General features: G+C 48.2%; 3 protein-coding genes across 13 annotated transcripts in view; 1 reads left to right on the top strand and 2 right to left on the bottom strand.

Annotated features, from left to right (window-relative positions):
• Positions 1-9,733, bottom strand: part of LOC142952650 (muscleblind-like protein 2a) — a 40,256-nt gene extending 30,523 nt beyond the window's left edge. For 2 of the 10 annotated variants that reach the window (XM_076094496.1, XM_076094498.1), the window contains exons 1-2: positions 5,963-6,747; positions 1-711 (exon numbers count right to left, since the gene is read on the bottom strand). The exon at positions 1-711 is cut by the window's left edge and continues 157 nt beyond it. In XM_076094496.1, coding sequence (XP_075950611.1) covers positions 1-17 — 17 coding nt within the window. In that variant the 5' untranslated portion in view covers positions 18-711; positions 5,963-6,747. Of the gene's footprint in view, positions 712-2,891; positions 2,913-3,509; positions 3,608-5,962; positions 6,749-9,515 lie in introns of those variants that run through there. The other 8 variants (XM_076094491.1, XR_012954698.1, XM_076094492.1 and 5 more) reach the window with 8 other exon arrangements.
• Positions 9,734-21,306: 11,573 nt separating this feature from the next.
• Positions 21,307-25,733, bottom strand: LOC142953052 (zona pellucida sperm-binding protein 3-like). The gene is made up of 11 exons (XM_076095119.1): positions 25,308-25,733; positions 25,112-25,217; positions 24,676-24,791; positions 24,489-24,607; positions 23,818-23,921; positions 23,092-23,269; positions 22,838-22,955; positions 22,090-22,181; positions 21,907-22,001; positions 21,532-21,597; positions 21,307-21,488 (listed from the first exon to the last, which is right to left on the bottom strand). The coding sequence occupies exons 1-11, from the start codon at positions 25,731-25,733 to the stop codon at positions 21,307-21,309; spliced, it is 1,602 nt and encodes a 533-aa protein (XP_075951234.1).
• Positions 25,734-45,947: 20,214 nt separating this feature from the next.
• pard3ba (par-3 family cell polarity regulator beta a) lies at positions 45,948-142,891 on the top strand. 2 transcript variants are annotated; one of them, XM_076094944.1, is made up of 24 exons: positions 45,948-46,388; positions 50,725-50,823; positions 63,180-63,354; positions 67,535-67,641; positions 71,631-71,713; positions 74,519-74,605; positions 74,754-74,879; positions 75,006-75,469; positions 76,864-77,003; positions 77,165-77,293; positions 83,142-83,327; positions 85,582-85,743; positions 86,260-86,346; positions 90,661-90,793; positions 91,472-91,619; positions 92,265-92,362; positions 95,107-95,151; positions 102,460-102,669; positions 103,316-103,520; positions 114,230-114,340; positions 114,417-114,704; positions 120,672-120,783; positions 131,889-131,965; positions 141,529-142,891. In XM_076094944.1, the coding sequence occupies exons 1-24, from the start codon at positions 46,272-46,274 to the stop codon at positions 141,914-141,916; spliced, it is 3,777 nt and encodes a 1,258-aa protein (XP_075951059.1). In that variant the 5' UTR covers positions 45,948-46,271; the 3' UTR covers positions 141,917-142,891. The 2 variants fall into 2 exon arrangements, with proteins under 2 accessions (XP_075951059.1, XP_075951058.1); XM_076094943.1 differs by having other exon boundaries at positions 50,722-50,823.
• Positions 142,892-144,179: the final 1,288 nt, after the last annotated feature.

Here is a 144,179-nt window from a genome sequence, read left to right as displayed (position 1 = left end):
GCAATGTTTAGAGCCATGTCAGCAACGCCGGCTGCGGAAGCTGGGGTGGAGTGGAGCCACTTGGTTTTTTAGGCGGAGGCTATCCTCTGAGGAGGTTTTCAGAGCGTTCCAGTGGGGAAAAAAATACAACGACTAAAAGTGAAGGAACATGCGGCTATAAGTGATCTGCTTCAGGTCAGTGGATGGGGTTTGTCCTCGCGGACAGGAAAGTGGAGGCAATGGACTGGCAAAAGTCTCGGTGTCCGGCGCATGGGACTGCACTGCTGTTGTGGGGTTTGTCAGTCGCACAGATAATTGATCATCAATCAGTAAGTCCCGGGTGCAGACCTCTGACACGGCAGAGGGGGCATGCTCAGAGACAAGCTCTACTTGTTGTACCAATGTCTCCAAAATGACCTTCGTATGAGTGATGATATCTGTGCAAGGGTGGGTGTTTGGAGGGGGGCAAAAGTGGTGCTATTTCGAGGTGCAATGGCACAGTTTTCGAACACAAAGTATGTGGCTTCCTATTGTTCAAAAGTCTTCGCAACCTACTCTCTCGGAGCTTTGGCACCTCGGCCAGCAGTGCGGTAGCTCCGCCCGCTTCGCTTGGAGGGTCACACAAACAGTTCAGGGGTCAGGTTTGCAGCCGAGAAAGGGAAAAATCGGGTAAAAACGCCCGGGGGATCTTCAAGTAAGATGTCGTCTCACAAGGCACTTTCTGTCGGCGATCTGAAATGGAGAAAGAGAAGGAGAGAAACAGAGTGAGAAAACGCTTTGCTAAATATGATGGCCAACTGTTTCTCTAATGGGCTTCAACAGGCGTTAACAGTGTTTGTGTATGCATGTCAATCTGAATTTGTGTGCACACTGCCCCAGAGGGGTGTACAGGGCTGATGAACCAGAGAAAAGGCAGCTGTGAGGTTATGCAGAAACCACTTGAGTTGAAGTCCCCCAACCGCGGCTGTGTAGCCATTGTGCGAGGCTCTCCGGCGTATTGCACACAAAGCCAAAAAAGCTTCCACGGCGTGAGACGGTGGACAAGAGCACCGGGTCTGAGCGGAGAAAGGAAAGAAGAAAAGGGCCCAACCCGGCCCTGTAGAGCCGTGCACGGCGGGACGGTGCAGCCGATAGGAAACCGCACGGCGCAGCACTATTCCGGGCGGCCGTCCAGCAGCCACAGAGGGACCGAGACAGATGCATATGCCAGACACGATTATGACGCGGCCCAGTGTCCCGCAATATTCACTGGTCTCCTACCGTCCAAATCATTGACATCAGCCTGTCAATTTACATTCACGGGGGGGTATGTGCTCATCTTGTGAACGCTCTCTGTGTCCGTCTGTCGTCTCGGGAGAGGAGGGGGACAATAGGTGGAGCAACAATCTGAGGAAGTGACCTTTAGCTCGGGCATTACGAAACCCATCAATAAGCTACTGCGCAAGGAGCTCTTTTCTTGGCACATCTGGAAATGTTTTTCAGCTAACCGGGGGCGGGAAACAGGGAGTTGAGAGGACACCAGACTGAGGGAGGAGAAGGGTTGTAAAAACATGCAGCTCTGGTTAAAAGATTCCCCCGTTTTACTGTTCTAAACATGTGTAAAGCGCCCACGGAAAACAGACCGGGAGAACACCAAGAAGTACTGTGAGAACGATATCTGAACTTGATCTTAACGAAGGCACGTTGAGACTTGTACTCCATCCACACTACTGTAAAGGGACACAGGTGTACATAATCTTTGGCCTGTAGATGTACAAAAATCATCCCGCATCTTGAAGACGTCTGAATTATTTTTTGTAGTTTTGTTTTGATGTCTTAAAGATCAAAGGGAGGAACTCAAAAAGACCATATGTCCTGTGTTACGAATAAAAAGATCTTCCAGGCTGCGATTGATTTCTTTTTTTTTTTCGGTCAAAAGGACAGATTGATTTTCCCGAGACGACGAAAGATGCTCGCCCTTGAAATCACCCAGGAAAACGCTAAACTGTTCCAAGCCTATGAATCCTGACCATTGTCTCGCTAATCATATTGTCCCACTTTAGCGCTGATCATGTGAAATGAGATGAGAAGCCTCCTCGCCCGATCGCACCGACGCCCGGGCTCCGCTCTCCAAGGCGGGATTTAATTTCACACCATCTCCCCGGGGAGACAGCCAATCGCTGCGGAAAGAGAAAGTCAGGTAAGAGAATCATGTCAGATCTGACCTTTCACAATTAATCTCTTCTAATTTTAGAAGCCAGAAGAAGTCTGCGATCAAGCTAACCTACTTAGTCAGTATGGGAAATGACTTGGCCTCAAACGATGGAAGAAGTTGTGCTGAAATGGTTGGGGGAACACAGCCAATTTGTATTTTTTTGTGGAGAAAGCGTTGGTTTGCAGCACTGAGAGCTTTTCATAAAATTCGAGTGGGCCAGTTGGATAAGGGTCGGTTGGGGTCATCGAAAAAAGCTCACAGGGGACCCCACAGGCAAAGGTATTCATAACAAATGGTGAGGACTGAAGATCACAAAGACCGCCATGTGGGTGAGGGGTACGATGATAATCATGCAGCAACATGACCGCATGTCTCTTCCCATACTGTATATATAGACGAGTGTCTGTTGTGCAATATGCCCAGCAAACTCAACTGCTGTCCAAGCAACTGTTCGTTTGCTATTATTAAGGCGGGTGATGCGCAAAATCTGCTTTAAGACGATCGATTGTTGAGGTAACTTGATAGAAAATGATAGAAAATCAATAAAGTCTGACAATCAATGGAAAGTTTTAAGTCGATTATCAAAACACAAACATTTGCTTAATTTGCTTAGCTTTCAAAGAACAAAGATGTACTTAGAGCTGGAGCACCTAACCATGTATTTATTGCAGTGTGCTTCACCAAATTAGCTTTAAAGAGATGGATGTGTCATGCTAACCTGCTTTTAGACGACTCAGCCCTCCTTCTCCCCTGCTGTCATCCTGGGGAGAAAACTACTACCTCTGTCGCACCACAACATCCACATTTTAAGAGCATGAGAAACTGCTTCGACCATAATGACCGCTTTGGAAAACTCCAGCTGAGGTAAGAGGCGATGCATGCAGTTTTGGTTTTAGTCTGGTTCCGACCGTGGCTCGGGCTAGCTTAGCTTCTGCTGGTGCATTACGCCGACAGTGCATTGCAGGCCTGGCTTAGTTTACGCCGGGCTTAGCGGTCGAGCTTCCAGCACAATGCATGAAGGGAAAGACAGATGGTCAGCGGGTAGGAAGGGACCATACAGTGCCCAATGTTTTCACCTCAGAGATAAGCCCTGCTGTGCACCTTGACTGACCCAGGTTCTGTTTCTGCAGTTCTTCCAGGGCCAAAAGAAAATGATAGAAGTAGAGCTTGATCAAAGGTTAGTCTTAATCTGGCTGAAAAAGATGCCATAGTTTAACACCAGACGGTCTGGGTGTGTGGATGTCAATGGCTGCTCACTTTGTCGACAGAATTGTCAGAACTAAGAGTATATTTGATAGACATATTTGATGTTTTTTAGCTACACAGGACCACATACCTAATAAAGCCCAAAGAGCCAAACCCTGCTGTACATCCTCTTTATTCCTGCAAGACGTCTTCGTCTTCTCAGTACAAACAGCGGACCGACAGGCTGACCTGATAAAGCAGAGCAGAGATGTGAAGAACAGCAATACAGTACTAGACTTTATGGATTACTGACGCTTACTAAGGCCAGCTGGCAGCGGCATTATCTTGGTCAGTCCGCTTAATTGAATGAGAGTCAGCGGGACTGGGGCGTCTCGAGTGAAAGTCATTGGCTTGCCCTCTGAATACCAGGCGTGTAACCCATTAGTCTGGTATCTGTGCGCTCGGTCCGTGCGCTGCAGTTTATCTCGGCTGCTTGTATTTGCTCAGCAGAGACGATAAGCTACGAGGGGTTTCCATTGGTCGCGAGCCTCCTGACAACGTTTGCTGTGGCATCAGCCAGGTGTTGTCGGCAAAATAAAGCAGAAACACAAATGGCCGTGACGGACAACAAACATGAGCTGGGTGTACCTGACTGGCTGCATTTCCATTTATTACCATTTAATGCCGGCAAGCCACACTTCTATGGTCATTTGCATGGCCAAGAGGAACACGTGGTCGCTGTTTTTCAAGGCCGTGGAGAGAGGGCCTCATTGTTAAAGTGAAATAGGAAAATGTTTCCAGCGAGTAATGGAAAGTGAGGGAGCATAACAGTAAAGGTTTAATCAAAATGTCCCTAACAGAGCGAACTTAGCGTTCAGCGTGACATCACCGGCATGCAAAATGTTCCTCTGCGTCCTCCAGAGAGGATCAGAGCACGCGGCTATACCCCGCAGCCTAATTCCTGTTTAATACTATGGACGTTATGATGCTTATGAAATTGTCCTTGGCATAAGCTACGGCTCCTCGAGTTCAATATCATCAAGTGCCATTAGCGATAAGGACGGGTGAGTGGGCTCAGCAGAGGCTGTACCAGGACTAAGCTACCGTTCAGAGGCGACAGAAGCGTTTTCACCGAGTCAGCAGGTAGGTGTGCCCCATATCATAATAGCCTTAGCTAAACCACGGTGACCCGAATGGCCCTGCGCTTGATGTGGGACTGTCCCGATCAGTGTCCCGATGTCCCGTTCGTATCTGGGATGGAGATCAGCCCCTGCATTCTGTAAATGGACTTGTTTACTGTGTAAGTGCTACTCCTTGCGTCGCCACAGGACTCAGCTAATTACAGTGTAGTTGGCAGCCAGAGGTGACCAGCGCCGTTCGGATAAACATGATGATTAACAGGATACCCGAGCCCACTTGATCTGAAGGTCTCAGGTGAAAATTGTAGGAGCACTGCGCCTACAGCGGCTGTTTTTTTTTTTGTTGACACTGGAAAATACTACGCTAGATGAAAGCTCTCGTACAGTGAGATATCAAATGAGTTGAAATCTTAAACCCACAGATTACAGCAGTTGAAAACACAAGAGCTGAATGATTCAGCAAACTCACCCTCGTGTCACAGAGCAATCAGACTCCCTCTTTCATGCAGAAGATGTCTACCGACCACTAAATCCTTTTAATACCGTCTCGAGGTGCAATTTGCAGGAGAGTCACTTCTGAGGAAGGGGGATTTCTGGCTGACAGGGTCTTGCAGCCAGGACTCGGTGCTTGTCTGAGGCTTATTATCCCCATTCTTTTTCGCAACAGGAAGGGCTGAACTGATGTTCCATTTTAGAAAACACCCACTTCCCCTTGATCCACAGCCAGATGTATGACACCACCCCGGCCTTCTCCACGCAGGCGATGATGTCCACCGCTTGAACCGCTCCAGGCCCAGCGTCTAGCGCGAAAACTAAATCTAGACAGGCGGCGGAAAGCCGGGGGGACACGTCAACCGTGCCTCTTCTGACACATCAGGTTAATTATGATGTGGGCCTTATTAGAACTGTGAAGTTCCAGCTATTTGTGTCCACGTACGTAAACACCAAACATTCTTTGCCCTTAAAAAGTTACTGTATGGGGAAAAACTTTGCGAGAACAGCACAGCGCGGATACCACACTCCTCTAGAGAGTGAAAAAATGTGTAGCCCATGTGGCAAAAAAAAAGGAAGAGAAAGCTTCTGACATTTGCACTGAGGAATGGGGGGGCAAGTACACTGCTGCGATAATGCCTCTCCCTCTGGAGTCGAAAGAGAAAGTCCATTACAGCGCTGGAAACTGCAGTGAGCGTAGTTACTGCGTGGCTGCAGGCTCCCAGCACTCCTGTGCCTTTATCCCACACACACACACACACACACACACACACACACACACACACACACACACACACACACACTCACACTATATTTTCTTCAGCCTCACACTCTTTCTCTCGCACAGATAAAACATGCTCTCTCCTCCCTCCCCACCCAGACTGGTATGCAGCACACTGCAGCAAAACTCCTGCAAAAAAACACACACAAAAAAGAAGAGATAAAGCCAGCCAATATGCTGGTTCTTTCCCACCTCGTTTCCACTGGGTCCCGTAGTCTGTCTGTCTGTCTGTCTGCTGTCCCGAACACAGGAGGCACCCGGCGCTTCTGTGACACTGAGCTACAGTGCAGCTTCCCCTTCAGCCTCAGCGACTGGAGTTAATGACCATGTGAACTGTTGTCATTCCTCGCGAGCTGCCGAGTGCTGCAGCCGGGGGTCCATGCCTAGACAGGGAGTTTCTCTCTCTCTCTCTCTCTCTCTCCCTCTCTCTCTCTCGGTCTCTCGGAGAGCGAGGCAGGCAGGCGGGCAGGCAGGAAGCAGAAGAGTGTCTCCTCCAACTATCTGGCTGAAACACTTCCAGCCAACTCCCCCACACCCCTTAAAGCCAGCCCCTTCCTGCACACCAGCCTGTGGCAAGGCCCCGCCCCTTAACAGCTCCAGCCAATGGAGAGGCGGCTCCACTGAATCGCGGCTTTTTGTGCCTCTCCATTGGAGCAGAGTGGGCTGTGTGATAGGGCGAAAAACTGTGCTTACAGTGACAACCCCTGAATGCTGATCGTAAAAAGGTATTTCCCCAATTTCGTGCCCTGCTCAACTAGCTGGCGCATTATTTATTCCGTCTCCATCGCTCTCCCTGTGAACTTGATTATATTCAAATTCAAATCAGCACCGCCTGAATTGTTTCCTAACAGGAAAAAGATGTAAAGTCTAGACTTGTTCGTACCACATGGCAAAACAAGTAAGCAGTGATCAAGGAGTCGCTGCAGTCGCATAATGAAAATCAGCCGTGTCCTTGTCTGTGTTCTATCATCACATTTAACACCACCCCCCCCCCCCCCCCCCCCCCCCCCCTCCCAGGAAACCAGAGCATCGACTCTCCTCTACCTCCCCTCAGCATCCGACCTCTAAACTCATCCCCTCCCACACACATCTCTTTTCCATCCCTCACCTGTACGTTTGAACCCATTTCTCAAACATATCTTTCGAGCCCGGTTTCGCTCAAATTCCTGATTACTGGACTGCAAAATCGCACAGTGGCGAACATTTCTGTTGTTGTTATTGCATCGGAATTTGCTCGGGGGAAAAAAAGGGAAGATTGGTGGCGGCTGGGACGTGGACGTCTTGGTCTGTCTCCTCCCCCACCCGTCCTCTCCTCCTCCACCCAGCCGATGACATGCCGGTCGGCATCACACGAGCCGAGAAACCGGAGCGTCACAGAACTGATGAGTCAGAGAAGCAGCTTCATGACTTTTCGATCCAGATTCAATAGAACAGCTGTACCGTCTGTCTCTCTCTCTCTCTCATACAAAGGCTGTGAATGACGCAGCAGCCTGGGTGTTTCGTTGACATCAACGAGGCTCAACGCGCTTTACAGTTCAACGATAAACAAACGTATTTACTGTCTGATTATGCTTTCATAGTGTGACGCTCCACAGGAAATAGATTTTGTCAAATGGATCAGGGGCGATTGGGGGGGGGGGGGCTGAGGTGATTAATCTCTCTGGCATGAAATATCCTCTACCTCAGCGAATGACGCCGGACACTGACGTCATCTTCGGCATCAGAGCACCTGTAATGAAATAACACAGGCGAGCGCTCTGCCGTTATATGAAGAGGGAGGTGGGGGGGTGTCAGCCTTTGAGAAAAGCAAAAGTGTCACCTTACACCTTCGGCGGATGTAGTCTCACTATGCTACACGCAGCAGATTAAAGGAGCAGCAACAACAGTAGATTACTGCGGGATGCAACTTGACTTAAACAACTCAACATCATTCATCCAGAGCAAACAGCATGTTGGACAGGCCAGCCTGCTCCACCATCGCTCACAGATGAATCTTATCAATTTCTCATTTGGCTGCAAACCGACTTCTCAATAACCACATTACTGAATAATAAATGCGTAACAAGCCTGCTGCTTGTAGCTAATTTCCATCGGCAGACCTCAGATAGCCTACCTTCTAAATAGGTTTGTCCGACAGGAAAACAAACAAAGGCCTGGCAGACAAACACGCTGAGCCACTTCCTTCCCACATCGTACCCCCCCCCCCCTCCCCCCCTTATTATCCCTGTCCTGTTTGACCCCAAACGGCTTCGCTCGCTCACACACAACCAGATTTAAGAGCCCGTGTCCCCGAGCGCCTTCACTTTCAAATACAAAAGGAGCCTTTCCCAAAAAACAATGGCTAATTGCAGCAAAATGAGAATTGACGGGTTAAAACAGTTTGAAAAGGCTGTTTTTTCGGCGGTGCTATTGGATAGGCGAACACCACGGAGAGAGAGAGGGAGACAGAACAGGGCTCAGAAATAGGGCACCGAAGACAGATCAATGAAAAGGCAGCTGTCTTTTTTCTATTATTAGCCGTAATCAAATATCAAGCGGCAGAGAGTTGCGCTTCCTTCCGCTTGAAGTCCACATGATGACAGAGAATACACAAGTGGCTGTGTGGGCGAGTGGTCAACTAGTGTGGCTTAGGGCAAGTTCAAGGCTGTGCAATGAAACACAAAAAAGATCAACCAGGAAGTACTGGAGTATTTACGTTAAAACACCTCCTGGCTTGGAATCAAACATCTGTTTTCTGTGGGTTAATCTAGAACATTAAAGGCCGATTTTTCATACTGCTGATTATACAAAGTCCCTTTTCCGAACAGTCCTAGTGCGCTGTGGACGGCTAGGTCTTACTCAAGTGTGCAAATTGCTTTAATAGCCTTAATGAGCACAATATATTCCATTAATGATATTGTACTGATAGTTCATTTGCTTCCACCAGTGCAATTCTTGTTCCGAGATGTCAATTTGCATTTTCAGAAGGACCAATTACTGTACATGACAGAGCAGCTAGTCGGATGACAACTTATTAACCTCACCCAGGTGGGAGAAGGCTCCAGCTCTGCCAACCTGCAGTAGATTTAAATGTGCCTCCACTTACGGCTCGTTAGAACGGCTCTGTTCTTTCTTGTACACAGCGATTAAAATCCAACAACCCATTAAATCAAGTTGCAATTACGGTTATTGTGTTTTCACATCTGCATTTGAAGGTAACACACAGTAGCAGTTCATTCTTTGCACACTGGAATAGGAGTGCACCTTGTAAAATAAGATAAGATAATCCTTTATTAGTACTGCAGTGGGGAAATGTACAGCAGCATAGACAAGAGACAGTAAAAAACAATATCAAAACAAGTATTATAAATAAGTAATAAAATAGTAAAGAATATTAAATAAGTAAAAAATCCACAATAACTAAAATATTAAATATACAGACATAATTTTCAATATTATATGTGTTATAATAAATGTGTTGCTATCAAACCTGTCCCCCGAGTGATTGAATTATAGACATTGGTTGCTTCGCGTTTAGCAAACAACATGCAGGACTGTGCAGGAAAGAGCTCACAGGCACCACTACGCATGTCACTGTGGAGCTGCTTTTACTTGTGTTCATTAGCGTAGCAGTCCAGACATCGGGTCCCAGTGGTAACGACACCGCAGTAGCATCATCACAACCATTTTAGCCACCTTCTACTTGCACGCGTGAGGCGCCAGAGGCACGTTGCGCTAGCTGCTAAGCTAGCTACCTGCAGTTTACCTGATGACGAACCTGTCACATCCAGCTGCACGCTTCAGCCGACACCACCGCCTCTCGAGAGCGCTATTTGGGTTGTGCAGGACGGGTCGGGGGGGGGGGGGAATGGTCTTCGAATGAGACTCCTCACTTTTTCTTTTCCCGTGGCGAGACTTTTTGCAGTTTTATTTTAAAACGTGCAGAAGTAAGCTGTGACTCGCTACGCGCTAGCTCGCTAACTACTTTTTAGGGCTAGGGTAGGAAGCAACAAGCGATTTTGACAGTTCGAGGAATGTTGAATGTGCTTCGCTAGGGGGTTAGTACTAAGGTATACACATTAAATACGCGTTTATTCTCAACTATATCGGATATTATGAGCTGAAACTAAAAGACAAACAGTATAAAATTGGTATGTGTTAGTACATGTCGTTCAATTTTAACACGGGGATTTACTTCTATTCGATAAACAACACATTTCCAACCCTACAGCAAAAGTGGTACAGTCCAGATGAACCAAGGGTAAAGGGAGGGGGTGCTTGTTACCTAGGAAACAACAGTGAATCTCCCTGTGGCGAAAGATGTGGCCACTGATTTATGGACCAGTGCCTGTCTGTCTGTCTGTCTGTCTGCCTGTCTGTCCGTCAAAATAGCCTGCCATCACAACATGATTAAGGACATTTCATAAAACCTGTTGCAATTTATTCTGTGAGAAACTGTATTCATTCTCATAATTATATAATTCAATATGTCTTCATATTCATTCTATCATGATATAGATATACAGTATGCAGATGTATTGACTTATCATGTGTTATTATTGCAATTTCAAGAGAAACTTAACAGCAAAAACAACAGAAAATACATTTAATTTTGATTTATCAGCTGATGAAAGATTCTAACTCAGCACACCGTCACCACTTGATGCTTTGCAGAGGGGCATGCACATCCCCGGCACTTTGCAGCCTAATTGCATGCAGCTGGCTGGATTTAGCGGCCTGTGACACACAGAGACCCGTTGTCAGCAAGAAGCGCAAACGAGTCAACAAGGAGCAAGTCACAAATATCCCCGGAATGAGCAGAGGGGCACAAATTTAGCCCCACTGACTGCTGCCCACGCCATGTGCTGCCTATTGAGCGCACGGACAATGAACACAGCCATCACAGACTGCTCTGTCAGGTCCAAGGCCTGCTCCAGCGGAATGCTACACCGCGAATGAAGGCATCGCAGTTTGACAGGACACAGGCCACCGGCGCTGTCAGGGATGAAGACGGTGTTGGTTATAAACAGTTGTTTGGGCTCAATTTATGATCAATCATGTAGAAATTCAAAGATGGAGAATTAATCTGGGGTCAGACGGACGATGGCTGGCATGTGTTACTGCCTTGTGTCACAATATAAAGTGGCATTTGATGCATCACACTGGTGGCGCCATTATCAACATTATCTCAGGCAGACCAAGAGTAGAGGTCTCAAAGAGAACCAAGAATACTGATGTCATCCCAGCCGGCTCATGCTCTTTTCAGCATTTAATATCAGAAACATAGCCATAAGTCTTTCTTTTTTTAATCTAATCACATATCATGTAAGTTTTTCATCCTAATATAGCAAATCGAAAAGCAAAATACAACACATCCAAGGCATCGCCACTGTGGAGGTAAAAAAACCACAGTATTTTCAAGACCTAAGTGATTATGGAAAACTGCTCGCATAGGTCAAGCTCATCCCCGAAGGCCTAACGTATTGATCTCAATGCAGAGGAGGCATTTGTAAAAAAAAAACGAGAGAAAAAACCCCGCTGCTGGCGGCAAACTTCTCTAAAAGTCCCTGAACGCCCACACACTTGCAAACACACACTGGGCTCACACTCATAAAAAAACACAAAAACACCAATTTAACAAGACTTTTTCTTTCCTTTGACTTCAAGTTTGAGGTTGCTGCATTGATGTAGGCGGAGGGCTGAAACGCTTGTGTCACTTTCCCTTCCCCTGCTTTGTGCGAGACGGAGCAATTTAGCCGCGATTCAACAGCGTGCTCATTTCGGACGCCATTTGTAAAAAGTTTGGGAAAACAGCTGGCACTATTTCTTCCTAAGTCAACGTCACGTACACATTTAAAGCGCGCCGTTCATCTCAAACGCTCGCGCGAAGAAGCTCGCTGCCTGTTCGCGTGCGCGTTGTGCTCATTAGTGTGTTTTTTGACTCTCCGTTTGTTGCAGGGGCAGTCTGTGGAGTGGACCTCAGGATCGACTGAGGGGGCGTCGGGCGGAAAAACAACCGTAGCATCGACGCAGCTTCACTGTTTGCTCCTCTGAAACGCAGAATGAAGGGATCGCAGCGGGAAAGAGCTCGGCCCCGCAGACAGAAGACAGTAAACAACGCACTCAAGATACATCGACACACACACACACACACACACATAGGGGCCAAAGCTCTGACTCTAGAGCCTCCATCTGCACACACACCTACACGCGGTGGGCAAAGCTCTCCCGTCAAGGACAGTATTGATCTTGGAAATCTCTGAATGAGAGCACACCTGATTATGAAAGCTTTTAACCCAAATGCTTAATGCAGCGCAGGTTTAACAGAAAAGAGCTTATGGCTGACACAAAGCTCAGACAGTGTGTGTGTGTGTGTGTGTGTGTGTGTGTGTGCACTTTCATTGTAGGTTAGTCAATTTGATTGATTGTAGGGAGATCACATGGGCATTTTACTCCCACTATGACTTTTACTGATCACAAGGCCGAAACAATGACGGACTGAAGACGGGCCCCCCTGTCGTTAAACAAACCGATCCCCCAAAAGAGTGCACTTCACGGGTGGGGGGGTGTGGGGGGGGGTTATTCAAAACGCTGAGAGGATCTATTTTGAGGCAGACTCATTTGTCCACTGGGGGAAAAAAGACTAGCTATGCATCGCCATAAATCATTAAAGACTGCAAACAGAGGGCTACAGCTAGCCTGGCTCCTTCCTTAATCGCTGATTATGGTATGCCTTGTGTAAGAACTACAAGTTGTAGTTTTATTGAGGGTTACGTGAGGTACTATTTCTTGGTCCAGTGCAAGGACTTTATTGAACTGGTCTCGTGGCAACCTCACGGCGAAGACAAGACAAAGAATTAGCGTGTCTCATCATTTCACATTACACACGGTCATTTGATGCGTTGTCAATATAGAAATATTGATCGGTGCAGCTTCTAAGTGTGTCGAAAATAGCCTACTTATATATTTACTCTCCACCACTGGTTTCCTGAATTGATTGCACAAACGTGGATCCATAAAATATACCGATGATAGATGCTCCGTTTGTGTGAGCTCATTACCAGAAATACACTTTGTGGATTTTAGGAAAAACATACATTACTCAGTGTCTCATGAACACGTGTTTCCAGTCTGAGACTTCTGGACCCAATAAAAGTGTACTATTAATCCTATATTGAAGAACTGCTTTTTCAAAATAAATACCTCCCGAGTGAACACACAGGAATAATGAGGAAAAATGTAAGATACCTTCAGGTTACTTCATTATTCTTGTATTCTTTTACGTATTTCAGAATGCTCAGATCCCGCCCCACGGCGGAGTAAATCCAATAATGAATGGTGGCATTTCAGACAAGAAAACAGACGGGCAGTAATTGTGAGAGATGAACATCTGGGAAATGTCAGGAGAAAAAATGACATATTTCCATGACAACTCAGCTATTGTCTTGTCGAGGGTTGCAGGGTTTGGAGTTGAGCCTTAACGAAACGAGACACTGACTGCCGTTCCCCGAGAGGAACGATTGCAATAAATCGTCTATTTGCTACGACCCATTATTTGGCACTAAAATTGAATCGTTCCCTGAAATTGCACGACCAAAAATCAATGTCTTCACCCCCCCCCACCCCCACTCCACCCTCGTCTACATTCCAAAGTGCTTCCAAATACAGTAGAGGTATTTATATTATTCATGAGCCTCAGGTTCACACAAGGCCAGCAGTGCGGCCCAGACTCCTTAATGGCTGAACCGCCCTTCATCAGGGCCGAACCGGCCCTGTGATCCAGGCTTGGCAGTCATTTAGCCCAGAGGATTGAGACTCCTTTGAAATATTCAATAATGCATTAAGGATCAGAGAGAAGTCAGCTAATTATGTTCACACACACACACACACTTCCAGTTTCTCTCTTCCACACACAGACTCATAAACACAGAGGGAAATTGGAGGCAGTAATTAAGCATTTTGCTCTCTGACAAGCTGTAATGATGTTTTTTTGTTTTTTTTAAATGACTGAGTGTTTGGGTTTCGCCCCTTGATGACGTGTTCTCTCTGACGTCAAGCGCCAGAGAGAACACGTCTGCGTGTGTGTCTTTCCTTAGTTGTGTGTATGCGTTTCCAGCAGATAATAACCTATCTCAAGGCGACCCATCAGCTTGAAATATTCATGCTTGTGCTGCGAGGCTGCAGGCTGCCGCAGCAGCTTACAAGGACACTTCCAACGCCTCATAGAGGAGCAGGCAACCCCCTCCAACAGCAAAGGCATGCTGACCTCCCAGACTGTCTTGTCTTTCTGTCTGGCTCTGCCATAGGAATTTCCTACTTTGATGAAATCATTATTTCCTTTGACAAAAGATTTTTTTTTTGCTTATCTTTTAAAATATTTGCGCAGCTGTTTAAGTCATCTTTTTACGTCCCTTTTCGCTATTTAACTTTGCAAAATTAAATCAAAAAACGTGTTTTTTTCACTGAGAGTTGCACTGAAATCAGGGCCGGGTTAACCCACTAGGGGTCCTCTTGGGTTAAGACTGGGCTGTGGGGCCCCTTTTGGTTTCTCCCACTGTCTGTCTATACATTAGTTTTTGGTAATTTGATTAATCACAAACTTTTTGTTGTTGTTGCAAAATGCACCATGTAAGCACAGGCTATACTAAAGTAATAAAGAGTCTAAAAAAAGGACGGGGCCCTCCTAGGATGGGGCCCCAAGATGAGGGAATAATGTCTTTGTTGCCAATCATAAGGTCCCTATCATTTCACTTTAGACACAATCATCAACTCTGTCTTACTGCCTTTCAAAACAACGTCATGAGGGAAGGGCATGAAACTTTATCGGTGGTCTTAAATTCTGCCATTCTTCAGTGAAGTCTGGCGTGGAAAGCAACTTCTAAAATTATGACGACGCAATGCACAAAACACGGCACATGGAACCCTGAAAAGAAAAATGATAATCCAGTGATTGTGTGAGCGGAGAAGAGCAATAGACACACACACACACACACTTATTTCCTGCCATTCACATCTCATCGCTCTGTTTTCCGTACGCCATCCAAACACTCATCCAAACGTTCCCTCCGCTGCTGATTGAAACGCCGCGCTTTCTCTGTAATTATTGATTTCTAAGTGGCCTTGCGAGCGTCATCAGTCAGGAGCCGCCTCCGAGTACGGCAATTATTATATTACCGTAACCATGGTGATTTATTGTGCTGTGTGATTTGCAGTGGAAATGTATTTACGGATGAGAGTGGGCGGATAAGGATCACCGAGTGTGTTTGTGCACGAGTGGTGTGCCAGGGGCTAGATCAATTAAATACCATGCGCGCGCGCGCACACACACACACACACACACACACACACACACACACACACACACACACACATGTGCCTTGACCTCTGAGCTATAAGCAAAGCTTTGACTATAATACAGATAAAATAGTAAAAGTACAATCAAATATGGCCTGCAGAATATACTGTAAAATAATATTAAAATTGCTATTTAGAGATATTCAATTGGGACGTAAAGGTTGAACTGGTTCTTTCAGGCAATACAAAATATCTTTAATAATCGATTTAGATAAAGACAAACAGGCAGTTATTAAAAGTGACTTAATTATCCTGCTAAATTGTGTGTTTTTATTGTGTTCAATGGCCTGTATCAGTACTACAAAAGCTGTCATCCATTGACACTCTTGAACTCCAACAATGGAGAGACTGCTCCATCTAGTGGCCATGGCAGGAACAGAAACAGATGGACATGCCTGACTAATGTAGATGTCACTACAAGCGGATCATCAGACGCCAGACTTGATTGTATTTCATAAACTTTCCCTACTTCGAGCAGTTTTATGTCAGAAATGATCACCTTTACATTCCAACAAATTACACACATCCAGTCCTTATGGTAGAGGGAATTAAAGGGGTCCTCCAGGGATTCATGATTGCACTTCCATAAAGTTGGGAGGCTCACTAGAGATGGATCAAACAAAGAAAAGTCAAAACTGAAGCAGCAGAGGCTGAGATATCCTAACTTTTAATCTCTAACAAGGGTCTCTCTCCAAAAACACTGGATCCTACAATTCCCATAATGCACCTAAGTAACTGCTTTCATTAAACTGATATATCAGCATTTATTTATTATTACTAGAGCGACAGAAGATTGCAGATGAGCGGTACTTCTCATGACGAGTAAACTAAACGTCATGTGTACAAATAGTGCGGTGCCCCTTTAAGAGGCTGTCCTATAAGCTCAGCTTTCAAGGCTTCTGTCCAACATTTTTATGAACTCGGGGCCTGCGGGGGACCCTCTGGTGTCTGGGGCCCTAGAGGCCCTGTCATAAAACATGGATAACGAAAAGCACAAATATGAAACAACACGAGCCCTCCCTAACCCACGCCCCCCATCCATTTCATAATGCGTCACAGGAGGACAGCTCCGGCAAAGACAACGGCTTCCATCCTGCACAGTCATCGTGAAACACAGGCCCGAGAAATGTGTGTTGGGTGGCTTTTCCAAAAAAATAAGGATGTAGACGACCTTCCCAAAGAGGCAAAATGAAAGCATGGATAGTTTTACCTCCAGGTGTGGCTGTGTGATCACTTTAAAGACCGGCTGAAGTAAGCTGTGATTGAGCACGCCTGGTGTGGATGCCCCTTTGTGGACTTCTATTGGCTGCAGGTGGCAGTGTTGCTCCGTGAGAAAGCTGAACAGCAAACTGCCTCCCTTTCTGAAAGCTCTTTTTGATTGTCTTTTGTTCTTTAGGCGAATGGAAAATACTGTTCTGAGGCGCACGCCATCAAAGGCCAACAGCGATTATTCTTGACAAACTCCTCTTGAACAGTGTCGACTACAAATCATGTCAGCGGAAGAGCAGTCATTATCCAACAGAGCTGCAGGCCGTGATATGATGTACTGCATGCATTTCTTTTATTTTGCATCCGGGATCTTGGTATTTATATGTGAAGCTTGACATTGGGCCTGGGATGAAACTAGCGTCCTCTGGTGTCAAAACAGACACGTGGGCGTGATCCCGGAAGGCAGTGGCGTGGAGACGAGCAATGGCAGATATACGTCGCAAACAGGTTTAAAGGCTGACAACTTGGAAAATCCTGTTTTCTTTCCGCCCAACCTGGAAATTTCTGCAGCCGTGGCGGCTTTACCCCCCCCCACCTGCTGAAAGATATAGGCCCAGCGCTGAAAGATAAGCAGGAAAGAGGGATCATGTATGGCCGGCGTGGCGGGACGCGTATGCGTCTCACGCACATGGAGGGAAACGACTCTCCCGAGGATTGAAAAACCACGGAGGATGGATTGGAGAGAAAAACAGGATTCTGTCTCTGTATGAGGCAAAAAAGCAAACCGAAAATAAAGGCGCTGAGAGCTTCCTCCATCCAGACCGGGTGGGAGCGCTTATCCAGTTTTGCGTTGTGAGATAAGAGGGGGGATTTATTTATTCAGGTTGATAGCTCTGCCGCACTTTGAATGATAAAGGAGTGTGTGTGTTTGTGTGCTGTGTGTTCATCCGGCCTTTTCGGCGTGCCAATCAGGATTAAAGGTCGTGGTCTACAGGACAAATATGTGTACATTAGAAAACCGTAAATAAGAGGGCTGAGTTTCTTCGTTTCTTCTCATCCCTTCTTCCTTGTCGTGCACCTGACAGCTTTGTTCAGCACATTTCCTTTAAAGCAAATGAAAAGCAGCCAAAGGGGGGGAAAGAACAAAAGTCCACATCAAACACGAAGGCCAGAACATTTTCATCCATTGTGTACCAGAAAAAAAAAAATCTAAAGCGGGAATAAACGGAAGACGGGGGCCTTTTGTTGTGGTTATCCTCCTGGCGGTTAAAAGGAAGGTGTTGGGTTCACGATGGGATAGAGCTTGTGTTATTTCAGTCAGAAAAGACATCTGTTCTGCAGCAAGTCACATCCGCGTTAACTTCCCTGGTGCAGATGCTTCCCAGCATGGGGATTTATTTATCCCGCACTGGGCCGGAGAGGTTCTGCGCGGTGCTGTTGGCACAGCTGACGAGGAGCCGCGGAAAAAACACAGCGAGGCCTCCGAGAAATACTTTATTTTCATCTCGGTGAGCTGTTGCATTTGGCTCGCGTGGCGCGTCGACATGCGGTTGAGGAGAACACAATTCGGGGGGGAAAGGAACCTGCAACTTTAAGAAAAGGTTTCAGTGAATTAATCCTTCCTGAGCTCTTTCTGTTTTGTAATCTTGAGCTCCGAAAGGTCGTCCCGAGGTGGAACATTGACATTCAAAGATGTGAATGTAGGCTGCAGTGTAGTTATGAATCATATGCGGAAAGGCCAAAGTCTACAACCCTACTTATTGACACAAATCAATGGCTTACAGGTGTTTTCATGGATCAGATTAGTTGTCCTTTCTAATACATTAGCTCCATGTAGAAACAGGCTATCCCCATGCTCAGTACTTTGTTTATTTTACGCCTGCACAAAGGGCAGAACTTGGATGCAAAACAAAACCTCACAATAGCATCAACTGGCAAACAGCGGAGATCAGAGGGAGCGTGGCAGCCCCCCCATCAGGGATGTTTGGGGATGCAGCGTAGAGAGGGTAGGGGTGGGAGGGTGAAGGTGTGGCAGCGCAGGTCAAGCCACCCGCTTTCCTCTCCCCTCCTCTGGGAGGGGCCCCGAGTGTCTGTTACAACAGGAAGAGACTGAAGGTCAACGCACAGGCCTATTGTTTTCCTGCCCGTGTGACAGACGCCTGTCCGTCTCTCTTTACTCTCCGGGTCTCGAACTCGTGCCTCAGCGGTTCGGGTGAGAAAGAGAGAGAGGAGAAGTTAATTAAAGGACCTATATTAAGAATTTAGACTTATGCTCAAATAGAATCAAACAACAGACAGATCTACGGCCCTGCAGTCTATTGGCCCTCTCAGTCGATCATCTCGCCCCCATAAAGCCCTCAGCAGTACAACTTCAGAGGCATTTCCTCCCCGTGAGAGACACGCGGGCCTCACTCGATGAGATAAACCGCAGAAAATGAAGCCAAGCCTCCTCTGCCAAAACAATCCAAACGTCTACTTCAGAAAGATACCGTCGCCCCTGGGGGCCCCGGGGGGGGGGGGGGGGGGGGGGGTCCCTTTGTGCCCCCGATAAAAGCAGAGCGGTGGATGCATGTAATCAGCATATTATTGATAGTCTTAATGAGAAAGGCTCTGAGTCACTGAAGCCATTAGCCAGGATAAAAGAGGCTTAATTGTTTTGTGAGAGTGCGCGGCGTGCACATGTGCCTGGGCTAAGACCAAGCTAATTAAATCCATTTCCTTCGTTAGCAACTTTTTTTTCTCCCCTCCTTTAATTAAGAGGGTTAATTATGGGCCTGGACAGAGGTCTCGCGCACGCCCGCGCATTCTCCAGACCCAGATGTAACACTGCAGTCTGTATCAGAGCCGTATTATAACACAATGAGCGCCCGTGGCCTAAATTAAACAGCCTTTGATATTTATTCAAATTCAAGGAATAATTGAAGTCAGATTGTATCTCTATAGAGATGTCTGCCTTGAATTTCCAAGGCTGCGAGTAATAACACAGCACAATCTCTTTGACAATGGCCACCTGTGTCTTTCTTTGTTGGAGAAAAAGGAAAGGAAGTTTTCTTGTCTTGAGGAGGAATCCACATGTTGTTGCTTCTTCGCAAAATCATCAACCAACAGGCCTGGTGTTAATGCCGACTTCTGTCATCACAGCGTGGACCATCGCAGCGTACAAATGGTGCGGAACAATATTCCCCAGCACGCTCCATCTACAGCAATAATATCGTTATGGCTGCCAGACATGAGAGGACTCTCCCCGCCTGCCACTGGACACACGCCATTACTTTTGATGGCACGTGTGTGTGTGTTTGTGTGTGTGTGTGTGTGTGTGTGCCCTCGGGGTCACACATCCTGTCGAGGGGTAAAATGGCTGATTCAGGACTCTTTGCCATCCTGCCTGTCTGCTCTGGGTCCATGCCGCCGTAACCGTTAGACATCTGTGGGCGGGCGACCATCCTTGGTGTGATGATGATGGTGATGGTGATGATCCTCTGCGGTCATAACAGGACATTAACACCTTTTACACTCTGTTGACTCCTCTTAAAGCTGCAGGCAAAGCTTTGAATGTAAAAAAAAGCAAGCTGAATGTTGAATGGTGCGACAGTTTGTGATTTGATTTTGTATTTGTATTTATCTGACTAAAGGAGAACTTGTGTAATCAGCAGCATGTCGTCTTTATAGTGTTCCACAAACTACATTTGTACATCACCTAAAGGCCAATAACTTCTTCTAATCTTCTTTGTTGTCCTCTATTCCGTCTCCTCCGTCTGAGAACCACAATAAACTCCTGTCCCCACATCCTCCGTGACTCGTTTTGGGGAAGAGGCATCGTGGGTGTGTGCGTCTATCACCGTCCCTCGAGTGTGCATGCTGCTTGTTTTTTTTCCTGCTGTCGCGCATCCTGCTGGTGCATCGTTAGGTATGGCTTTTTATTTGCCTCTGGTGTGTTGGAGATGGGAGGGGAGGTGGGGGGGGGGGGGGGGGGGGTCAGCAGTAAAGTAGCGCAGCCGTCATTCCCGCACACGGGAACAAACACCCCATTAAAGCAAGGCCTTCACATATTACTGTAATAAAAGCCCCTGCTCTCGCCTTTATGGGCTTTTTAATTATGTCTATTTGTCTTCCCGGGCTTGTGAGCAACAGTTCATGATGAGCCCCATTTCACGAAATACTCAACCACTGGCATGAATACTAGAGGGGGGGGAGGGGGGAATAAAAAGGGAAAAACCCAAAGTGGCCCGAAGCTAAAATATGACTATTGCCACCGGGACGGTGTTTTTAAGTTTTCCCCGCTCAGTGCGAAACCAACGGCGCTCAGCTTTTCGTCTCATTTTGCCAGGGTTCTCTTGATGTGGATTAGTATAAAGATGGGACAATCTCATGCAGCTCAAGTGAATTACATGGCAGCTCGCTAGTAATGGAGTGTATTAGATCAGCTCCCTGAGATCGGGGCAGTGCCTCGACTAGCCGCACGCTCCCTTAGAATTAACCATGCAAATCATCCCTGCATGAATTAAGCATGAGGGCCGGGCACTTTGGGCCATTTTGCCGCTTGTGCACTCGCCTTTGTCATCTGGTTTGCAAAGCACTTGTATACTCGTACCCCTCCCATTCAAAACTCCCCCCTGCACATTATGAAAACCATATTCAGTAAAGTATACATTTATTGCATCGAGTCTCAAACACTGGTATTGAAGCCCTCTGATTGATGGAGCAATATGCGGTGCCTCATTGTGTGCACATTTTACAGCCAGGCCATTTTCTGCAAAGCTGGACACCACAGCTTAACCCCGGCAAGCCTTCGTACTAAAACTGGAATATAGTAACATACTGTGCAGATGCAACCAAATAAAACCTCCTGCAGAGAAATACTGCAAGCTTAAATCTTAAAAACATTCATTCAAGGTGGGTCATTTCAGTCTTTCAAGCTTATTTTTCTTCATTTTTTGCTTCAGCAGAAAGTAAAAAGGAAAGTTGAGGCTTTTAAATGTTTTATTGTCTTGAAATCAGGTGCAAACAAAGTGTCCAGTGGGTTTGTAGCGTCTGCCGCAAATGGAGGCCCCCATGAAAGCCAGCAGCAGCGTGGCCAGCGACGCACTCACTCCACACAGCAGGGCCGTCGACTGACGGGAGGCTGGGGACGGAGAGAAGAAGACAAAATAAAGTGGATTTGAATGCATCTTCCAGTCTTGCGTGTTAGGCGTGTGTGAAAACCACCGGCGCCGTCCTACCTGCTTGAGTCTGGAGCTCGGTCAGCAGGATGGGGCCCTGAGCCACCGTCCCCTCCCTCTGCGGCTCTGGAGGAACCGCAACAAAAAATAAAATCAATCCTCCGAAGATGCATAAAACAGCGTCAAACGAAGGCACTTTCAGTCTTTCACTCCTCGTTGCTGGCAATCATTTGGCTCCATTTCTAAACAGAATTGGGCGAGGCCTGCTACTTCAAAACCATCCAGGCGGACATGCAAATACCTTTTATCGGGATCTCTTTTTGTCAATTGTACCAGAAAACATTCGATATGACAGCCGTGTCTAAATGCCTCCCCTGCGTCGGTATGAAATGTTCATCCCAGAGTGCAATGTAGTGTTGCTTGTGCAAACTGTACCGACATCTGCTGCGAGGCTTCTTTTCCGTCTCTGCTCGCTGCAGCTGGTCTCACAGCAACCACACACCGCGTTGTCTCCACCTGACGCCACCCATCTGTCCAGAGACAACGACACGGCAAGTTAGAGGGCTGAAGGAGTCTCGTTACAGCATTAGGAGTCAAATTAAAAGAAATTTAGCAAACCTGTTGGCTTCAGTCAAGAAGGAACACGCTTTGTTTTGCAAGTCGATGGGCTTGGAGACTTTCGTTGCTTTCAGGAGACATGTGATGTAGAACTATGAGAATGTTAGAAATAAATCAGCATGTACAGTTAGTGATGTTCAGAATAATGCACAGACTGCATCTCCACTTATTCAATTCCCCCCCCCCCCCCCCCCCCCCAACGTAGAAGCAGGTATCATTTCTGTAACTGCTGCTGTAAAAGTAGTGTTTGGCATTGATTCCTTCTTTTTGGGCGTTTATATACAAACACACACACTTCTAGTTTTGTACCAAAACCTCAATAAACACGAAGTCTTTAAGAACGGATTTTAAAGCAGTCTGGTGCATATGGGAGTAGAACTTCCTAATTAGCAAAAAACGCACAAAGTTAATTAAAATCCAAAGCTCTGATTGTACAGATGCACGAGAGAGATTTCCTGCCATTTATTCATGGCCCAGCTCCACCAACTTATATTACAGTAAAGTGAGAAGGCTTTTCGTGTCCTCAGTTGAAAAGTATTTGAACTAAAGCACAGATAACAGACGGTATTACAGCCTTCAAACAACACTTACTAATGTGTACTTTATGTGCCAACTTAGCGCGTAAGAGACGAACACCAAAAGGAATGTTAAAGTAACACTTCGAGACACTGATCAAATTGCAGGAACAGAACTGCCTGAGAAGTCAAATGTCTGACTATACGATTCCAGATCAGTAGTTCAAACTCACTGAATTCCTGTGATCGTGGGGGAAGCTGAAGGCTTTCAGCTGGAAGTGAAGTTTATCTTCCTGGCGCCTCTGCATGAAGTAAGACTTGGCTCCCGTCATCTTAGCGTCACTCAAACACCTTATATGGGAAAATACAGGCGCAGGATTCATATTCACGAGCACAGACCCGGCATGAGATATGCAAACTGAACCTAAAGCTTGGCTATTATGACCAGCTGTCTTTTTTGTTTTTCAGCCGATCTGCCGCGCCTCACCCGTGGTTGCTGATGAAGGGGTATGCGGGCTGAGAGTTGGGGTCCGGGCTCACGGTTGCCACGCAGCTGTCCACGTGGACCCTCAGCGGAACGTGGTGGCCCTGGCGGACCGCCGCCTCAATCTGCATCACTTCACTCACGAGGTAAACTCTGGAAGGCCTCTGCGACTGCCAGTCCTCTAATCAAATCCAGAAGAAGAACAGAAGAGGAAAAGTAAGGCTGGGGTCAGCGATCTGATTAGATGGAAGTTACAACGATGCGACATAGACATCGGTACTGTAATAACAGAAAAGTACTTTAAAGAAGCACTAAATTAATTACACAACCTGAAGAAACACAGATGAGCGTCTGGCCCTGCAAGAGCTAGTTTAAAACCTTCATAACGTCATACAGTGCATGCTCATTGTACAATAAGTAACATTTAAAACCAGTCGGTGTCGTCTGCAGTGTTGGAATTAGAAAGCAGTTTATTGAACGCTTCATTGTGTGCGTGACCCCTTCAGGTCAGCAGCCGCCTGCGAGGCATGTAATTTCAGTTCGCCGTTCATCAAGTCGCCGTTTAGCATCTGCAACGTCTGCGAGGCCTCGTGATTGCAATTACGCCCCGTCGCCGGGGGGGGGGGGGGAATTAGCCAAAACCGCTTGGCGAGAATCAAAGCTTTTAAACTCGCGAGAACGTCGGCTCGGAGTTTGTGGCGTTTTTTTTTTTTTTTTTTGTTGGCCCACCTGTCATGAAACGCAGGGAGAAGTGCAGCTGCTGCTGCGCCGACATGCTGGAGGCGAACGGCGTCCAGGTAGGCCTCAAGGGGCCGCTGCTCACGTAAAGCTTCCTGCGAGCACAGTCAAAAGAAAGAGTGCGTGCACACCTCACTCACAAGAGGCACAGGGAGGTAAACAACAACAACATGCTCACCCAGAAGATTTAATACCGGATAGGAGGCAGTCTAAAAAAAAAAAAGAAATACATTTTCTGGCCAGAGTATGGAAGAAAACCAGCAGAGATGATAAGGCCGAGAATTATTCATTATGACTTTTTTGCAGGAAAAAATATCTAATTAAATACCTCATCCTCCTTGTGAGACCTGCAGATAATCTGTGCCAACAGCACATTCAAATTGAATAGTCACTGCGGTCGAAATAGCATATTTGCTTACTTTTTAGTACGTACTGCGACTGCCTTTACAAAGTACATGCAGTATGCATTCAATTAGGACACACTTTGTCATATTGCACCTTGACCCTCTTGCTCGTAAATCCACTGTGCAGAGGATTGTGGGTCAGAATATAGAAGATCCTGGTACTTTTGGCGTACTGCATTTACATACTATGTATTGGGACAGACTGAATCTTTTCCCTGGCATACTTAATAGAAGGGCAATGCCAAATAATGACTTTACCTTTGATAGTGGCATTCAATTACCACCTCAGCGGGGTTGGTCTTAAAAATTAAGGTGTTGCCAACAGGAGTGGGAGAGTAGATCAGAGAAAAGGAGTAGATGAGAGTTTCTTCAGTCATCTGAGGAGAAAAAAAAAAAGTTACAACCACTTGATATAGAGTCGATGGACACTGAAGGAGGCACACACCCTCATTGTGCTGCCGCAGTCCTGTAACTCCGACTGGAAGTGGATGTGGTCATCGGCGTCTAGAGCGGCGCAGCCTCCGAGGGTCAGATCGCTTGGACGGATCAACTGGCCGTTTCCTGGGAACAAAGAGGGAAAAGGTGCAGCTTAAACCAGGACCATTACCTGAGGCCATTTCTTCTGCTGGTCCAGTCAATAACACTCAGAAAGAGACGGTTCAGCCACAGGACAAATAGAAAAAGGGCTCTTAATGCATCGCTGAGAGTCGGCGTTTGAGCACAGATCGGGCTCCTTTCTCGGAGTGAGGAAATAAAAGGAAACATAATATTGATCGCCGTGTCCGTAGTTTGTGCCATCTGCAGTAATCAGTGTCCCATCTTCACCGTTCGACTACTGCGGACAAAGATAACCCCACCGTGGATCAGTTCAAACAAGTTACCTAAGAAGTTCTGTTTGACCTCTACGGCGACCTCTCCTTCGCCACAGCGTGCCACCACGCTGGCGGCTGCCACGGGCCCCTGCTGCTGAAACATCCGAGGCTGCACCTGGAATATCATTTAGGCTGAATTACACTGAATGGTGCAGAAGATTAAAAAAAAAAATACATTTAAAAAGAGGCTGCGTTGAAGTCCTACCTTTGATTCCGGCTCGACAGGTGGGTTCAGATCTGGGCCTTGAACAAGCTTTACCAACTCTTGAGGCGGCACAGTCGACTCTGGCTCCACCTGCTCCTCGTGAGCCAGGACATCGGCCTCCGATACATGCGGGGTCGAAGAAGCATCCTCGAGAGGCCGGGCCAACGCTTGCTTCCTGAGCTGGTGGACCGTGAGCCGGTAGGTGACGAAGGAGCGGACCGGACCGCCGGGCTCCGTCCAGTTTGACCCACCATCATCTGCCTGCAGCGAGCTCAGCAGCTGTAAGCTTGCTGCCTCTTGCTCCTGTGGGATTTGGTTCAGAGTGTCATTGGTGGTCGAGTTTGACCAGTTTTGTGTGGCAGCACAGGAATTTCCCCCGAAGAGGAGAAGCACAAACCCTAACAAAACGGCTTCTCTGAACCCCATTACAACTTCTCCCACAAAGAACCTGAGCTTTTCGGTTGTCTTTGGGTTTTTTTTCTCCCAGAGAGCACTGCTGCGTCTGTCTTATGACCTAAACTAAATAGTGGAAACTTGGCCCGGGCTCCACCTACTCCTAATGAGCTGATTGCATTCCAGCCTGGAGGATTCAATCTGTGAAGCTTTCCTTTCCACTCCTCCTCGTCACCGAACAGATTTGCAGATTAGATACTAGCTGCGTGGCTGTGAGCTCTGAAGGTTGAATTTACAGCCTGTTTTGTCAGCTTCGGCCCTGCCTTTATGTCAAAGACTCATCCATAAAGAAACAATTATAATTAAATAATCTTTTGTACATTTCTAGTGTTCAAAACTACAGAAAAATAAACAAATATTGAGCATTCTTTAAATGTTTTAAAGGCAAACACCGCCTGCCAAATCTCCACTTGTCCTGATGATAATGAACAAAGACTTTTATAAACAGAACCAAGCCCGACCCTAACAGTGAGTGGCTTTCACTGCCCCCATGAGGCCAATCAATCACAGCTTCCAGGGAGTCGGAGCCCCCGTGGGTTGAATGTCAAGGCTGCAGCGGTCAACAGTCTGCGGAGTTCAGCATGTGGCTCATAAAACTGAGATTTACAATCATCCTCTCTGAGACTTCGCAAATGTCACACCAGCACCTGAAGCGTGGATGTGTATGGACAGGAAGCAAGGTACCTGTTGTGAATCGTGAACTGGTGAGACACGTTTGAGGGTCTGCTTAACTTCTTAAACTCTCCATTTAACAACAACAGAATTCCACTTAAGTGCTTTATGACGCTATGTTTATTCTAAACGTGCTTGTTCTGGCACTGGAGTTACAGTGTACGATGATATTGGGTATCATTTTACACACTTTCCAAAATATGAAATATATTGAATCTTTTTCAATTTTAAGAATAAAGTTGATGTATTCTTCTGATTGTCAACAAACGCTCTCAAAGTACAACACTAGAACCAGTCGTGTGCTGGATGCTGATAGATATTAGCAGCATTAATATTTAAAATTTCAACTTTTCTCCCAAAATCTGCAGAAAACATGGTGACTTTTGGATTAAAATGATTTCTCTTAATGTTTTTTAATATTTATGATCCTTTCTATAGGCGTATAAGCAGACTTTACATTTCTCATCATTCCGTATTATTTCCAGTAAGAACATATGGATAAAAAACCTAATTCCATTTCATTCGAAGAAATTCCTGTTCCAAAGGCTAATTTGGTTGAAATCACTACTTCCTCTCGATACAGACACACTAAACCAGGCCGGCCTACAGGAATACATTATATCTCTTCCTCTCTTCTGTCAGGATCTCCCCACAGACTCCCCAAACAGAGAGGCTGCCATTGTCAGGAACTGGCTTTTATCTTTCGCTGATCAGCGGCAAAACAAAGAGGGGAGTTGTGTGTGTGTGTGTGTGTGTGTGTGTGTGTGTGTGTGTGTGTGTGTGTGTGTGTGTGCTGTAGTTCAGGAGGCTGGAGTGAAATCTGCCCATCCCTCTGCTGCCGAACTCTAACTTGGTTAGCTGCCTCTAATTTGGCCCCCGGAGGGCCCTAATGTGGCCCCCGTGGGGGGTTTTCTGAAAGGGGCCTGGCAGCCTCCGCACCTCCGCACACACACACACACAGACTGCCGCCGCACCCATCAGCTTCTGTTTCCAATAATCCTGGTGCCTTTCGAGACAAGGACAGGATGATGCAGGTAAATAGGCCTCTGTTTGGACAATAAACACATGCACACACACACACACACACACGCATCCACCAGATGGAAAATCGTCAACCAGGATCGCACACCGGCGACGCAGATGCTCGATGACAGCAACTCACAAAAATGTACACACACACACACACGTCTTCACGTTTTGCTGACAGCACAAAGTCATGGAAACGGCTCGGTTTTTCTTTGGCCCGCGCCGCACTGCGCCATACGGATGGCGGTTATGGAGGCTCATTAAAGACATGTAGTGGGAGATGGATTAGTTATAGCCTGCTGTTGTTGTTGTTGTTCCGTTGGTGGGCGAGTAAACGCTCAAGATCGGCAGATTTTTGTGTGCGTTTTGTCAGAGTCCTCGTGGCGGTGAATGGATCTTGCGTGGGACGGGGAGACACACCGTCCTTCCAGCATGTCCTGGCATGTGCTTTTAGAAGCTGGCATCGGTGACGGGTGCTGTGATGGCAAATCTTTTTAGAAAAGGGAGCAAATATGTGGGTCTATCAAGGGGGGGGGGGGGGGGTTAAAGTCAAAGATGGAATATGTGAGAGGGGCAAGAGTGTGAGAAGTGAGAAGGAAGGAGCCGCAGCGTGAGGGGGAGGAAGGGAAGAGAAAGTGAAAACAATGGTGAAAAATATGCTCGGGGGGGGGTCAGTGAGGGGTGAGGGATAACAGACAGCAGCCCTGCTGGTGCTCGGGCCCGTCCCGTTGGGAGCAACATGAAACAACAGCGCGCCGGGGCTCTGATTCACGGCCCGTCGGCGGCCGTTTCCCAACACGTACGACACAAAGGAGACGCAGAGAGCTAATGGACTGTTATTAAAGACATGCATCACACCACAGCACCACACCAACCACACACACAGCCCCACACACACACTCACACACACACACACGTCTGCACGTTGCTTCCACACGCTCCAAATGGGATAATGATCTCCCAGCACTGCACGAGCGGCTGTTGTATCATTTCGCCCCAAAGAAAGCCACGCTGACACGGCGAGGCCGCAGTGACACAAACGCACTCCAGTGGAGAGCTTTGAGCCGCTCTCTCTCTCCTCGTCCTCCACACACGGCTGACCCCATTTTTATATATTTTTTTATCACAACACCCGTGGCATTTTCTCAACGAAGGGATCGTTCAATAGCCTGCGTAGCGGCCTTTGTCGCGGTGTAAAGGTCTTCAGCGCGGGGGTTGATTGACAGGTGTCGCCCCCCTCATGTAGAGGCGCAATGCGGCAGCGGGAGAATCGAGAGGTGACCTTTAGCCTCCCGCCCCGCCCGACATCATGGGCTCCAAAGTTTCTCTCCGGGGAGCAACTTTCGATTTATTTATTTTTCTCGCGTTATCTGATTTGTGCGCTATGTGGAAGAGCTAATCTGATGATATTTAGCTGTGTTAGCCGTGCTGACTTTTAAAAATGCGTTGCATTGTGCGATCTGCAAACCCTAAAGGTGGATCCAAAGGGCTTCGATCTCTTAGCTATATCAATATGTCGAACGTCGTTTTGGTTGGATAAAAATCATAAAAGGGGCAATAAGATGTGAGAATTCTGCCTCTATACACGACCCGCAGGTTCCTCCCTGTTAGATACACGAGACGACAGGAAAGAAATGATCCGAGCACATTAGCATACCGTACGGCGGTCGCTCTTAACCAGAGTGCTCCGCCGTGCCGTGTGAACGTGGGTGGCCCCCACTGGGAATCAAACACTAACAGTGACCTCGTTGACATTGTTTCATTCCAGTGTTTACGTCCTCACAATGCATTTGTTAAATGGTAGCTCTGAGTCCGCAGTTGTGGAGGACATAAATGGCGTTGTTTGTGCGAACGAGGGCAACATGGAAACCTTACATGGGCACACACACACACACACACACACACACACACACACACACACACACACACACACACACACACACATAAAAGCTTCTCTCTCGTCGCTCGAATCTTTCTCAGTTATGCTGCAATTCAAGCCCTTTGTTTAATAAACAATTTGTCAGTGATGTATTGAACGCCAGCTCTAATTTGATTGTCTGTGAAATGTGTATGGAGGTGGCTGCCTGCCCTCTCTCTCTCCCTCTCTCTCTCTCTCTCTCTCTCCGTCTGCAGAACCAACAGTGATATTCCACCATTTTTCCCCGGCAGGTGTGTGTTAGTGTGTGTGTGTGCATTTGTGTGTCTACGCGTGCAGGGACGAGGATGCTGCAGCGATCCTTAAGGGTTTGCAATTACATCTAAACGGCATAATCGGACGTGATGGATGGCCATTGCCTCTCCTCAGTGTCTGGACCCCGGCACCACCGGCGCAACGAGGTTACAGGAGAGTGGGGGAAACGATGAAAGATTTAATAGTTTTGTTCTGCTTTGCTCCGACCCGACTCCCTTTTTCTCCTCTCAAGTGCCCCTCTGGTGACCTCACCAACAGTCGAGGACAAATCAGCTAGTTTTATTGGGGTGAATAACTTAATTCGGCAAATCGGAGACAGTGCAAGAATTAACTTTGTGTCGCAAGCACGTAGAATACGAACCAGACTTATTTGGCTATCAAAAAAAGCTTGAGGAAGACAATGCTGGGCTAAAATGGGCCATTGCATATCTGACTGCAAAGTCCTGGATTTGTTTTTCGTCAACAGGTGGCACTGTGGGACCAAAGGTTCGATGCACAGCTCACGCTTGCAGCAGCTTCGGGAAGAACAAACCTCAAGTACAAGCCAGTGAGTAAGTGCAGGGCGGTAGGTAAAACAAGGTGTGTTCCTCTGCTCCCTGAAGCTTCCTCATCCCTGCTCGGTGCCTCTTCAGCAGGAGGAAGACCGAATGACACGGTTCTTTTTTTTCCTTTTTCAAACCACAGCAGCGTTGCAAATGAAGGCCTTGAAGTTGCCAAAAAGGATCAATTTAGAGAGGTAAGACGTTAAATGGACAGAATAATTGGGGAGATTTCAACCCTGGCAATTTCCTCGCAAGGTTCTGCCAGTTATCGTGGACAAATGCATCCTTTTGACTCGCCAGGTGCGCTTACAGTAGAAGACAGTGATTATGCATGGGGAGCTGTGAGAGTGAAGGTGTCACAGAGAGGACTGTCAACAAGGTTGGTAAATGAAAAGAGAGGCGATAGCTTTGTCAGCCGTACTTCCTAAACACCCAGATGGCTCCGTGTGCGCGGGTGGCAAAAGAAATAAAGTAAAATGCAGCGATGGGAAAAGCAGCTGGTAAATGTGACGTGGAGACGAGGGGTTGTCAGACGCAGAAGTGAAGCTTCAATGGCGCTAGTTCCTCGTGGCGCTGTGACCGCCCGCGAGAGCCACATTACCCACAATCCCCAGAGAGCCTGAAACGCCACCATTTCCCTCTCCCTCCATGTCTTTCTCCTTCCGCTTCGCCCCCGCTCGAGAGAGCCGCGCAGATGTTCAGCGAGGAAAGACAAAAAACAACAAGCGACTCTAAAATAGACACGATTCCCGGTAGAAATACACATTTCATGTCCATGCTGTTGTTGTCACAGCTGACGGGTAAGACCTAGAGGAGAAAAAAGATGGAGGCATGACTCGCGCAAGTCCCCCTCTCATTCCCCTCTGATCAGCAGGCCCCCTCGTGCAGCTGCGCCCACCTCACACGACTAGGAAGGAGCTCGAACTCAGCCTCCGACCTGCAGGTCACGTTTATCGGGGTCCTCCTGATCGCATCGATGTTTTCCCAGACACGACTTGATTTACCGGCCGCGGAGATGCGCACGTGTGTGTGTGGACGGGAAAGATTGTCGGTTCATTTCTGCTGCAGCAAATTTGTGAAATAGCCGGCCGGCAGGGAAGTCATTTTTCCCCCTAACGTCGGCATCTCGCAGTTCTGGCAGAGAACTCGACTCTCCCCCGTGACATTCGGAGATATATTTACCTTGTAAGGATCTTGACATTTCGCTGCACACTCTAATAACATCCTGAAATATGAATACGAGTGCGGAGAGTGGAGGGGAGCCCCGCAGAGCTTTTGTTAACAGGTATTGATTGATACTGAGGTGGGGAAGGAAGAAGGGAGCGGGGGTCCGTGGGCGTGGAGCCACCGTTTACTGATCATCCGTTAACCTTGTCAAAAGATCTCGCCCGCTGCACTCTAACTGGCCGGGGGCGTCCTCATGGTCATCAGAGAGGCTGTGATTTCCTTATCAAAGCGAGAATCCGGCCTAAAGCGTAATTCGCATGTTAGTCAGACGACGGCAGACAGCCGGATCGATATTTGGATGCGGCGAACTACAGCAGCAGCGGTGAGTTGAAGTGAAATCTTTGCCACGCATCCTCCATGTTTGGTCCCATCAGCAGCCGCTGTATGTTGTGGTGATTTGACACACACTTTAGTTGAGTTTAAATGTGTATTTCTGTCTGTAAACTCAGTTTCATGTCAACTTCATTTTACAAACTATACCACCGAAAATATGGATACCCTTGGGCATCCATATATTATGTTAAGCAACACTGAATTGATTTTGAATGAATAGTTTACATGCAGAGATTGACCAAAGTTAGCTAGAAATAGCACCTGTATGTCAGGTGTTGAAGTGTCCCCGGAGGCTGTAGCTAAATGCTAACACCAGAACGCTAACATGCTGACAGTGACACTGGTAACATGCGGATTTTTAGATAAAGTTTCACCATTTAGCTTTAGCATGTTAACATTTGCTAATTACAAAACCCGCTGAGGATGTTCTATGTCGTTGGATTTCTGCACAAACTTGCAGATTATAATTTACAGGCAGAAACCCGAAGAAACCTGCAAACACAGACTTGAATATACAAACTTTTAAAACTGAGCTTCTTAAATGCGCAAGCTCACAATACTGATAAGGACAGGTATGATTTATATTTGGAGAGATTTGGTGTCTCGTTCAAGGACACGTCAGCACTTCAGCGGGCAGGTTGTTTAAGTGCAGGACTGAGAGAGAGAGAGAGAGCGAAGACACACTGCAGCCCATGTAACACCTGATCTTTATGATCGCTGCGATCAACAGGAACCTCAGGGAATTCGAAATGAGCGCATACATTACTGCATTTTAATCAAAACCCCCAGGAGCGCAAGATGAGCGCAGACATTAATATGTTTTATTCTAATGACGTGTGATTTGTGGCACTCGGCATCTCTCCGGCTAATTCCTCCTGCCACGAGTCCAAAAAGCTGTTTCAAGGTAATTACAAGAGATTGTTTTTAATGGGCGTTAAAATGGCTTTCCTACAGGCTGAATCAATGCTTTGCTGCAGTTTGAAACCGTGCTGCATCATTTGCTGAAATTGCCGCCATTGATTTGTTGCCACCAGTCATTTCAATTTAATTTCAAATGACTGTAAGGAAGGATGGAAATCTTAGTTTGACGGTATATAATGCGTTTCTTCCGAGGGATTCGGAGAAGCAAAAGTAAAATTTCCTCCCCCGAAGCGATACCGAATCAACCTGAGCAATGGAGCGAGCTTCCATTTTGCTCGATTGGCTGTAACGCAAAGATAATAGTGTTTGTTTTTCCCTTTTTTTTTTTGAAGTCCTGTCAAGTTAGATTTTCTATGCAGTCGATTAAAAAAACAAAAAAAGAAAAAACTTCTGCGTAGCTCATTATCTGTTCCAGCATATTGGCTGAAAACTGAGAGAGTGGGACGGTTCGGTACGAGGTCAAACATTCGAGTCAAGCGCTGTGCTAATGAGCGTGAATCACGCCACTGACCACCCACGTGCTGTTGACTCTCAAGCACCTATTGATTTTCTTTTCGGCAAGCTGTTCCCCCTTCTGACTACTCGACTCGTCGTTTTTCTTGATCCTTCTCTCGTCTTCTTACGGTTTCCGCCAACCTTTATTCTTTTCTTTCTCTGTTGCTTTCGTCTCTGAACTTTCTCAAACATGACAGCTCTGTGATTTCTGGAGTTGTGCTCTCTCTGAGGAGGGGGGGGGGGGGGGGGGGGGGGTCAGAGCGGATGTCAGATAACAGGAAGAGCTGCTGATTCAGCGCTCGGCGCCGACGGTGTGTTCAATCAGGGATCACCTGGAGGGCAGCTTGGTATCACGGCGGTACTGCCGGAGTAATCACGGGGGACACTGACTGTTCCGCGGGGGCACGCTGAACTCTGACCTCTGGTGAAATGCATCCGTGGAGGGACCGCGTGTTCCTCACAATGGGGGGAAAAAAGACTGCTTATGCAGGTAAAACTGTACATCCTGGTTTGGTGGAATGTTCTGGATGCACCTGTGATGATCTGGGTTCACTGACTTGTTTCGTAACTTTACAAAACTGAGACCAAAACAGAGCAGAAAGAAGAGTGCATAGTAGACTGACATTAGGTAGCCAGAAACATGACTCCAAATAAATGCTCTGTGTCTGCTGGGTGTGTTAAAAGGCAAATATTTGCTAATGCGTTGGCGACTTGCCCCTCAAGTGGCCCAAAAAATCCATAAATGCTTTAACTTTCCAAAAGGTTATAATATAATGTTTAGTTTAGTCTTTTATTTTTTGTTCATGTTACCTGTATAATTGAAAACGGACTAACTTGCTCGCATATAACTCAACTCACTTATGCTATGACGTTATCTTCCACTGTGTGTGTGTGTGTGTGTGTGTGTCTGTAGGATGAGTGTTTCTGTGACAGCCTGATTCACAGGCCATTGGTGTGTTTAATGGAGCCGATGAAGCAATGATCGCTCATCCAATCCTTTCTCGCCTTCTACCCTTTCTGCCTGCGCCTGATACTACCAGCCATCTTTTAACACACACACGCACGTCCACACTCAACATCTATGTGACACAAGAAAACGGTCCCACATATACCCCAAAGTCTACCCACGAACACACGCGCACAAATCCTGCTTTATAGGGGATAATCCAATGACAGCCAATTTGCTGGAGGGATATACTTTTTTTCTTTATTCCATTCTTTATTTATCCATCGCTTCTGCTTTTACAAGGCAATTTGTTAGCTGGCCAGCTGGAGGAGGGGAGTATTAACCTGGACTTCCATTACCATGCCCCCCCCCCCCCCCCCCCCCCCCCTCCTCCTCCTCCTCCTTTTCCTCCTCCTCCTGCTCTCCTCCTCCTCCTCTCCTCCATCCCTTCCTTCCACTCGCCTGCTCATCCTTTTAAGATTAAGCTATGCCCCCCCCTCACCCCTCCCTTAAAAAAAAGGGGGTCCAGTGTAATCATGAAAGTGTCACATTTCAGCTGAGAGAAGAGGAAGCGGTGGCTTCAGGGTCACTCTGAAATTCTTCACTCTCACTCACTTTATTCTTTTCTTTTTTTTCTCTATACCTCCACCCACTCACGCTCTCTCTCCGTGTCCGTATTCCCTCTCCCCCCCTCACTTATTTATTTCAATCTGTCTCACTCCTCTTTGCCCTCGTCTGTCCCTTGATTTTGTGCCCTCTTTCTGTCTATACCTTCTCTGTGGTCTCGTTATGCCTCCTCCTCCTCTCCCTCTCCCTGACAGTGGTTCAATAAGCAGCGCCTCCGGAGTGGTCTTGCTCAGTCAGTGGCCAATTACCCAGTCACACTGCCCCTCCTCTGGGACGGACAGGATTAGCAGGATCTGTCGTCTGACCACACACACACACACACACACTTGGACACCTGTCACTTATAGACAGACAACCTGTGGGTTCTTTTCTGAAGAAAAGAAGCTCCAGCTCCACCACCTTTTCCTCCAACAGGCAATTTGACAGGCCAGTGAAGAGAGGCGCAGAGCGGAGAGGGAAATGTATGCCGTTTATCAAATGCATAAAAGCTCCACTGGTGCAGGTGGCCGGTGCGCGGTGGGAACCAGTAGAGCAACACCGAGAGATCAGACCTCACCTGGAGCAGGGTTTTTTTTTTCCCGCTTAAGGCCAGCTGGCTCAGGGCAATGTTGAATTTGCAACCTGATGGCCGCAGCGGTGAAAGTCCAAGGGAGAGCAGCAACAGCAAGTCGCTCCCTTCTACTTTGCCCCACAGTCCTTTCAGTGTCTGCTTGCTTTATGCGCTCGTGAACGTCGAACATTGTTGCAGAGCTTGGGAGCTGTTGGGGGTTGTGGTTTGGTACATTTTTGGTGCAGCAGGGAAAACAAAAGACAAACAGAAGAGAACACTCTTTTATTTTGAAAGATCTAACCATCGCCCTGTGGCTCATTGATGTTGGCGTGCAGCCAGTATGCGTTGGTGATGCTCCATCATCATTTGAAAAGACTTGTACTGAAATATAAAGTAGGAAACATCTCCATTAAGACGTGTGCAACATATTTATAATAAACTTGATGGACCATGGCTTTTCATTTTCCGTTAAATAATTCATCTCAAGTCCAAAGTTGAGTTGTTTCTTTTTTTTGGGTGAACTGGCCCTTTAAAAGTGCTTCATTATCAGGGTGTTCATTTTCTTTCTAATGCATGACAACTACAGGAGGTTCGTCCATAGAAACGGCGTATCTCCGTTTTTTATCTCAAAGGAGACTGCGTCTTTAAATATTAGTGTGGTCGATACCGAGGCTGCTTAGCATAAGCCCATTTTTCATCGCAGATACAATCACTGTCCCGTCTCCAGTATGAATCCGCAGCTTTAGCCAGGACTGACACATTATTCATACGCCCTCCCAAAAATAACACTCGTGCGATTGTTGCAAAGTTTTGTTTCCAGCAGAGACGAACTGCCGAGCTCGGCCGCGCCGTAAACCTCTTCGACGTGGCCAAGCTCGGCTCGGGCCTACGCCTCATTTTGAATTCTTGTCAAGATCCTGACGTTTTCCAAAGATACCAAACATGTCAGGCAGAATTACAGTGACGTGTGTGCACAGCAAGACACGAGGCATGTGCTGCAGATTTTCTTTTCCGTCCGCACGTCTCGTGGGTTTAAATATTTCACTAACCTCTTCGTGACATGCAGCACACACACAAATGATGTTTTTTCTGACTTTGAAGGGAAACTGAAGACCATTTCCAGTCTAGAGTCAAAATCCTGTTAAGCTTGTCCAGACCTTGGAGCTGAGGGGTCACGAGGGGTCAGATTGGTCCTCTTTGGGCCTGGTCACCGTCCGTCCGGTGATTACACCGCCTTGGTTCTTTGGCTGTCAGCAGATTGAGGTTAGCTAGATGATGACAGCAGCATGATGTGGCTTAGAGAAGGCAGAGGGGCATTATGGGATGGGGAAAGAAGAAAAGTCTGAAGGAAAAGCAGTTTTTTTAAATCGGTCCAACACTTTGGTACTGATTGAAATATATAGCTTTGGCATTATGAGCATGTTAGCATGCTGGTGCTAGCACTTAGCTTCATGGAGCAGCTGACATGGCTGTAGACCTGCTTTATATTCATAGTTTTGTTCCATCCTTTCAGCAGCGAATATAACATTGTTTAGCTGCAGGGATACAGGATGGGAATGCATGTAAACAGAACAATGAGGTCAAACGCCACGTTTTTGACTTTGAACCACGACTCTAGCTGCTCACTAATTGTAAGCCTCTGAATCAAAGACTGTTAAGACCGTCGACCGTGACCTCCCAGAAGAAAGCAAAACCAAAATGTCTGAGTCACTCGGTCGCCTGCAGAACCTTCCAGGATTTTTGCTATTTCCCTTCTCTCCGGCTGTTCGCTGGCACGGTGGGAAATGAGGCTGGAAATGATCTGAGGAAGCGTTGCATTCCTCCCTCTGTTTTTTCTGAAATCCCTCCGCAGGCCCTTTTGAACTCGCCACTGCGTCCAAGGCCGGCTCATCCAGCCACTTCAAAGACGCCGGAGGACCGCGCGTTACATCACGGCTGCGGTGACCACTGACGGGCGCCCTGCATGAGTCGGAACAGGGAGGAAGCGTCCTCTAATCTCAGCCCTGCAGAGAGTGAGGCTTTTTCAAGTGAGGCCTGGCGCTTTCCCTCTCTGGTTTAGGGGGGGGGGAAATACTCGCAGGGTTTCCAGCAGGTAAGTGGCACCCCGCCTCTTGTCGCCTCAAGGATGCTACAGAGAGGTCTTACAAATCCCCAAGGTTCACTTAACTCCGGTGGAGATGTTTGGGGATTTTTCTCTGTGTGTGTGTGTGTTGAGCAAGTTTGGGTGGAATTCACTTTCAGCTCAACCCTGTTTTCTTTATATTTCAAGAACTTGCCGTATTTCTTTCTGTAAAAGCATTATCATACTCTCCACTGTCTGACTTCTATTTCCAATTTACCTTTTGAATCAAATAGATTTAGAGTTAATCGCACCCATCTCAGGCCTGCACAATGGCTGGAGGATATTAAGCAGACAGAAAGATGGGATCAATATTAGCTCTTTCTGCTATTATGGGATTTAAAGTGTACTTTCACTGAAGTCCTCACTTTTTAAATGGCTCTGCCACCGAGTGAAAAAGGCACAACAGACATATCTGACAACCCCTCATCTATAATCAGTTTATTGCTCGCAAGAAAGAAAGAAAGGCAGCGAATGGGGCTCGAACAGCCTCAAAATTACTATCATTCCCTACCTCTCCTCCAGAAAAGCTCTTTTTGATATTGACTGAATCAAAGAGGCGTCTCCGGGTAATTAAGGAAATTATGGCTCGGCAGAATTGCAGACTTGGTTGAGAAACTACGCCGTATGGATTCCTCTCTAATTACAAAGGAGCACTGGACACAAGTAGCTCTTCCTTTTCATCCTCAACCTTGGTGTAGTCTACATGAGGCAGCTGTAAGCCTGGACTGAGCCCCCGCCATCGACCTGAGAACCGAGAGAGAGAGATCCAAGAGTTTATTTCCATGCTTCACTCCATCCATATTTATACGGCTCCTTCTTGGGAAAGTGTGCTTTGATTAAAGGAAATTGACACTCTCAAGGCAACATGTGGCCTTGACTTTAGGAAAAGAGGAAGGGAAAACAGGAAGGCCCCCATTTTTCATATATATCCTGCAATTACATACATTTAAATCAACTTCTTCTGCATGTTTTGGGAGAATAATATTACGTATACATAACAAGACATCGGCTATATTAGTCACATTTAAATTAATCTAGCTAATTAGCAAATTATGATGGAACTGGCTACTGTGCGCTCCCTAAAAAATAGTATTAAAACATGTAAATCTCTGCTGTACTTTTAATGCACTAACCCTAAAATCTCTCTGTAGCCTGTCGCCATCTTGTTTTTTTGCAACTATAAGTGACGCGAGGGGTCTGTTCCACATGGACCATAAGTTACTAAATGAACATCATGCTGTATTGAAGAAGACTTGAAACTAGAGATTCAGACCATAAACTCATGTTTACGTATGAAGACGTGTGGTGAGTCCTCCCCACCCCCAGTGTAAATTAGGCCCTTGTGTAAAGTTTACTTTTAGGTGGCGAGCCCCATAATAAATACAGAGGACCTAACCTCAGTGTTCTCAGCAGCAATCGCACCTGAAAAAAAACTAATCAAAGCGTCTCAAGATATTAAACAAACCCAGTCTTTGATTTATGATATTAATTGAAATCAATGTTCATTCTGCTCCGTTAAATAAGGCTCACATGTCGTCCATGAGCCTCTTTGATATTCAATATACTTTCCCCAGAATGCTGTATGTAAATCCCCCCCCAAAAAAGAAGCGGGGCGCCAATCAACCTGTGCGGTCGCCACAGCAACGGTTCTCCCAAAATCAAAAGGCGGAGCAGCTAGCTATGTAGCTGCTGCCGGGGTGGTGTCTGTCAAAAGCACACAGTCATTACCTGTACCCTCGTGCCTTTGTCCCACCGAGCAATCACAGCCTATTCACAGGCCGCAGAAAGCGGGGCGCCATCTCTCCCAGAAAGTGATCGAGTCTGGATTTGTGAAAGAAACGCAGCGTGAAGCCCCCCCCCCCCCCCACCGAGACAAGTTCAGACCACTCTCTCCTCATTCCACCTCCTCCTCGTCATTGATCGCGGCTCCTTCCACCACACCGAGCGTCTCCCCCTCCGCCGTGGAATCAGGCTCCAGGCTGGTCAAGTGAGTAACAACCTCCGTCTCGCAATCACGCCATGCCTGCTCCGTAATGCCGGCGGAGACGCCGAATCATCACCGAAATCTTCACGCTCGTGGAGGAAGATTCAAATTGGGGGCATTTAGGTTGAGGAAGAGCTTCATCGCGCCGTGCTGTGCTAGCTGAAGGGGCACAGAAGTAATTTCTCCACTCCCTGATCCTCCAACCCACCCCCGCCCCAAAAAAAGTACGAGGCAGTGCAAAAGTTCCCAGTGTCGTTTTGGCCTTGTTGAGTCCGAGCGAGGAATGGCCTCAGTAGGTGCGATGGGAAAGTCTCACGCACTCTCAAAGCCGGGCTTTCCTCCGACCCAATTCTGCATGCAAATCAAAGGCGGATCAATCCGGGATTGTCTGATGAACTAATTACGCGGTAATTGTTCTGGTCTAGACCGCTGATCCATTGTGCGAGAGCGTCTCTTTGTGTCTACCCAGTGCTGATTGAGAACGATAATTGGGTTTTTTGATTGGCAGAGGGGCAATTTTGATCTCTCTTTTCTTCTTTGTACCCCCCCCCTGCACATGTACACGCACACCCTCCTCCCTTTCCCACACCCCTCTCACCATGAATGCCAGAAACGGATCCATCTCGCCGGCCAAACTGGAACCTGGAAACCCTTTAAACAGGTTGCGGAGGGTTAAGTGATGAGGCAGGACTGCTATGCATTTGCAATTAGCGCATTTGCATAACTTAATTGTGCTCGCTTGGTCGATGGATTGTCATTAGTTCTGCCATCTCCGCTGACACATGCAGGGTTGTGATGGACATGTGGACATGTATGCACAACAGTTTTATTTGTCTTTCCCTCTCTTCTGCTCACTATGTTCAGTCTCAGTATGAGCCCTGTCATGAATACCCAGAATCCCCTTGATTTGACCGGGGTCACGTAACAGCAACAGCACCCGCCCGAGTCCCTTTTGAAGCCGGGTCAGCCGAAACAAATGTCTGACCCTGCTGGAAGGGTAATGATACCCCATAATGAGGTGGTGTTATTACAGTAAAGCCTCTCTCCACTTTTTCTCTCTTTCACCTTTGACCTCTGAGGCCACGAGCGACCTGGCTTGTAATGAAACCCAGGTTGTTTGCTTGTGTCACTGAGCAGAGCGTGAAGCATTTGCTGTGTGCAAATGGGCGAACAGGCCCAGCTTAAAGGGCCAGTTCACAAACATGGTGCATTCACTGCACCTCTGACGCCACCCTAGACATATGGTGCCAGTGCTCTAAACCACAAACCATAAATATATCCAAAAAACATCAGAAAACGATCCACACAGATAGAAACCTGGCATGGTAAGTGATTCGATTGAACCGATTCTTTGAAAGCAGAAACGCATACACCGCCGCTGTAACTAGAAATGTTCTCTCGGTCAAATTACCGGGTTGAAATAAGCAGAGAAGAAAAGTTCACGAGGCGGAGCCCCAGGATGTCAGTCGGATTGAAAAGAAAGACATCACTGGCACATTTACGAGCTGCAGACAGCGGAAAAGGTGCCATTAGAGCCATTAAGCCATCCAGATATGTACCACGCTGACCCCTCTCCTCTGCGCTCTCTTTCATTTTCCCTGCAAGCACTTACATTTAAGTCCCCCCCCACACCACCACACCCCCTTCCCACTTCACCTTCCCCAACCACCGCCTCTGCCTTGTTTGCCTTTGTTGCAAATGTAGCCCCATAATTGTTCAAATCAATGTTTAGCAGTCGCTCTCGCTGCGATTAGGCGGAAAATGAGGTTATGCGGCAGTTGCCATGGTTTCAAAGGCGGCGGATTTCCAAAAAAAAAGAATCTCCCGCGGAAGCCAGAGACTGGCACGGTGTAATGAACTTAAATTAAAGCAACTTTTGTCTCAATGTAGATTTTAATTACCCGGCGACTGTCTCTGACAAAAAGGAGCGAGAGAGAACAAATGAGGAGGGGGGGGGCGGGAACAGGGTTTATGTGCCAGAGCGCTAATTTGATCCATTAAGGGATGTGTGTGAGAGAGTGAGTGTGATGTGCTACCTGCCTGGTGAATATAAAGTCTCATTCTCACCCACCAAGCGGCGCGGTGCAAAAGGGCGAGAGCGTCGTCTTGTTAGACTCCAGGCTTCAGCTGAGAAATATCTAATTAGTCTAATTAGGCGTGTGCAACAGTCAAAAATGGATGGCTTGTCGTTTGTGCAAGGAAACTGAGAAAATGTGTGAAAACGCGCGCAATCGACGAATCCACATCCTGCTACCTCCGGCGGCCATCGCCCCGTAGCCTGATTTCTTCCTTCTTTAACCTGCTCTGTGATCTTTCGTGCCGCTGATGACATAACAGCTCACTCCTCCTCGGTTTGTTGCCAGTTGGAGCTGCTGCTCCAAAAGTAGGATGATTAACACAGAACCGCACTCATCCGCTTGCGTTACAAGATACATTCAGTCAGCGCTCTGGCACGTCGACAACAGCTTTCCCGGAGTGTTCGATCAAAGAAGAGGATGTCTTCAAACAAATGCATGTCTTTCAACAGACGCGGGGTTTGTATCCAAAAATGGCACACACACACACACACACACACACACACACACACACACACACATGATTCCGATGCATTGAGGGGTTGGTAACCTGCAACTGAACTTGTACATCATGTTATGGTCGTGTTTATTGTGCTGTTTGCTTCCTCTCACATTTACAATCCTGCACACTTGTCCTTACCTGTACCTTTAAAAAAAAAAAAAAAGGTAGGAAAGGAAGTGGACCGCCAGCAGTGCTTGACAAAGATCTCCCCCCCCCCCTCAATTGTAGAAGTGTAATCCCTGTGTGTCCGTAGATCACGGCGCCTGTTGACAGCTGCCTTTGCTTTTGAATAACTGTGATTATTCCAGACACAACAATTCGGGCAACACTTGTAATTCGCAGGCGAGCGCCTCTCTCCATTCAATTGGAGCTTTTCAGCAGTCGCGCACAAAAGGAATGCAATTTTTGCAGCTGAATATTATACCTGAGGTCTGAAATGAAATCCTCGCGCTGACTGAGAGTCACATTTTGTGATTGCGAACACCATCGCTGCTGCCCTGTGCAACCACACACACACACACACACACACACACACACACACAGAGAGAAAGAGAAGGTTTTTATGAGTAATCCTTTCTACTGATTCGGGGCCTGTAATTGTAAGCAGCGCAGCAGGAAGTGAAGCAAGTCTCAGCTATTGACCGGCCTGGGCCTCACACTGAGCTAAAACACAGAGTTTGGTGGCACTGCCGCTGAGAACATGTCAATTTTGCTCTTTAGAAAAGGGGCACTGCTCGAAGACTGAAAGCAAATCAACACGAGATATCGACCCAGACAAGCCAACCCTGTAAATTGCACTCAGAGAGCCGAACAAAACAACAAAAACCATCACTGGGATTTTTATTGACGGCCGACTCTTTCGGCTAACACGCCTCACTTCCAGACGCGAGGGCGAGATCGAAAAGACTCAAACGACAAAAGGCATGATTGACCACAGTATGCGACTTCATAACGGCGATTTAGCTCGAAGGCGACCGCCAACCTGAGCTTTTTACATTCTGACTGACAAAGTCCTGCTTTTGCATCACTTATTGCGCAACGACCACGACGGGGTCAAGGCGCGGTAAAGGGCCCGCCGCTCTAGTGACAGAGGAAGTGACATCGCAGTGCTCTCAAACAGCTCCTCCCCCCCCCCACCCCACCACGTGGGAACAGATGAAATCACGCTCTCACTGTGTCTTTGTGACAACGCTCGACACCTCATCGCCACGTTCCTTTTTTTAACGTGGCGCGGAGACACATGGAGGCCTCCGCCGCGTCGTGTTGTTTTCCTCTGACAGGAATGGGAGCTGTGCCGATAGGCAGGAGCCGCCTTGAGCAAACAGAGAAGCTTCTCCGTGCAGCAGTCCCACGCAGTACAGTGAGTGTGTGGTACTAGGTGTCTGTATTTTATTACATGTCTGTGGTAAAACACCCTAAACTCAAGGTTCACTTGCAAGCTTTTTTTTTTTTTTTTTTTTTTGGTGAAAACATCAAAACTTTCATCAAGAATATGATCAAAAGTTCTGGAAAAAGCTTTTAAGTGAACCTTGAGTTTTGAATATTGTTCCCAGGATCTAGAATAAACCAAGCTTACATTTTTTATATTTTTATGTTCTTTTTTTCCTGTAACCAATAATTCTTGTTTCTTTATTTTACCTTGCTTACTAACTCTAAGCTGCATTAGGAAAAATTTAGAGATGGAAAAAATGCATTATGGTTAATGGACATATGCTCTATGCACATGATGTGATACAACGAAAAAGTTGTCACGCTAATTGTCAATTTGAAGCATGAAAGAATACAGCTGAGATGAGACTTTGCATCGTCTGGACCAAGGAACAAACAACACAATGAAGAATTTAACACTAATGTAACTCTCTGCTGTCGCTATTAAATAAAGGCAAAATGCCCCAAAACATAATCTTGTGAAACGTGCATGGGTGCATAAAAAAAAAAAGGATTCCATTGAGAGTGCAGCATGTTCTTCAAACCCTGCAGAAGCACTCCATTAACAATCAGCGCTGAAATATCTTTGTTATTTTTTCGGTCTCTACACCTGCTGTTCCAAACATTTAGGTGCCGTTGACTGGAGCCACTTCAACTGATTTCTGGGTAATGAAGTCCTCAAAATGTCAATCAGCAATCTCCCATTGCCCATTTTAACCGAGAGGTGAGTAAATGAGAGACAATCTTTGGCACACACACAGCTGTGGCAGAGCCTTTCATTAACCAACAGTGTGAGTGTTGGACTTTGGATGGAGAACAGGACAAGAGCTTAAAGCACTAACATCACACGGCTTTATCTCTCGTTTAGCTCACAGGGATTAAATAATGTACGGAAACACACATGTTCCACCGCTGACTGAGTGCAGCCAAGTGACAACACCCACTGATGAGTCAGCATGCTGCCATAATCACACTGGGAGCATCATATACTCTCAGTGGCTCATGCCAACGCAGTGTTAAACCAGGTAGAGGATGAAAAATCATCTTAAAAAGCAGAGATTATCTCTCTCTCTCTCCTCTCCTCTCCTCTCCTCACCTTGTTTATTGGGGATGAGAGGAGTGAGATGAAACGAGAGGCAAAAGAGGCTGTCAGCCCTTCATTGTTCCGTTCCGTACATTTCGGGTGAATTACAGCGGCAGTGGAAATAATTGCTTGTCCCAATTATGAATCCATCTGCCGCCGGTGGCTTTTCTGATTTGACGGGGGAGGAAATTCCCGTGAGCAAAAACCAAACAATGCGCAGGAATAAGGCACGGGAGCGTGTCAGCGGCCATTAATATCCATAAAGGCAATTTCACAACACACCTAATGACATAAAATGACAGACAATAACAGGCAGGTAATTAGTATGCGTGTGAGTAGAGGTGTGTGTGTGTGAGTACAGGGGGATTAGAAGGAGTTCGGCATAACATAATTCTCTGCAAATGTGTACCTCATGGTCTCCCTGTATTATATGACTTCAGAGTAGTATGTAGTTATTTATATTATATTATGTGTATGTATTATATATTACAAATTATGACATTTAGGAAACCTGAATATGCATTCATAATGTTACTTGAGTTTTCTTTTTAAGTTGATTATATGCAGAATAAATGATTAAAAGTAAAGGTTCTCATTGTGGAGGAGAATGACCACTGTCATTGTTGGACTATCACATATTATTAATATTAGATCATTTTTACAGGTGGAGGAAATCAATGAGTCATAGGTTGATTACAGGCTGTGTGTGTAAAATGTTTATGTTTAAAGTAGCTCATAACAATACCTGGGAAATAAATGTAGTGGGGTGAAATGTACAATATCGGCCTCTGATTAAGTAAGATTATTATTTTAATTATTAGGTATTTAAGACCGGACTGGAATGATGACATGGTTTATTTATTGGTTTATTTGATAAGGGACAATGCACATTAATAAAAACATTTCTGTAAATGCGCCAAGTTAGCCAAGAGGCAGATGTTACAAAATAAAGCTAAAAACAGAATATAAGATTCAATTTAAAAGGTTATACAATATTGACGCTTTACAATGCGTGCACAAACAATGAAGAAAGTGAGAATATTAATATATATAGTATCATCATTCAGGAGACTCTTATACATTGGCAAGTACTAACAAGACATGCAACACAGAGGCTCTCAAAGTCAACACACACGAAGCAAATAAAATAAGGGATAACTCTGTTAAAATAGAAACATGGACTAAAGACAATATTATGCTGCAATTGGTGGCTTAGTATGTAGGGGGACAGGGAAAAAAACCCCATTCTGCTGCAGTTTGGCTGACTGCACTCTAATACATTACTTAATAAAAACTGCGTTATTGGATGATCATTGTCCAACACGCGTTTCTATTAAAAGCTTAAAACTACATCAAATATATAACACATATTTTGTATTATAAGTGTGGCGGGGCGTCAGTGGGAATGCAGTTTCCTGAAGTGCCAGTGTCGCTGTGATTTCTTCCGGGTTCCTCGCGCAGTTTTGTTTTGTTTGGGTGGATCCGAGCGGCGCTCAACGATGACAGAAAGTCACACTTCCGCGGCCGTAGCTCCTGTTTTTCTGCGATTTATATGACAACTTGGTTTAAATGAACGTGTTTCATACGCGCGTGTCGGCTCGGTAAAGGCGCACGAGGGACTTCACCGGGATTTCGACCTGAACTGAGACACCTGTTGCTCCGGTTTCGACGGCGGACAGGTGCCACTTTCCAGGGAGGAGCTCCGGGCTCGAGATACAACCGAAACTTGGATACATTTCTTTATTATTTTGCCCAAAACAACCAAACATTTGACTTGACAGCTGCTATGAAAGTCACGGTGACGTTCGGGGACACCGCGGTGGTGGTTCCCTGCAAAGCTGCGTGGACCGTCCGGGACTTGACCGACCAAGCCACGCGGAGATACCGCAGGATTTTGGACCAGGTAAACACCCCTTCAAACCGTCACCTACTCAACTTCCCTCGGGGCTTTTAACGTGGACAACACGTCCACGTTAATGTGCCCACAGGAGAGAAAAAAAGAGAGTTTTAATTCCACTCATCCTTCATGTTTCATAAGAGCAATAGCTCCCATAACCTGGCTGTGGTGTCACGTGACCAATGTGTGGTTGTGTTCATACCTTTAAAGCTAACGTTAGATACTAAGTCTTTTGGTTTACTGAACTTTTACAAGTACAAGTTTGACTGTTATTTAAGTTGTGTTGTCGTCTTATTGTGCTGGTGCAGATACCTGCTGTTTACATTTCATATAAATACAATGTTTGAGCTTTTTGATGGTCAACAATCCCACACTAAGGAAACCATCACAGGAGACCGCCAACATGCCTCAATAGACCAGAATGCAATGCAGCTGCGGAACACTTTGGATTATGAGTAAGGGGTGTGACGGGCACATGCTTTGTGCCTCCATGCAACATCTGGATGCACAAAGAAAAGGCATTCTGGGTAAATACACTGACCAATAACTAGTGTACGGTGCTGTTCTCCTGTGACGTGTGTTTTTTTGAATGTCCCACATGTACACAAAGATATAACCCCCCCTCCTTTCAAGCTTTCTGCAATCACTTGAGCATTAATCACTCTGTCGAACTGACCTTTTGTTAATCAGCCGCCGTGTATGTGCACGCTGTCCCGGCTTGATAGGGTGCCGATGTGAGTTTGGTCCCCCGTGTGGCCCTTCAGCTGTCTACCTGTACAATAGCTCTCTGTTTTTAAGCCCCGGTATCTCAGCGGGCAGGTGGGAGTTTACTGTCTGATGTCCTCAACGTGGACAGAGTCGGGGGCTGCGCGGTCGCGGACAGGAGGCTTTTGTCCCGTGAGTGATTGGGGATTAGGACTGGTGACAGGTCCGGGTCTTATCGGTTGGCTGGTCTCCACCACCACCACCGCCGCCGCCGATTCAGCCCGACCATGTGCTGGCTCGTGGAGATGCGAGAGGCCCGCGGAAGCGGGGATGGAAGGATGGAGCGGCTCGATGGATTACACACACACACACACACACACACACTCGCACTCACACATGGAGGAGCTCATCTTGCTCAGTGTCCACTGAGCTGTCACGTCTCTGCTTCACCGGCAGCCACAGGCATGGCCGCTCCGCCCGGCCATCCCTGTTGATGCTTGGCGAGAGCACACCAGCCCCCCCTGATTGCTTTTCACAGAGCATGTTAATTAGGAGCCGTTGCAGGACGCTGACTCAGCAGTCCTGAGTCGCCTCCTCCTAATAGAAGCGGCGAGAATGTGTGCCGGTGAACGGGGTTCTGCACTGTGCATTGCAGCAACGGCACGCAGACGTCGCTAATTAGCGGGTTATTCTGATCTAGTCCCGGGCGTGACTCCGCAGGCGTGCACAGCTGCTTTTCGTGCATCCGTTGTTGAGAAGATGTTGTCATGTTAACTGACAAACCCTCTAACGAGCTGCCTTCCGACTTGATACACAGTTGTAAAATCACGCTGCGCAAATGTGTATCGCGAATGTGACAAAAGATCTCATGTCGTTTTCGCACACTATTCCATCACTGCTGTTGTGTAAAGATTTGCACCCCGAGGTGTCACTGTAAGATTTATATGTAATAGTAGATATGTTTGATTAGTTCTGAGCTTCCATTTGCCATCCATACTAGTACACAATAAAGAAACACAAGGCCAGGTACTGTAGCCGTCTCTCCCCGTCTCATGGTCCTGCAGGTTTCTGTTTGGATTACTGCCCCCATACCAACTCTGTGCCGACACCTGACGGTGCACTAAAAGAGCTGGAAGCACTTTGCCCTCCTCCTCCTCCTCGTGTGTGTGAGCGAGAGGAGTAGTCCAGTGTGGGCCGGCATGTGTGCGTCACAACTCAGCTATGCAGAAGGCCTTTATTGTAACTGTTCAAACATCAGTGTGTCATCGCGCTTTCAGGCCCGGCTGGTTCTCGAATGTGTTCAGGGAGATTCGCTGCATTCCTCAAACTGTTGCAGCTCCGTATTCTAACTGTACATCGCGTTAAACTCTTCTTCCCCGAAGGAAAAATACTTCAAATAGCCGTATCGCTACAGAGCAGCATCCCGAGGCTAGCCGAGGGGCAGTGTGGGCGACTTTAAACTCGGGCATTCCAGACAGTGACACAATAAAGAGGCCTCAGTTCCAGAGACGTGAAAGCAGTAAAATACCTGGAAAAAAAACTGTTTTCACAACTCAAGAAGTGCTCTTAATTGTGTAATTTGCACTCTCACTCTTCTAACTGTCTCGGTAATTCTCCTCCGCTGGTGACTGACTGACTCCCGACTCCTTTTTGTTTTTCCATGTCACGGGAAGAGTTCAGGACACAAAGGGGAATTAGCAGGGACTTCAGAGGAGGCATTCATACATTTCGTACATTCATCACTAGGCAGTACGTTTTTCTGTCTGAGGAAAACGGACGCACAAGTACGCCACAGGTGATGCTAATTAACACTTAGGCACTGAGGCGCTCTGATCCACTGGTGCTAATTCAAAAATACAAAAATCCCACTAATACCTCTTATTTCATAAAGGTGTGTGTCTTAATGCTGGTGATGCGCAAACGAGCCAATGACCACGTTTCCCTCCTCTGCTGTGTGCTGTCACACACACACACAGACACACACACACACACTCACACATAATGGGAACAGTGTCGGTTAGAGGCAGAAGAATGCCGGCGGTCGTTCAGGTTGGACCGGTTTTTCTGGCGAGGTGTAAACGCTTCGCCCTGATGTCTTTGCTACGTCTGCGCTCCACCGGTTTCAATGTCCCCGTAGTAAACATGAACATAAAATCAATAAACACACCGTTTCTGATTTTAAATACGTTTGTTTTTTTAATATTCTGGTACAATGGTATAACTGATCGAATGAGCTATGAGCTAAAAGTTACTGTGGCTTCCCAGCATGCATTGCATTTGGTTGCCTTTATAAAAATGTGTCACACAAAAATTAACGATGACGATGCAGGTATCTACTCTCTTTGTAAGCCCCCCCCTCCTCAAACCTTTTTTTTTTTTTTTTACAGTGACAGGGACACTATCGCCGTTTGTGTTTGCCAACACGCCGTTGCATTGTGGGAAAACCGCACCGCGTTTGCATGCGAGTTGTAGACGTCTCAGCTGCGGCATGACGGGCACCTCTGAAAGAAAGGGAGGCTTCATTCCTGTGATTGAAATCCCAGCCTCTCCCGACCATTTGTTTTTAAGAGAATGGACTCGGCCCATTGTGCAAGGCAGACGCCCTCTCTTTTATTTTTTTTGCGCCCCAGTAATTCACATTCTGATGCAGCGGAGCAAGAAGGAGCCCATTCACGACGGGTCTCGGTGATGCAGCAGAAGCCACTCGCTGGGTCTCAGCCAAAGTCATTCCAGCCTTCCGCGGCTTATTGCCCATAGCTGGTAATTTAGCCCCTAATGTAGTCGTGTGTCGCTCTGGACAGATTGCTTATTGGTATGGGCAGCTCCTAATGGGCTATTTTCTACCGCACACATTGTTGGAAACGATAAAGGCTCCTCAAAGATTTCTTTTAGTAGAAATGTTGGAAAGAAAATAGCAACATTTGACCGATCCAGGAGGTCTGCGTTTCACTTATTTGTGTTCATATTTGATCATCTTTCCTCTCACAGAAAGGGGAAGATGCTATTGTTCGTGTACTTCTCTGTTGATTTTCGTCAACAGCCCACACAGATAACAGACAAAGGTCCATGTTCCCCATGACCGGTCGGAGCACACACCGGCTCGTGGTACTTCCTGCTCCGCGGTGGCGCGCTCACTCTGACCTCCGACCTCATGGCGACGGCGAAAGCGGCCCGGAATGTGGAAACATTTCCCATCCGCCACCACCCCTCCTCACTTTAACATTCCTCTGCACGAACTGTTCTCGCGTAATGTAGGTCATGTGCTGCTACTGTACCTGCCGAACAAACGGGGGAAGCCTGCTGCTGGGTCTGGACGTATGTGCGGCGGTTGCGTTGACTGGCTGTCAGCGTTGTGGCACATTTGTTGCTGTAAACAAAAGCATTCGTAGTGGAGCACAAATGGCAGAGAGGTATTTTTAGCATAAAACAGTGACTGAAATCTTCAAACATAGCTCTGTGAAACGTGTGTGTGTGTGTGTGTGTAGTGACACATGAAGGATTTATGTTTCTGGAACCTTTTGTGAGAATGTGTTTTTGTTATTTCTGTTAAAGTCTTAAAGTTAAAGTGATGGTAATTAAGCCTGTTCTTTTAATTCGTGCTCTGATGCTAATTTTTTGCTAACTTTGTGTCCAGCAGGAGGAGAGCGAAGTGAGGACCCACCACATGACGTACATCGATGGAGGGATCATGGACATGGACGACCTGCTGAGTGACCTCGTGGAAGACCGAGAGAAGGTGAGGGCCGAGGCGACGGACAGTTCTGGTGTTCACGCATCGGGGGTTCGTCGCCATTCCTCGTCGCAAGCGGTGTCTTGATTGCTCTTACCTGGCTCGAGGCGCGGCGAATTGCAGCAGAGAGTCCGTCGCTCTCAGCCGCGCTTAAGAGTCTACTAGCGGATTTATTTTGACTCCAGCCTGGCAGGATGACAGCAAGCCCAACAAACAAGGTATTTGTAAATCCAAACCTTGGTTCGCTTGTCACCGCTCGCTGGGAGTCTCAAACGACTCGGTACCAAATGTGACAAAAAACAGAAAAGAAACATCAACTCTGATTTGATTGCGTCGTACTTTGCTCCACACACAAGCTTATTCCCCCCCCCCCCCCCCCCCTCTTCCCTCTGGTTCTTCAGAAAAGCCAGTGATGGAGTGGTGACGTCGCCGTGTGATTTAGCTGTCATGTTTTGTTTTCACTGAGACGGATGAAGGGACATCATTTCAGATTTCAAAGTCCTCCGACTTACGTAACTTCACAGAATCGGGCTGAGCGGCCCGGTTTCTATAAAGAGCACACTTTCTTTTTTTAATTTTTATTCCTCTCGCTAATTTCCCATAATGCATTCCTAAAATGTGCTAATAAACTCCCATGAAATCCATATTCATAAGCCCCGGGGCCCAGACGGGAGATGAATTATCAACACTTAGTCAGCAAGAAGGCCAAAATGAAATGGAATATTCCCGCCGACCCTGCACCGCGCGCTAACAATGGCGTTTTAAGCTGCGTGAACAATAGAGCGCGCTCGTGCTTGGGAGTGTTTATGCACGTAGGACTGCAAGTTTGGCAAAATATTCTTTGCGGGGAGAAAAAGAAAAAGGGGGACGGAGCTAAATAATAGATGTGGGAATCTTCAACTGTGGGGAAGTTTGTCTTTTTGCAATCACAGAGAACAGAAGCTTCATTTTCCGGGATGATGGGATTATAATCATGAGATCTGTTTTATTTGTGCGTAAGAGGATGAGTCTGGCATGGAATTTAATGACTCCTCCTCCTCCTCCACCTAAAACCTGCTTTCTCTTCAGAGTGATGATGACGATGAAGTGTCACAGATCAAATCCTAATTTACCTAATTTACCTTTTTTGTTTCTTTGCTCTCTCACTCTCAGCTTTCACCCAATTCTCCAGATGCCTCCCTCCTCCCTCCTCTCCTCCCTCCTCCCTCCTCTCCTCCTCCTCCCCTCCCTCCTCCTCCCCCCCGCGGCTTTCATCCCGCTCCTCATTTCATCCTTTTGTTTTTCCCGCTGATGAAGAAGATAGCGGGCTGAGTAGGACGAGCGGGCGCACGTGGTCCTGGTAGCGTGCCAGTCATCCCGACTTATCTCCGGGCTTCCAAGCGGCGTCGGCTCTCTCAGATTAATGAGCCGTGCCTGGCGTTCTTGATTAGTCCGACTCCCGTTTTGTTTGTCTACGTTTTTATAACCTCGCCGCCAGATTCTATCTTTAGTGCTTCTCTTTTTCAGTTTTTTTTTGTTCTGTTATTGTGGCCGACGCTGTTTCCCCATCAATCATACAGGAGTGGTCCCATTGTGAGGGCCCTCCACCGCTCAGCGTGGGCCCTGTGTTAGCCGCGGATGCTAATGAGAGATAATGGCAAGCTATTTGTACGCCTAGTGGTTAGCTTAGCCCGCGAGTCCAGACCTCTTTATCTGGGCCAGCCCCCGACCATTACTCAACACACACACACACATCTGCTGTCTCCGCCGCCCGCGCCAAACCGCAGGCAGCCGCGTGGCGTAGCATGTTAGCATTATCGTCCACGGAAGGAGCGCCACTGGTGGTTGATGAGGGCGGAGATGAGGGGGCGGCTGTGATTTGATTACAGCTTCCCCCCCCTCCCCCCTCGCTCACACACACGCAACACGCTTCGTTCATTAGCACCCCCCCATCTCGAGACACACCGGCCACCAGCCTCCTCATGAATATTAATATCAATCTGATGAATGCGAAGAAGGCCACGGGGTGTTGGCTGAGGTGTGACTGCGTATACACAGACACAAAAGGCCTCAGTATGAAGAGAGCGGGTCACGGTTCAGTCAATTATACTATGAAGCGCTGCTCTACTTTGACCCTTTACTGTGTGTGTGTGTGTGTGTGTGTGTATGTGTGTGTGCGTGCGCCCCGCAGCTCTCAGAAGACAGTTGGAGGCATTGACCCGTCGATACCCCACTACTTTGTTAATGGTTTCGGAGAAGCCGGCGGACGTAACCCCTTTTTCGATCTCTTCCTCTTCTGTCACGCTGCGAGGTCAAACCGCTGTAGTTTAGAGGCTAGTTAACCTGCTTCATCCTCCGTCAGTGTGTGTTTTTTCACACACACATTTTGTCGTGGACTTGTATCAAGGTACTAGGAACCCTCAATGCGTTCCTAGTACCTTGATACATGCCATTGGCGGCCTTTTTGGGGATCCTGCATTAGCCGCGGCCTTTACTCCCATAAGTCTTGGTGGCACGCGGGAGCAGTCAGGCAGGCTGTCCAATGCCAGCGTGCCGTTAACATACAAGCTATACACCGGTTCTTAATCCTCCCTCCCATGTGTGTTCACCATTGACGTGGCTGCTGCTTCCTGTGTCCATTGGAGAGGTTTCGTGCAGCGCGGCCGCGACGCAAGTGAAACGCCGTCTAGATGGCGTTTGATGCGGAGGCCGTCTCTTCACGCCGTTTCCTCTACGTGCAGCGGAAATGTGAATGTCAAACATGTGCGAGTGTCCTCCCCCTTTGTCACGGCCGATCTCCTCTCGGAGCGGGGATTAAACTCAGGGAGCATAACGTCTCCTCATAAGTGGACTGTCAATCCTCATTCCACGTTGCTCCACACGGACCTTGTTGTCGATGGAGGGGAATAACACTTAAAAAAAAAAAGTCAACCTTCCATCCCAATTCAGCCAAACGAGAAATCTAATTTCATGGGAAATTTAATAGGGAAAAAAAAACCCCGGGAATGATTTCCTCCATCTCACTTTAATTAGCCCTTTTTTAATCACTGCATCCACGAAACCTCCCGTGCGGCCTCGGCTCGCCGTGAAATGGCGAGGGAGACCAGCGTCCCAGCTGGTCTCCCTCCGAAATGTCAACCGCTTGATCGCGGTGGGGCCATCTCCCATCATCCATCTCTTCTGCCGGCACGTCGCCGCGGAGGACGCGATGCCGGGAAGAAAAATGAGTCGGCCTCACGGAGACGCGTTGTGATATTTAAAGTAGGTCTGCGAGCATCTTTCACATCCTATACAGAGAAGAAAAGACGCCTCTTTGAATAAAATCTTCCATATTTACTTCAAATTTCTTTCTTTTCTTTAAATTACAGTCAAGCAAATACTTCCCCTTCTACATAACAGTCGTTCACATCCATATATGGGCACCCATCCTTGTGTAGCCCAGTCTTTAGCTTCAGATCACGTCGGGCGACTTGCCTGAAGTCGTTCATCACACGTCAGATGTCAGCCCCTCTGACAGGCGACAATAAAGCATTACTTAAAACCGCGCTACAAAAGTTTCGTGAATGGGAGCGTGATTGCGAGGCGCAGACGTGCTGATTAGCCTTTTGACGCCTCCGTGACATCGCGCTCCCTCACCTCCGCCGTTTGATTGGCACCCGAATAGTCTTCCGCAACTCCGCGCCCTGTCTGAATGGCCAAGTGATGAGCGGGGGGGGGAAGGGGGGAGCGTGAGGTTCAAGAGCGCTGATTGGAAAATGTCATCGCGGGGCAAGTTTATTTCTATAGCAGGTTTCGTACACAAAGGCGATTCACGTAAAAGGACATGAGAAAAGGAAGGGGGGGGAAACAGGCTCAGTGCAGAACATAAAGGTTAAATGGTTAAATGCTGCTTCTCCTTGTTAGGAGCTGAGAGGGATCATGTGCTAAAACGCAGCCAGAGACGTATCTCCCGAATGTCCTTCTAATCGTGATCCATACGTCCTCACCCGTGTCTGTCTGGCACATTTTAATATTAATCAGAAGTCTTGCGTGGACTCGGGAACATGCCCGGTGTGTAAAATGAACCGGTCATTAAGTTCCTTCTGTCGTCTGCTTGATTGATTGTTATTCTAGCAAAATGTATTTCTTAAGGTTGCTGTCGCCGTTGAAGCCCGGAGGCTCCAGACATGCAGGGGTTTGATTGTCTGAAGCTGTCGCTCGGTTATTCTCATTATATGAAGTCATATTTCTAAATAGTGTTTGTCCATTTAGCAGGCTGTCTGATGACAATTCATTCTTTCTAAAATTGCAGAACAACCTCAGTGGTTCCCGTGAGTCTGGTGGATTTCGAGTCTCTGCCACGAAGACTTGAAGCAGGAAGTTTGTTGTCTGTGTAGCGCGACCTTCATAAAGACTTGTTGAGCTGTCGAGTTAGACGGAGGGGAGAGGAGTTCCCGTTGCTTTGTCCTTTATCGTGTGTTTATTATGCGCTCTCTCGAACGTCAATTATACATTCATATATTCAAATCTCCAGTAAACATCCGGTATATTGAATGAAGTCAGATTATCTCTGTTGCCTGCAGATCAGATCGGATCAGACCGGAGCGGTTGACTGTTTTTTTGCCCGGCGGGACTCGGCCACTCGAGCTGATTTCATATCATATCTCATCAGCCTTGACCTTGATTCAACACCCCATTCCCCCCACCCACCACCACCACCACCACCACCACCACCACCACCATCTGAGCACCACAGCAGCTCTTCATCTGATTATATTCAATTAACAAAACCCTGTTTGATTGTAATCACGACGCGGGGACTCTGGGAAGGCTTTAAGGAGAGCGAGCTCTCTCCGTGCCCGTCTGCTTTCCATTTAACTTTTCTCTTCAAAGTTTCACTTTATTGGAACTTTTAATTCCCGCAGACGAGCCGTCGCCCCACCTTTTTTTTTGACTTTGAATGATGGCACCTCTCCAAAGTCATTTGTCAGCTCGCTGAAGCAAAAGGCCCGGGATTCAGTTTCGGATAAGGCCCCATTTCTGCCCCCCCCCCCCCCCCTCACGCCCCCTCAGATCTTGTCCTATTTGGTGTTCCTCCTTCTTGTTAATCACACGGACTCCATGTCGCCCTCCGCGTCGCCATCACTCCACCCATTAGCTCCTAATGGAGTGAGACGGTGTCAGGCTGCAACCTGACCCGCCTGGCCTGCTTGGGTCCGGCGGGATGGGGGGGGGGGTCCCGGAAAACATGAAGGACATCAGAAAAACAGCCACGTCGAGCTCTGTTCGTCCTCAGTATTAGCTTCATCAGTTAGCTTGGCAGCCTGCAGAGGAGCTAATGGTCTATTATAGATCAACTTGTTTACAGCAAATCTACTCTCTGACCTCACCAGCCTCACGCCATCTGTTTTCCTGGATGAGATTGCCCCAGACTCGTGTGAGTGTGTGTGTGTGTGTGTGTTTCCCCTCCGCTCACCGAGTCACTCCAACTGCTAATAACTCAAATCAGCAGAAAGTCACACTCCTGTGTGTGTGTGTAGTAGTGTGCACTTCCACCGCAGCTAGAGGATAAATGCTGGTGATACTGAATCCAACTCATTTAGGTCGAGTATTTAATGATTTCTGGCGCAATTACACAGCTGAAGCTGCATCTGCGTCTGCTGTGTCGCACTCACTGTTGTTGATGTTCTTCTTCTTTTTTTTGTTCTGCCTCTCGGCCCCATCACCGAGCTGATTGGGTTAATGAATGGAGCTCCGTGCACCGTAATGTGTCTGAATAGGCCACTTGAATTATTAGCCGGGGCAACGCTGGACGTGGGAGGGGCTTGTGGAAAGGAGGTTAGTTTTCAACATCACAGATTATGATGATCGCATATCTCAAACTGTTTGTTTTCGTCCGCCCTACTCCAAAATATCCTCTCCACAATATTAAACCAATGTTGTCAAATACATTAAATGAGGATAGAATGAAATAGGCAATGAGATGTTTAACGTTTGCACGTTTGGAGAAATAAAAAAGGAAAGCTTTACTACACTAGAAATACGTACGGTACAAAACCCGACTGATATAGAAAAAAAAGACAGAAACGTGACGATGATTGAACTCCTAATGAAGCTCCTACACACTGTTGTTATTAATACGCCGATTCCTTTCCATTGAAGATCAGCGGTACGCGCTCATTTGATGTTGCCGGGAAGGTGAGCGAGCAGCCTCGTCACCCTCACACCAGCTGATGGATGGTGCTGTCGGGTGCTGTTTTGTACTTTTTTCGCGGCTCGCAGACACGAACCAGCAGCGCGAATCCCACTTTTCCACTCCGGGCTTTGATGTTGAGTCAATAACTATCTAATAAGGCGTGTTGGAAGGAACACGCGGGATGATGGGTGCAGGAGAAATCTCCGGGTGAGGCTTTCTTTTCTCTCTCTCTTCTCCCAAACACCTCCAGGCTGGGAGGGATGCTGGCTCTCCATGGCAACGGCAGGTACCGAGTGTCAGTAACGTATAGTTCACACACATATATATATATATATATATATGTAGAGTATATATATATTTCAGCCGTGGAGGAGAGCAGAATGGTTACCCCTAAAGAAGAACTATGAAAGCTTTTAGGTCATCGTGGATACAGCGGAAAAACTGGTAAATTATTGATGATTGGATGAATTATAATAATGAAAAACATCCTTAAGGTCACTTCAAAGCTCCGTAAAGGAAAAGGAGGACGAGAGAAAGAGGTGACGTATGGTACGAAAGTCTAATGTCAAGGGAGGAGGGAGGAGGAGGGAGGAGGGAGGAGGGAGGGGCAGCCTGTGGAGGAGAGAGCCACAGGTGAGAGGGCAAAAGCCTCGCAGCTCAGAGTTAATCACTCCTTCTATTTCTCTGTCAGATCCCGGGAGGGAGGGAGGAGGAGGAGGGAGCAGCTGGCCCTGCGAAGGCCACAGGGAGAAGAAAGCTGATTATTAGACTCTGACTTTCGGGGGGTGAGAGAGCTGGAACACGTTATTCGCCCCCGTGTTCGTATATGTACACGGGAATGTGCACCGTTTTAGTGCACGTTTATGACAAAACGGGGTCACGAGTGTTTCCCGCGTGCCGAGGGAGCGCAGCGTATTCAGATCAGGACCGGCGTAACCACCGCTGATGTGTTTGGCGCCGCGGGGGGAGTGATGAACGAGCCGCTTGGATATTTGTGTTGCCGGCCTGAGAAATACGAGGCCTGGAGCTCCTCTGGCACCCACATCCCTCACTCCATCCCTCCTCTCCCCCTCAGCCTCTCGGGTATGAGTGATTTATGAAGAGTTTACCCTCTCCCTTTATGAGTGTGCATAAATAATAATGTGGCCTTTCACCGCAGTGCCTCAGCTGGTGTGTGTGTTTACGCCCGTGCGTGCTCTCGGCTGGTGCACACATGCTCCATCACTGTGGCTGATGCGACAGATGTGAGTGTGTGTGTGGACGGAGAGAGAGAGAGAGAGAGAGAGAGAGGGAGGGAATGATAACTCAAACCTTTTCTGTGCCATAAAGAAGCTTTTTGGCGGTGTGCCTGAACAATCAGCTGTTAGCTCTGCAAACTTTTTTTCCTCCCAAACCTTCGCTTTAGTTTAATCTTTGTGTGTGTGTGTGTGTGTGTGTGTGTGAGTGAGAATGTGTGGCCAACTGCAAAACAACTTTTCCCTTCTTTTTTTTTTTTTTTTTTGCCAAAACTTGTTTAATTTCAAACCTGAGCTGTCAATAATTAATCATAGATCACAATCTTCAAGGTGGAAAAATCTATTTGGATTTGCACTCAAATATTTTGTCGAATCAGCGCGGATCACTTATTCGACAAAGTACATCGCCACACAGCTGGATTGTAAGCTGCGGCTTTGCCGTGAGAAGAGATTCCTGCATTTGATATAATCTTCAGTATGAGAAAACAAATAAAAACTGTGTGTTTGCTAAAAATCCATTTTTTTCTTGGTCAGACCGGATAGATTTTGGTAATTCCCAGGAAGCAGCAGGATCCAGATTTCCAGCATGCGTCCCTAATGTGGACACGTGTTACATATAGTTTAAATTATATCGCCAAGTCCTGATATAATAACCACGTGCCTATAATAATAAAACTAACATTTGCACTTGGCCTGTAGCCTACATATGTCCCTTCAAATGGAAAGAAGGAAACATTTAGAGGCTCGAGCGGTGATTTCTCTGTATGTGATTCATTATAGACGAGTTGGATTGTGCGTCTGTTTGTGCGCTTCAGCTCGTGAGTGGCTGTGTGTGTGTGTGTGTTCCTGAGAGGTAATACTCCACATCTGCTAGTGCGCCGTATAGATTCAGGCTGAAAGAGAAGCAGGATTAGCTCTCACCAATTTTCTACTTGTTTAACTCACACAGGCCACACATTCCTCTGTTGGCCCCGCACAGCGCCCTGGAAACACGTGTGTTTAGCCCTTGGACATGGATTCCTTACTAAAGGAGGACTCTCCTCTAAATCCCTTCCTACAGATGTTCGTTGGGGTCTCCAGCCAGCAGCAACAACACCGCACAAGAGTATCACGAATTACAATTAACCGCTTTGCCTTGTTGCAAATCGATTGGCGTTTTCTCACGTGCCGCCATGCATATCAAGAGCTGAAATTTCCCGCTCGGTGAGGGTGAGGCGCTTCCTTCCCTTTTTACCTGCGCACCCGTCAATATTCATCCCGCTTTACGAACCACGGAGAAGCCCGTTCTCTCCGCTTCTTATCCGCTCTCTGTTCATCTGACTGGCGCACAAGGAGGGGACGTTTTCCCCCAACTTTCCGGTCTCTTTCGCACCTGGAAAGAAAAATACAAACACCAGGTGCACGGATGCTTGGGAGCCGTACAGTACGGAGAAAGTGTTTGCTTCTGTGCACGGTGTAAAGTGCAGTTTAAATCCTTTTGTGCGAACGCGATGCGTTCAGGAAAGCGTTGGGTAGTGAAGTCGAGGCACTGAGAGTGGGAGGTTTATTCTCTGTGATTTCGATTTTTAGCACTTGAAAAAGCAGGTGTCTAAAACAGGTCTTTGTAAACTTGTACTTTAGGAAAGAAAGTGTGTGTGGAAGAGGCTCTGTGTGTGTGTGTGTGTGTGTGTGTGTGTGTGTGTGTGTGTGTGTGTGTGTGTGAGAGATGATTGGGTTACCGCACTCGCTGTCAGGACGCCACACGCTCCTTCTGAATTATGCATCCCTCGTTCAAAGAAAGAATGAAGAATAGCGCGAGAGGGAGAAAACAGGGGAGAGAGGAGGAGGAGGGGGGGGGCAAGTCATAAGATAAATGACAACAGCACAAAAGCAGAGCATCTCAATAGACTGGTACCACACACACACACACACACACACACACACACACACAGCAGTGCTAGACAGCGATGAGAGTGGAGAAGAAAAATGGGTTGATTAGTACCAGCAGATGAAATAGGGAAGTGTGTATGTTTGTTTGTTATGTGTGTGTGTGTGTGATGCTGATGCTTATGTAAAGACCAGAGGCTGGAGTGGTACCAGCATGCAGTGGTGTTCCACTAAAGCAAGGTGGCACTGTTCATCCTCTCACCGGGAAAAGTCTGTGTCTGACAAACATTTGTGTGTATTTTTTTAAAATAATGGCATTATACAGTGCGTGATTACATATATGCGTGATTACGTGTGTGTGTGTGTCCACGCTGAACACGCACCCCCCACAGTGTATCTTATACGGGACGTGCCGCATTTGGCTAATTAATTCTCCGCAAAGTGCTTCAATTATTAAAGACGCTCAAGTGTTCCGTCTGTGAGTCAACATGTAAACACCGTCGTCGTTTCACAAGAAAAAAAATAAAATAATGAAACAGTCGATGTCCACTTACCGGCTTTTTCACACTTCCAACCACACGGCGGAGTTTGCTCAGCGGCCATGGAGTTGTTAGCGGGAGTGTCCCCTTAAGAATTAGCTGAACATCTGGAACAATATCCCAGCATCAACCAGGGACTACTTTATCTCGATCATAGTAGTTTTGAATCCGTCCCTTCAGTCCTCTGAAGGTGAAACAAAGAAGAAATTCACACGACATCAATGCAAAACGACTTCTATCTTGAAAAAGAGCACCGGTTAATCACAGTGAAGCCACATAATAATTTGCCACAGTATCATAGGACGTGTGTGTGTGTGTGTGTGCGTGCATTTGTGTGCCGCAGGCCTCATACATTCTAACATTTTATAACACTGCTCGAGGCAGTGTGAATGCACAAAGACACAGGGTTTATCTCTCTTCACGCATGTTATGTATATGGCTTTCATGTATGTCATGATAATCGCTGTGGCTCTGCACACACACACACACACACACACACACAGACACAGAGTCTGGTCACGTTGCATACACTCGCCGCATCGTGATTTACACAAGATCATAACACGACGATATTAAGGGTTCAGCCGTGTGTGTGTGTGTGTGTGTGTGTGTGTGTGATATGGAAATGAGACAAAAGGGGTCACATTATTCAGCAGTAGTTGACATGCAGGCTCCCCAGGTCCATATCAATACCCCCCCCCCCTCCCTCCCACGGACACAGAAGGAAAAATAAGGCGATTTGTTTCTTAGAATACTAATGGCAGTCAGGAGGGACGCAGAGTAAACACTCTGTGAGCCATTCAAGGTGTTTTTTTACATTTTTATTTGTTATCTTCGTCCCGCGGCTCCACAAGAGCGTGTTGGTGTTTTTGAAGGACTGGATTTCTTTTAAATAATAATAATAATAATAATAATAAAGAAGCTTTTCCCACCTAAGATTCCTCTGGTGCTTAGTAGTATTTCACAACAATCATGATTATTCAGGCTGATAGCACAAAAGCACAAAAACACTTGCGCGTATAGATTTAGTTTTAAATGTCCTTAAGTGACGCCGGCACGTTGTTGCTCACCCCGAGTTCCAACCAATACGTGACTCATTTTGTTTGATTGAGTGATGAGTGGAAGCAGCAGGGCGGCCTTCGTCGGCTCCGCTCCCCGCCGGCGTCGGCCGTGAAAAAAGAAGAAGAAAAAAACAACTCCCGGAAAGCAAATCATCATCAGCGCTCCGCACATTAAAAGAAGTCATTGTGCCAAAACGAATAAATAGTTTTGGAGTGCAGCTCGTCGCTTTGTTTGTGTGTTTGTGTGTGTGTGTGTTTGTGTGTGTGTGTGCGAGACTTCGTCTTTGATTGATGCTGTCAGCGAGTTGGGAGAGAAAGAGACGGGAGGCCCTGGGGAGGGCGGGAGATAAGGGGAGAGAAAGAGGGAGTCGGATAAAGAGGAGAGAAAGAGCTCAAGAAGCATCCATCAAGCGGCCAATCAGATTGTTTTTCCTGGCGTTCGGTCTTTTCTTTTTCTCTCTCTCGTCTCTGCATCTGCCAGCCCCTCAGTTCCTCATCTTTTCCTTCCACACACACACACACACACACACACACACACACACACACACACACACACACACAAACGTAGAAGTCGAATCTCCTTTGCGTGGCGTCGACCAGGTGTCGCGAGGATATTGAATCACGGGAGGTTGAGGTGAGAGGCGATGGATGATACATATTTCGCCGCCTCCTTCGTGCTTATTGTTTACACACTCTTAAATACACACACACACACACACACACACACACACACACACACAGCCTCTCCGCGCTCCCATCGTCGTTAATTGACGTGCTCCACTCGTCTGTTGTTTTATTTCCGTCCCTCGTTCCATCGCGGTTATTGCTTTTCATTAAGTGGTCATTTCCTTCACCAGGCGCTGTCTAATGAGAGCGTCACGCCGCCACGCGCCCATTTATCAAGCCGCGATGGCACGGCCTCGCCGCCGACCCACACACACACACACACACACACACGTTCCCCCTTTCGATCTATCTGCCATCATGTCCCTGTCTCAATTAGGATTGTTTGTCGTTCCTCTGCCCTCCATCCCCTGTTCACCCCCTTCCCGCCGCCTCGCCGTGGCAGCCGCGTCATTGTGTTTGACAGCTTCTCATTCTCGCGTCGGATCTCATTTGCCTGCTAATTCCGCACGCGCACACACCTCGCCGCGTGCGCGAACCTCCTCCGGAACCGGCCTCTGCTGCTGGTCAGATTTTCAGAAAGTTATTGCGTCGCCGAAGTGGCAGATCTGAATCCAGCTCTGTTTCCTTGCCTCCCACACACAAACACACACACACACACACACATAATTGGCAGGACGAAGCAGGCTGCATCCCCGCTGTTGGCAAGATAAATCACAATGAAAGCCTCTCTGTGATCATGGCACAGCGGAGACGCTATATAACCTGGCGGTGTGTTTCCAGCTCGTTCACACGCCAGGCTGTCACGCTCCTCCTGAGGAGAGTTTGAACATCTCATAATATTTCCAGCCACAGTTTTGACTCTTCTGCGTGTCTCTTCCAGCTCGTGGCGGTGTTTGACGTCCGGCGCGGGAGGACGGAGAGCCCCGGGGAGACCATGTCCAACGGCTACTCCAGCGCCACGCCGAGCCCCGAGCCCCTCCGCTACTTCTCCCACCTGCATCCCCAGCAGCCAATCGGAGGGGAGATCGAAGTCAACGAGGCCGTCCTCAAAGCCAGTATGTCACATCTGTTCTGGGCGATATCGAACACTCTGTACCGTACAGCAGGCGTTCTAGTTTTAGTTTCTGCAGAAATCTCGACGACTGACGAGCTAAAGCGACGACCAATCAACACGTTTTCTTGCGCTTGTGAGAAAATGTATCGTGTTGAGACAGCGGGAGACGTGTGAGTATGTGTGTGAGAGAGAGAAAAGTCAGAAAGTACATCTCTGGAACAGCTGTAAGCTGAACCTGCTGCGTAAAGAGAGAGGTATTTATTTATTTATTTATTATGCCTGCAACTTGATTTGCGTGTGAGAACAGATGCAGCGTTGACGCGGCGCTCTCTCCCCCGCCGTCCCCACTCGTCGTTCTCGACATAGCCGGCTCTCGTTTTTCACACGCCGCTCAGCCGGAGAGACGGAGATGAGACCGAACTGAGCGCTACTCAACAACGACATGACAAACATGATCTCTATAAGAGCCCCGCTGCTTCCTCTTCATGTTGTCGTCATTTTATAGCATGACCCTCACGACCACACTTTATTGGAAGCCTCCTGTACAACACTGCACAGCCAATCGCCTTCTCTCTCTTTGTCTGCAAAGGTCCTGCAGGGAAAGAAAAAAAAGCTAGGGTCAGATAAAGACCGTAGAAAAACACCTCTGAGGTTCTCGGGGTCACTTCCACTAGTACAAGGTAAGTGGGAATGACGGCGTATGTGCACGTGTTAAACAGGAATGACAGATTTGCGTTATAAGATACTGCTCCAGTGGGAAACATCATCACAAGACTAGTCAGCCAGGAGCCTCAGGGAGCCTCTGGGGGGAATGTGTGCTGCAGTCATTCTGGCTATAGACACATTTCACTGTAAATAATCTAGATTTCAGTCCGGATCCTGTTTCTATTCCACCGTCATGTTTTAAATGACAGGAGGAGATAAAGGATTAAAAAGAGCCCGACAGACAGGGGGGGGTCTGTCTAATCGCTGGGTCGCTCCCCTTTCATTTTCCTCCCTCCATCTGTGGCAGTGAGCCTCCACCATACACACACCTGCCCCTCCGCCATCCCTCGCCCTCTGCCCCGTTTATCGGCCCCCTCTCTCCGGCCCCCCCCGTCCAGACGTTTCTCGCCTACTCTACTATTCAGCTTCAACCACCTGCCAATGCCGCTTCCCACCCCCTCTAGCCCCCCATCCGATACCTTCTCCGTCCCGCCCCGGCTCCCAGCTCTAACTAGATTAGCACTGTAGCCAGTTAGCATGCCCAGGGTCCAGCAGAGCGTGAATGGAATAATTCCAGCCCCCCCCCCCCCCCACCCCGTCCTGTCTTCAACCCAGTGGGACCTCTTCCTAACCCCGCCCCCCAAAACCCTGACTAACTTAGTTATGATGTGACCCTGTGACGCCCCTCATAGAGAGCCAGACTCATGCAATGAGGCAGCTTTTGTCTTTTCGGACATGCACGCGCACACACAATGTGACAAAAGAACCCCGGCGTCCATCAAACAACCACAACCGGTCGCCTCTTCCACCGCTGGGAAGAACTTCTTTTTTCTTTCCAGTATGTAAACTCTTTAACTGGGTTATCATATTTAAATGAAGGTAAACATTAGAGCTAACATCACCTGATAGCTGTATTACTGGCATTGTCAGGACATTAACCCATCCGTCAGCAAATCAACTGCTCGGAAGAATTGGGCCACTGCAAACAAACGTGGATGCTTTAATCACGCTTATCACCGTAATCCGATTACGGCCCAATAACCTGGTTGTGGTGCGCATGTAATCGCAGCGAGTGGCGGCGGACGGGGCGAGGCGCGAGTCGGTAATCAGTCGGGCATCAAAGTGTTTGTGTGTCGGGTCGGACCGCTTGTTTGAACGGGGCGATTGGACTTCACACCGCCCCGGTGGGATGATTAGACCTGCATTGATCCGCTGCTACACACACACACACACACACACACACACTTCTAGGAAAAGAGTCCTTATCGCATCATCCCATGAGCAGCCTGAGCCGTGCTGCTCCATCGATTGGGAGAGAAGCAAGACCACCCTGGCCTTTGGCATGACGACACACACACATACACACACACTCATGCAGACAAGTATATATAAACACAGAAGCCGCTTGTAATAAATGCACATAGTAGACACACACACCATGCACGCATCCTCGCACATGCATACTCAAAGGCACACACACACACATACACACACACTCTGATTACCATGTGTTCCTAGACACACACACACGTACACGCTCACAGTCACACGCGGTCAGAAAGAAACATGATGCCTCTTTGTTTTCATCCCGGCCCCGGTGGTGAACTGCACAACTTTTCACAGAACTGAGAGCAAGAGGAAATTCTTAAAATAAAACCTCAGCGTTCCCAGAATTGCGCAACAGTCGCAGATGGAGAGTCGGAGGCGGATAAACAGACGCGGGCCTCTTCAGGGTCTCTCCAATTACACCGGTGTCAATGGAAAGGCGAGGGGAGGGCCATCACTCGTGGGTGTTTTTCGGTGTGTTTTACAGTTTTGTTTCTCCGGCCTTGAAGCGCTCGCTGGGATGAGCCCGGTGGGTGACGTCGTATTTAAAGTGGCAGGGCACCTCGTGGTTTTGGGCTGTGCAGCCGGCATCAAATTTTCCAACCTAAAATACACCCAAAGTTATGGGGCTTCCACCTCCTCTCCGCCCTTTCGGCAGGAGTCAGAAAATGTCTGTGATCTTAAAATAAACAGAGAACTGTGCTCACGATGCGCAAAGGGAGCGATGTTGAGCTGCACATGCTGCTTTAAGAGCAAGTCTCTCAACATAACTTCCTTCGATTTATTTAATTTTATTCTATATTTATCGACTCTGGAGCCTATTTCCGCCGTCCCAGTCACCTTTAATTAGCAATGGCTCTGAGCCAATCTTGTTTACAACCGCCTAAACAGAGGCTGACCTAAGCGAGTTAAAACTGTCACTCTCGTCAATATCCGACCCTCCGCGACACCGCTTGACCCTCCAGAGTTCAGCGCAGGTCAGAGGTCAAAGCCAGTGGCCCTCGGGTTCCTTCACACGGCGGCCGGTGAAGGAACTCCACAGCATCCTAAGAGAGGACTCAAACACACGGCTCATTTAATAACGTTGTAAAAGCACCTGCAGTGTTTGACCTATTTTCTTTTTAGATGCACACAAGTACAATAGATAATCAGATGGAGGAACGCCTGTTTGATGTATTTCGTGTATTTCTCTGCTGTCGTTTGATGCCTGCACGGAGAAGATACCTTTATTTCCCCCGCATGTTATTGTGTTAAATCAAAGCATGTTTCCCAATCGCAAAACGAAACGCATTGTTCTCTATGTAGTTTCTGCTTTTCCAAATCAGATGAGACCACGTTGTGTCGATTTTTCGAGGACAACCAGAAGAAGACTTGATGAAGAGAAATGCACATTTTGGTGCTTTTTGAGACCGTTTGAGTGAGAGGGCGTGGCACACGGGCAGACGTGGGGTGAGACTGGGAGACTAGTCCGGCAGAGAATCAACGGATAATTTATGCCAGTTAATAAAAACGATTAGTCCGACAAACCTGAACACATGTGGACGTTGTTTGTGTGTGTGTGTGTGTGTGTGTGTGTGTGTCGCGGGTCCTCGGAATGAGCATTTTTCATCTGTCTACAATCACATACCACACACCCTACTCCCTCCCCTCCTCTGCTCTCTCTATTCCGACCACGTTGGACCAGGACCCTGTCACTGACCCTCCAAAGAGAGATTGATTACAGGAAAGCAGAGAATTTTGTTTGCCGTCCCCTTTTTTTCTGTGTGTCGAGGTTTTCTCCCTCCCCCCCCCCCCCTTCCCTTTTTGTTTATCTCACACTCTGCCCTGTCTTTATTTTCTCTTCTGTTGAGTTAAATTTGAAAACACCCTGCCACGTACATCCACAAATAAGTCTGCTCCCGTCGGGGTGGATATTAAAAGCATGAGAAAGCACAAAGGTCCAAATTAGGATTCTTTTGAATAGTTTTAGTGTGAATACATTTTTCTTTTTCCCCCCCGATGCTCATCTCAATGAGATGCAGGCCAGCTGCTCGGTACGAAAGTTTCCAAAAGATGGAAGTAAAAACTGCTCCCTTCTCCTCTCACCTCCTTCCCTCCTTCCCTCCTTCCCTCATCCCTCCGTGTCTCTAACTGTGTCCGTCTCCACGCAGACACACCTCTGTTGGTGAGGAGCAGCAGCGACTCGGCCTTGCCCCCGACCCGCGAGATCAGAGCCACGCCTTCGCCCGACGACCGCGGCAGCGGCTCTCCTGATCCGGTAAGCATGGTGTGCGCTGGTGGATGAATTCCACTGTGTTATTCAAAGGGGTTTCTATTTTTAAACAGGAAAAGAACAGAGTAAGAGTAAAAAGAAATGGACAAAACGAAACAAGCCGATACGATATGAAAAATGTAGAAAATACAGTAAATAAATAACGTGGAGAGATGAACATATCGCACTCCCCATTACTTCAGTGGTGTGTGACGACGGAGCAAACCCACTGAATACTCCTCTTGTGGTCCACGCCCCCCGGGCTGCACTTTGAAAAGGGTCGGCTTTGCAAAGTGCAGCCATTAAGGAGGAGGACTCCGTGTGCTGCCTTTGCTTGTCACGATGGCGGCTGTGTGAGGTCACCGTGGTACACACGTGTGTGTGTGTGTGTGTGTGTGTGTGTGTGTGTGTCAGGTAGAGAGAGGGAGTCCTGTTGTTGTCCCCCCTCCCTCCTCCCCCTCCCCCCCGCTGCGTTCCACACAGCGGTGACGAAGCACAACCCGGGCATCAGCGGGGCGGCGACTAAACGGGATGACCAAGCCCATATTTCAGGCTTCATACCTTTTCAAAACGAACCATAAACAACAGGCTCATTACAGATGAGATAAAACATCCTCGCACCGACATCTCGCCTCATTCAAACCCAGCAGATGCTGCTGTGTCACTGTTCTGTCTCTTTACAGCGTTTTTAAAGGCATTTCTGCTTTATTACGCGGTGAATGACGACACATATGAGACCTATTAGCACGGCGTTTAACATCCGAGACAAAGAGGTGACCAGATAGTATTTCAACCATGTTAATTAATGAGGATGATTTAAAAGTGTTCCACATACACACACACAGAGGAGAGCGGGGAACACTAGTCGCCTTGCAGTGCGCGTGCACGTGTGAAAGGCTGGGAGGCCGTCACAGCTCCTGGACACATTGAGTCCTGTGCCTGATGGACTCCCATAGATCAATACACTCATCCACTGTACCGCTCCTCTGCGAACCTCCCCCTTCACTTTATCTTACTCACACACACTTACAACTAACACACACACTTGTGTCCCGTTTTTGTCTTGAAATCTAGATACGGTGTAATTAAGGCTGATAAAAATGCGCCCTGCCCCCTTTTAATAGATTTTACCGGCTGCCGTGGTAAAAGGCCAAGGTTGGCCCACTTCTCTTTACGGCTTTGGTCCACGCACACACGCCGCTCTAAGTCTGTATCAGAAGAGCTAATGAAACCGGCAAAAAAAAAAAGGCTGAGCGTTGCTAAACACGCAGCCGGCCCTTTAATTGACTCCCTGCCACGTTCGAAGCTAACAAACGAGACGTTGTAATGTTACCTCGCTGACAGAATTCTACCGCTCCTCTTTCCTCCATCACACTCTTATTTTTTTTAAAGTAATCCTCGCTATGTTCCTTCACTCCCTCGCTCTGCCACCCGCAAGTTTTGGCTGATTCTCCACACCCGGGTGGTGCGGTGATGCAATGTGTGTTAACACAGCAGAGAGTCCAACTACACGCAGCAAACCCTTGAGGAGTTTGTACGTGAGAGAATGTGGCAGCGAGTGAATGTGATGGATGCGACGCAGGTCAAGGAGCACCGGCTAGCTGTGATCCTGCGCTGTGTGTGTACATGGAAACACACTTCTTACACACACACACACACACACACACACACACACACGCTCGCTTTCTTTTTTTCCTGACGCGTAGCAGATGACTACAGCACCCAGAGGACACGAGAGAAACACACACCTCGTTACTCATCCGTCGAACGCGCTCACACACACACACACACACACACACACACACACACACACACAAACACCTCATCTCTCATAGGTGTGCACAGCGCCCCGTCACTCACACCTCCGACAGAAACACGTATGGCGGCGCGCAGCTTAAATGTCTTCAATTTGAACCGTATTCATTCGCCACTTGTTTTAAGTTGAAGCATTGAAAGAAGACGTGGTTATGATGGCGCTGAAGTGAGTAGCGGCTAAAGTGAAAGTGCTGATAGGAGTTGAAGTGCAGGAGTCGACGCTGAACGTGTTTATTGTCACTTCGAGTGTGAGTTCAAGAAGTTGAAGTGTCAGCTGATGTGTGAGCGCAGACGGGGGTTAGAGTGTCAGTTGAAGCATCAGCACGAGTCCCACTGGTAGAGCTCGGTGGTGTTTTACCGTTTTTTCACCAGGATGAGCGCGTGCGTGCAGGTTTTTAACGGGAAAACAGAGTTAGTAAACAGTGATAATGGCACAGGAAAAGGGAGATTGGTGTGTCATGTTTTCATCTGCCGATAAATTACAATCATTTGTCCTGGGAATAAATGTGGATCGTAAACTCTCCCACTGCAGACAAAAGCCAGATGTTAGTGGGTTTTTTGTCCAGTGGGAAAGAGGCTTTATAAAGCCAACACAGTACCTGATTTGCACTACATGTATGTCTTGAAATATGTAGTTTAAAGGTAAATACATGTGGACGAATGAAAACATCCACGATGACAATAAACATGAAAATTAGCATAGTTATAGCCAATCACAACCATGCGATGTGCTGTGTGTGGTCACTCTAGGGTTACGGCTTCACCGTCCCACTCGGAGGGACGGGGACGGCAATGATGCTTCCTCCTTTTGTGTGTTGGCATGAGCAGCGAGCGGGGCGAGCTGATTGGCCGAGCACCAGCGGGGGCGCCCACAGAGGAGCGCTGCCGCTTTAATGTGTAGATAAACAGGAGCGCTCTCAATCTGGGATTAGATCCCTTCATTTTTAAAGCATTACAGAAAGGCAGGTTTGTGTGTGTGTGCATCCCAACATGCCGTATCTTATATAACACTGTAGTTGAACCAAAACAAAAGGGTTTTCATGTTATTGTACCACGTGTGCGTACTGTAGTAGCTCACTCACATGGTAGGAGGATGTGTGTGTGGGTGTGTGTATATGTGTGCGTGTACCAAAGGAGGAGAAGCCCGGTAGCTAACGGCGTCGCGGGAAGATGCACAGCAACAATGGAGCCTGCAGCTCATCTTCCTGCCCCCTCACACACACACACATATATATACACACACACACACACACACACACACACGCGCGCGCTCTATTGTGGGGTAATCTCACACACTGCCCAGATAAGTGGGTCACTATTTGTGCAGGCAGCGCATGTGTGAGTGTGTTCATAAATACACCATTTCTGTGTTTGCAGCTCTGCAGAGTCGATACGTGTTGTTAACATTTGCAGGAAATATATGCGTGTGTGTGTGTGCGTGTGTGTGTGTGTGTGTGTGTGTTGTGAAGCGTATATATTTACTCTGCGTGTGACAGAGGGTCCGTCGGGGAGTTGGGTGTGGTGGTGGGGAGGGGGGTTGATAAGAAGCGGGCTGGTGGGCGGGAGCACTGGTGACACAATGAAATTGACAAGGCAGAAGGACCTAATTGCACCCCTCTTGTCTTTAACGATTTGGGGCAATGTCTCTCTCCCACTTGTCGAGTGAGTCCGAGCGTCTCGCAACAGTTTGACGCCGCCGTCTTCCTCCTTTCCTCCGACATCTCTCTCTCTCTCTCTCTCTCTCTCTCTCTCCCTCTTCCCTTTTTTTTTTTTTTGTTTAACTCGTATGCCCCGGGGTTGTTGATTTTTCTTAAAAATAGAGCCTTGCCTGACACAGGGCAGGGATGGAGGGAGGGGGGCAGGGATGGAGGGAGGGGGGGAGGGAGAGGTAGACGGGTAGAAATACATATACGTAGAGGGAAGGAAGGACAGCGCCGCGTGGTCGGGAGCTCGCCGTCCGGTCGGTCGCTCTCTCTTCGCTGTCTGCAAAGGTGATTGATGGCGGCGTGAGATTGTTTTGCTAATTGGAGACGGGCCTCCTCGTATCCGCAGACCGGCTACTGTTTGTTTACTGTGTGTGTGTGTGTGTGTGTGTGTGTGTGTGTAAATGTAGACACTCTTAATTTGTCACTGTAGCTGTTATCATGTTGACTGAATGGTTTTTGTGTTTTTTTTAACAGGAAATCAACCATGTGCTGAAAGGAGCTCTGGACCGGCTGCACACAGACGACCCCCCCGCAAAGATGAGCAAAGCAAACTATAGGTAAGGTGTGTGTGCGTGTGCGTGTGCGTGTGCGTGTGTGTGTGTGTGTGTTTACAGATCACACTGTAGCCGGGTACGCCGCAGTGTTGGAGACTGGGATTAACGCTCCAGTCTTTGTTTGACAGCCTGACATTGTGACTGGATTAAACACACTCGTGTGTGTGTGTGTGAGATAAAAAGATGTAAATACAACCCACAATTCAGTTTTTATTGGAGACGAGGTTACGGACATTAATGTGTGAAGTAGCAGGGCTGCACCTCATGATTTTCACTGTTGATTTGATATGTTGCTGTTTCCTTTGGTTAATCAAAACTCCTCTCAGCCCCGCTGGGACGCCAGCGGTCCCGCCCACTCTCGCGCGTGATTGGTCCGTCTACATGTGACTGATCCCATTCATTGTGAGCATAATTGAGATGTAATGTTTGGTTGTTACCCGTCCTTGCGTGTAATGTCCCGGGGATCCACCCAAAGGCGACATTTACATGACAAACATCGCTCTCTTGAAGTTGGGGAAGAAGTTGTAGAGAATTCCCTATTGCAGTCTTATCTGGCCCTCTTAATTATTCTTTATGATACTGTTGTAATTTAATTGACATCCAGGGTGTTGACCTTTGATCCCTATGAGGGGAGAATAGTTAGTGGCATGATTGGATTTGTGCACACTGGACGTTGGTTAACATCTCACCAACCTCCGCCTTTTGTTTTTGGGCACCTCTGACATGATGCAGAGTTTTATCTTCATTTCTCCCTCTCACTCCTCCATCAACGACCCCTTCGCCCCGTCTCTCGAACCAGCGAGCCCGTGACAGAAGTAGAAAATAATTTCCCGATGAGAAGATTGTTCTTTTGAATAAATAAATAAAAGGACTCCCGAGTCTCAGGGAACAGACTCGTCCGCAGTGACAGATGGCGATTCTTCTGCATTCTTACGGTACAGCGGCGGGACACGGCGGAGGCGCGGCTCCCACCGAGGGGTTGTAAACAGATGGTTGGCGGCTGGAGGAGCCGCGGTGATCTAGCGAGGGGCACACTTTCAGCGAGTCCCCGGGCCCCTGCGAGTTTGTTCGGCGGCCCCGGCCTCTGTTGATGTGGAGGAAGTCAACCAGGAGTGGGAGCTCCATCTGTCTCACTCCTCGTTGCTCTTTTCATCCGTCCCACTGTCTCCCTCTCTCCCTCCCCCTCTCTCCCTCTCTCCAGCGGAACGACTGTGTTTGTGTTTGTGTCAGCGGGATGCTAAAATGGTTGAGCGGAGCTATTCTGCATATTAGAGCGCGGCGCTAACAAGCTACGCCTCTGATGAGCTTGTTTGTTTTGATATGAATGTAAATGGGCTGAGGCCAAGTTAAGTGTGCGAGTACATATACATCGCTCAGGACCGGCTTTGTACCTGCGGGTGTCCACGCTGTCCTGCTTTGATTGTTTACCATCACAACAATGTGTGTGTGTGTGTGCCTGTGCATGCAAATTCCTGGCTTGTGCACATGTGTAATTCAGATGTAACTGCGTTCTCCTAATAGATGTAAATCGAATGCATGTGTATCTGTGAATTCAATTTGGACGAATGTGACTGATGGTGTTTGTGAGCACGCAATAGATGCAGCAATAAGAATGCAAATTTGTGTGTGTGTGTGTGTGTGTGTGTGTGTGTGTGTGTGTGTGTGTGTGTGTGTGTGTGTGTGTGTGTGTGTGTGTGTGTGTGTGTGTGTGTGTGTGTGCAGCACGTGTGCGACCGTGGCAGAGAGCAGGGGTGACAGTGACGGAGGAGTGTGTTTTATAATGATCCCGGCGAGTCCTTGGGCGTAAGAAGCACACAAACCTTGAACTTTACTGCCTTTTCTTCTCACACTTGCTCTCTTTTTCTTTTCTTATATCACGCAGACGCTTCATCACTTCTTTTTTTTCAAAGCTAAACTTTACCTTTTTGTTCTCGGCCTCCGCCTGAGATCGCTCCTCTTGGACCGTTCCCCGAAACCTTCTCGCAGAACCAGTCAGTGTTTCGCTATGCCCACATCTCCTCGCCAAAACATACAGATCATTAAAAGCACTACCGGGAACTTTTCATGCTGTTATGAAACACGTCCCTCTTTATGGCCTCCATAAGCAAACAACACCATCAGTGAATATCTTAAATATCCAAAACATCTTTATGTATAAAATCTTGGAAGAACAATGCTGCAGATTTGGACGGATGTGATGCTACGGCACACATTTGAGATGAATTTCTTTGGTGGCAAAAACAGCAAATACGACCGAGAACATGATTTCTCTAACTTCAAAACAAAGTATAATCTCCCCGTCCCTGTCGCCGTCTCCTGTGATCTTCCTTCATGCTCCCATCATGCAGGTCCCCCCTCTTAGCCGTCCGCTATCAAAAGCCTTGTTTATCTGCCGTTAAAAGCCCCGGTTCGGGTCTCCGATGGGATTATTAGAGACATTCTGTTTCATCTCCATCATGCTCCTCCATCCGTCTTTCTCTTTTATCTCCCGCTGTCTTTTCTTTTGTCCACCGACCTGATCGAGCGCTTGAGAGCGCGGCTAGATAAAGGCTGAAGTATAGCCACCTGCGTCCCGAGCACCCACCCACCCATGTTCCTCTGATGTTTGGCAGGACTACCTGTAAGCTCATTTGTGTCCCTATCTGCCCGGAGGAAAACACTCATTTATTTTGAAGAGCTTGCACATAGAAAGGCTCGAAGTGTGTGTGTGCGCAGTGTTGTCATGATCGCATGCATGTACATCCTCACCTTCAATATGTCTTTCAAGATGTCCGTGTGTGTGTGTGTGTGTGTGTGTTTGGTTGACAGCACCCTGACGAAAGTGGTGGAGTTTCCAGCTGACTGGGGACCCCTGGGTATCCACGTGATCCCGTACTGCTCCTCTCTCAGTGGACGGTAAGCACACACACACACACACACACACACACACACACACATGGCAGATGGCAATGTTGACTCATAGACATGCACAAACGTTGGCATGTAATCATATGTGTGTTTACCTCCATGAATTCATATTCACCGTGTGTGTGTGTGTGTCAAGGACCCTGGGCCTGAACATTAAAGGCATCGAGAAAAACAGCCGCTCCGCGAGGGAGAATATCTTCCGGCAGGACGAGTGCATCGTGCAAATCAACGACACGCCCCTCGAGGACAAGACCTTCGCGCAGTAAGATCGCCAGCACAGCCATCAACCAATCAACCAATGAAATTCTCTGTCTTTCCACAGCTCCTCTCACAAAAGAGTGCAGGTGTCTCTGCGTTCCCTATTTATTTTTTCCTTTTCCATCCGTAGGTCACAGGAAGTGTTCCGCCAGGCCATGACCTCCTCCTCCTCCTCCTCCGTGCGCCTGGAGGTCCTCCCCCCAGGCAACAAGCCGCGCTACGAGAAGAGACTGATCGGTCAGCTCTTCACCGCCGACGGCAAAGAGTCCGACGCGAAGGCGAGGAGTCCGACGGCGCCCCGCGCCAAAACCGACCCGGAACCCAGACAAGACGCCAACGGCAAGCTCGAGGTGAGGCGACCCGACGGGCGGGCCAAGACGGCGGAGACGTTCGCGGCGAACACACCGTCGCCGGAGCTCCAGCCTGGGCGCGGCTCGCTGGAGAGAGTCTCTCCCATGCCTCCGGCCAGGGGGGCGAGCTCCTCCCCGACACCCAGGACCCAAAGCCCCCTGGCCGGTAGGAGCCCTGTTCCTGGCCTGACCAACCCTGCCGGCAGAAAGGGCGGCAAGAAGATGAAAATTGACCTGAAGAAAGGTAAAGAAATAGTCCCATATAAAGCTTCCATTGTGAAGATATTTTTCTTTTTCCTTACATACTGTTCGAATGTTTTACTTTTTGGTTTGAACCCAGACCGACTCAGTCCGGCGTCCCTGCTGCCTTATCTATCAACCCCGTAAAACGTGTCGATAGCACTGGAATAGGTTTGTGGGACCGTGAATGGGCTCTGTTCTAGCAACCTGTCGTGTTGCGGGCCATTGAAAAGGATCGCTGTAATTGGGCCGCGCGCACACACTTGCTACAGGTGCCCGGAGAAAGGCGAGAAGAGAGCCAGATGAAAGGACGGAAGAAATTGGGCTCCACACTCTCCGGCTCAAAGATCTATTCACCGCTGTTTTATTGTTAGCTTCTTTCTCTCCCCCGCACCTTTTCATCCCACCTATTTTCTTCACCTTTCCCCTCCATCCTTCTTTTGTTAGAATTGCCTCCCCTCCCTCCCCCTGTCTCCCTCCATCCCTTTCACCTGATGCAAGATCAGAGCAGAGGATATTATGGGGTTTCTAACACCCTCTCCCTTGGCAACAGGCTCTTTCTCTCCGTGATTGACAGGCGGTGAGGTTTAGGTGCGCTAATGTAGGGCAGGCAGAGGCTTAGCTTGGAGCACAGATAGCATCGCTCACCGCCTTTAGTATGCCACGCCGGCTTTACTCTGCCTGCACACACACACACACACACACACACACACACACACACACACGGAGCGTGGCACATTTCACTCATGGCTTGGGGCTTGTGAGGCCGTGAAAAAGGGAGAGAGGGTGGAGGTGCTGCGGGTTGATGGCTCATGCGTGTGTGTGTGTGTGTGTGTGTGTGTGTGTGGCCTCAGAAATACACACACACTTGTAAATGTATACACACAGATAAACGCAGGCTCACACCCACGAGGAAAATCTTTGTGGGAATCACGTCGCTTCCCCAGGGAGGGAAGCTGGAGAAGGGAATAATATCTCCCAGGTTCTTCTCTCTCTCTCTCTCCTCTCTCCTCCCTCCTCCCCCACCGTCTCCCTCTACCTCCCATCATCAGCTACCGTTCGGCCTGCTCACACGTGAAATTAAAGGCAGAGACTGTCTAATCCGTCGAGAAGAGAAGCCTTCTCCCGGTGCCTCGGAGGCTGAGCCGGGCAACAAACCCCCCCCCCCCCCCCCCCCCCCCCAGAGGAAAACAGCCACTTAAACAGTAGTTAATGTGGAGGAAGATGCTTAAGCCAGGAGAGGAGAGGAGAGAGTGAAAAGTAACAGAGCAGGGGGACGTGAAGGAAAATTAAATAAAAAGTAATAAAATGTATAAATTGAAGTCTGGCCCAGGAGGGATTGATGTCTCTGATGCACAACTGTGACGCAGGCTACTTTGTCTCCCCCCCCCCTCGCAGGCAACGAGGGTCTGGGCTTCACCGTGGTAACCCGGGACTCCACGGTCCACGGGCCGGGACCGATCCTGGTGAAGAGCATCCTGGCGCGCGGCGCAGCAGTTAAAGATGGCCGCCTGCAGCCGGGTGACCGCATCCTGGAGGTGAGCTTTGACCTCGGGGCCCGTTAGCCTAACCAACAACAACAGGAACATCGCCGTTTAGCAGCAGGAAGTTGAGCCGCGTGTCTCACCTGCTGGTTAAACCGAGTAACCGCACTTTAATATACCGTGTGTGTGTGTTTTCTCGTTGTGTGTGTGCGCAGGTGAACGGAGTGGACATGGCGGGCCGTAGCCAGGAGGAGCTGGTGGCCATGCTGCGCAGCACCCGGCAGGGAGAGAGTGTATATATGGTGGTGGCACGGCAGGAGGACGTCTTCCTGCCGCGGGAGCTGGTAAGAGAGTTCAAACAACACAGCGTCCTCACACAGTGTCTCCACGTCTCTCTTCTTCTTTGGTCATTTCTGCTGATCGTTTGTCTTCCGTGGTGGTCTTCGCTTCTGCGCTCTTTTTCCGTCTTCATCTTTTTTTTCCTTTTTCCTCTCCCAAAGGAGCTAACCTTTTTTCTTTCTTTTTTGCCCGTAAACACACGCACAGCACACTCCGGCCTTCCTGTCCCACTCTGGTTTTGTTGACACAGCGATGCCACAGGAAGTCACACACACAAGCCACGACGTGTCACACACACAAGCCCCCCCCCCCCCCCCTGCAGGAAACATGCACTGGCATAGTCCGCGGGTGTTGAGTGACCGTTTACCTGCAGCGGCTGATGGGGGTCAGAGGTTGCGTTGACCGTGCCTCACTGGATAAACACACACTTTTTAACATACGCACATGCAGCCAGCTGCCCCCCCCCCCCCCCCCCACCCTTGAAAGTCACCCGCTCGCAGTAAATAATGTTTTTTTTTTGCCACGCTCTCCTCTCCCCTCTGTCCTCAGCGGTTATTCTGATTATTCCCCCTCCGCTGCTTCAAAGAGCTCTGAGAAAGACGCGCAGGGCTTTGTAGTGACTGATGCATATTCACACCGAGCGAGGCTGCGCACACAAACTCGTGCACACAAACTCCTAAACACCTTGATAAAAAAAACTCTCACACACACACAGGCGAACACATCACACGATCTTTAAACAGCCAAGTTACTGCTTCCAAAAATAGTTTGCCCTCATTAATGGCCCAGCAGTCTTGGCATAACAAGTGCACTTTGATGAGCCTCTACAGTCTTCATCTAACACTTGCTTGTATTTGGGCATTGGAGACTTAAAGAGAGGGGGGGTGGTGGGGGGGGGGGGACGGCAATGAGAGAGAGCCTTCACTCCTGTCTCTGTCGAGGCTGTTGAAGCTGTCGGTGCCCCGTGAGATCTGGCCCTCATCTCCAGCACAGTCCTCCACCTCAAAGTCGGTTTGATGTCCCCTAAGCACACTCACACACACGCACAGGCCCTCCAGAGCTTCTGGGCAGACCCTCAAAAAGCGAAGCATTACATAAAGACACAGCTGCAGAAACTACGCAGGGGAGCAGAAGTTCAGCAATGAAAGTAGCCAAATGAGCACGTGCAAACAAAAGGCGAAAGCTATGCAACTGTAAACCCCCTCCCCAAAAAAAAAAAAACACATCCCCACCTTTCCAAAATCTACACCTTACTGGACAATCCAGATTTGTTTCCTCCCTTGCAGGTTTTAATTGCTCGACTCTTTAAGTTGTAGCGGGGATGCACCGTGTGTGGAGCTCCAGCAAGGAGCGGCCCTCAAAAAAGATGCACCGACGATGGCGGCGCGTTCGGCGGACGCGGCCATCTGCTTCGCCTGTGGTACAGAAACCCGCTTGTGCGTAGGCGTCCGTCTGCGTGTCCGCGTGCGCGTCTGACTCAGTGTGGGTGCTCATGAATATTTAGAATGTTTTCGAGCGATATCTCGTAGAAGCCGCCTTTTTTTTTTTTTTTATAAGCGTCCACATTATTCCGGTCATATTTATTACAAAAAAAAAACAAAGATAATCAGATGCAAATCAGCAGTTCATTATCGCGGTTGCACTTTTAAGGAGCTGCTGAGATTAATTGGCTGAAACTTCAATACCAGCTTATTGCATATATCATGGTTTCATTTTGGAACGTTCTCTCCAGCTGAAAGCGTTTGTTCGGCTTATTTTAATTAAAGAGAAGTATATCTGGGGGCATTTATGACACGATCAGTAAGCAGGGCTTATTTACCTGTTGGGATGTGCTCTGCAGTGCGGCAGCAAAGACCCCCCCCTGCTTCTGCTCCGTGGGTTTAATCCCGGAAGAGCCTCTTCTGTGTCTCATCTGTCCGGCTTCTCTGCAAATGCTCATCTAGTTTAATTAGTACAACATGCATGTTTACACCTCGTTACTGTCTGCAACCTGAAAAACCCGTGAACATGTTTAACAGCTCTGTATTAGCTGGATAACCCAACGTCTGACTCAACCTGAAACTGATTGATCTGCTTTCACAGTTACTGCAACAAGAAGAAAGACTTTTACTCTCAGAAACATGCCGGTCTTTCCTCTAATCAAGGCAGTTTGTCGAGGGGGAATCTGCCCCATGTTCTCCTCATTAGCCACCTCTCCTGTTAAACCTGCTTTCTTGCATTGCATTTAATCCCATCGACGCGCAACGCGTTGACCGTTGAGACGGTCAACGCGTTGACCGTTGAGACGGACAGGTGTGCTCATTCGTTTTTTAATTGAAAGAACCGGTCCAAAGATTTTTATGAGATCAGTCGCTTAAAGGCTTGAAGGGAAAAACCAACCGAACAAAGGAAGTCTGTGAGGCGACATGCTCACAATTACGACGCTAACATGGTGAGCGTTTAGCGTGTTAGCCTGCTAGCATTTGCTAATTAGCACTAAACACAAAGTACAGCCGAGGCTGAAGAGAAAGTCATTAGTTTCAGGCGACCTGAAGATGATTGTGAATAGTCGGTGGATCACCAAAGTCGTATAAGGATAAGGAATAAATGCATGCCAAATGGCGCTCCAGCAGAACAGACATTTGCTGACACAGCAGTTTGAACCGGGGGGGGGGGTCGTCTTGGTTAAAAGGCTGCACCATCCTGCTGCCACCCTTACAACATTCATGCTCTCTGCTCCAGCATTCATATAATCTCTTTTTATCTGCCTTGTACGAGCAAAGTGGACCTTTAGAGGAACCGGCTGAACCGCTGATTGATTCGTTTCAACAGGGCGGGTATTGATGTCTCCTTCAGTCAAAGGAATATTGGTGAATTAGGCTCTTCATTAGGATACAAATAGGAGGGCCGTGTTCTACCCATCCCCCCCCCCCCCCCATGCTCTCACACACCCTCCCGGTAATTAAAGAGCGTTAACTTCCAATCACAGTTTAGCTTCTGTCAGCGTTTTCTGCCTCTCCGGCGTCGCGGGGCCTCGTTTTGTTTCATGACATCAGGGAGTTTGTCGCGGTCTGTGTGTGTGTGTGTGTGTGTGAGTGAGTGAAAGTGTGTGTCCTCTGCAGAATAACGTCGAGGACAGGATGGAGGGGTCGCTCTGCACATGGTTGACCCCTCTGTTGCCGGCAAGCCTAGGCCAGCTCACAGGAAGGAGGGGGGGGGGGTCGTCAGGCAGCTTGTCCCCTCTCGTCGATCCCTCGCCACCTCTCTCTCTCTTTCTGTCTGTTTTAGAGTCTTTCCTTTTCACTATCCCTGCCCCCCCCCCCCCATCCCTAAAAGAAAACTCACCAGAATTATCCCTCAATCAGTCATTTAACTTTCCCTTTCTCTCCATTGTGAGGTAAAGGTGTCACGCGGCGAGGAGGCAGACATTAAGGCGATTAATTGGCAGCTCCGCCGTCGCCGCCGAGCTCGGGGAGATCTCATCTTAATTGAATGTCGCACTCACCGCTAATCCCACCGCTTTGAAAACCCCCCATTTAAAAATCCTCAGCGACAAAAGGCTCTGTGTGTAATCGCGGTGTATCACCCCCCCCCCCCCCCCCCCCCTCCCACACACACCCTGGGGTAAGAAAAAAAGCTCCCTTTTGTCTCCTCATTTGGGTGTTGAAGAGGGTGGTCTCCCTCCTGGCTAAAAGCTTAAAGAGCCATGGCTGAGGGCTAATAGTGGGGGTCGCAGAGCGGAGCCAAGGGGTCTCAGCCACCCTGGAGACACAATCTGCCCCCAAGGGAAGGGCATTAGAGGGGATACTAGAGAGGGTGGGAGTGCTTTTTGGACCACCACTGAGATCCACTTGGTTGGGTAAATAGATCACAATCAGATACAATAAATAAACACTTTCAGTTGATGCGGCTTCACTGTATTTTCCAAGATGTGAGGCGCCGTTGGCACATACAACCAAGGTAGCTGCAGCTCGATCACAGAGGTATTTAAAAAAACCTCCCAGGTTGCCGCCCGAGTCCTCTCAAGTGTCTCTCACGCAGGAAGTAGCGGATCGTCTTTGTAATTCCTCCGGTTTTGAGTAACAGCGCTGTGAAACGCCTTGATAAGCCCTGACTGAGAGCCTTGCGTGGCACTGAAACAGAAAATAGATTCCGGGACGCTTGAAGGACTCGTTGTTTCGCTCGCCGCAGCTTGTTGTCATATCAAGGATCTGAATAGGAGGAGATTAGCAGTCTGTGTGAGACACAATGGACTCCTCAGTGAAGAAGGAGACACGTTGGGGCCAATGGGAAGGACTTCAGGGATTCTGGATTTATACTTGAGGGTGAAGGAGCAGATGTATTAGGGACAGTAGGGGGCCCCATAGGTGTTGTATATGTTTATTAATCTATAGTTTACAGAATTATTTCAATTTAAATGATGTGCACTTCTCAAAAGCGGAAGCTTTATTGACTTCCCACTGCCGTCGTCGGGGACTGTCCTCAAGAGAGCCCGCTGCCATCCAGAAACCATTTTAAAGGTTTTCGCAAAGGTTGCGAGTGTTTTTGTTGCTTTGCATCCGCCATCTGTCTTTTAATTAAGCACCTAGACGAAGCCGAGCAGCGCCGACACCAGTAGGATTTGAGGTCGAGAGTGAAACACCACAGGTTGTCGTTTATATATTGGACCGCCACCTCCAGAGGAAGCGTGAGCACAGGTTCCTGAGGGGCCTGATGTAAGGCTCCTGCAATCCCGGCGAGAGCACTCAGATCTTTAAAGCCGCGACAACCGGAAGGGCTGGCGTTAACGGATCTGCATATTCCTCCCAAATCCACTTTGACATTTTTTTCCCCGCTTTTATGAGTTTTTTTTTTTAGCGTTTTTATTGAACTTCCTGACCTGAATGAACCTCTGAGCTACTTTCAGTCTCACCCAGAGGAGAAAAAGACAAACACCGTAACCTTCCATCCGTCCTCTTTAAATAGAAAATCTGGCTTTTTGGATGAAAGTGTTGTCGAGGCGACTCCCCCTCCGCGGGCCCTCTTTTCCCCGGGTGACTGAACCTGGCTCGTCTTTCCCGCTCTCCATTTTGCCATCCTCAAATGACAGACATTTACCTTTTTCTCTCTCTTGTTGCCTTTTGTCTCTCTCTCCCCCCCCCCCCCCCCATCTATCCTGTCGCCTCCGCCGCGGTCATTCTCCTCGCATTAAATGGCAGCGGGTGAAAGATGTCGAGAGAGAGAGAGAGAGAGAGGGAAATTGAGAGCCGGGACGCAGAAGGGAGAGACGTACAGTAAGATTGAGAGATTAGGATGAAATGTAAAGCGTGAGGAAGCGGGTATACCTCAGGGATGGGTTATTACTTTTAAATGCTCCTCTGCGCCTCCATCCTTTCCCCCCCTCTTGCTCCTTTCTTCCTGCTTCCTCCCCCACTGTGCTCCAGGAGGAGGTATGAAAAGGTTATTATGTTTCCTTTAGAAATGGCTCGCTCTCCGCCTGCGCCTTTCATCTCCAAATGGAATAACCTCTCTACAGTAGCTTTCTTCTTTTCCTCGCTACACCTTCATCTCTCTTTCCAGTGCGCAACACCTGCTCCTCTCTTCCTGTTCCTGTTCCTCCCCGCAGCCTTCTTCTTCCATCTGACTCGTTAATCCGTCTCTCTTCTCTTTCCTTCTCCCTCCTTTTTCTTAATAATCAGCCTGGTGTAGGAGCGTGCATTATCAGTCAGTGCATTAGATATGGTGCTCTTACCTCAATCCTCAGAGATCATACACAGCCCTTATTATGTAAAGTAGCTGTTAGGTGTGTGTACGAACAGGCGTTTCCTGTCTGGAGAGATCTGAAGTTTGGTGTAGAAAGTCTTAAATGCTTGTTGTTTTTTTCCTGTCTCTCAGAAAGGGGAGGATGACGGCAGTCTGGTGTTGGAGGACGGCAGGGAGCAGCTGATGTACGAGATCCCCCTCAACGAATCGGGGTCGGCCGGCCTGGGAGTCAGCCTGAAGGGCAACAAGTCCAGAGAGACCGGGGAGGACCTGGGCATCTTCATCAAGTCCATCATCCACGGAGGGGCCGCTTACAAGGTAGAGGGGAGCAGTTTGATACGTTCACAGTATTCATATAGCACTTTAATTTATGTGCATCTGCTTTATTATCAATAAAGAAAGACATGGAAATCTACAATGTGGGACCTTTTTAAAGTGGACAGCACAAATCTAAAGCATGTCCTTTAAGAAAAGAAACACCACAGCAGTGAAACGTCTCACTCCTGTGTTTCGACATTCTATAAAGTCCCGAAATGCCTCATTAGGTTCTCACCATAAAAGAACCCTTTTGGTCCTTTAAAGAGCTCCTTAAAAATACATCAAACATGAGAAATGAGAAGCATTGCAGGAGCATTTTGAGAGTTTTCTTTATTCACAATACTAATCAGGGGTTCTTTGTGATGTCTCTCTCTGTCGTTTCCTCTCACCTCATCTTCCTTTTTTTGCGCTTCTCGCCCCTTCTATCTCATTTCCTGTCTTTCTCCGAGGCCAGAGCGACCCCCACCCCCCACCCTCCACCTTTGACCCTCATTGACCCCACAAGTGGTCACGTCAGCGCTGCAGCCGCCTTATCTTTATCACTCAGCACTCACTTCAAGTTGGGAGTGCGTCGGGAAAAGAAACATCCCGTTTCAGCACTTTGAAGATTCATCCACTTGGCCTCAATATCTGCTCCCCCCCCCCTCCACATATCACAACTCCTCGTCACTGCTCCCAGATCTGCAGCGCACGTCGGCGAGTGCGACGTTGTAGATAAACGGCTGGTCTGGGATCAGTGCGGCCTGGCCACGGCTCCCCGAAGTGCCTTCAGAAGTAGTTTTTCCGACAGCTGCCGACGCGGATAACGCTCCGACAGAACGGCCCAGCAAGATCTCCCGGCTGGCTGCGAAACAGGTTTCTGGGACGAGATACCACATAAGAGGAAGAACGACGTGCAGGAAGAGAGAGACGGACAGCAGCGAGGGAGGGAGAGCGAGGGAAACCCATTGAAAGGGAGACAGCGGGTGAACGTGCGAGAGAAAAGGGACGGGGGGGACGAACAATAGAGAGACGGAAAAGAGGCGGAATAAGGGAGGGGGAAAAAATAAAATTGAAAAGTGGAGACACTCAGCGGGAACACAACACACGAGGGCGTCTGCATGTCGACGCATTCTAATGAAAAGCAGCTAAGGGACCGGTACAGAGGAGGGGACCCGGGCGTCCCCGGAGTCAAAACACACACAATCACACAGCAGGACGCAACAGGGAGGAGATGAGGAGAGAGCTAACCTATTTCCATTAAATAGTGCTGGCTGCCGTCGGGGGCCCGGGGCCTCAATTACAACCCCCCCCTCAAACAAAAAAATCTTCTTTGACTTCACCCCTGATCCTGTCATACGAGCGTATCAAAGATTATGCTCAAGAAAACAAATTTAAAATTACATGCAGCTGCTAACTTGGACGAGTGAAGATATTAATAGGGAATATCACAGACACCCGCTGGTTTTGGCACAAACATCAATTCTTGATGACACCCCTTGGATTCTCTCTCTGTGTGTGTGTGTGTGTGTGTGTGTGTGTGTGTGTGTGTGTGTGTGTGTGTGTGTGTGTGTGTGTGTGTGTGTGTGTGTGTGTGTGTGTGTGTGTGTGTGTGTGTGTGTGTGTGTGTGTGTGTGTGTGTGTGTGTGTGTGTGTGTGTGGGGCCATCCCAGTCTGCATCGAGGTCAGCCCTGATGGTGCCTTGTTAATGAGATGGGGGTCAAAGGGCAGTGCTGACCATAATGGACCGATCATGACTCCACGCACACACTTAAAGAGAGTCTTTAGTGTGTGTCCTCGTCTTTATTGTTCTTCTTTTCTTTTCTTTTTAGATATTGCCCTCTGCATTGCTTTCCTCATTTGATCCCTTCCTCCCTCCCTCCTTCCCTCCCCCTCTCCCTCCAGGGCACTATTCTGTGTTGCCTCTCTATGAGAGGCTGCTATTTAAAACACTTAGAAGTGATTTAGTGCCCACGGAGGCTATTCCATTAGCTGCTCTATGTATTTATCACAGCTCTCCCGCTCTCAGTAGATTGCTAACTCTACAATTTTCTTGCCTTCCCCCTTCTTCCCTCTCTCTCTCTCTCTCTCTCTCTCTCTCTCGCACACATTTCTCTTCTCCTCTCTGAAAACTTTATTATGAGACATTAGCATAAGTGACATGAACAAATAAGAAGTTCCTCCGCCTTTATTTTGAAAAACCTCACAACATCAACTGTATGGCTATTAGGTCAGCAGAATTTAAAACGCTGATGAGCTCTCCGTGTCCCAACAGGACGGCCGGTTGAGCGTCAATGACCAGATGATCGCGGTAAACGGCGAGTCGCTGCTGGGACGCTCCAACCACGCTGCCATGGAGACTCTGAGGCGCTCCATGTCGTACGAGGGGAACACCAGGGGCACCATCCAGCTCGTAGTGCTCCGGACGTCCAGACAGGTACTTGCAGAAGGCAGAGAGGTTAACATCAGTGTCATACTTTTGTTAAATGTTTAAAAAAATGTGATGTCAATACATTTAAAACCTTTAAATTCCCTTAAAACCACAGACTGGTACCTCTCCTGTCATCTACTTCCTGTCAGTTGGTTCCTCTTGAGGGTTTGCTGGATGTGGGGCAACGCGCTAGACTGTTCAGACTCCCCGAGTTTGGATGAATTTGGTTACGTGAAACATTTAGGGACGCTTATGCATTATGGAATGCTCTGCACTGCCTGACACGTTCAAAGATTATTCATAAGCGGCGACCAGAGTTTTGACGGCAGGATGAATGACGTGGATGATACCGCTCCCCTGTTATGATGCTGTGAGGCTGAGAGCGAAGATGCTCTGCTCTACGTACTGGGAGCAGCTGACCTACATGCACATGCGTGTCAGCAAACATGAAAGAGACCGCAGCCCAGTTATTCGCTGAACACCCGCCAGTTTGCACCAAATTATTATTATTTTTTTCTACAGATGGGCAGTGGCAACCCAGCACCGAACACGGCTACAAACGGGTCCGCCACCCATCAACCGAACAACTACGCGGCCTCCAGCAATCAGGTACGAGCGAGTGACGCCCGCCCCCATCACCAGGAGGAGCCGCCTCCGCCTCGCCGCTCCTCCTCGCTCATCCCGGCGCTGAGGAGGCGAGCGTCGGAGCCGCTGCCTCACAGCCACCGGGAGCGTTATGAGCAGAGGCCGGGGGAGACGCACACCAGATACTCCTACGGTTGTAATCAAAGGGAGAGGCCGAGCGGTTACGCGTTCGGCCTCGCACAAAGGGACATCGAGTACAGCGATGATGAAGGGGGGTACGCGCAAAAAGACGCTCACAGACCAGCTTCAAGGTACGAGTTCGGGTTCGTCTCTCACAGTCAGACCCTGAGCAGCTTCGACAGACACGCAGAGGGAAACTTAAACAGGGAAAGGTACGATCACGGATACGCGCGCGCAGACGCGGCCGATAACGCGAGCGGCCATGTGTACGTCCAGGGCCGCAGGTCCGGGCACGCACGCAGCCGCACGCCGGACGCCGTCCACGGCGGTCGCGGCAACACGTACACCGAGAACATCAGGGCGATGGCCGGGCAGATGTACGGAGAGCCACCCACACACAGCAGGGTGCACACCCGCAGCCCCAACCGAAACACACGCGCGTCCACAGACCGATACCTAGACGCACACGCCCATAACTACGCACACAACCGTGTGTGTGTACAGTACATGCAGGCTGCATTGCAAAAGGGGTGCAGGTGACATTTTGGCTGCAAAAAGTCAATTACGCACTCAATCTAAACTATTTAAATCTCTGTAAAGTTACGGATACTTCCTACGATGTAATATTTTTGAATGGAATTATAAGGAAAATGTCACTTCCTCCCTTTTTGCAACCAGCTCCTTAATGTGTAAATACAGTACGTTTTCTAGTGATTGATGGCGTGGACGCACATTAATCAGGTTGAAAGCTTTCCCCCTTTGCCAACACCACTAACTGTCACTGTATGAACCTTCAGCTCTCTTTTTTTAATAATATTACCCATAAACCCAACGCAGTACTAAATCCTTCACTGTGCACAGCCTCCTTTCCGTCACATCGGTCTTAATTCACTAGAATTAGTTGTGATTTTGTCATAGTTTCTCTTCAACCCTCTTGGTTGTCTGCAGACTGTTAAGTACTAATCTGCTCCTTCCTGTTTTGTCTATTTGTATAGTGTTTTATTTTTCCTTTTCCTTTTTAATTTCCACATTTGTTTTAAGGGAATGTACTCCTGCTTTTCTGTCTCACCTGCCTGTTTCTCCTCTGTTGAATAAAGCTGATCTGAACTCTCCTGCATGCCTGTTTGCTTTCTCTGTTGGGTTTTCACTGGCTGCCTTCCTTTGCACTTCTCCCTGTTTATTAAATGACATTTTGGGTCTCCGTTCCCTCTGTTTTGGCCTCAATCTCTTGTCTTTTCTGCCTTTTTTCTTTTTTCCTTTGTTACTCACTCCACGCAGGAACCAGCTATTAAGATGCATTCTTTTAACTTAAACACACCACAGTTGTAAATCGACAGTCACGCGTTCACAGCCACGTATGTCTAATGAACATGTTTCAGGAATACCTAATGAAAAGTGACACCAGAGCATGTAGCTGCGAACGCACTCCATTCCAGGTGTGGTAAATGTGTTAAAAATCAGACTGCATGGAACGTGTTAACCTTTGCTTATTTTTACCTCTTTCTCTTCTTGTGTGTTGAAGTGCTGTTTACAAAAACAAGTTGAATCCCCGGTGGGAAACGGTGCGAGCAACATGAGAACCAATCACAAAGTCACACGAGAAGTTGTGTTCAAGTAGTGCTGGAAAAGCAGCACGAACGGACGGACTGATGAAGACATCAAGCGTGACAGACGGTGTTTTCTTACTTAAGTCTGTCTATTGAGCTCCCTGTCGAGCCGTGACTGATTGTTTCAGACGCCTATGAAGGCGTTTTCACGGCGGTTCAAGCAGATGCTCGGCGATGACGTGTGCAAGAGAGGGAGCGGTAACTGGAGGGTTAGTGGGTCGGAATGCAAGTTCAAAGTTCATAGTGGATCTGCATAGTCTCATCACAAACCTCCCTAAAGCAGAGCTCCCTGAGCATCATCACTGTCTGGCTGATATGATCTTAAATCATAACAGTTGAGCGATCCAGTTAGCATGCTAATGTTAGCGTTGAGCTCAACGTAGTTAGTGCGGGAAACGGCATAATTGCTGCTCCCATGCACGCTCTGCGGTCTGATCAGTATTCCATTTGTGTGTGTTTCTATTGGAAGAAAAGCTTAACATCTGTCCATCATTAGCCACCACCAAAGACTACGAGCAGCCGGCCCCATATCAAGTTCTTTTTTTTTACGATAGATTTGATTTTCTTCTCACATGATTTTCTTTTCTTTTTGTGCTGCCACACGGGTCACATTTTATCTTCGGCTTGAAAACGTTTTCACAGACTTTTGCTGGAAGACGAGATGATAACAGCTTCGGCTCTTTTAGTCTTTCTCGCTCATTGTCACGCTGGACGGTTTGTCACTAATGCAACCCAATCCAAGCGCAAACTCTTACCACTTAAATCACTCAGTCGTGTCCTGTTTACTTCATTTATACAGCAACTTTCGTTCAGGTGAGTGCAGTTCAGAGTGCATTACAGAGTGCCCCCCCCCCCCCCCCCGTTTACCTATTGTTGTGGGATTAAGATATCTGACTGCCTGTCTGCTTCAAATGCCCCAGGCGAGTCGTCAGTTTGTGGGGACAGACAGACAGACAGACAGACGGACGGATGGATGGTTGAGTAGATATATGGATGGATGAATGGATATATGGATGGATGAATGGATATATGAATGGCTGTGATGTGCTATAAGTGCCTCTGGCTCATGCAGAAGGGCTGTCAGACCTTTTGTGCGCAGATCCACTCGACTCACACGTACGAGCTCAAAGTGATCGACAGCTACCGCGCGGTGACACATTAACATGTACGGCGGGTGCTAATGACGCTCCAGGGACTCCGTGACATCCCACCCGATGCTTTGGTCTGACAAAGATATTGGAAACACCTTTTCATTATTCTAAGGAATACTTCTTGTCCCCCTTAAATAAGTGTATAGGTTTGTGCATGACAGCTGTACTGCAGCTCCCATCTCTTTAACCAGAAAAAGGCTTCTTTCATCCTCCACCGGCAGCACTAGAAGTCCGTATCTCCATCTGTGGGGGGTGGGGGGTCCTTTGTAGTGCTGGGCTGTTCGATATATGCCTGTCAGTGCGCTCAGGGTTGTCTTAATTACTGCGTTTCCAGCTGCGCACATGAAGAGAATCACCTTTTTTTTTTTTTTGTTGCACAGCATTAAGTCAGTTTTTTCAAAAGCACTGCCAAAGGCTATATATATATATATATATATATATATATATATATATATATATATATATATATATATATATATATATATATATATATATATATATATATATATATATATATATATATATATATATATATATATATATATATATATATATATATATATATATATATATATATATATATATATATATATATGCTTTCTTGTAATCATGTTACTCTTCTAATTCACATTCACAGTCAGCTTCCTCTGTGTCGAATATGAAAAGTAAAGAAACTCGTCTTGCCAGAGGTTGAGAGCTGTGTTGACACGGTTACATTCTGCTGCTTTGGTCGGACATAATATTCACTTCCTGTCGCCAATCCTAACAAAATAATGCTCGGGCACGGTGCCGTATGCACAATTTCTGACTTATGAGCCTTTTTTTTTTTTTTTTTTTTCCTGTTAAACATCTTGTTGCCATCAAGCGACGAGACCCTTTTTCTGTCCAAATGGATGACACATTTCCCTCTCGATTACGATCATCTTGACGACTTTGTGATATTTTCTTCATCACCCACGCCGCGCGTCTATTGAAAACCCTCAGAGGGTTGTTCTAAATCGGCTCATGTTTCCTGAAAGCTTTGCTCCCACATCGCCATCTGAGCCGGATGATAATTGATCGGTTACAAGATGCGACTGCGACAACGTTATTGTAAAATCCTCCTTTTTCTCATGTCGGACTAAACTGCGGTTGCTCTATCCCCAAGAGGAGTCAGGATTATTTATTATTTTCTTTGCTCAGACATTTGATAGTATTGGATAAACAAAGATTTTTTTAATTCTACCTTTTTGACAGCTTCTATTTTGCTGATATTTTGTGCAAGTGTGCCAAAATATAATATTGACTCATGTTCATGCCAGCAGTGAGCACAAAGTGACAACTTTGGCACATATTTTTGCATGTGAGCCCCTTTAATACGCGTTCTCATCGTCTCTCTTCATCTGCCTCTTTGTTGACAGGAGCCATGGGGCCACAATGCATACCAGGGGCCCTCAGGACCCTCCAGACCCCCAAACAGGGAGCCCACCGCCAACGGCGCAAGTCCCACCCCGGTGACGACCGACGACTACGCGTACGGCAACTCCGGGAGCGGTGAGCATGCGTATTTGTCCACATTAGGCTTTGAGTGTGTGTGTGCTCCCGTCATCTGTTACTGAGTGTGTGCACACAGTGTGTTTGTCAGCCTGTGTGTGTGTGTGTGTGTTTGCCATAGCTGCACAGCAGGACACCCAGCCAAGACGTTGTTGTCTGCAGCAGCCACCCTAAGCATCTTATAGCAGTGCATTACAGGGTTGTCGCATCTCTCACCAGCGCGGTATTTATATCTCTTTCCACTCTCTCCCCTTATAGCGGGAGAAAGGGGGGGGGGAGTCATTAACCGTGTTTCCTTTTGACGAACGCCACGCTGGCTTTTCATGTGCAAAAAGATCTGACCTTGGAATCATTACGCTGATGAAACGGCTTCTAAGTGGGCTGGATTTGCATAGAGGGTGTTGTGCAGCATGCGTGCTGTCGTGTAAAAAAAAGAAAAAGACGAACAAAGTGTTTTAAATTCCTTATCTCCCGCTCCCTCACCCCCTGGGATGCGGGGAGCTGGAGACTGTCAGCTCTCCATCCGACAGCACAGTTACAGTCATTTTGCACACAAATGCTCTGTATTTGAATATCCCATTTTGTAGAAATTAAATGTGTTTTCTGGACTTTTACTCCACCCTAATCATCAGAATCAGTTTTTTTTTTAAACATCAATTTATTTGATTGTGTCCTCAGCTCTGTATCCCGCTGCGACCGCCAACGGCAGCCACGGCCAGTACGGCAACGTCGATGAAGAGTTTGAGAAAGGCTTCCACCCGCCGCCCTCCCCCGACGCTGTGGAGGAAATGAATAGAGACTTACCGCTAACCCTCCCACGCCACAGGTACACACACACACACACACACACACACACACAATCTCCACTACGCTGCACCATCAGCGCTCTATTACACTCCACGCAGGGCCAGAGTTATTATATTCTAATGGCACTCTTAATATGGGGCGCTGTGTTATGAGATAAAGAAGAGCCATTACACTGAATATTACAAGGCTCATATGCATTATTTAGACCGTACAGTCTAATTGCAATAGCCTATTTGCATTATGAATAGGAAATTATGGCGGTGGCATAATCGAGTGAATTCTGTAGAAGTTCGAAGGCTTAGAAAGAGCTGCGATACTTCTGCTAGTATCCTGCTGCACACACACACACACACACAAAAGTAAGATTCTGCCAATAGTCTTCTGAATGAGTATGTTTGAAAATATGTGTGTGTATCTGTACAATATCTCATGTGGTCGGAGTCTGGCATCAATAAGCTTGTTTCCCTGTAAGTTTAATAGAGACAGCACATGCTATTGTTCTGCTGAGTCATGCCATCTGGAGTGGAGGAAATTGAATGATTTCTTGCTCGGGTGATGCCACCGTCAAGTCACGAAAAGAGTTGTTTTTTGTTGTAGATATCGATCGATCGATCGATCGATCGATTGATTGATGGTCCTTTTTGTTGCTGTTGCTTTTTTGCAGCGAGTTCCAGAAGCGGCCCCGCAAGGCGGCGCCGACTTTCTTTGCAGACGACAAGGACAACGTGCCTCGCAACAGAGCGTCCAAGAGCATGGACCTGAGTGCGTGTGTACACACACACACACACACACACACACACTGCTTCATTGTAGTACCAGGCAAACATACGTGTCTAATCAAGCAGCCAGACTACACACCGCCACAAACAGCTATCGCATGCCATCTTATCGCCGCGTCTCTCTGTTGTGATATGTAGCCCTCTCCTATTATCCCCCGGCCTGAGGGGAGCTGACCTCCCGAACCCATAAACCCAGGGGGCTTTCCAACGAACTGGATAAACAAGCCGCCCGGTGTATGCGTCAACGAAAAGTTTCCAATCTCACGGCTTGCTCTGTGTGTGTGTGTGTGTGTGTGTGTGTGTCTGTGTGTGTGTGTGTGTGTGTGTAAGGGGGAAAACGAAAGGGGCTTATTTCCTCGAATTAACCCGGGCCGACCCCTGTCCCTCCTCTCCTGTTTTTCTCTCTGTCTCACCGATCTTCTCATCTTTCTTTTACTTCTTGATGCTTTTCTTCAATTCTTCCCGTCATCCCTGACTATTGGGATGAGCTCCTTTTTTTCTTTTTCCTTCCCAGCATTCCCTCCACCGTTGTTTATCTCGCCATTCTCCCTTCAGCGCTTTCTTTCTCAAGGGAAAAGCCGCCGGGTTCATTGCTCCCGCTCTCTTCCATCCATCTCTCTTCCCTTCCTCTGCCTCGCTCTGATTTCCAATCGCGGTTCATTAGGTTCGGTGGATTGGCTTTCTTCCTGCAGCACACGCCTCTGCCACCCAAGCTGATTGGCTTTCATTACGGACAAAGGGTGGTCTGCACGCGCGGCCGCGCACTCCCCAAACACACACTCGTCTCTGCTCCATCCCACTGAGGACCCACTCCAATGCCCACCGCTATCTGGCTCCTATCTCCATCTCTGGCCTTCCTCCATTTCAATCTGTTTTTCATTTTTTTTGTCCGTGTTATCTCTCTGGTTCTATTCATCCCTTCCCTCTCCAAAGTGCTCAGAGCTGAAACAAGGTAGTTAGTAGAGCTCCTGTGTGTGTGTGTGTGTGTGTGTGTGTGTAAAGATTGCAGGAGCTTCGATCACACACGAGACCTCAGACGCCGACCCTCTCCACACGTTTTGTATTCAAACAGCCAATTGCTTCTGTTTAGTTTTTCTTTTTCCCCGGCTGGAGAGTTTCCCACACGCCGGAGTTCACGGCCACACGTTACCGAGCTTTCAGCTGCGCCGCGGAGCAGGTTGGCTTTTATTAAACGCCACTTGACATGAAGGGAGGTGATCTTCTTTTATTGACCCTGCGTGCCTTTTGGCAAATAGTCTGTTGACTCAGAGCTCACACACGGAAATCCTGCTGAATAGCGGAGCCACTGACACTATAGCTGTACCTGAAAGCACCACAAAGAAGAGTAACCCCGCTATGTGTGACAAGAATAAAACACTAATAGGTAACTTATTCGTGACAGTACGACTTGAGGCTTTCATCTATGCGATCAAAACATGCATGCATCATTCCCTGTGACTCCCTCGTGCTTGAACTGCTTTATAGAGAGATAATTACTGGAGGTTAATACAATCAATGATTATTGGAGACGAATTACAGACCATAAAAAGTATGAAGAAGTGGGTGGTGTCTGAAATATCAAGTGTGGAAACACAATCCAGCCAGCGGTGTCCTTCGGAGCCATAACAGGCCTAATAGTCCGACAGCCTGCGAAGCACATTCCTACTTTCAGAGGCCGAGAGGTCATATGTGACAACAGATCCGTCTCATGAACTGTGTGTCTCTGTCTCACCACGTCTCTCAACCTCCTGATCCACCTCCGAGTCCTCTTCTACGTTTCTCTTTCTTTTACTTCCCTTTTTTCTTTCCCCGTCTCTCACTTTCTCACCTCACTTCCATATATAGGAGTTTCTCGACAACATGCAGCAGTGCCATGCCTCCGCGGGTTTTTTTTTTTTTTTACGAATACACTTACATTATGAACACACATATAAAACGCTGAGAGACATTTTTAGCCCTCCGCTGTGGAACGAGGAGACAGATTTGGCTGCTGGCCATGCAGACTTCTATCTCTCCTCCACAGGAAAAGGAAGCTTTTCATTATCCGCCAGGGTCATGTAGCCTGGAGTAGTTTCTCCTCCCAAACTTTTTATTTTTATGTGCACAAGAAAGGCATTTCTGAGTCTTTGTCCCGGCTGCTACAGATGTTTCTCTGCGGGGTTTTTTCCTGACACGCCCTATCACCCGTCATCTTTCTCCCTTCCATATTCTCCATTCCTCTCATTTTCTCTCGCCCTCACCCATCCGTCCGCCAGGGAAAACTGACCTCATAAAAAAAAGAAAAGGATTATTTTAGAGAAATCCGTAGCGGCGTAATGAAAACCTATTATTGTATCCAACGGTGCGCGGCCTGTGGCGGCCGACCACAGTCCCGTTTAGTTAGATTGGCTGGTGGTGGTTGGTCTTTCTTCCCTTTTCCTCCCCTTTTATTATGTCTCTCATTGTCTCACCTCTCTCCGTTCTCATTTTCTCCCACAAGCGCACTATCACTAGTTCTTCTTATATCCCTGCTTCTTTTTCATTTCCTCTCTCAGTCCGTGTCGTCCCTCGCTCGTCCTCCTCTGTCCCGTGATGCTTCTGAGTCGTTTACAGCATGTGCCAGCACCAGTAGATGCAACTAAAACCAATTACAAAGCAGCACAAAGCTGCTCCATATTCCAGCGTGTGTGGCGAGTGATAATATGAGCTGCTAACTGTGTGGTTTGTCTTTTTTTTGGGTTGTTATAGTGGCGGATGAGAGCAACGTGGGATCCCTGGCCGGGAAGAGGAACGGTAAGTGTTTGATCCACGTTTCCCTCCCCCTCCCACAATGCAACGGTTACGAAATATATGAAATTGACCTTCTGCGGGAAGATTCTCATTTTCTCCGTCGTCTTCTCGAGCGTTTCTTTATAGTTCACTCCCCCTCCCTTCGCTCCACCCGGCTGACAAAGCTGAGTTGTGAAGCACTTAGTGTCGGAGCTCTCGCTGCTTTATAGCCGTCCAGGTCAGCAGGCGCTCGGTGCTCAATCCTCACCCAGCAGACAGCAGCCGTATAGCACCGCAATGGCTTCTGCCTCGGTTCCGCCTTGTTTTATTTGAGAAAAGTCTGGTTAGTGCTTTAACTGAGAGACAGTGGTGGTACACACTATATGTAATTCACTCCCAAGGATTGAAGCACTTTATGCTGGAAGGAGCAGCCCCTCTCACATTCATTTTCACATCCTGTTTGCGTGTAAATACCCAGAGAAATGCAAGCAGGGAAGCCCCAACCTTAACATATTGTCATTTCCTGCTCGTCAGACATGATAAAACAGGCCGCAGAATTTGCAATCTAATGATATCAAAACACACATTTGATTAAATGAATTTATTAATGGATTCACTGTGAGAGAGAGGGGGCAATCAGGCGTCCCTCGCGCTCACAGCGATCTGTAATTAGAGCTTCAAAATAAGTTTTAGAATCCATCAGCGCTGCAGCCAGAACACTGCTCTTCCCCGACGTCCCTCTGGTGCACCAGGTGCCAAACATCGGCCACAGATCGTGGCGCTTAATGAAGAAAAGGCGCCACTTCAACAGATACATGAATCACAGCAATGTAACCAAGCGCTGCTGACGACACCAAAGGAAAAACATTGGTTGCGAAGTTATTGCGGCTTGTGCACAACCGGTTCCACTGAGTCAGATGCTCCGGCATTTGCTTCTCAGCGGCCAACTCCGTGTGGTCGCTCCGGGCTTCTGCATGAATATAAGTCAGAGTGTTGCACACAGCGGGCGCGCTCGGTTGACCGTGTAGATCGGCAGCGTAGCTTCATCGCATCTCGCTCAGAAACGGCCAGTGTATTTTTAATGCGGCGACAAGGCTTATGTAATTAAGGAGTCTGGACCAGCATTTTAGTCCTGGTGTTGGCTCCCTCTCTGCCTCTGTGTGTGTCTCACACACACACACACACACACACACACACACACACACACACACACGTACACCGATCTCTTAAATCCACCTGCAAGAAGACAACTAAGCCTGTTGCCGGTGGAATACAAATGGCCCGAGCACCCCCGGTGACCTCAAATCCCCCACACTCAGCATTCGCACAAGTGGCTTCCTCCTCCTCCTCCTCCTCCTCCTCCTCCTCCTCCTCATGATATGATTTTCCTGGCATTTCTGATCAGCACCCAGAACCTTCATGATATATAAAGTGATCCATTTCTCTGCTGCAGCATTCCTTCTTCCCCCCCCCCCCTTGACATCTTAGCTAATGTGTATTGACGGGGCTTTTGCGTGTTTTTCATTTTTGCTGAGCAGTGTATTCGCCTAGCTTCCCCCCCCCATCCTAAATGGCCTCAGTGTTTCTTTATGGGCTTTGACATATTTCATTAGGCGGATGGTCTTAAGAGGCCTGCCTGGCTTCTTTAATCTGGCTAAAACCCTTTTTCTCTCTGGCTAGAGCCGCTGTGAGGAGCGCTTCACTCCTCTCGCTCCATCCTTTTCTCTGGCACTTCCTCTCTCTCTCTCTCTTTTTTTTCTTCCTATTTCCGCTTTCATCTTTGCCACCAATCTCGTTCTTTCCCAGTCGCTTCTCTCTTGATTATTCTCTTCCTCTTTGTCGCCGGGCTCATCCCCATTTTTAGTATCCTCTCAATCCCAAACCGTCGTCTCCCTTTCTTCTTTTCTCTCCCTCCGTCTCTCCTACATCCGATTCTTCTCTTCATGCTCACTCTCATTCTCTTTTCTCTCAACAGGCTGATCTTTTTCTACTCATTCGCTCGCCTCTCTCTCTCTCTCCATCTCTCCATCCTCTGCGGCTGTATCTGTTCCAGCCTCATGCGATTACGTGGAACGTGCTCCAGTCTCTTGAGCTCCCTCCACCAAGTCAGAACCAGCAGCGCTCTGGATGTTTCGTGTGTGTGAGGAAGAGTAATGGACAGATATCCCTACGCTCATCCCCTCATATTTCTCCCCCGGAGTCAAAAAATCTCCCCTGGCAGCAGGCTGCCTTCTTACATCACCCCGGGAGCTCATCCAGCACACACACACACACACACACACACCAGTGCCATTAGTCTGTTCACTTTAAAAACCAGCCGGCTTCTTGCCAGCGCTGAAGCCTCTGCTTTGTTTTCGCACTCTTTGTTTGTCGATTGAAGCTAAAAGTCACCACCCGATTCAGGGAATCACGGCCAATTCTGCTCTTTTCACGCAGTCAACATGTTCGGCCTCGAAGGGCGACCAGGTGTGATTTGTGACAAAGCGACACGGGTTGCTGCTCATTAACTGGCGGAGCATCATTTGGGTTTGTTGGGCTCCACATGCTTTTTGGATCCTATCTGATTATCCTCCAGTTTTGATTTCACCCACAAAGCCCTCGACCCCGCCAACATGCAGACCGTGTTAGAGGCGTAGCAGTCGATGCAGGTATGTGCGCACTGTGCAGCTCTCCCTCCAATGGCGTTTACAACACGGCACCTGCCCCCCCAGCCCTCATCCGTACTCTGCCAACCCCCTGAGCTGCCGCGATCCAGCAGAGGCAGGCAGTAATTATGAAATGGCCTTTTAAGTCCCCTCCGGTTATTAAAGCCATTCATCTCGTCGGAGGCCGGATACATACGGGCCCATATGTCCCCCGTTCCCCTCATACATCCAAACAGCTAAACCCAATTACTGCCAGAGCAGCGCCTCCGTCCAGCTTCATCATCTGGCCCCTGATATAGCTGAGTGCATTCAGATAGTGATGGAGGGACGCTCGCTCATCGGACGGGTCTTTAATCGGAGTGGAGTTTTGATCGGCCACAACATGAATTGGATTTGCTTCCACTGGCTATCCGGATGTCTGAAGTGATTTGGTTTGATGTGGAGTTTGCGGTATGATAAGAAAACATTTAGACTACGAGGGACAGAGCATTAATGACATTCTGTTCCTCCCAGCTTCCTTAGTGTTTAGAGAACTGGACCAGCTCTTATCACGGCTCATTTTGGATCCTTATTTTTGTCAAGAAGAGAAATATAGAACAGTGCCACACACATGCGTCATGCCACTCGTGCCCTTTACTCTTTAGACGTCTCGCATGTCGTCACAGGTTTGCTCCAATAAAGCTTTAAAAGCCTGTATTTAATCTGAGGTGGAGCTATGAAGAGACCTTTGTGTGTTCTGTCCAAGTCTTACTAGAACCCATTCATAAACATTTACTGAGATTAGATTTGTTAATGTCTGTTGGTCATTCAGGCTTTTTAAAGCTCCTCTTGAATGAGACCACAGAGCAGGGGCCGCTCTATCCCTTGTAACAGTGTGTTTAATGCTGCTGTTGGATTAAATTCAATAACCTTTATTGAAAAGTGGGCGACACTGAGAGCAGGCTTTCTTTTTACAGGTGTGTGTGTGTGTTTATAGAACAGAGCAGGTCAGAGTCTGTTCTTTTTTTATTGGCCTGTCCTGAGATTGGATATTGGATGGAAGTGTGTGTGTTTATGTCTTACATGTGTGTTTTTGTAAGCATATCATGTGTGTGTGTGTGTGTGTGTGCTCTCTGTACCCGATTTAAAGAACCAGAAGCAACAAACCCCTTTTCCCTGTTTGCTAAAGTGTCTCCTTGGCAACTCACCGTCACCCTTCACACACACACACACACACACACACTTTCTCCGTACCACCCCCAGCGGTTTTGATAGGGGGGGGGGGGGTCACTTGCTTGTAACTGTGGCAACCTTTCAGCCAGTGTGCTGCAAAAGCTGCTTGCTGTGAAGCACATTGTAGTCCAGTTGATAGGTAAGTGTTAAGACCCTGCTGAGACACTGGGAGGGGGCAGCAGTGTGCCAGGGCTTGTGTTGGGAAGAGTGTGTGTGTGTCGTATAAATACGACAAAATCCTGTTTTAATTGTTTGGTGTTCACCATCTGGTTGATTGGATTGTGTGTGTGTGTGTGTGTGTGTGTGTGTGTGTGAAATAATTACAGAGTTGTGTGCAGGCGACTTTTATTCACATTTTTATTTTTTTGGGCGGGAAAACACACATTCCAGAGCCAGAGCCAGATTATTATGTTTTAATCAACCACACAAAAAAAGATCAGCGTTCATACTGTTGGACCACCGAGAGAGAGAGAGAGAGAGAGAGAGAGAGAGGGGTGTTCGTCCTTGAAGGGCCCGTCGGCACAGCGGGACCCCAAGGCTACGTCTCAGGCAAAGACTTGGCTGCTGTCTGCTCCACAGCAGACACGACAGCCTTTCACTGAAGTACAGCGATACACGGATCACATGCAGAGGTGTGTGGCAGGTGCACGTTGTGGTGCATGTGTCTCTGCGCTCGCACCTCTGAGCGGATATCTGTGGATGAAGTGGTAATTGGCAGGTTCTTTGTTTTCCACATTCGTTCGGCATTATGTTCTTACACATTTCCCAGAAGTCCCTTCTCCATCAAAAGTTGAGTAAGTGTTGTTTTATGTTTTTTTTTTTCCCAGCGTAATGTTTTATTTTAACAATATTCTCAATGTTCTTCAACACTGGAGTCTCGTGGATAAATGAATGGCACCACACTGCATCGTAGCTTTGTGTTCCGGTCGTCATTTTTAATTATGTTGCCGCAGAAATCGGGACCGAAATACCACGCAACAGTGACTTAATACATGAATTATTCATCCGTGATGCAACAGTGAACTGGTTTGTGTGCTGAACGTATTATCAGATATCTACAAAGAGTCATATTTAGAATCACTCATCAGACGCTCTGTAATTAGATGTTTCTCGCTGAAATGCACCTTGGGAGTTGTACATGACTTCCCTTCTGAAGTTTAAATGTACTCAAAGAACAGATATTTTCGAACACAGTAAATCATCTTTTGTACAGATGATTCAACTGGGAGTTTAGTGACCATCCGAGCCAAATGTTCCTTCCCGAAACCGAAACGGAGCGATGGTCTTGGACGGAGGAGCGTTACAGCTGTGAAGGGCATCGCCGGGATCCGGGGCCCTGTTGGCTTGAATCTGGCGGCAGTCAGGCCGGGCGTGAGACGAACGGGTCCGAGGGAGCATCTGCTGGCACAGCGGCCGGCGATATGTGATAAGCGCTGATTTCACCCTCCATTGGATCGAGCTGGCGATGATAGCCACCTCTCCACCGCTCATCCATCCTATTAAACCCTCATTATTCATTTACCTCCAGCCTCGGCCACCATGACATGCATGGGATGAGCCCGTGCACACACACACACACACACACACCAGCGAAAAGTGTTTCTTCTCCTGTTTCATCTAAAGCGGTCAAGGACACACACCGCTATCTCATACAGGCAGTATTGGGACTTCTACATTTCTGTCCTTTTGAAAATTCTCACATTTTGTAGCACAGACACACGCACACACACACACACACACACACACACAGTTTCTCTGTGTATAGTGCAGCAGCGCGCTGGCAAGGAGCTTAATTCTATCAGGCTGCGAGCTGGACAGCCGTAATTACATTTGTGACACAAATCCTGCCTCTCAAATTGAGCGTTTTATTCCTGAGCGCCCCCCCCCCCCCCCTTCTCTATTTATAACCCCTTATTCCCCATAAATCCCACTTCCTCTCAGAAAGTCAATTTAGGACTTAAAAGGCAGCAACGCTCCGCTTACTTTCCCACCGCCGCCCCCTGCTTCGCCTCTATCGCCCGCTTCAGTTTCACCCCCCCCCCCCCCCCCCAGCTTTGAAGCCTCTGAAATGACGTCTTAAGCAGCGAGTGTGCCACGACGCGAGAAAGTCATCCCGACAGGAAAGTTTCAAACTGAAAAACAACAACAACCGGCTGCTTGCTACCTGTCTGTAGCTTCTTTGAAGAGTGCTGTTTCATTGTGATACACAGCTGGGAGGTGTCGTTGCATTTTGGAGTTTTTGTTTTGCTCGGATTCCACTTTGGCGTGACGTTTACTCTCTCCTCTCATCTGTCCTGTTTCTCCATCTACCCCACAGCTCCCCTAAAATCTTCCCCTTTTTCCCTGCGACTCCCCCCCCCCCCCCCCCCGCTGAGTCAGCTGTGGCCTTCATCCCTTTTCCTCTCCGTCTCCCCTCTCTTCCTCTCTGGAGTCGGAGGCCGTACCGGAGTACAGTATGATGGCAGTTCATTTGTTTGCTTTATGCATGAGCCTGTCGGTTCCCACAGTGCCGCTCCTCAGCCGTCCCTGTACCACTCCACCTCACTCGTTGTTTCCTCTCCTCCTCCTCTATGTTGCTCACCTGCTTCTCTCTCTCTTTACATTTCTTCTTCACAGCTTTATATTTCTTTATATTTTTTATAAATGTAAATATGCATGTCTTGATTCCAATTAACCATTGAGATATTCTGTAACACTGATCCACTCCAGACTCCATAAGATTAATTACCTAAATAGTTTCCACTCATCTTCAGTCCTGCTTTAGTAAAGATGCCCTAAAATAAGTTTTCCTTTATAGTTTCATAACTTTTATTTGCAGTGCTCAGTGCTGTTTTCCTCACATGTTAAGATAAGATAAAGGAATTAAGTTAAATTCAGCTGCCAGCACAATCGGACTAAACCAAACACAAGAACGAAGAAGTGAAAAAGTGCAACAAATAGTTTAAAGAAACGGCTGAACGTGTGTGAAAGAGGCCGATGAGGCATGCTGGCTGAACGCTGCCGTACACTTTGGTCGGCCTTGATTTTGGTCCAGAAGCCGCAGTGCACAGCTTTACGCTGGATGCGTCCTAATCGGGCACAAATGGACCGATGGACTCGTTCCAGTGTACCCTCCCGTAACTCATGTGAAACGTCTCGTCCCACCTCCTCCCTCTCCTGCAATGAACTAGAATCTCTGTTCCATTTCGGGCAGCATTCATACTTAAAAGTTTAATGCCCTTTAAATAAGGAAATATGAATGCGGTGGATGATAATGTTTAGTAAGCGGTAGGGGAAATTTAGCTAAAAGCTTATGATCTCAATACCCAGGGTCTCTTAAAATCATTCTGTCCCATTTTTATCAGTGGCAGCACATCTCATTCCTCCATCACTTAGTCCGCCCTCCCTTCTCCCTCTCATCCTGTTAAACATCGGTCCACCTCATCGCTCACAGCCCCCCTCCCCCCCTCTCTCTCTCGTCTCTTTTGTTTCCCAGAGCCCTTGGCCGGCGGAGCGCTGGGCCCGACCCTGGGCCTCTGGAAGTCCAGCTCCCTCGAGAGCCTCCAGACGGCCATGGCGGAGGCCGAGCAGAGTCGCAGCAAAGCCCAGGTGCCCTTCCACCGGCCGCGGCCGCACATCGGGCGCGGGTGCAACCGGAGCTTCCGCTTCGCCATCGACAAGTCCTACGACGGGCCCTCAGAAGACGGTGAGACTTTACTCTGTCGCTGTATTAAAAGATCCTTTCCGAGATGTCGTATTCTTTTTTTTCTTTTTTAGATTGGACCCTGCAAATCCCTCAGGCTGTAGAGCACACTGGCACTCAAGAAGAGCCAGGGGCCTGCCAAGGGACGGTGCTTAGCCTGAGTACCTTAATGAAATGCTCCATGATTTTATCCACTCAGCAATTTAGGAAGAGCAACTTTATATCTTACAGCAGCATATTTTTAATGCTCTACCTTGTGAACCCACAGACGCGCTGGATGTCGTGTGTGTGTGTGTGTGTGATGATTACTGAGGAAATTATCCCCCGCATTAGCTGGGATGAGTGAGTCCATGCAGAATGTTGACTAATGATGTTTGGAGGAATCTGGAGTGTGAAAAATTACCCGTCCGCAGAGGAGAAGTCTCACTTCGACGGCGAATGACAATTACACAAGTTTCTGCCTTTGGCAGGTCACACAACTCTGTCTTCTGATACTTTAAATCAAACACTCAGCCCAGCGCCCTGCTCTGGGAGGAAGTCTGCCTATTAGAGGCCTAACTAGCTCACTGAACAGGTCCCTTTAACAGCACAGCGATGCATACACCCGAACGAAATGACTTACCTCTGCACCTTCGCCCCTCTCCGCTAGACGACGACCTGACGGACCACAGCTCCGGTTGTGAAACGCCCGTCAGCAGCTCCTCTCGCCAGGGCCTGGACGCGGAGGACGGCAAGAAGAAGAAGAAAACCAAAGGGAAGAAGAAGGAGAAGAAGAGCAAAGGGAAGAAGAAAACGGACGACTCTGTGGACGACGCGGAGAAGAAGACCAAAAAGAAAGGATTCGGCCTCTTAAGGTAGGAATCCTTAAATACTTTAACCTCTTTAAAAGTCCTGAGTCACACGTTTCCTCTTCAAACAACGTATGCGGTTTTTTTGGGTTTAAACATTCTACCATCGAGGTGACTCTTTTAAATCAATAAATCAAGCAAAGCAGCTCCAAAGACGATGGGGAAACAACCGCCCTACTTTCCCCTGGTTCAGTTTCAACAAAGCAGCCAGCAGGATTATGGGGTATCGGATTATTGGCTATGAACACAACCTTCGCTGTAATGGAGGATATCCATTATCTCTCAATCCAAGCAAAGTCCCACCGACACAGTCGCCAACCCACGAGCGGCTTGTCGGCCCCTTTATCAACGCGTCCCCATCGTGATTGCGACGGTCCAATCCTCCGACAGCGATCCCTTATCTATTGGCAGTGACACGGTGTGGTCAGTGTATCACCGCACTCCCAACACTTGAGATTCAATTAGGCTGTGGGCGAAGAGATAGCCCTACAGATGGCAGATAAGAATCCAATCGGCCACAGTGTCAACCGCGGTAATGGAAGAGATGTGCACATGGTTAGGGCTGCTGGTGGAGAGAAGGGCCAAGATGAAGGACACGGGAAGACGTGTGACACAGGTTGTAGTTGAGCATAAAACCGGCCCGAAATCCAGTCCAGTTAGCGCTTCACGTCCCGGGTAAAATGTACTTTATAGCTCCATTTATTCCACACATCAAGCCTACGTAGGAGCTGACACCGCTAGCTGTGTGACAGATTGTGTTTATGTGTTTGGGAGGTAATCTCTGCATCTATAGTCCGCGAGCACACAGTACCACTTCCTGTTTATTCCCGCTGTATGCTTTGGAGCCGGGATTTTTCTCCTCCTTTTATCTCAATACTCTCTTTAAGGGCTGCATCTAACCGTTATTTCAATTTTCTATTAATCCGCCCATTATTCTCTTGATTAGTTGTTTTTTGTCAATAACATTTTGTCAGGAAATAGCAATTTCCCACAGCCCAAGGTGACGTCTTCAAGTGGTTTGTTTATCCGACCAACAAGGCCACTTATTGTCACGTAAGATAAAGAAAAGCACCAAATTCTCACATTTAAGAAGCACGAAACCAGCAAATGTCTGGCTTTTTGTTGAAAAAAAAATAGTGAGAAACACTTAAACCCAGCCCACTGTTCAATCCGAGCACAGAGGCTGAGTGCCTTTCTGCCTCAACAATAGAACGGAGTCTCGTATAAAAAGCTTCCGGATTGTTGCACCGCACACTAGTCTCTCTCTCTCCCCCTCTCTCTCTCTCTCTCTCTCCCTCCCTGGCCTTTATCTGGCCGCCTTGATCGTTATTGAACTTGAAATATGACTTAATTAGCCGGAGTATTGCGCGGTTCAATCTAATCGCAGCTCTCAAATGTTATTTTACTCCAATGGCAGCATTAGGAAAAGGGCAAATTATAAACATGTGACCTCAATTTACCTCCGCAGTGAAAGTGTGCGCAACAGCAGCGAGCACAACACATGTTGGAAGAGGGCCCTGTCCTTTCGGCGGCCATAAATATTTAGTTAGCCGCCAGTATTTGAAGAAGAAGTTGTTTTTGGCGGCAGCGCACTGCAAACAGCTGGGTGTAAGGTGACCTCTGGAGATCACGTTGGCTAGGGCAACATTTGTTTTGGTTTGTTTTGCTAAATCCATACGTGATCCTCTTCATGTGAAGAGCATCACTTCCATACAGTGTTTTTTCTATCTCTGCACAGCTGGTGTGAGTCTGCCGGCGTAATTGTGGTGCGTCATTAAAGGTCAGCAATTAGGGATTGGTGGAGATGATGTGTGTGTTTAAAAGGTCAAAGGTCCTAATAACCATATTAGACTTATGCAACTGCGACCCAGCTGACAGACTTGGGTGTTGTGTGAGGATTAGACGTATTGTAGTGTGAGCCAACGCGACTTAATCGGGAGGTCAGGGTTTGATGGATATAGCTTGTCCTCTGCGTCGTCGCGTCGCGTCTGTCCCGGCCGTCCCGTCAGTCACTCAGGATCAAAGTTAAGCTGTCGCCATCGACACGCGTCCCGCCGTGACAGCGCACCACCAACCACCACCCCTCTGTAAATGTAAGGGACATGAAAGCTGCCCCCCTTTTTTTTTTTGATGCGCTGTTTTGCAAATCCGCATGCGACACGATATGTATCCTCTACCCCGGGTCCTCCGACGGGGAAGCAAGCCAATTAGCGGCGTCCGTTCCGCTCTCGTCCTATCGCAGAGCAGCAGGATGCGCGGGGTTGAGAGGTAGTCACCGGTGAGCTGTGCTCTACAGAAACCAAAGCCTTGTTGTCACACCGCCGGGATGATTTCTGATGGATTACCGCTGTCGTTGCACACTCCTTTGCTTCCCTTTCCTTGAGCACTTGCTCTCTTCCCCTTTTAGTTTCATGATGAGGCCTTCCTCTCTTCCTTACCTCAAGTCATCTCTCTATTTCCTTGAACCAACTGTTGATTGACCACGCCGCGTTAGACAAAATGAGCTCTCAAATCCCACTTGAATTCACACAAGTTCGTGATTATCTACGATTAAGAGTGCTAATGTGTGCTGCGAGGTCCCGGAGACCTCCTGCCGATTAAACAAGCACAAGGCCGGTGTAGTCCCCCTGTCGCCGGGGGCTCTCTTCTTTATCTGCTCCAGTCACGTCCTGTTTGCGGCTATAGCAGTGATCACTGTGGCTTCCAACACATGAGACCAGCAAGGAAAGAAAAAAGGAAGGAAGCGTAGATGTAGGCGACTCTTTGAACGGGCCCGGCTGTCAAAAGTGTTGCCAGGCGTACCGAAATCCCTGTGACATGTTTGTGTGGGCGTCTTAGCCGTGACTCTAAGCCGTGATGGGGCTAATTTGGAGGTGCATCACCTAATCCCACCGTCGGTTACCACGCTGCAGGTGGATATCTTTGATCCGCCACCTCATCTGGCATTTAGGGGCCGTTAGCTGCGCTTGATGTGGAATGCCGGAGTGGAGTCTGTAAGAGAGTCTTTTGTAAAATATGCATAAGGCCATACATTTTGCACACGGGACAAACCTATCTCCTATGGATAGACATTCTCTCTCTCTCACTTCATCTCCATTCATGTCTTTATCTTTGCATTAATAATATATGCCGAACCACAAATCACTTTCTTTGCAACACTTGACATGTGCGGAGCGCACGGCCCCCGCAGGCTCGCTGATTAGGGCCGCGTCGGATACACGGTCCCGGGGAAGGCCGCGCTCGTGTCGCTCGCGTTGGTCGGAGGTCTGAATGATTGAAATGGAGCCGGCAATCACGCAAATCCCTCGGAGGGTTAACGTCGCCTCTCTTATCCGCTGTTGGCTTTAACCCTGCAATTAGAGAAAGGGAGAAGTGGTCGTCCGTGTGTGGATACGTGCATAAAATACACGGGTGTTTGTGCATTTCCTCATGTTGCATTCTGGTTATTTGAAGCCATTAATGGCTCTTAAGCTTATCCGTCATTATAATTACCACCAAACCTCTCAGCCCCTAGAAATGTGTGTGTTAGCGGTGAATCCTCCTCCATAGCGAGAAAGTAGTCGTAGAATGGTTTCATTTTCTATCTTTCATAATTCAGATTTGTGCACAATTTGCTCCCCGCGACACCCTAAATATAAAAAAGCTGCCACGTATTCCACCAGTCGTTGGAAAATGAGCTTCCGCATAGAGCAGAAGCGGCCTCCTGCCACCTCTATTGAGGCGTAATTCAAATTTACAACTTCGGCGTGGAGGCAAACAGTCGCGGGGCGCTATCACCGCCGGCAGCCGCCGGAAAAACAAATTAACTTTTTTTTTTTTCTTTCTCTCCACCCTCCAATCCGGCGCGATGGGCAGCTTCCCCCGGAATGATGTGCAGGTTTATTGGTGTTGATGCGAGCTGTCACTCAAATATCAGAGGGATGGGGAATTGACAGCGGGGATGATGAGGAAATCCTCATGCATATATATCAGCTGATAAAGGGGGCAGTCACAACAGGCCTCCCTCTCTACATCTCTCACGCCTTACCCTTGAAACACCCCCCCCCTTCTCCTCTCACACGAAAGGCCTTTTTATGCTCCTCGTCTTTCATGCCCTGGCTACACCTGCCTTCCTTCCCTCTTCTTCCGCCGCGCCGTTTGGCTCGGAGCGCTCTCTTATTTACGGCGGGGTACGCCGACTCACTCCTCTGCAGTTCGACCGCGACGGAAGAATTAATGACTTCATTCATAGGCTTCAAACGGCTTGTTTACCTCTGCCCCTCCACAGTTTCCCAGGAAGTTGTGGAGGTCTGTACTGTTTAATTATGCGCTCTCTTGTCTAACTTCTTCAGCCAGCCACATTATCTATTATATGAGGATGTGAGGAGCAATCTTCAGGAACGGTAATCACTCGCTAATGTCCTCTAGAGTTTTTCCAGTAGCCGTCACATTTGTCAAACGGCACAGATCTCATTTGGGATTGTTTTTCGTTTCCACCGGTCTGTGACTCATCCAGCAGAGGAACATGATACCCAACATTTGCACGGTGAATTATTGCCCACGAGGTAATTATCAAAAGAGACGGTGAGCCGGGACTTCCATTTGTTGTCGATCGGCCCCCGCGATCCATCGGCTCCGATCGAGTTATGACATTTGAGATTGACCCCGAGGGAGGGGGACGCTTTGAGGCGCAGACGCATCCGTATCGGCCAGACGGCTCAGCAGCCGACTGCCCATCACTCACCGGCCAATTATAGGTCTTCATGTGCCCACGGGAAACGGTCACGACCGATTAGCATTTGATCCCGTACGTGTGCTCCGTGGGCGCCAGGAAGCGACTGGCGGTCGCGTCCCGTACGGTCATCTTCAACGGCGCCCGTGATGGATGGGCTTCCTCTGTCATTTCACGTCTAATGGCACACACACACGCACTCCATCTCCCGCCTAAACACACACGGAGCGCGACCTCTGCTTTTCCAGACCGAGAAGGTTAAGTGTGTCTTGTCCGAGGGTGTGCGGAGGGCCCCGAGGAGCCCCAGAGTCTAACCTTTCAGTCTGCCAATGGCTCTCATCTGGAGCCGCGCTGACCTGGCCTTTTCACCAGCCGACAGCTGGGAGCATGTGAGGAATTCTTACAAAAAAGTAAAGCAGTTCAGGGTATAAAACCTCTAATCCTGCCAGATCCTAAACTATCCAACATCAATTATGCGTGCAAATACTGTTTGTTTGTGTAGAGTCGGCGAATTGACCCTTTATATAGGAAATCTTCAGTCGCAGCAGCCAAACAGCTTCCGGGCCTTTTGGTTACGTGTGTTGTGAGTGCAGCCCAGTGGTTAAATATTAATGCCCTCCGCTACAGAAGCGGTGATGGAAGAGGAAAGACGAGACGGATTGCCGGTGGCGACAGCTTTTTTGCGCAGAGTTGCTGAAATGTGACACAAGGCGGGATGCAAACAATTACAGGGAAGCCCATATTTCACCAGGCGGCCCCCCGGACGTCGCAGCAGGGAGCTCTCTCGCCCCCTTCTCTCTCTCTCTCTCTCTCTCTCTCTCTCTCTCTCTCTCTCTCCCCTGACTTTGCTTGCCTCCCTGCTCCACTCCTCTGTTCTCCTCCCATCTCTATTGCTTGTCTTTTTTCTTACTTTATCTCCCTTCTCTTTCTCCGTACCTATCCACTCCTTGATCTCCATCTTCATCCCTCTCTCTTTTTTTCTCCCTTCCTCCCCTCCTCCCTTTTTTCTTCTCTCCGGTCCCCTTCCTAACTTTCCTGTTTCCTAGATCATGCAGCCGCTCGCCTCGTTCTTCCTTTCTCCAACTCTCTCTTTTGTCTCCCCTCCCTCTTCCTGCCCCCCCCCCCCCCCCCCCCCCTCTCTCCTTCCTGCCTCCTCTCTCTTTACCACTTCTTCTTTTTTCCTTCCTCTCACAATTTCCTTCCTTCTTTCCTATTACCTTCATATTACCCACTCTCTCTTTTGTCGGACTGAGGTATCAGTACTTTGGGGACTGGCCAGGCGTTGATTAAGAAAAGCGTTTGGTTCCTCCTGCTGTGCATTCGCACGAAAAGATTGAAAATCAGAACTAACAGATGAATCCTCGACCCGCATCTTCCTCCCTACATTATTAATAGCTTCTAAGTGAAGCTCTTTTAACTACGATTAAGGCCGGGCGGATCTCTCACACTCTCTCCCTCTTCTTCTATTATTATTTTTTTGTCCTATCGCTGCTGATATCAGCCATTAATGGGAGCTGATTTGGGCCAAATCGCTGGTGTGTGGCGCAGGGCGAGGAAGTCTGATAAATTATGACTTAATTATGCCCAGCGGGGGAAAACAGAGGCCGGGGCCTTTCCGCAGGGAGGCACAGGATTGGCTGACGGCGCTGTCAATCGAAAGCGTTCAGCGACCCGGCTTGACCTTGTTGGGGCGACAGTCTACTCGTAGCCCGATCCCCCGGTTCCACCAGGAGACCACCTCACCGACTTTTAAAAGAGCACTTGTTGTCTATTTTTTGCCGCCGGTGTCATTCTGTCTATTTCGAGCCGGAAATATTTTCCGACTTGTCTCACCGTGAAGCAGCGCCGCGTTGCCAGAACGGGGAGAAGGAGGCTCTGTGTTACATCACAACTCTTTATAGTGTTAATCTCTCTCTCTCTCTCTCTCTCTCTCTCTCTCTGTCTCCCATTTCTCTCTCCCCGTTTGCTCCTCGGCTTGTTTCTCTCTCACCCTCCCTCCCCGTCTCCCTCCTCTCTCTCTCTCTCTCTTCACTGCGAGCCCCACTGAGATGTGCGCTCTCCTCTCCAAATACATACAGAGCAATCTAATTACTGCGATAACATTTCTGCTTGGCTGATTAACTGTTCTCCCCGTGCCTCTGAACGCCGCCGCACCGCTCCTATATAGTCCTAAGCTCCTTATTCCTCCCCCGGCCGAGCTGCACTTTCACGGGAGCTTTGGCTCACGCATCCATCGCTCCTCTTTTTCTTTACTTCCTCTCTTTCTTCCTATTCTTTCCCATCTCTCGTGTATTCTCCAAGGCGGACGGGCAGTTTAGCCAGCGCTCATTAAATTCCTTCTTCTTTTCACCCTCTCTGCTTCTTTTTGCCTCTGTATCTCACTTTCATTCATTCCCCAAAACAAATGGGGATATTTGCCCAGTTTTCTCACTTGCTCTGAGCTGTTCGCCTTCTTCTTCTTCTTCTTCTTCTTCTTCTTCTTCCGTAAAAAACACATCGAGCCTGTTGCAAGAAATCTCTGTGCTCTGCCTCTGCTGTGATTTAAGTCTCGAACGTCACACCACGTCAATCATGTTTTTTAATCACATTAGAAAGGTGTGTGTGTGTGTGTGTGTGTGTGTGTGTGTGTGTGTGTGTGTGTGTGTGTGTGTGTGTGTGTGTGTGTGTGTGTGTGTGTGTGTGTGTGTGTGTGTGTGTGTGTGTGTGTGTGTGTGTGTGTGCCTCACCTCAAACACCGCATGCCAAGGTGTTCACGAGTTTCGTCAAGTCTGTGAGCGCGTGAGCTCACACATGCGCACACACACGATGCACACATGCACCCGCTTCAATTAAATCCTGAAAGCACGACTTCCTCCACACACACACACACACGGTGCCAGACAGCGTTCTCACGGCCCTCGTTATGCCCGACCCCAGCCACCCACTGAGATAGGAAAGCTTATTAAGGACGACGCACACTCGACTCACACTGCACACACACACACACACCGTCAGAGATGTTGTCGCAATTGCCGAAAGAAACAAAGCGGCCCCGCGGAGAGATGATTTCCTGAAAGATGTCACGGCGTTTAGTCTGCAGAGATGAAGCGTTTAGTTGGCGTGTGCAGCAGTCTGATGCAGTTGGTTAAGAAAATGTTGTGTAATAGATAAGTTGGTCTAACGGAGTGAGCGCTCCCTCCCTCGCTCTCTCTGGAAGGGCTAATTGCACGGGTCAGGTTGGCGACTTCAGCACCCTGGCTGGCTGTGATCTCCGTGTTGCATATAGAGCCTCATTAGAGCACGGCTAACTGAGCGCAGGCACGTCGCCCCCCTCCCTTAAAGTAATGAGAATGACAGTAGCTTCAGTAATTACAGTCAGTCCAGTTTCCCTCAGCGAGTTTCCTTTGCGACTAGCCGAGTGTCCAAAGCAGCAGTAGTCATCGTCCATGATCGCCGTCTTCAGTTTTTCACAGGCAAATGGAGAGAGGAAGAAGAAGATGAACAAATTAGTTCTTCATCATCAATCACCAATAAACTCTAGCGACAAACATACCAGAGGAACTCTCATTCCCAGAGTTCAATGCAAACCGAACCGTCGTGTCCTCTCAGGATGCCGGTCTCGCGGAGGTGACGGCGGGGCGACGGCGGGCTAATGACGACAGCGACGCGCTAATAACGCTTTCCCAGTAGCTCCGGTGACAGTGGGGGTCTATCGAACCCGGACCCCCCGCTACTCCCCCCGCCCCCCCCCCCCCCCCAATGAGGGTTTGATGGAGTGGTTGTGTAGGTAGATAATGCTAAGTTAATGAGATGTCCTATTCCATGAGACTGTTTGCAGGTCCCCACAGAGTTGCCGTGTGTGTGTGTGTGTGTGTGTGTGTGTGTGTTGATGTATGCTGCTGTCTGCTGCAACTTGTGTGGCCGCTCACCTGCGTTTGCGTGCAATATATTGGTTTCCAGATTGCCGTGTGGAGCTTTTAAGTTGTTTATTTTTTTTATCCAGCAACAGTCGGGCACTTGACAGGAAATTAACTGTCAGCTTTGTGAAAGAGTGACGGAGCAGAAACCGTCCTGAGAAGAGACAGAACTTAATAAAGGACAGAGAGAGAGAGAGAGAGTAATGAAAAAAAGAAATAGACAAGAGACATCGTTACCAAACAGTTGGCTCACCGCAGTGGGCAAAAAGATGGGAGTTTTGGAGATGAAGAAGGGATGAGATAATGGGAGAGCGGGGGATAACCGCCTCCCTCATGGCAGGTACATGTCTCTAATTGGGAGTCCCACACCCATTCTGCATCCCCCCCCCCCCCCCCCTTCTCTTTCCTTCCATCTACTTTGCAGACAATGCAGTGAGAAAAGGAGGCTTACCTAATTAATGCAGATATAATGATGGGTCCAACTGTGGACCTCTGCCCCCTTTGAATGTTGATGAAGGTGGTGTGTGTGTGTGTGTGTGTGTAGGTGTGTGTGTGTGTGTGTGTGTGTGTAGGCGGGGTGAATCTATCAGGCATCTAAGCCAAGATAAACCTGGGATTCTTGGATAATCATATATTTACGTGTCTGTCTATTGACGCATAGTGAGATGAGTGGCGCAGATATGTCTTCTACACCTAACTTGAGTTCTTTATGCTCATCAGGGAAGTAATTGGTAGTCTGTTCTCGTCTGCCCGCGTAATGTGGGTGTGCGTGGAAGATTCTTTGCAGAAACAAAAGCCGCTGCGGCAGCGCCCACACTGTCCCCGTGGTGAGTGATCTCTAGGAAGCGAGGTGGAGAGACGAGGGCTGAAGACGAAATAAAGGGAGGTTGCAGACGACACATTCGTACTTGCTTTAAGGGGCCAGTCCACCGTTGTTGCAAAGATCAGTTCGGCAGTAATGGATAGCACAACTCAGCCTGTGATTGTGCATTTGTGTAATATCTTCTGTGCAGGTCTGAGACGATACTATAATATATAGTGACTGTTACGGTCACCTCTCTGTGCCTTCCTCACAGCAAAAACATAAGCAGCTGTTGGCCACGTTAAAACACACAGGTATAAGCGAGGTGACTGGGTTAGCTGGTAAACAACTCTAATTGGTTTTCCCCCTGTCCGGCTCTCGGCCCGGGCCGGCGGGTTGCCATTCGGGCTACGTATCTGCCTGTGGCAGCGACGAGAAAGTGCCTCGCTGTTAATGAGATAAACACAGACGTTAGATTGGCTCAGCGGGAGCGAGGAGGAGGAGAAGAAGGAAAAAAAGAAGTGGGTTGGTTGGGTGAGACTGAGGAGGCGAGAGAGAGATAGAGGGGTGAGAAAGACGATGTGAAGGAGAGATAGAAGAATATGAAATATTTAGAGGAAAAGTCTCGCTACATTTTTTATTTTTTTTAAATGTGTGAAGTGGAGCTTCTTTATGACTCGAACAGAGGTGACAAGTATATTTTAAAGAATAAGAGCTCACGAATGATGATGATGATGATGATGATGGTCGCTATGGCAAAGTTAATATGAAAAACATGGCACACTGTGTTTTAACGGCTATTTTATTCGACAAAACGTTAAAATATTCATGCTGCGTGACAACTATACCCCTTTTTCATATGCCCACGCGCACACACACACACACACACACACACACACACACACACACACACACACTGTGGATTGTCAGTGCCCGCTGTGACTTTATAACCACATCTATCATGAAGCAAAGCCACTAATGGACACACAGGAGTAAGAATGAGTTGCTCTAGCACTGTGTGTGTGTGTGTGTGTGTGTGTGTCAACATTTGGACGTGTGTGTGGTGGTTGCATGTTGTGTGAGCTAAAGAGCCACTTTCATCAATTCGTGCAAGCTCTGTTGCCTGAGAAAAAGAATTCATTAATGCGCATAAATCTTGCCTTCAAAGTAAAAGCACGGCCTGTGATGCTATCTGGCGGAGGTTTTTAAGTTTGTAAAGAGGAGCAGGAAGTTGCAGGGATAACTCAACCAATCGGAATAAACAATGACGTGTTGCATCTGTGTCCCTTTTCTGTGTTTTGTCCAGATTTGGTAAGAAGAAGGACGACAAGAGCAAAGAGGCTGCCAAAGCCTCCAAAAGCAAACTGGAGGCCCTCAGTGAAGAGGAGCTGGGCAGGAACCAGGACCAACGAGACAGGTATGAATCAGACCTGGGTGGATTAAGTGAAAGGATGCGTGTGTCCAACCGTGTCTAACGGCCTCCTCTCCGACAGCTACGACCCGCGCTACGCCGAGATCCACTCGGGCCACGTCACCCCGGACTCCTCCTTCCCCGACGTGGAGGACGACGACAGCGACCCCAACTACGCCCGCATCAACAACTTCCGCCAGCCGCCCTCGCCACAGTCGCTGATCAGCCGCACGCCCTCCCCCGCCGCGCTGACCGGCGGGCCTAACCTGCTCCGGACCTCCTCCGAGGAGCTGGACGGTCTCTACGCCAAGGTCAACAAGTCCAGACCCCTGCCGGCTCTGCAGAACCAGCATCAAACACAGGCGGACAGGTGAGGGAGGATTTACATTTTCACTGCCGATGCTCCGCCAGGCGCTGTACTGCCGCACATGCTCAGTTGGACAGAGGGCAGAGAGGCCTTGGCCCAGTCAAGAACATTATGTTTGGCCGTAAAAACCTTCTCTGTATGTATGACATCATTGTTTTGCTGCATAGAGACCTAGTATGGATGAGAAGCTAAGACCTGCAGTAGCCATTGTTGAATTTGAAAGTGTTTTTTCCCCACATGCCTTATAAATACGGAATCGCGGGGGCTCAAGTGTTTTACGCACAGTTTTATTTCTATTGTTCGTTATGATATCGGGGTTTAAGAAAAGGGTTAATGCTCGCAGAAGGACACTGCTCATCAGAGCCGTCACTCCTCCCACATTATGTATTATTACTGCAGATGTTTTGGAAACCTCCGAGTTTAGCCGCTTTTGTACATGAGAGGAAAAAAACCCGGAGAAAATGTAGTGAGGATTCTAATGCAAATTTACCATTTCCCGTGTGAAATAATACAGGCCACATTCAAACTTCCGTCAACTTAAACTCTCCCACAGAAATGACTATTGACTTGCAAATCAAAAACTAAGCCCCCCGACACCCAATCTCATCCAGGAAGACGAAAAAACAGAGAGCATACAGAGAGAGAGAGAGAGAAAGAGATAGAGGGGGTTTGGACGTGGAAAGGAGACAGATGGGAATGGAAAGAAGTGACAGACGGAGGGACGGACGGACGGAAAAGAGAAAAAGGAGGGGAATAGAGTGCAGAGAAAGAGCCAAAATAGAGAGGGAGTAAAACGCGTCAGATAGGCAGAGTAAATTCGAGAGGGAAGAAGTGACAGAGGAGAGGATGCAGACAAAAGAGGAGGAGGGATAATTAGCCACAGTCGAGCAGCCTGACAGATCTGTTAGACCACTTTAGCTCTCATCCACTAGTGGTGGGTACTTCATTACCAGCCTGTTTTCTCCCCCTCTCTCTCTTACACTCTCCGGGTGTCACTCGTCCGTTCTCCCTCCCCTGCTTTGCTCATAATGCATGTTAGATAGTCTTTAGCATTAGCATGACGGATGAGGAGCCTTCCTTTGGCTTGTTAGCTCTGCTTGTGAGTCTCCAGGGGCGAAGAAAGACGGTCCCTAAAGGCACGGCAGAAGCTCAAAACAATTGAGCTAAAGTAAAGGTACATTCAGTGTTTAAATATAGCCGGCCATGTTTGATGACCTCAGACATGGTCGCACCCATTCACCACCCTCATCCGGGCCCGCGCATCGCCAGCTATTTCCAGTCTCCCGTTCCGCCACCTGCGGCTTGGACGAGGGCGCTCATTCACAAAGTCGACGCATCTGTTTAACCACACACACACACACACACACACACACACACACACACACACACACACACACACAGAGAGAGAGAGAGAGAGAGCCCGCCGCGAGGCTGGAACACCCCAGCGCCTTTCATTCACACAGACATACACACACGCGGTCAGAAATAGATGCACACAGCCACACACACACACACACACGCAGCCACCCACCTGTAATGCTCCAGCAAGGAAGCCCAGTGTAACCTAGCAACAATGCTGTGTGTGGTCCGGTGCGTTTTATACCACTGCACTAAAATCATAGGTGTAAGATTACTTACTCTGTGCATATATATATATGTGTGTATATATAGCAGTATAGTATATGCACGAGTGCTACTTCTCACTTCACAAAGCAGTCCTTGATAGCCTGCACAAGTTTTAGTGTTTCCAAGGGAACAACATATCTGGTTTCTCTCATCTTCTGCTGTTTTATTGATGCTGAGGGGAAAAGTGCTCATTATACAAGAGGGACATCCTTAATGCTAATGTTTTTGGAGGCTAATGTGCATGCCTCCGAGTCCACTATGTTTGCTTAGTTTTGCCAGCTGAGACATATTAGTGCCCCCCCCCCCCTCCCTGCCGTCAAGGCCCTGAACAGCGGACTCCAGCGCTGTCTCCCTAATTTACCGTCGGATATTTTCATTAGGCCCTCAATGGCAGGTGTGTGCCGTGATGGGCGTCTCATTTGATTAGCGCCGCGCTACAGGCTGACCTGCGGAGAAAAAAGGTTAGCTATGCTTGTCAAATTTTATTAGCCGGAAGGCACTGTTTGTGTGGCTGGAGCGAGAAACAGGGAAGATGAGATGAAAGAGGAGTGAGGGGAAAGACAGAGGCCAAAGCAGAGATGTAAAGACTCTCTCTCTCTCTCTCTCTCTCTCAGGAGGGAGGTGCACACCCGACAAAATAAAGAAAGAAATGCACCATTGTGCTGAGAAAAGGAAGATGAAGGTGAGCTTGTAAGCTAAGACAAGGAGATGACACATCAGTGAGCGTGCTCCCACATTCCTGCCAGGATTACACGCCTTTAGGTTTACCACTGTGACAAAAGTCCAAATCTCAAATCACTCCAGACGGGCCTCGACTAATTGCTGAAACGTTTTTTCACAAGCTATTTGTCGGCTCCCTTTAAAAGTCCCGAATGTTTTTTTTTTCCTCCGCCATTTTGAAGACGCGGTTTTATTCCCCTATAGAGAGGAGAGACAGGAAGCAGACAGCATGTTGTATTGAGGAGACTTCCCATTTGGGCACATGCAGAAAATTCACTCGTTCCGCCAACATAAAATGCATCGACTTGTTTTCTGTTGCGGATTTAGTTGTCAGGCAACACCTGCCTGAGGAAGAGCTCAAAGAGGAAAAATATGTTGTTCCCTTGAAAACAACACATCATTAGTGCGGCCCGCACATTAAGTCAGCGCCTTCTACGCCTTTAAAGCCTCTTTCATTGGAGAGAAAATGTCCTTCTTCTTTGCCCCCCCCCCGGCTCTTCTTTTTGTTCATGGTCAGTTACGCGGAGGAAGCCGTCGCTTACTGGAAGCTGGTGTTTGATTGGGAGTGAATAAAGTTTCACTTGTATGGCGGTGCACGCAGACGCATGATGAGTAATGTGTCTGTTCTGGTGCATGCCAGTGAATTTGGTTTGTTTTGGGGGGGCTTGGAAGGTGAGGGCATTTTACCGCGAGTATGCGTTACGCGTTGGCACTTTTAAGGGATTTTCATGGTGTTATTCTTCCAAAAACTACAAGACCACTCTGATTCTACAGCCAACTAGAGAGTCACATGTTCCAGTAACTGATCCAGTATAAAAAGGTACATTTTGTTCGGAGCTCCACTGAGTTTCTGTCCGACTCTGCTCCCGAAGCTACAGCAGAAGAGCGAACACTGACCGAGCACTTTGATGTGTGCTTACCAAAGAATAAACTGCCTGCCCGGGCCTTTTTCTCCCCCCCCCTGTGTGTTGTGCTTAAATCAGCTGGCCGCAGCAAGAAGAAGTCGCCACACTGGCCGGCGGCGGCGCACGCTTCCTAATTAGTCTGCCCCCACACCGGCTACCACCACGGGATAGCTGCACCCCCTCACACACACTCACTCTCTCACCCGCTCGCTTTCACACAGCAGACGTTGTTTTGTTCCCTCTCCAGTTCCCCCCCCCCCCCCCCCCCGCTCCTCCTTTCGCTCTTCTCCAAGTTCCCATCCCCGACTTTTGTCAGACGCCGTTTGGTTTTGCTCTCATTCTGTCTTCCGACGCGTCTTTCATTTCCTGCTCCTGCGTCTCCCTCTCTTCCCCATCGGTCTCCATCCTCCTCCTCCTCCTCCTCCTCTCTGATCAACCTGCAGAGTCAGATGCTCTGAAATATGGATGAAATGTGACACTTGAAGGGAACGTCTGACTTAAGTGGCAGCAATATCCGTGGTTGAGCTAATATAGCAAAATAAGACTTTATTGGTGTATTGATCAGTTACCCCCCCCCCCCCCCCCATACATCACATATAGAAACAAAAACAAAAAAGAATCTAACTTGTGACGATCAGTCTCACATCACACTGTCCTATTGAGAAAACTGCAGATCTGTTGTGTTGTGCGGCCGCCGGTTTGCAGACAGGCAATCAGCAGCTGTTATTAGCTGCTGATGACAACAGGGGAGCCTACCTGTCTCCCTCTAAACACACACACACACACACACATAGGACAGGACAAATGTGTGTGCTCGTACAGACACACTCTCTCGCTCTTCCTGTCACTGTTTGGAAAGCAGCCTGCCTGGACTGTCAACCCATCAAACTGCTCCTCAACAAACCCCTTCCAGTGTTTTTATCCAGAATCAGCCTCCGTCTGCAGCTATTAATATGATCATATTTGGCGTTGTCAGTGATGGAGGCCGCGGCATAATGAGATAATTACGGTGTTGTTTCATTGGGAGAGCGACACGCGTGCTCAATCAAAAAAAAAATGAATGGCAAGCCCTAATTACGGGCCCAGGGATCGGCTAATGGGTTCGGTGGAAGAGGGGGAAAAAACCCGCATCCGTTCTCTGAGGGTTTTGTGTGTGGAGCCTGGGCGGCCGAGGGTGAACGAGAGTTCTAAAAAGCAAGTAATAAGTAGGGAAAAATGTAATGATACAAGAGATTAAGTGTGAATATATTAACAGGGAGGGGGGGAGATTATTATTGATTAGCTGCACGTTAAAGCAGCGACTATGAGCAAAACCCCCAGATATCCAATCTTCATGAAGAAGATGATTTGTGCTTCACAGCAACACGGAAACTTCCGGGTAGTTCTGTCCTAGCGGCGGCAGCGTTTTGAGTTTAGCGTCCCGCGGTGAACGCACGCGTTCAGAGCTTTGCACATCGACGTGCTGGCGCAGGAGTGTGTGTGTGTGTGTGTGTGAGAGACTCGGCCTCCTGTCCCCACTGAGTTGCGTAGAGTATGCGCGTTAAGTATACGCAGGAAAAACAAACACACACACACTCAGAGCCTCAGCCAGATTTTCTAATTAAAGGCAGGGTCACAAGAGAGACTTAAACATGTAAGCTATGGACTCCACTAATGAACCTCTCTATCTGCTCTGTGTCTCTCGCCCCCGCTCTCTCTCTCTCTCTGTCCGTTTCGGTCAATATCTGCCTGGGGGTCAGCCCATTAGAATGTACGGCACGAGGCCCGTTTGATGGAGGCGGTTGTTTACGCTTCGGCCTTCCTCCTGTTTAGCTGTTCCAGGTGTTTTTTTTTACGGATGCAGAGGAAAGAGTGGAAAGTTTGCTCCTCTTTTTTTTTCTTTTTTTTTTTGCTGTTGAATATTTTCATCCAGTGTTTATCTCCTGAGGACGAAATAGCGAGCGGGTGGCATATCAGTGTCGATACGAGATACCCGTTTCCAGTGCAGCCGGTAAACACAGATAAACGACAGCGCTGCGTCGTACTTTGGGTAGCACATCCTGAAGGATTGTGCTCGCTCAGGCACAGCATTTTCGTCTGTCGCCTTTTGTGTGTGTGTGTGTGTGTGCAGAAACCTTTGTTGGTGTGTGCACGGCTCTGTACGCTCCGGTGTGTGTAGCTTATCTAGCATTAAGGTCCAGTGAGCATGATGACGTTTTGTCCCCATTCTGTCCTGGGTTCTTATCTCTTTCTTAACTCTTTATTTTATTGTTTTTTCATCTTTGAGGTCACTCTCTCGTTGACTCGCCAACGTGTCTGGGTGTTCAATCCAAGGTAGAGCGCTGGCTGCATCGGCCTATGCGACTTCAGAGTGAAAAGGCGCATCCATCAAATGTTTTTGTTCCGTTTTTTCCCACCTTGGTTTTGTCTGTCAGCTGTAGAAAGTTCAGTTCAGGCACCGATGTCTTCTCAGAGGCAGCGCTTTGTGGATATTATCTGTCTGCCGGGCCTGTCAGTCTCGCTGCGCTGTCGAGGGTGGGTAAATACAGGTGGATTTAAGAAAGGGCGAAGCTGAATGTATCATGTTCCACCTGGCCTTTTCTTCTCTTTCTAATTCCCAGCTGTGGAGAACATTAAACTGTTTATCGTGGAACGTGACTGCGAGGCAATGAGTCCCTTGTCTAGCTAAATCTCTGCTCTACCCGCCGTTATTCACACCTCCCTCTCTGTCTCTCCGCAGCGATCAGCGTCTCCAGGGGCTGCGCCGCGACCACCAGCAGGCCCGAGCCGCTCCGGGCTACGACGAGCTCGACGCCCAACGCCGCAGAGTCCTGGAGCACGACCCGCACCGGGTGAGTGCGCACGCCGGGAGATAAGCTTACAGTGGGAGCTCGATGGATCCTCGCCCTAATCATCCATCCAAATGCCGCGGAGTGGCAGCACATGCACCCTCACGGGACACTAGTTTGAAAGATTGAAATGTTAAATGGAGGCATATATGTTTTTCTCCAGAGCCCCACCTGTTTTTCCCCCCGGTGCCTTTTCTCAGGCTATTTTCAGCTCTCTTGTTAACATTTTGAGGTGAGCGCATGCCACCGAGGCGGCGCCCGCTCGCCTCCTCATTTAGTTTATGGAGAGATCCATTAGACCGGTGACATTTCCCTCCACCCTTTCTTTCAGCTCTGTACCACAACCTTCTCTCTCTCTCTCCTCCTAAGTTTCCTCTCTGGTGTCGCTGCCCTCGTTCCCTCTTCCCTCCCTTTCTTGTTTTGGCAGGAACAACAACAGCGGCTTGAAATCTCACTGCGGTCGCCTCTCCTAACCAAGCAGCACTGCTAAATGTCCCTGAACCTGTATTGATCCGGCCTGAGGAATCGTATCATTTACCTCCGTACACTCCCGAACACGCCATGGAAATCAATAGCCATTTATCAGCCATTTTGAAAATGGGATTTATTTTTTTAATAGCGAGCCCAATGATGCAGAAAATCACACTTTGATCCCAATCGGAATCGTTGAATCTGGCCGCAGCGCTTTTGCGAAGACATTTCCTCCCGAGCTGGATTTCTTTTTCATTCCGTGAGCCAAGAGAGGAGCAGAGGCATCTGGGAAATATGCTATGGATTCACTGACAGCATCGCCGATACCCAATCCCCTGGCGCGTCGTGCTGCGCTCACTTCCTCGCTCATCGTGGCGTTCATTGAGCGACGAAGCTCTGCCCAACCCGACGTGCGACAAGGTTTTTTTTCTTTGAGGCCTGAAGCGGTCGGTAACTCGAGGCACATCCCCCCCCCACCCCGCGCACGTTTCTGCCGCCGGTTGGCCGCAACTCTGTCGGTACGGAAACTCTGACGCAATTAAAGCGCAGCACGCGCGAGACACCACCTCCGATATGATTTGTTATTTTTCACCCCACCAAAAAGAAATAGCCAGCGGTGGGTTCCTCCCCCGAGGGGCCCGATAATGAAACACCCCACTCACACACACACACACACACACACACACGTAGCGAGAATAGAAACAGTAAAACACCTGGGAAGTAATGTTGGGGACAAAAAAGAGAGAAAACGTGATAATGGACTGTTGTATTGAAACGCTACATGATGGAACACTGAAAGAATATTTTAATTCGAGCAACTGGAAATGCGAGTCCTGCTACTGTGGGTGAAAATCCCTGAGTAGTGCAGACCCGTAGAGAGCTGACCGGTAAGTTGTTAGTAGACACGAAATATGTGTATTAGATTAGAATGAGACATTTAGCACGTTTACCTGGTTCCTCTCTCCGTGCGGTACGACGATAGCGTGAACGCAGACCACTCGAGCGCGACGCTCTCTCGCTCGCTTCGGCCTTGTGTGATCAGCCTTTTAGCTGCCGGCCTCCTCATCCATCAACACCAGCGCCGAGCTGCTCTTTTATGCATTTCTGTAGCCTTGAATAGTCAAGAAAAAGAAAAAAAAAATCTTTCCAGGCTCTCCGCACAAGGCCAGGAGCTCCATTCTCCCCCTCTGAGTGGGTTTTTGTGTGATTTGAAAGAGAGGACGAGTGCGCGCGTGTCTCCCATTCTCTCTCGTGAGCCAGAGGATTGTGGGTAACACCCTAACCTAAGCTGACGTAAACAAAAGCAGGGATAAAAGACATGCGGTTGCCGTATCTATTCACGTCTCTGTTTATTCTCTCAGCGGGCCGTCTATCTGCGTGATCTGGAGGTAGGGTTGTCTGTCTGCGTGTGTGTGTCACATTTTAAGTGTGTGTGCAGCTAAATCTGGTCTTCAAAAAAAAGCACTTCATGTCCCTTCCTCTTTTCTCTCCCTCTCATGTTCCCTGTCCATCTATCCGTCTCTAATTTGACCCGTCCCCCATGTTCCCTGTCTGTGGATAGGTCACACTTGTAATTATGACAATCACACTGTCCCCTTCTTTCTGTCTATTTTTCTCTATATGCTGATGATAGGCTCTCTGTAATGCCTTGATGGCCAATTAGGGCCACAAAAGTGCACGAGCAGATTCTTTTTATAGGCTTCTTTGTTCCATAACAGGAGTCGGGAATAACTCTTGATATAGTTTTTAGCTCGATATTTCAGTAACTTACTGACAAAACACACTTTTGGCCTCTTTGCCCCCTCGTGGTCATTATTGGACGTCCAATAATGTGCGGTCATAGATGACACACTGATCACTTATTCACATCCTCTCACACATTACGTGTCGTTGTATGCTGCAGTGCTAATTGCATGGCATGTTTATTATTACGATGTAGACGTACTCCGTGTGCATTCCAGCTGACCATGCGTGTAGCGTGTGGCTCCACAGCGAGCCGGAATCTTGTTTGGACAGCGTAACAAAGACACACAGGCGCACGGTAGAGCAGAGACACACACACACACACACACACACACACACACACACACACACACACGTGCACAAACTCATGCATCTTATCTTCAACTCATTACCCCGTGAATCGTAAACAACAGTGGCGGCACATGTGACACCTTAATGAACAGCGAAGTCACAGAAAAACCACACGCGCAACTGCATACTCGAAGTCATTATAAAACACACACACACACACACACACACACACACACACACACAGAGACTCTCGCACACAAGTCCAGATAGGACTTGTCATCCGTTTCACAGCTGTTTTTTTGGACTCTCTAATGTCGCGTGTGTGTGGACATCCATCACCTTGATGATATTTTAATGTCACATCCTCAGGCTGTCTCAATCTCTCTCCCCCCCCCCCCCCCCCCCCCCCTCTCTCTCTCTCTCTCTCTTACTTTTTTCTCTCCCTCCCACACGTCGGCCATCACTTCATAAATAAACCCCCACATCATTAAGTAAACACGCACCAGCCTGTCACGGAGATAGATGGCCTACACACACACACATACACACACACACACACACATCGGTGGTCGGTGCGGGATGCGTCATGCCCATAGGCAAAAGCCCCCGAGTCCTAATGAATGCGCACAGATTCATGTGTGTGCTCACTTTTAGGATGAAGAGTGGTAGAAATACAGTGTCCGCGGGCCCTTTTTGTGGTTATATTGATATTTATGTTTGTTTACCGGTGAAGTTTTCCCGCTGTGCCCCGGTGACCGACCACCGCCGCTTCCACCTGACGAGTGCGGCCCTCTCTCTGCCTCTGAGTGGCGGGTGTAATGGATGCGCTGGCAGGCTTGTCCCGCTGTGTGTGTGTGTGTGTGTGTGTGTGTGTGTGTGTGTGTGTGTGTGTGTGTGTGTGTGCGCACACACACACAAAAAGAAAAAGCTGTAGCCCAGCAGAAAGCTGCTTATAAAGACGAGAGGGGGACCCGAGGGAGAGGAACGGGAGAGAGGAGTGAGCGGGCAAGCAAACGAGGGAGAGAATACGAGGGGAATGGGAAACAGGGAAACGGGGGGAGTGGCGGCGAGGCAGCCAGTCAGGAAGAGAGAACGTGTGTTTATGAGAAAAAGGGGGGGAAGAAGGCGAGAGAACATGACAAAGCAATAATGCAGAGTCGAGGCAAATAAGACTTAAAGAGGCGCCGCAAGGGGAAGATGGGTTGGCATGAGGAGGAGACAGATGGGACGGAGAGGGACTGACGGACACATGGAGGCATTGACTTAAACGACTGGAGGAATGGAGCGTGGGAGGAGGAGGAAGACGCGGTGATTTCATGGGCGACTGAGGGATCGTTGAGGCTGAAGCAAACACGGGACGTCCACGAACATGATATTTAATCGCTACCAACGGAAATGCTGCAGCATCCACATTTTATTTTGCTTTGGAAGCTTTGTTTCCCTCTCTCCCCCGTAACTCCGTCCAGTCAATTAGAACCGTTCCCGTCAAGTAAACCGTTAAAAATGCACATGTACAGAAGAGGATGAATTGGAGAAGGAGAGCGTGGGAGGCCCGAGATGCCGGTTTGTGCATATGGAGGGAAGTGAGGGAGAGGCAGCAGCTGGTCCGGGGGAGTTTCTCTGAAGGAGGCTGCACTAATGTTGGTCTAATGTTAGTGTTAATCAGGTTAGCATATGCCCTCTGTGCGTGTGTGTGTGCATGTGTGTGTGTTGATTGGAGTTTTTACTTATGCACCTGCCATATTTTAATGAGGAAAGAGAGAGGAATGACTGGGCTGCACACCATCACTCAACATCTCACTCGTACACACACACGCACATACATCCCTGCACTTCTATCTTTGTGAGGACATTCATTGACATAATGCATCCCCTACCCCCCTTACCCCGACCTAAACCGAGTTCTAACCTGAAACTTCGAAAAAAGGTCTAAAAGTCAAATTGGTCCTCACAAAGACAGATGTGCAAGTTTTACTGACTTTACACACAAACACTAGCATACACAATACACACAAGCGAACGCCCGCGCACACACATTTTATAAGTTCGACTTTTAAGAGGTAACATACCACAAACGCATAAAAACACACAATCCACCAGCAGCCATGGAAAGCCAACATGTACACACACACACACACACACACACACACACACACACACCATCAAAGGGCTGCAAACCTCAGCTTCGGCCAAAACTGAAGCTGCTTTCAGAGTTAATTTCTCGGTAGGAGGCTGCAGTCAGATCCATGCTGGAACTTTTCGAGAGGAAATCTCGTAATTCTGTAATTACAAGAAATGCAGCCTCCTGATCCCCGGTTTTTCCTCGTGGTCCTCCCGGCCCGTGTGCCGATCAAAGGCCGCCCGTTGGGTGCCGACTCTCCGGACCGGGGCTCGCTGCTATTCTGGCCCGTGTAATTACAGCGGGCCCCGCCGCAAGTTAGTGTTCGGGTCGCACGCCCCAGAATAAACCCGAACAAGCTGCTGTGAGCGGCTGCTGGGGAACCGAGGCTGAGCAGGAGGGAAATGACAGAGGAGGAGTAAGGCGGGAGGGAGGGAGAGCTTACAGGAGACTGGCGAGGTGATAATTATGGAAAAAAGTAGTGCTGTGAAGATAGTTCCTCTTTACAAGCCTTTCAGTCCAAGATTAAGTCCTGGCAGATCATTTTAGGTGACGGTATTTGCCAGCGAAATGAGATTAATCCATATTTTGTTTGCAAATGTAATTGTTTCTTTCACTAATCCCTTTAAGCATTCCAGCATAAGACTGGATGCGATGCTTCATGAATATCCTGAAAACCAAATTGCTCTTTAAACCGGTGAAATCATCTGAAACCATTCGTGTATCGATTGATTTTTTTATTTAGATTTTTTTAACCACCCACATCGTTTTACATCACCTCTTTCGCCGTCGGCGGTCACCTCGTCGTTTCATTGGCGCTCACAGACAGCACCTCCTTATTAGCTCCCACACACACACACACACACACACACACACACACACACACACACACACACACACACAGAGACTCGAGGCACAAGCTGAACTCTCGCTCCCACTCCTGGGAGACAAAGACAAGAGCGAACATCTCATTCCGGCATTACGTTTCCACCCACTGCTATCAAGAGTTTTCACACACACACACACACACGTCTCGCACCTTTTCTCCCCCCTTCTTCTCTTTGCAAAGACACAATGAGCGATTCAATCCACGGACTCTCCCCCTCTCTGTCCTTGTCTCCTCGGCTCTTCCCCGAGGCTCAACACACTCCTCTCTCTCCTCCCTTTTGTTTTAAGTCACTTCATTCCAATGCTGCGCAGCAACCGGGTGAGGTTTTTTTTGCCGGGGCCGGCAAAGTCCTACGGGGACTTATTTGGTGTCTGTCTTTATCCCCGCAGCTTGTCTCTGGCCTACGGGCAAACTGCAGAGTGTGATCTGTCTGCAAGTTGATAGAAATCTCCCCATTCTGCTCCTCACTTGCGTTCGCTCGCACTTCAAAAGCTCGTCACCGGTTGTTCGAGTTAAAGAAGAGGGGGTTCAGCTGGGGTCCTGTGTGTGTGTGTGTGTGTGTGTGTGTGCACATTTACAGATACAAAATAAGAGAAGTCAACGCCCACGTTAAACACTGGATAGCGTTGTGCCGTGTGCAAAATGCTTAAGAATGGGAGAGAAGCCACCAACAAAGGTGGCGTAAGAAGAGTTTGATTGTGTGATATTAAGGTTCTTTTGATGTTCCTCAAATTCAAAACTTGTGTCCTTGTGCTGTGAAAACAAGACGTTTATTTCTCGAGAAAATGTTCTCTTACGAAGGAGAAAAGCGAAAATAAGAAAACATTGGCGAGTCCCAGAAATCAATGCATACTATGAAAATAAGAACAAATCTTGGATACAAAACAAAAATAAGATAAAATCTGTTCTTACATCGCTTCTTTCATGACTTCTAGTTATTATTCCGTTCAATGCTCATATTGTCTTTATCCAGAGAAGGAAAGGAGACGATGGGTAAATGACAGTGTTTCCTCTCTGCGAGATGAGGAATTTCAACAGATGGAGGATGAGAGGCGGTGGAACCTTGTGAGCCGTTACCCTGAAAGGCAGGGACATCAGACCGGCGGCTTCACCATCCAGAAAAAGGAAACCCAATGTGAGGCAACTCCAGATACCGCTTTTTATTTGCCGCATTGCAAAGAAACCGCTGCGGATGAATTTTGGGACGAAGTGACCCCTTTAAAGAGCTCACTCTGGAGGGTCTGGAGCAGCATCAAAGTGTGTGACGGCCAAGCGCAGCGACCTCACGACATTTGCAGCAGGCCGGTGGAGGGCATGAGGAGCTGGACTGACTCATCAAAAGCCTCGCTGGCGGTGGTGGGGTCGACCCCCACATCCACAAATCTGTTACTGTAAGGAAGACTCGACCCAGCCGGAAGGAGGGCTGTTGGAAGATGTGACTCGGCCACCTGACATACTTTTCGGGGCATCATATCACCTGGAGAGGGAAAAATTAAACCACACACACACACAGAGAGGGGCCTTCGGATGTTATTTCAGTGAGCAGTGGGGAGGCGTACAAACCCCGCGGGGGAGGAACAGGGACACGGCTCCAGTAAATAAACAACACCCCATGGCCACTGCCACGGCCACGGCCACACATGGAACAGGTTTAACACGCATGTTGATTGCAGCTCCCCACGCGGCGACGAGAACGCACACACGTGCAGGTTCCCTTTTCAGGAAGTTTTAAAAAAGAGATCCCAATCAATCGTTTTATGTAACCATGTCAGATGAAACTGGTCCCATCCCACGTTTCGTCATCCCCTGAAGAGTGATATAAATCGTCCAGTTACAAAATGTTTGTGGCTAACAGCCACTTAAACAAATCAAATACTCTCTTGGGCTGTAAAACATATTTATTCCCTCTGTGCCCGTCCACTTGGAGCCAGTGACGTCAGCGCAGTTCCGGAGGCGTGCGAGTCCTTCTTCTGAAATGTGAGCCGACGCATGCTAACTGGTCTGAGTTCTTATTAATCTAAAGCAGCTAAGCAGCCTTTCCCCGATACCCCTCACATGGGAAGATTACACACATCCAGTCAGAGTCCGAACCCAACTGTATGTAAACGTGAGGAAAGCCTTCCTAAGGTCAAGAGTTGAGACCTAAACCAACATTAACAATGACGACAATTACCAGCAGATTGGCCTATTACCAAAATAGGCTGCATTCCAGTCTGAGTGTGTGTAACCTTTGGTCCCCGTGTGTGTGTGTGTGTGTGTGTGTGTGTGTGTGTGTGTGTGTGTGTGTGTGTGTGTACCATCTGCTGCTAACGAGCTCAGAGTGCGCAGGGTCCAGGTGTGGGAGTGTTTAGTGTACACTCGGGGGGGCAAGTGAGCCTCCTGTTTGAGATACACCCGGAGCCTCCTAATGCAGCATAATCTCGTGTGCCGGCGGCTCAGCGCCGAAGAGGTGCTTTGACCTTTTTTTCGAGATTCGGTTGGTTTTATTAGTTGCCAGCGAGCCATGTTTACAGGAACAACGCAACTCTGAATGTTGTTAAGAGAATTTCAGTCGGAGGTCGACACTCCAGCCTCTTTCCTCCTGGAGAAATACCCGCTGACATCTGGCTTTTGTCTCTGAGAGGGAACGGTTACATTCGGCATCATTCCCGGGACAAATGACTCAGCAGGATTTACAAAATTATTATAATTTGTTAACATACAAAACATAGAATAACAAAGCTCTCCACAAAGCCACCAGACTCCAGTCGGACAACAGAACGTCACCAAAACGTCTTAGTTAGTCTCTCCACGGTTCCAACTATCACCAACTCTGATTTGGTTGAAATAAAACCCTTAATTCACAGAGTTAGTCTTCATGTGCTCTTCTTAAAAGCTACCAGACTCCATTGCTTAATTATCATCCAAGATGGATGGAGCGAGGAAGGAAGAAAAAGATGGATGGATGGAAGAGGAGTAGATGGTACAGGAGGCTAATTATGCCGTTTGGCAAGAGACGATGCGGGGAAAAAGAGGTTTTGGGAAAGGAAAAAAAAAAAGGAGGCAAATCACGGGATGAAAGCTCCGCTCAGGCATCGTGTCAAAGCACTTGGACTCTCATTTGATGGTTTATTGCATATATGAGCATCGCAAATTCACAGCAAAGCCAAAAAAGTGCTTCATGAAATTCATTTCCGGAGCTCCGGCAATACTTTGTGATGAATGCGACAGCTGTGCCGCTGGAGCCGATCGGTGTGTGTGTGTGTGTGTGTGTGTATGTCAAAGCACGGCTTTCTAATTTGGAAAAATGGAAAAGTGACTTTTTAATTTATTTATTTGTTTCTTTTCACTCATTCACGCTCACACACGCGCCAAGCATTCTGCCGGAGCGTTTTGTCAGCTGCTGAATGGCGGCAATGACTCAACACAATTATACACTAAATAAGAGAGATTGTTCCCGATATGTTGAAGCGCATTTTGCTTTTTCCCCTCACGACAACGTCATGAAGGCGGTCTGAAGATCTGCTGATTGGGAGGTTTGCGCGTTGATTACGCACAAAAGGCCGCGGTATACTCCAAGTTCAGCAAAGCCTTTAAGCTTTGCAAAAAAAAAAAATTTCCCCCACATGACAGGCATGAGAAATAGGAAATTCCCAATCGTGTGTGTGTTGTGGTCTGGTCTGGTCTGGGATGGAGTCCAAAGAGAATCTGGCTTTCTCTCAGCTACTGTCTGCATAAGACATTCACTTTTCCTCTGATATCCACTTGCACATGCCACGTATATACGTATATATACTCTGTAGATACACCCGCATATGATGTCAGGGCGAGGACGTGAACTCGGGCGGCGAGGTCACAGTGAAGTGTCCTCGCCCTCCACCCCCGGAGCTGTGAAGACGAGGCTTCCTTTGCTCACCGGCAAAGGAAGCCGACTGCTTGCATTTTCTCTCTAACCTGGATGAATTTCATATTGCTGTTTTACCAGTTGCCATGGTGAGATTGAGACTTCCGTGTGTTTGTTTACTTGCGTGTGTGTGTGTGTGTGTGTGTGTGTGTGTGCGCGCCGTAGCAGTGTTTTCAAAGCGCATCATCTGGCACTAAAGCTGGCTCTTCTAATTTGGGGAAATGGGCTTCCGCTTGAAAAGCATCCGTATGACAGCCATAATATGTGTGTGTTTGTGTGTGTGTGTGTGTGTCGGTTAATAAGCGAATCAATCAGACCTATGGCTGCAGGCTATTATGTTAATACAATCAATGGAGTTTCACTCATTTTTTTGTCCAAACATTCCTCCCCTCCTACTCCTCATCATCATCATCGTCATCATCATCCTCCTCTTCCCCTCTGCCGCTCGGCACACACAGAAGGACCTCCACCTGAGTCCCGGCTCCTCGCTGAGACTAATGTCCCCTTTACTTGACATTATGCGTCCCCTTTTGCATAATGTCCCCTACCTAACGCACACGCACTGCCATCCAAAGATGGAGCGCTCGCTTCCAGACATCATACTAAACCCCCAAAGTACCTCGATATTACCATACACATGTGCACACACAGCCACAAAGCCACATTAGTGAGCAGAGCTTGCCCCGGCCTTGCCTCTGATGTGCTTTCACTTCCTGGCTCCCATTCAGAGACATTAGAGAGATCCATGCTAATGATATCTGGTAATGCGCCACTGCTGCATTGACATGCAGAATGAGTTTGAACTCATACGTTGGTGCGAAACCCAGCGATGTACCGGCCCCCGCACGGAGTCATTTACACTCGTATATAGAGTGTGTGTGGATCAAACGCATCGCCGTTTACCTCTCTAGATTTCCATGCGTGTGCGTCTGTCAGACCTGTGATTGCTTGTTTGTGCACACACATGTCGGCCGCTTTGGTGTGTTTGACCAACACGCCGGTGTGTGTGTGTGTGTGTGTGTGTGCGCACGTTACGCCACGGCGGCGTATGTTGTGTTTGACCGATGAAATGTCCACTGAGTAAACAAGCCTGTGTTTGTATGCGGAGACTCGGAGCGCTCGCAACCCAGATTGCAGTTAATTGAAACTGTATGCTCTGTCCCCCCCATGTTTAAACACCCCCCCCCCCCCCCCACACACACACACACACACACACACACTTGTGTCGTCGTAACCTAGAACCTAGAAGAAGAAGAGGTTTACCTCTACTACTTCTTGTACAACCCCCTGCCCAAAAAAAACCTACCCAGAATGCAATTTGTCTTCATGCGACTGGTGTTTTTGCAAGAACCGAACACGCACGTGTTCGTCGCTTACATGTGGTTGCGTGTGTTTGTGTTGCCACATGTGGGGGATTCCATGTTTTTTTGGTTTCCACTGAAACCACGAGCTCTGAATACATAATGTATGTCCACTGAGTTGAATATGAAATATTGCTGAGGTTAAACTTACCGCCTGAGGATATATTATATGTGTTCTGCATCAATAGGCCTGGATTCTGCAAACGGCTTAAAACATGTTTGTTTGCTACCTGACTGACGGGCAAGTTCAACGTCTTGCTCGAGGACATTTTTGGCTGTTGGGTGACTGAACCTTGGGTTTGTTTGTTTTTAGTCCACACACTCATTCCGTGTCCTGTGTCTCCTCACCAGATGGCCCCCAGAGGTGCTGACTCTCGAGCCGCGCCCCGCTACGAAGAGGTGGACCGGCAGTACACCACACAGCCCAGGTGAGCTCTCTCTGTGTGTGTGTGTTTTATTCTTCAGTGCAGCAAATGAAGGGATAACTTCTTACCACTCCCTCCCTTTGTGTCTCCATCACTCTCTCTCTCTCTCTCTCTCTCTCTCTCACACACACACACACACACACACACACACACACACACACACACACACACACACACACACACACGCGGCACAGACTAATCCTCTTTGGAGCTTATAATTAAATCTGGAGTGTTTGCCTTGGGAGTGTCTACTCATCCCAGGAATAGAAGTGTTCAGTTCTCCAGAGAGCAAGGCACAGGCAGGAGGATCACACACACACACACACACACACACACACACACACACACACACACACACAGGATGGTTTGCTCTTATGACGAAATTATAACCTCTTGTGTGGGTTAAACAGAACTGCACATGTTCCTTTATATTTGTTTGAATATCTTTGTGTCGAATTATGCACATGCACATTTCCCAGCAGACATCAGTCCAACCACACCAGAGCATTACCTGTGTGTGTGTGTGTGTGTGTGACGTCCGCGGCCCCGGCAGCCAAGTGGAGCGGCGGAAAGTAAGAGGAGGAAAATGAGGCAAAGATGAAGGGGGGGGGGGGGGGGGGCACCGGGATGGAGAGGAGGAGAGTGAGGAAAAAGAGAAGAGTCATTTCACGGGTTATTGCCCCTCCTGATATGACAGGCACCAGGGAGCGCAGACATCAGCACCGGCTCAGGACGAGACACACCGAGGATCTGGGGGAGAGAGGGAGAGACATGACGGAGCAGCAGAGAGACAGAGAGACTGGCCAAGTGTAACTGCAGAGACAAACAGACCGATGGAGACTTGCATGACCTTTTAAGAGCTCCGACTATACTTAGGTACAGTATGCGGTGAAAAGAAGTCGTCCTGTCCACTTATGAGACTTTCTACCCAGACCGTCAGACTGGCAGAAATGAAAGTTGCTGAAATGATTAGTCGACAGCAAAATTGACAATCCGTTAATCGTTTTCAAGAACCGAACATGATCCGTCCCAGCCTCTCAGATGTGAGGATGTGCTGTAAATTGAATATCTTTGGATTTTACATTGTTGGTCAAACTCTAGACATCAACTTGGACTCTGGTCATTTTAATTGGATCACCTTTTAGTTCTGCAATTTAACGTGACTGGAGTTTCTTCTGACTATGTTCTATGTTCATATATGATGAGGCATGAAGATAAGAAGGCAGGTTCAAATAATGTTCATTACCTCAAGTAATCTTCTCATTGTTGTTTAGCTGTGTTCGTCTCCTCTTTGAAGTATTTTTAGGCCGAGGACCCGTAGGATAGCATTCCTTTGAAATGCATAATGCTACAGTTAACATGCTTCTGGGGACATTTGCCTCAGCAGAGCAAGAGCAAAGAAACGGCAGAGGAAAAGTGCCAGATGGAGTTTCAACACTATTCAGAGTCATATGTTTGTGTTCTTGTTTCTGATGTTTCTGTAAAGATAAATCACGACTCCTCAGTCCCCCCAAAAAAACCCTCCTCCGACTCCCCCTAGCATAAATACAGAGGCAAGAGGAGGAGACGCAAATCATTTCTGGGAATTTTCTTTCTTCTTTTTTTTTGCATCGAGGAGGAAAAAAACCAGGAGAGAAAGAGAGAGAGAGCAGACACAGCAGTGAATTGAATGCATTTTTCAAAGTGGAGCTGAACTTTGTGCAAAATCCCCCCCAGGGGGGGGGGGGGGGCGCCATTATTGAAAGCCATTTCCTCTCAAAATGAGTGCGGCTCCACCATTGGCCTGGCTCTCATTAGCATACATTTGGCCTGCCTTTGTGTGGAGCCGGCTGGGGCTGCAGCTGGAGGGGTGGGAGTGAAGGAGGTGAGTGTGCGTGTGTGTGTGTGTGTGTGTGTGTGTGTAGAGATGGATAGTACAGGAGATGTTGCAAAGCACCTCACAGATGGGAGCAAATGGAGAGAGAGTAGAGGAGAGGAGAGGTATGAGTCAGAAGGATGGGGATGAAATCGAGGCTGAATCAAAGCAGGCAGACATTTGAATATTTCACTTTCAGTCCAACATGTCCGTCCCAATTTCAGCTACAAGTATGGTCAGTTATATTGTGTTTTTTGTTGTAGCTTGAAGCAACACAGCCGAGTCTGTTCTTTCTCGTATACTTGAAAACATTTCTCATCACAATCCTGCAGCCCAGAGTGTTATTGTACCGTCTGGCCATTCCCAACCTCTCGACTCAAGAGTTTCTTTGAACCTGAAGGAGCGGGGTGACAAAGTAGCGCTGAAAGAAAGAGGACCTCGGTGCCGAGGGCTACTGCGCGGCAGCCAACAGGAGAAGCCGGAGTCTGGGGGGGAGAGAGGATTTGGAAAGTGGCAGCGTGGAGAGGTTTGCCCCAGGGAGGGTGATAGTGCTACTTTGGCTCTAACCTCCCTCTCTCCGTCGGCAATTAACGCCGGGGTGCAGCTCAGCCTGCAGAGAGGCTCCATGCTCGTGGGGGGGGGGGGGGGGGGACACGCACACATGCACGGCCATATGGAGAATATTAACGTCATTACCAATTCAAAGCAGCGGGTCACGGACGCAGCGACCCAGCCCCGGGTTATCCAGTCAGAGCAGCCCCTGACCCACTCCCCCCACCCAAAAGGTGATTGGATTAAGGGGCCGGGGTTGGCGCGGCAAACGTCGCTGGCCGGGGCCGATAATTGGCCGATTGATGTGAAGCCGACGGCCAGTAAGTCAGAGAGAGCACGGGCCTCGACCCCAGAGGACAATACTGGCCTCATGAAGCTCCTGTCACATCTGGACACAGTGCGTTTCTGTCCGCGGGGTCCTTTTCGGATCTGGTCACATCTTGTTTTTTTAATTTACTTTGCCGTCAGTCGTTCTAAGGAGCCTCTCTGGTTCGTAATCGGTGGAGTGACTGAGCACTCAGTGCTTATCAAGCGCTCTCTGCCCCTCCTTAAAAAAAACCAGGGGGCAACATCGTGATTGTCCTCAGCAGGTCGAGTGTCCTCCCGTTTGCTGTCCCTTTAAGGACTCTCACCTGACCTTCCTTTAAAGTACGCACACTTCGACCCACTTCCCAGTCTTACAGCCACTTGGTTTCCTCCAGCATGTCTCAACACATGGACCTTTTGACCCCGGGCAGTGTCTGCTCAGGCCCTAATGAGCCACGTCCAGACCGGACCCACCTCGTAGCAAAGCAGAATAGAAAAGAATAAATGCCTCGGCCTCCCCTCCCCCCTCCCCCCGAGTGACAGTAATCTGTTGATTAAAATAGGATGAATAAAAAAGGAGAGACGAGAGGAATATTAAAGGTGAAAAAGCCTTCTGAAATGCTCACATTTCGTCGTGTATTTCTCACACGGCTGGACGCTTGCATGTGTTGCCCAGGCTTGTAATTATTTCAGCGTAGTAATATGGTTGGGGCTTGTAGTCTGGAGCTCTCGGTGAATCCGGATGGCTTTTTCAAGGTCGGGGGGGAGTTATATTTTTTCGCTGCACTCGTCAGCATCTTTATTAAAACCCAATCGCGCTTCGCACAGTTTTCATAAGTGATCAAGTGTTTCCCCCCCCCCGCCGCCGCTGTCCAGCTGTCGAATGACTCACTCTAAACTCACCCAACTCAGTTAGACTTATTGTCTCATTTCATTCCTCGGGTCCTGGAGAGTCTTTCGCCGCGGTAGTTGTTTTTTTTCTACATTTGCCCCGTAACAGCTGCTGTTGTCGTCTACGTGATTGGTTTAAACGATCACGTGGTAACCCCCCCCCCCCTTCTTTTATTGTTAAATAAAGCATCTGAAGCAATGTGAAGCAATCTGAAGCAATTTTTGTTTGATTTCCCGGGAGGTGCGCTGACCCTTTTTTCTTATTTGCGGGGCCCTTTCATGAAGGAGCGGGGGCCCCCGCTGGTGTGTGCGCAGGCAGCACTGTTTGTCCAGCTAACGGTGTTTGCGCTCCGACACAGGAAAACGTAATGGAATCAGAAATGAAAGGGCTCAGGCCGGCTGCGGCACCAGCGGCTCTGCTTCCATCAATCCTTTTCTTGTCTGCATTTCTGCGTGTCGCTTCTGCTTCTCTCTCTCTCTCTCTCTTACGTCCCTTTGTGTCTCGTCCCGCTCCCTCTCCATCTTCCTGCCTCTCAGGTGTGCGTACGGGAGGGATGGAACCTCCGCTTTATGAATAAAACAAAACATACACACTCCGAGGCCTCGGCGCTCTCCATGAGCTCAGCGAGAAATACAAAGACCGTCATGTACAAGTGTGCATGACATCCAGTCGGCAAATGCAGATGGACGGGCAGCTCTGTGGAAGAGACGCAGGAGTCGGCAGGAATTCAAACGTCCTCCTCCTTGCACAGAACAGAATAGAACAGAAAAGGCAAACGGTGAACTTGGTTTGAACTGCCACGAATCTGAGAAATTGAATATGATTTGTGGCGAGCCTAAAAGTTTCCTGCATTTCCCATCTGTTCCTGTCGTTAACTGCAACTGCCTTTCCCGAGCACGTCTCCATTACACGGCTGCTCTCCCTGTCGGAGTACTGTCCAAGAAGTAAATCTGACCTTTGACCTCCGTAGTAAAGTACTCGGCCCTACTTTTTGCACTCTTGCAGGCGTTTTAATCCACTCTGGATACCAGCAGCGGTTTGACTAATGTAGCTCATTAGCATCAGGTTATTGCTAGCCGTCTGAAGCATGACATCACTCCTATGATGAATGAGTCATTGAGGGTGAGCTTCATGAGCGAGTACCTATTCTTAGTGTGCATGCAGGCTGTTCGCCGTCACTCCTCGCCTTCTCATTTCCAAACCCAAAGCTCCCACATTGCAGCCGGATCCGGCCGATACATTACACCCCCCCTTGTCGTTGCTCGGTATATGGTAGCAGAGAGTGTAAACACGGGCCCATTTAGATGAGGCACGTGCGTCTAGGTGAGAGCCAATTTCCACTGCTGTTGTTGACACAGCCCCGGTTTGATTAGCAGAGCTGCCTCGGCGGGGCCGGGGCCGGACTGGCTAATGGTTCCCTCTGCTGCCGAGCCAGCCGGGCCTGCTCTGTGTCTCTAGCACTCAGCTAGCACAGCCATTAGCGCTACGACTGTGCGTGTGTGTGACTGTGTGTGTGACTGTGTGTGTGCAGGGTTAGGACAAGGATGAATTTGGAGAATGTGGAGAATGCATCATACACTAATGAATATGTCAACTTGCTAAACATACTGTATTACATATTTTAAATAAACACTTTTTATAATAATTGATGACCATGTTTTGGCTACAGCTTCTCATCTAGAAACCCCCGACAGCGGTTTCACTACATTAAATAAATGAATGCATTTCCGCCGCTGGTATCGCTACAAAACATTTTACCCAGAAAAGTGTGTGCGGACATGCATATGAATGTGTGTGTGTGTGTGGGAGTGTTTGGCAGTGAAGTGCAGCAGCTGTTTTGTTTTTCTTCTTCTGCAGAGCAAATGAATGCATTTTGCATGCAACGCGTGTCTGTCTGTTCCCCGTCAGTTGACTAACAGATGTGCGTATATGTACATCCGTTTTGCATCTGTATGTTCTCGCATGAATTAATTACATGTGTGCAAATGTCATTTAGGTGACTGCCGTTCCGTGTCTAAGCATTCTCATCTTTGTATATCCATAACAAAGACTTCTACCTGACTGAATACTACTGTATCGTGACTTTATAAACTGCCTGTTTCCTTGACTGCTCCTTTTTTAATAGTTCCTCTGTAATATATAGAATAGATGTATTCGTTAGTTTAATATGTGTCGCCCCACACCTCCGCTTCCCCGGTATGTTTTCTGTGGAGTCCCGCATTTCGAACTACTCTGATATTAGGCCCGTCTTTCTTTAGATACATCAAATATTTGAATATTCAAGCAAACGTATCCCTGGACCTTCCTGAATGTAAAATGTGAGAACACACAGAGGTGTTGGTGTGTGTTTCTGTGCAACTCTGACAGAGACACATGGTTGTTTTCCAGCTGTTTAGCACCGGGGGTATTCGGGGGACCAGGATGGTGAGTGTGGGGGTCTAATAAGCAGTTGGAAGCGGGGAGGGGGGGGGGAACTAATTTCCGCCTTCCGTTTCCTAGGGGCAGGTGCAGGCTAACCCAATCCCCCATGCCGCCACCATACACACACATGGTAGAAGACACATTCTTCACTGTCGTAAGGCGGAAGCTACACGCACACACAATCGCAGTCCCAGATGTGCGCTCACACATTTCCCCTTTCACTGCTGCAATCACGCACACTCCCAACACAACACACACACACACACACACACGCCTGGATGTAATATTCCGCCAGCGCTCCGCTCTCAGAGGGTGGCCGGGAGCGAGCTATATGGCGCTGATGTTCTCCAAGTGTGAGTCACATGTATTACACGGTGTGCCATTACAGCTCCCCACTCTAGCTGCTCCCTGTGGTTCACATCACACCCTGCTCCGCCGCTCTATATAGACCTCAGACCTGTCTCTATGCCCTGTCTCTCTCACCTGTCTCTCTACCTGTCTCTCTCACCCGTCTCTATTCCCTGTCTCTCTCACCTGTCTCTATGCCCTGTCTCTCTGACCTGTCTCTATGCCCTGTCTCTCTCACCCGTCTCTCTACCTGTCTCTCTCACCCGTCTCTCTGCCCGTCTCCCGCTAAACATGGCTCGTCGAATGTGTGTGAGTGTGTTTGTAAAATGTTACCGTAAATGAGCTCTTCCTACTGATGTCATACCTGCTGTCACTCCCATGTCTGTGTCTGCATGGCGGCCAATAGCCCCTTTGTGTATGATATTCCATATTAGATAATAACATGGAGAGAAATAACAACCAACCAAGTACCACTTCATTTTTGAAAGTCTCTCCATTGTCCTTTTCTGACATTGATTCAAATTTGTTTCTTTCCACATCGCTCACGGTAACATCTCATTTGCATTTGATTTAAAGAAATAATAATAATAATGTATTTGTATTTTGACATTTCAAAAGTGTGCGTAAAAGTGTCTCGACAGCTGAGCAAAAGCACAGCTACTGTCTGCATGTCTCTTGTTGTCATAAACTCTCTTCAAGCTAGATTAGCGGAGCTCTTTTAATTGTCATTGCCGACGGCAGCCAGCGTTTTGTTTCGGCAGGAACCTGCCATGTTTGGCATGTTTTTTTTTTTTGGAGGGAATTTCCACCCTGTCCTGAAACTGTTACTCACTTGATATGTTTTAAGCAGCAGACTGGGAGACGCTACACACATACAGAGTGTGTTTTATTCGGATCTGCTGCGTTGAATCATCATTTATATCGGACGGTCCACGTGGTCTGAGGACATATCGGGTTAGCGAAGCCCCACGGAAAACACACACACACACACGGACTAAACACACTCTCTCCACCAGGCTGAAGCCAGCTGTGTGACCCGGGGATGAGGGACTCTCTGTGGGTCAATGAGGCCCGTAGACCCCCTTAATCCCCCAGCTGCTTGACCGCACACACAGACACACAAATGCTATTAACCACAATATGTCAGGACTTCCCCTGTGTTTGCTTTCATACAATGGTGCTGCAGTAATATCACGTATTACACATTTTGATGAAATGAGGTTAAATCAATGTCAAAGAAATGAAAAATAAAGATACTCGCTGCCCTTCTGCTTCTCCTGCAAACACATTTCAGACACTTCCCTGAAGAAACATAAGTCCTCCCATATGAGCAGACAACGGTCATCCAGTGTGTGTGCAGGAAGTTATCCTGCTTCATTTATCCCTTAGGCATTCAGAACATTGTCAGAGAGGTGATGGGGAAGGAGAGGAAGATGAATATTGAGGTGGAAAAAGATGAGGGAATTGAAGATCTCGGAGGAGGGAGATAAGGAGAGTGATGAGAGAAGAATGGGGAAGCCGGCAGAGGTTCCTGCCTGTTTGGGTGGCCCTGAGTCGGGTTGAGGACACCCCCTCCCTCCCCTCCCATCTACCCCTATATCCCTCCATCCTTTCTTTCCTTTCCTCTTTCCCTCCCCTGGTGGCCTCCACCGTTTAATCTGGATTAATGAGGAGGTTGACCTTCGTCTCTCCAGCGTTTTTCACTCCTCGCCGAGCTTTACGTGGAGGAACGTGTTGTTTTCGCCCAGAGTCGCTCCACATCCGCTTCTGTCTTCTCTTGTTATAATATGATATGAGATCTCTCTCTCTGCTCTCTTTTTATGCCTCCTTCCCTTATCTCAAGCCCCTCGACATGCATGTGTGTGTGTGTGTGTGCGGCTCCGTCTCTGCTGACTGACAAGGCAGCGCTGTTCTTTCTTGGGACCACCTGTGTATCCTACCCCCCAGCCCCCCCCCCTCCCTGCTCTGTTTGGGTGGTCAGGCCAGAAAACACACTCCACTGATATGTGGGACACACACGCATATAGAAATCCACGTCAGCACAGACCATGAATATCCTCAAGGGAAGTCCTCTCATGCACAAGCTGTGTGCGACCTAATCTGCGGTGAGTGAGTCATTCTAATTGGCCAGTCAACAGGTGCTGAGCTGCACTCGGGGGGGGGGGGGGACTGGACAGAGGAGACGCAGGGATATGATTGCAGGACAAGGGAGAGGCTAAGCTCAAGGCTTCTGTATAATAAGTACAGTGGGAGCCATTGTTGAGGGGCGGGAAGGAAACATCCAAATGTGTTCTGCAGCTCTCTGTTGCCGATTGACATCGTTGGATGTTAGTAGTTAGAACTGGACTTCCCAAGCTTCTCAGAGGTAACCCGATTGAATGTGACCTTTACTACCATATATGGCCCAAAAGAGGTAGTGATGAGGCTAGTGCCAGAAGTTATCATTTACGATGTTGACAGGGCTCATTGTAGATCACCACTTTTAAAAATAGGAGAGTTTCCCTTACAGCGAGGCCAATGAGGACCTGACTTTTAGATGTGCTTACTTGCAAGACATGTGTGTGTCACTCAGCACTGGAAACAGCACATGAGATGGAAAGCATTGGAATGGGCCCGTGAAAGGTGAGCAGCCCTCCCTTTTCTTGTCTCCCCTCTCTCTCTCTCTCTTCCTCCTCTCTTACCTTCAGTCCAGTTCCCTCTCTTCCTCAGTCTCTCTCTCTCTCTCCTTCCGTCTCCCCGAGGCCCGCGTGTTGCCTTACCCAGGGGTTTAGCCCCTAATCACCCAGAGCTAGTGGGAGGGAACCGGAGACTTCCAGCTGGCTGCCTCGTTACTGCAGACCCCTTGGGACACACACATTCCTGCACACTCCAGCTAAACACACACGCACACACACACACACACGACCTCATATATGCTTACCAAGGCATTTGCTGTTATCTCTTGGCATCTCTCCATCCACGTCCCCCCCCCCGTCCCCCCCCATCAACTGGATCCTGCCAAGGCCACGGCCTCACCACGTAAACTGAATAACAGGAGGAGGCTTACCGCGAGGGAGGGCCAAATCTCTGGCACGTCCTCTCCTCAAACCAGTTTAAACCAGTGTTAAATGTCTTCTTCCTCTTTACACCCAAGCATACATAAATAGGCTATTTATGTATATATGTGTGTCCTGATTATTTTTAATCTTTCAGGAGGGATCCATATGATTACCCCACACACTCCAGACCAGTGGCAAGAGAACCAGCCTACCCCGGGCACTACACCGATCCTCCGCAATCCCATCAGGCGCCCAGCAACCAGCGCTACCACCCCTCGTCCTCCGGCGCGGGGCAGCAGCACCGCGCAGCAGTGAGGCAGGACGTCCCCCCGTCTCCCACCGCGGGCCGCAGAGGGCGGAGCTACTACGAAGCCGCGGGAGGGCGGGGAGACGGCCACCGGCAGGCCAGCCCGGGTCGCTACACCGACCTAGAGAGGTACCGCGACATCGGGGAGCGCCACGCCAGCCCCGAGCGCTACGACCTCGGGGACGAAAGACAACCCGACCCGAGGCAGAAGAACCCCTTGATAGGAGCGGTGTAAAAAAAAAAAGGTACCCCGGAGTGACAGTACCCCTCAGTCACACAAAGAATATAAATAACTCCAAATTCATGTGTTTCCGGAATTGTGAATTATCATATCAGCTGTCCGGGCTGCCAGTGTGGATAAGTGAGATTTGGCCATATTAACTTATCTGATCAGGAACCCTTAAAGCTAGAAGTGACAAGCTGGGAGGCTAAAATAAGGCTTATTCTCTGAACCATCTGGTCATAACTCTGCACAGGCCAAGACAGATTTAGTGTGTGTGTGTGTGTGTGTGTGTGTGTGTGTGTGTGCGTGTGTGTGTGTGTGTGTGTGTGTGTGTGTGTGTGTGTCTGTCTGTGTGTGTGTGTGTGTGTGTGTGTGCGCAAACGTGTACATGTATACACATGTTTGCAACCGCTTGTGTATACACGCAAGTGTGCCCATGTTTATATTGACCGATTTTATGATGTGTCTTTGAAATGAGTATATATTTGGTGTATAGAATCAACTCTTTTCCAGCATTTTGCACAAGCTGATCAAACTGAAGGAAATAAGGAAGGATCACCTTGACCAGAAGAGCCAGGAAACACAGGAAGTTGAAGTGGACAAACAGGAAAAGGAAGCAGCTTCAAAGTGTCCTCTTGTCTTTGATGTTTTGTCTCTTGGACTTCATTTACATCCGGCCATATAGATATCTGTATTTTTGCCTTTGATTATGTGGACGAGGCCGATACATTCACTGAAGATTTGTCCGGACGTATAAATGCAATGCATATGAATTTATTTGTGATATTTTGGTGGGGTTTCTAATTAAAAATGTATAAATGTTGATCAGATGACAGATTATAAAAGTGTTCCGTGTGAATCCTCACACACGGGGCAGCTAATATAGAGCTTAATAAAACGTTTGTATCTTTTGACCTGTCACTGATTTAAGTCACTGCACTGATTTGATTCAAACACATATTTTGCATTAAACGTTTTGAAATTCTCTCTCCGAGCCGCACCGAATCATTTCACCCGATGTCTGTTCCTTTTAACAAATGATCCAGACTCTGCATATTTCAAATATCCAGCCAAACTACGACAGCGCCCAAGTCATCGCTTTAAATATTAATTAAAAATATTCAGCTTAATTTCTCTGAGCACAATCTTTAGATACATTTGCCCTGTGAGATGACTGATAAGAGTCGCCGGCGTTCTGATAATGACTGAATCATATTCAACAATTAGAGGCAGGGAAGTCTCCACTAGGAAATGATTACTGCCCAATTTGCTCTCAGAAATAAAGATGGCACTGATTGGTGAAATTAGACGTTAAAAGGGGAATAATTAGAGTGTGGAGGAGGCTTTTTCTATCAGTTAGTGTTTAATTAGCGTCAAGGCCAACAAGGACCGGGCCTCTGCTGATCCGTCTCGTCTCTGCACCGCTCTGACCCTCCACTCGACAGATTGTTTTTCAACCAGTTCCTCCTCGAACAACATACATTTGACCAGAAACTGTATTTAACGATATGCCCCCTTTAGATTCCACCACTATGGAAGTGTTTACGTGTCTTATCCCATTCTCACTGAGGGCAAAGCATCACGCAGCACTTAAGTTGGCCTCACTGGCTATTCACTGTACTTTAAAGAATAGCCACGCAGTAAACGGCCTCCTTCAAGTGCTTGTGGTCAGTTCGCTGCCAAAGGCGATAAACAACAGCGACGGAACATCCCGGCATTAACTGCATTTAACGGCCATTAAACAAAAGCGGAGTGCTCGCCTGTAACACACATCTGTAATCAGTTACCCTGTTCGTGTGTCTTGTGAGTGTCTCCCCTTTTTGTTCGTGGTCGTTTAGAAGAGTTTCAGTTCAAACCCATGACACGTGGTCGCGGCCATTGGTGCACTGACGGACATGTTTTCATGATGTCAAGGCCGCCGCTCGTTAAACTTCCCTGACCATTTTTCCGCTGGGTCGTTTTTGGAAATTCACTTTCTATTTTTTTTTTTAACGTGAATTCATTTGACACCTCATAAGCCCGCATTCCTGTCACAGTTCCTAAAAAAAGTAAAAGTGCAGAAGCACAGGCTGTTCCCCGGTCGATTGTTATGAACCAGGGGTTGTGGGAGAATTCCCCAGTTATGTTCTCCGAGCATTACCTATTCTGCCTTCGCCCCCTTGTCGAACACCTTAGCTTGTTAGCGTGTGTCAATCAAAAGCCGTGCTCTGGGGAAGGGCAAAGTGGAGGAGCCGAAACAGTTATCTCCCTCCCACACATGCTCCCAAAAAGAGGA

The sequence above is a fragment of the Anarhichas minor genome, unplaced genomic scaffold (assembly GCF_050575085.1).
Source record: "Anarhichas minor isolate MPS153535 unplaced genomic scaffold, ASM5057508v1 ptg000018l, whole genome shotgun sequence".
NCBI lineage: Eukaryota > Metazoa > Chordata > Actinopteri > Perciformes > Anarhichadidae > Anarhichas > Anarhichas minor.
Note: the sequence above shows the minus strand (reverse complement) of the source record. Positions and strands in the feature narration are given on the sequence as shown.

Excerpts from the sequence above, each read along its gene's own strand:
- LOC142953052 (XM_076095119.1), bottom strand. The coding sequence starts at position 25,733 with ATGGGGTTCAGAGAAGCCGTTTTGTTAGGGTTTGTGCTTCTCCTCTTC. Across the intron at positions 23,270-23,817 it reads CTCCCTGCGTTTCATGACAG|AGGACTGGCAGTCGCAGAGG; the intron begins GTGGGCCAACAA and ends GGATTTGATTAG. Across the intron at positions 22,182-22,837 it reads CCCACGATCACAGGAATTCA|TTCTACATCACATGTCTCCT; the intron begins GTGAGTTTGAAC and ends ACATTCTCATAG.
- pard3ba (XM_076094943.1), top strand. The coding sequence starts at position 46,272 with ATGAAAGTCACGGTGACGTTCGGGGACACCGCGGTGGTGGTTCCCTGC. Across the intron at positions 46,389-50,721 it reads ACCGCAGGATTTTGGACCAG|CAGGAGGAGAGCGAAGTGAG; the intron begins GTAAACACCCCT and ends CTTTGTGTCCAG. Across the intron at positions 131,966-141,528 it reads CAGTACACCACACAGCCCAG|GAGGGATCCATATGATTACC; the intron begins GTGAGCTCTCTC and ends TTAATCTTTCAG.